The sequence below is a fragment of the Myotis daubentonii genome, chromosome 15 (genome assembly GCF_963259705.1).
Source record: "Myotis daubentonii chromosome 15, mMyoDau2.1, whole genome shotgun sequence".
NCBI lineage: Eukaryota > Metazoa > Chordata > Mammalia > Chiroptera > Vespertilionidae > Myotis > Myotis daubentonii.
In genome coordinates this window covers 25,416,360-25,538,255 of record NC_081854.1, presented here as the reverse complement: position 1 = coordinate 25,538,255, position 121,896 = coordinate 25,416,360, and the positions used below count along the sequence as shown (strand labels likewise).

The 121,896-nt window shown below is 43.9% G+C and overlaps 2 protein-coding genes across 19 annotated transcripts; one reads left to right on the top strand and one right to left on the bottom strand.

Annotated features, from left to right (window-relative positions):
- Window positions 1-1,088: 1,088 nt before the first annotated feature.
- Window positions 1,089-74,273, bottom strand: ZNF565 (zinc finger protein 565). Of its 12 annotated transcripts, XM_059666931.1 has the most exons (7): window positions 73,880-74,273; window positions 35,257-35,377; window positions 27,131-27,202; window positions 26,916-27,034; window positions 22,246-22,372; window positions 20,393-20,488; window positions 1,089-2,875 (listed from the first exon to the last, which is right to left on the bottom strand). In XM_059666931.1, exons 6-7 carry the CDS (start codon window positions 20,427-20,429, stop codon window positions 1,605-1,607), a joined length of 1,308 nt encoding a protein of 435 aa, XP_059522914.1. In that variant the 5' UTR covers window positions 20,430-20,488; window positions 22,246-22,372; window positions 26,916-27,034; window positions 27,131-27,202; window positions 35,257-35,377; window positions 73,880-74,273; the 3' UTR covers window positions 1,089-1,604. The 12 variants fall into 12 exon arrangements, with proteins under 12 accessions (XP_059522914.1, XP_059522905.1, XP_059522907.1 ...); XM_059666922.1 differs by lacking the exon at window positions 26,916-27,034; XM_059666924.1 differs by lacking the exon at window positions 26,916-27,034 and having other exon boundaries at window positions 35,257-35,366.
- Window positions 74,274-74,338: 65 nt separating this feature from the next.
- ZNF146 (zinc finger protein 146) lies at window positions 74,339-117,740 on the top strand. 7 transcript variants are annotated; one of them, XR_009448835.1, is made up of 5 exons: window positions 74,339-74,462; window positions 75,821-75,882; window positions 76,327-76,400; window positions 103,217-103,320; window positions 116,990-117,740. XR_009448835.1 is itself a non-coding variant. In XM_059666945.1 (5 exons), the coding sequence occupies exon 5, from the start codon at window positions 103,998-104,000 to the stop codon at window positions 104,874-104,876; it is 879 nt and encodes a 292-aa protein (XP_059522928.1). In that variant the 5' UTR covers window positions 74,339-74,462; window positions 75,821-75,882; window positions 76,327-76,400; window positions 103,217-103,320; window positions 103,871-103,997; the 3' UTR covers window positions 104,877-106,705. The 7 variants fall into 7 exon arrangements, 5 of the variants coding, with proteins under 5 accessions (XP_059522928.1, XP_059522929.1, XP_059522924.1 ...); XR_009448836.1 differs by having other exon boundaries at window positions 117,001-117,739; XM_059666945.1 differs by lacking the exon at window positions 116,990-117,740 and adding an exon at window positions 103,871-106,705.
- The last annotated feature ends 4,156 nt before the right edge of the window (window positions 117,741-121,896 follow it).

Below are 121,896 nucleotides of genomic sequence, written 5' to 3'. Positions count from 1 at the left end.
TACTAATTCTTTTTAAAAAAAATATATTTTTACTGATTTCAGAGAGGAAGGGAGAGGGAGAGGAAGATAGAAACATCAATGATGAGAGAGAATCACGGATCGGCTGCCTCCTGCAAGTCCCCTACTGGGGATCGAGCCCACAACCCGGGCATGTGCCCTTGACTGGAATTGAACCTGGGACCTTTCAGTTCGCAGGCTGACGCTCTATCCACTGAGCCAAACTGGCTAGGGCTAATACTAATTCTTACTGTTGACTTGAGTTTGTTTATGTGGTAATTTTTCCTAACTTTTGGTTGGCCATTCATTCATTCAGAGTGCTTGATATGTGACCTGCAATGACTAGGTGTTGAAGATTGACGTTAGGAGAACAAAACCCTTACCTTCAGTTTTTGCTTCTGACAGAAGTACAGCATTGGCTACAATGATCTGGTTTTCATACATAGAATTCACTGTCATTCATTTCTCGTTTGTACATTTAGTTTTTATTTTTCTTGAAATAAAGATATACAGTACTTGTGGTTTTAGATTTCTAAATGGCAGCTTTCTTTTGGCTACTTTTTCTGTTAACTTTTAATTTTCTGATTTTTGTTTTTTGCTTTTTTAAAAAAATATATTTTTATTGATTTCAGAGAGGAAGGGAGAGGGAGAAAGCGATAGAAACATCAATGTTGAGAGAGAATCATTGATCGGCTGCTTCCTGCACACCCCACACTGGGGATTGAGCCCGCAACCCAGGCATGTGCCCTTGACTGGAATCGAACCTGGGACCCTTCAGTCTGCAGGCCAACGCTCCATCCACCGAGCCAAACCAGCTAGGGCTTGCTTTTTTTTTTTTTTTTTCAGATAAAAGATGGGAGACCATGCTCTATTGACTTTGCTCCTATGAATAGGTAGCTATAGGCAACCTAGGACTAATATGAATTTCTAACCTTTTAAGTGAAGTAACTCATGATAATTATACTTTACTGTTTTTCAGAATGAATTATCATAAGTTATGAGGACTTTCTGATATTTGATATTCATTCAGAAGGCCCTCTTCTCACATGTTCCTTAGCAGTAAGACTGTTAACTAATGATAATAACTAATATTTATTCAACACAGGCTTTATTTAAAATATCGGACAGTCCTCACAAAAACTCTATTAGGTAGGTATAATTACCATTGCTTAAAAACAAGTAAACTGAGGAACAGAGAGATTGCATAATTTACCCAATGATATACCATCAGTAACTGGTAGAAATGAGATAATGCTAAGTAAGGTATATGCTACAGCAAAAGGCACATTCACAAAATATTTTAATTGGGTTATTTTCTCTTAGGAATTCTCAGAAGGTTGATACATTTTGAGTGGTAAGAGAGGACTTTACATTCATATTAATATTTTTTCACCATAAGTCCTCTGATATATAGTAAACAGTGATTTTGAGGCAAAAAGAATTCCCACGTTTATTGACTTTTCTTCTGGTATGAGTTGTCTGATGTTCCACAATGGAAGTGACAAATGAAGGTTTTCTGATATTATACTACATTAGGCATTATCTAATATTAAGTCAGGTGTGAACTCCATTAAAGGCTTTCCTGCATCCCTAATATTAAGAGCTTTCTAACCAGTATGGGTTCTATAGTGTTCAATGAGATGTGCACCAAGAATAAAGGCCTGTCCACATTCTCTACATTCGTAAGGCTTGATACCAGGATGAATTCTCTGATGTTCAGTAAGTTGTGAACTGCGAATAAAGGCCATTCCACATTCCCTACATTGATAGGGTTTCTCACAAGTATGGATTCGCTGATGATGTGTCAGTTGTGAAACACGAATAAAGGCTTTCCCACATTCCTTACATTTGTAGGGCTTGTCACCTGTATGGATTCTTTGATGTTGAATAAGGTATGAACTACGACTAAAGGCCTTCCCACAGTCCTTACACTCATAGGGTCTGTCACCAGTATGAACTCTCTGATGTCGAGTAAGCTGTGCATGCTGTCTAAAGGCCTTTCCACATTCTTTACATTCATAAGGTTTCTCCCCAGAATGAATTCTTTGATGTCGAGTAACTTCTGAGCTATGAATAAAGCCCTTTCCACATTCCTTACATTCATAGGGTTTCTCCCCCGTGTGAATTCTCTGATGTACAGTAAGTTGTGAATGCTGTCTAAAGGCCTTCCCACATTCTTTACACTGATAGGGTCTAGCACCTGTATGTATTCTCCGATGAACAGTAAGTTGTGAGCCACGAATAAAAGCCTTCCCACAGTCTTTACATACATAAGGTTTCTCACCTGTATGGGTTCTTTGATGCAGAATAAGTTGTGAATGCTGTCTAAAGGTCTTTCCACATTGTTTACATTCATAGGGCTTGACACCAGTATGAAGTCTCTGATGTAGAGTAAGTTCTGAAGTACGACCAAAGGCCTTCCCACATTCCTTACAGTCATAAGGTTTCTCACCTGTATGGATTCTTTGATGCTGAACAAGGTGTGAGGCTCGACTAAAGGCCTTTCCACATTCCTTACATTCAAAGGGCTTTTCACCAGAATGAGTTTTCTGATGTTGAATAAGGTGTGAGCCACGGCTAAATGCTTTCCCACATTCATTACATTCAATCAGTTTCTTTTCAGTCTCATTGCTCTGATGTAGAGTGAGGGATGCATGATGTTCAAAAGTGGGTATGTTTTCATATGTGATTTTTACTTGCTTGAAATAGCATTCCTGGTTTACTTGTTGTCTTTCAAATTGGCGTTTGTATTCCCAGTCTTCTCTAAAACTAGAGCTCTCAAAACCACAGCATTTAAGGCTTTCCATTAGCTCCCAATTGAATGTCTCTACTTCAAAAATATCTTCTTGTGGAAATTTCTCACACCTGGACTCCAAGTCTGAAAAACATATATATATATATATATATATATATATACATACACACACACACACATATAAATGAATACAAGTTGTTCTCCTGGTCTAAAAGAAATAAAAAAATTCTAGTAGACTAGAGACATAAAAGAAAATAACTATAAAAGGTGAATAGCTTATATTGAGGCAGGATAGAAAGAAATTAGGGAAACTCACTAAGTGGAATGAGGAAGTAGGAGTGGACATCACAGGACCATAGTGTCAGATCCTCTCATCAGAGCCCCAGCCTCCACGCATGATCATGGGAAATAGTTTATGGCAGGAAAGTCCTGCACTGGTGCAGAAGTCAGCAATAGCAAGAACTGGCTAAAACCAGATCAATCTGAGATGGAGGAAAAACTGACCAGAGAAAGACCCCAAAGCTCATTATACCATCACTAGTGGCCCAGTGCACGAAATTCGTGCGGGGGTGGGGGGTGGGGGGTTGTCCCTCAGCCCAGCCTGCACCCTCTCCATCAGGGATCCCTCTCACAATCTGGGACTGCTAGCTCATAACCACTCACCTGCCTGTTGGCCTGCTTGTCCCCAACTGCCCCCCCTGCCTGCCTGCTTGCCCCCAACTGCCCCCCTGCTGGCCTGCTCACTCCCAACTGTCCCCCCTGCTGGTCTGATTGCCCCCAACTGACCCCCACTGCCAGCCTGCTCACCCCCAATGGCCCCCTTGCTGGCCTGCTCACCCCCAACGGCCCCCCCTACTGGCCTGATCACTCACAACTGCTGTCTCATCCTGGCCTGATCACCCACAACTGCCCTCCCCTCTTGGCCCCTAACCGCCTCTACCTCAGCCCTGCCACCATGGCTTTGTCCAGAACGTCTGGAAGGTCTCTCAGTCTAATTAGCATATTACCCTTTTATCAGTACAGATAGAGGCCTGGTGCACAGGTGGGGGCCAGCTGATTTTCCCTGAAGGGTGTCCCGGCTCAGGGTGAGGGTTCCCTTGGGGGGCGGGGCGGCCTGGGCAAGCAGCCTGTGGTGGTTTGCAGGCCGGCCATGCCCCCATTGGGGTGGGGGTTCTCACTGGGGACAGTGCTGGCCTGGGTGAGGGGCTGGGGCTGTTTGCAGGCCATCCATGCCACCATGGGATGAGGGTCCCCACTGGGGGTGTGTGACCAGCCTGGGTGAGGGGCTGAGGGCCGTTTGCAGGCCCCTCCCTCAGCGGCCAGCCTGGGTGAATCAAGCCTCCCGTGCACTCAGGCTGGCTCCGTGGCCGCCACCCACAGGCTCCTCCTTCAGCGGCTGGCCAGGGTGGGTGGGAAGCTTGGGTCGCCCCTGGCAACAGAGAAAGACAAGCTTCTTCCGTCACTGGGGCGACCCAAGCCACCCGCTCGCCCCGGCCTGCTCCATGGCTGTCGCCCACAGGCCCCTCCTTCAGCGGCCAGCCCAGGCGGGCAGGAAGCTTGCCTTCCTCCATCGCCGGGGGCGACCCAAGCCTCCTGCCCACTCCAGCTGGCTCCGTGGCTGCTGCCAACTTTGTTCCACTAATTTGCATATTCCCTCCTGATTGGCTGTGGGGGTCGTGGAAGTATGGTCAATTTATATATTTGTCTATTATTAGTGTAGATTATAATGAAAACTGACACCATTATAATGAGAAAGACACCAAAGCTCATTATACCATTATTATAATGAAAACTGACACCACAAGTAGAAGGGAGGCTGAGGAGAGTGAACATCCTGACACTTGCCGAATGAACCATATTAGGGAAAAAGCCCCTCCCAACCGGAAGGTGGGGCCAGAATTTGGCATCACAAAGTTCAGAAATAAACTATCCTTGGAAACACATAAAATACTAAGAATTTACTGACGCAGTGCACAACTCACTTGTGAGTTCAACACAGTACATTCAGATGTGTACTTTTGCTTCTTTCATAGTGGTGCCCTGTGAGACTTGCAACCAGGGGAGCAGCAAGGGGCACCACCTTTGATCCTATCTCCAGTTATCCACATCCTAGCCTCTTTCTTTAAAAAAAAAAAAAATTATATATATATATAATTTTTTTTTTTACTTGATTTCAGAGAGGAATAAAGAGGGAGAGAGAAATAGAAACATCAGTGATGAGAGAGAATCATTGATCAGGTGCCTCCTGCCTGCCCCCTACTCGGGACCAAGCCCACAACCCAGGCATGTGCCCTTGACCGGAATCAAATCTGGGACCCTTTAGTCTACAGGCCAACGCTCTATCCACTGAACCAAACTGGCTAGGACTCTCTATTTCTACTTGAATAAAACTTGCTTTTGCTTTCAATGAGATTTCACTTGAACTCATTCTTCTTTTGTTTTGTTAATCTTCACCAGGATATATTTTCCATTGATTTTTTTTTTTAAGAAAGAATGTAGGGCAGACACCGCTGCCACCCACACCCCACGGCGTGTGTGGAAGGTGCCTCCCGGCTCCCACCAGATTTCGTCCGGGCGGGCGAGGGACCATCCAAACACGGGGGCCGCAGACCAGCTTCCCACTCTGCTCAACTGGTCAGAACCAGCGTTTCTCACCAGCCTGCAGGTGATGCTGAGGTGCTGGTCCTCGACCACACTTGGAAGGAGCCTGGTGTGCGGAAGCCTCTCCTTGCGCGAGCTGCGCCCCTTTCTGCATTTCACCTCCTGTCACTCAGTTCAGGATCGGATGGAAGCAGGGTGGGGAGAGGGGCGGGGGTGTGGAGAGGTGCGCTCCTGGAGGCTAAGGAATTGCAGTGCCGAGCGAAGTCAGCTCCACTGCACACCTGCAGGGGCTCGGATGCTTTTGAGTGAATAACACAGAATTTGAACCAAGATGATGGCATAAGGTACAGACCTGTGCGTGCTGCCTCCCACAACAACATTGAAAATACCAACTATAAGACAAAACAGCTATCATTCAGAACCATGGGAAAGCAGGCTCAGTGGAAGTTGTACAACTGGAAGGAAAGAAAGAAGCGCATTGAGACTGAGTAGGATATGCAGAGGCACCAAGAACAGAGGTATGGAGTTGCGTGCCAGGCGGGCTGCAACTGGATGCACGTTTTTTTTCAATTGAAAGGGGTTACAAACTCTCAAATCCACTGAGCTTGTTTGGGGTGGGATTCTGAGGTCCCAGACCCCTACGGGGAGAGGTGGGACGGCCTTGCAGTGGGTCGGAGAGCGAGGGTGGCTTTCTCGCGGAGCTGCTCGCCAGCACTCGGGGACATGGAGACACAGAGTCACGGAGAGGCGAGGAGTCGCGGAAACGCCATTGCTGTTTTCTCTGCCCTGGTGACTCCCTGAGACCCTGCCCTACTCAATTTACATCCCCGCCCAAGCTGTGCCAGAGGCACAAAAGGAATCACCAGCGCTTTTACAGCATAACCCAACAAACTACAGCTTTTAACTCCTCGCACCCATAAGGGACACACTCAAGAAACAGAATCAGGTTCGGAGGAAGACGGAACCGGATCCGGGTGGGCCAGCAACATGGAATTGCTGTACCAGCAAACACACAAACAGGTCCACCAGATCCAGTCTCACATGGAACGCCAGGAGATGGCAGACAAGCAGTCTGTGCACTTAGTAGAAAACGAAATCTAAGCAAGCATACCAGATATTCAGCCAGCAAGAACGCCTGGAGATTTTGTCCAGCAAGGAGCCGCCCAACAAAAGACAGAATACCAAACTTCATGTTGACCAGTTAAAGTATGATGTCCAGCACCTGCAGACTGCTCTCAGAAACTTCCAACATCGGTGACACGCAAGGGAGCAGCAGGAAAGATAGCGAGAGGAGCTTCTGTCTCGCACCTTCACCCCCAACGTGGGATGTGGCACCCCCTGCGAGGCTGTGCCGGCTCCTGTGAGGCTGCGCCAGCCCCTGCGAGGCTGAGATGGCCCCTGTGAGGCTGAGACAGCCCCTGGGAGACTGAGACGGCCCCTGTGAGGCTGAGACAGTCTCTCTGAGGCTGAGACGGTCCCTGTGAGGTTGAGATGGTCCCTGTGTGGCCAAACACAGGGACACATCGTGGATGGAAATAGCTACATTTTCCAGGTGTATGGCCTGGCAACAAAAAGCATACACCTATGGATGAGGACAGTGGGGGGGGGGGTAAGGGCAGAGGGTGGGGTGGGAACTGGGTGGAGGGGAGCAATGGGGGGAAAAAAGGGGAACAACTGTAATAATCTGAACAATAAAGATTTATTTTAAAAAAGAAGAATGGAGGAAGGGAGGAGAGGATAGAGAGGGAGAAAGAGAAAGGGAAAGATCAAAGTGAGAGAGACACATTGACTGGTTGCCTCCTGCACATGCCCCATCTGGGGCTGGGGATGGAACCTGCAACCCACAACAGCAGCTCTTCTACTGTAGTCACAGCTGGTCCTCACAGGCAATTAGCCTGAAGGTCAATTCCTCTCAGTGATACAGATAGCAATCAAGGCTCAAGTACAAGACTGGGCACACAGCCCACACAAGGGCATACATAGAGTGCCCCATTCAGGTAACTGGGGAGGCTGAGCCACTGGGCCCTACAGGACATCTATTACACAAGGGCACTCTACCAATTCCAGGAGACACAGCAGCTCTATCTAATACATGGAAACAAACACAGGGAAGCAGCCAAAATGTGGAGATAAAGAAACATGTCACAAATGAAAGGACACACAAAACAAAACAAAACAAAACAAAACAAAACAAACAAAACAAAACAAAAAACAAATGAAAGGACAGAAGAAATCTCCAGAAAAAGAATGAAATGAAATGGCAGCAAACAAACTACTTGATACAGAGTTCAAAACCATGGTTATAAGTCTGCTCAAGGATCTTAATGAGAGCTTCAAGGGACTTAGTGAGAATTTCAAAGATTTCAGTGAGACTTTCAAGGATCTTAGTGAGAATGTCAAGAAAAAGAACCAGTCAGAAATTAAGTATACACTAATTGAAATAAAGAATAATTTACAGAGATTCAACAGTAGAATAGAGGATTCTGAGAATAAATCAATGATTTGGAATAGTAGGAAGGAAAAAAAAACACCCAATCAGAAGAGCAAAAAGAAAAAAGAATCCAAAAATATGAAGACAGTGTAAGGAGCCTTTGGGATAACTTCAAGTGTACCAACATCCTCATTATTGGGGTGCCCTAAGGAGAAGAGAGAGAGCAAGATATTGAAAACCTCTTTTAAGAAATAATGACAGAAAACTTCCCATACCTGGTGAAAGAAATAGACTTACAAATCCAGGAAGCACAGAGAGTCCCAAACACGATGAACCCAAAGAGGCCCACACCAAGGCACATCATAATTAAAATGCCAAGGGTTAAAGACAAAGAGAGAATCTTAAAAGCAGCAAGAGAAAAGCTGTTAGTTACCTACAAGGGAATGCCCATCTGACTGTCAGATGATTTCTCAACAGAAACTATGCAGGCCAGAAGGGAATGGCAAGAAATATTCAAAGTGATAAATAGCAAGGACCTACAATAAAGATTACTCTACCCAGCAAAACTATCATTTAGCATTGAAGGTCAGATAAAGAGCTTCACAGAGCCCTGGCTGGTTTGGCTCGGTGGATAGAGTGTCGACTTGTGGACTGGGGGGGAGGGGGGGGCCCAGGTTCAATTCCAGTCAAGGGCTCGATCTCCAGTGGGGGGTGTGCGGGAGGCGGCCGATCGGTGGTTCTCTCTCATCATTGATATTTCTAGCTCTCTCCCTCTTCCTTCTTCTCTGAAGTCAATAAAAATATATTTTAAAAAAAGAGCTTCACAGACAAGAAAAAGCTAAAGGATTACATCACCACCAAAACACTATTACATTAAATGTTGAAAGGTATTCTTTCAGAAGAGAAAGAGGAAGAAGAAAGGATAAAAAATATGAAAGATAAAATGGCAATAAATCAACAACTGAATCTAAAAATCAAAATAAACAAACAAGGAATCTAATGAATAAAATAAACTGATGAATAAAATAGAACCAGAGGCATGGAAACATGGGACACACTGATGAATCTCAGAGGGAAGGGTGAGTGATGGGAAGCGATTAACCAAAGAACTTAAATGCATATATGCATTACCTATGGACACAGACAACAGGGTGGTGAAGACCTGGAGGAACAGGAACCGGGTGGAGGGGGGTCATGGGGAGGGGGAAGGAAAGACATTTGTAATACTCTCAACAATAAAGATTAAACAAACACAAAAAATAAAAAATGAAAATAAAAAATAAAAATCAATGGAAAAAATATTCTCCAGTTAGGATTAACAACAAAAAACAACTACAACCACCACTAAAACTAAAATTTTGTTTACAACTATGTAGCCTTTTGTCATTAAAATCTTTTTTGTAACTTTGGTTAAATAAATAATGTAAGTACTATTCCACAATGACTTATAATTTTATTTGACCAAATATTAAAAAAAAATTGATATAGCCCTAGCCAGTTTGACTCAGTGGATAGAATGTCAGCCTTTGGATTGAAGGGTCCCAGGTTTGATTCCGGTTAAGGGCATGTGCCTGGGTTGCATTCTCAGTCCCCAGTGAGGGGTGTGCAGGAGGCAGCTGATTGGTGATTCTCTCTTATCATTGATGTTTCTATCTCTCTCTCCCTCTCCCCTTCCTTTCTGTAATCAATAAAAATATATTTTAAATAATTGAGCCCTAGCTGGTTTGGCTTGGTGGATAGAGCATCGGCCTGCAGACTGAGGGGTCCCAAGTTCGATTCTGGTCAAGGGCATGTACCTTGGTTGCAGGCACATCTCCAGTAGGTGGTGTGCAGGAGGCAGCTGATCGATGTTTCTCTCTCATTGATGTTTCTAACTCTCTCTCTCCCTTCCTCTCTGTAAAAAATCAATAAAATAAATTTAAAAAATTGATATATCTGACAAGCTTCCCAAGATTAAAAAATTAAAGCCTTTTCTTTGATTTTTGAGATTTTTAAAAAAATTTGGAGTTTTTCAAAAGGATCCTTAAATCATTTCAAAGATTTGTTCTCTTTTTATAAAAGAAAAACAAATTAAACTAATCAGGCATATTTAGTATGTTAAATACATAGGACAACTGTCAAATAAATAATGCCAAAAAACAGTCTTCCTGTCTTTTTTTTTTAAAAAATATATTTTTATTGATTTCAGAGAGGAAGAGAGAGGGAGAAAGAGATAGAAACATCAATGATGAGAGAGAATCATTGATGGGCTTGCCTCCTGCACATCCTCTACTGGGGATCAAGCCCACAACCTGGGCATGTGCCCTCAACCTGAATCGAACTTGGGACCCTTCAGTCCGCAGGCTGACACTCTATCCACTGAGCCAGACCAGCTAGGGCAACTCTGTCTCTTAAAATTGTAACTCTTACCAAAAAAAGACTGATAAATTCCACTATGCAGTGGTGAAAAGAAAACAGAAAAAACTTGCATATGAACAAAAACCACCAAAAGCGAAGTAAAAAAGAGACAAATGCCTGAGAAAAGATTTGAAATTTATATTACGGATAACAAAATAATCTTTATAATTCGTAAGAAGTTTTTTAAAATAGAGAAATATCCTAAAAAGGTTAAACATACAGTTACTATCTGATCATAGGTATACATACAAAAGAAGTGAAACTAGGGATTCAGATACTATACACAAATATTTATAACTAGAGGCCCGGTGCACAAAATTTGTGCAGGGGGTGGGGGTTGTCCCTTAGCCCAGCCTGCACCCTCTCCAATCTGGGACATCCCTTTCACAATACAGGACTGCTGGCTCCCAACCGCTCGCCTGACTGCCAGCCTGATCACCCCCTAACCCAGGGGTCCTCAAACTATGGCCCGCGGGCCACATGCAAATACAAATATTGTATTTGTTCCCATTTTGTTGTTTTACTTCAAAATAAGATATGTCCAGTGTGCATAGGAATTTGTTCATAGTTTTTTTTTAAACTATAGTCCAGCCCTCCAACGGTCTGAGGGACAGTGAACTGGGCCTCTGTTTAAAAAGTTTGAGGACCCCTGCCCTAACCACTCCCCTGCTGGCCCGATCACCCCCAACTGCCCTTCCCTGCTGGCCTGGTCACCCCCAACTGCCCTCCCCTGCTGGCCTGGTCACCCCCAACTGCCCTCCCCTGTTGGCCTGGTTTCCCTAACTGCCCTCGCCTGCCTGCCTGATAGCCCACAACTGCCCTCCCCTGCAGGCCATCTTGTGGCCAAATGGGGGTGGCCATCTTGTGTGTTGGAGTGATGGTCAATTTGCATATCACCTCTTTAATATATAGGATAACATTATTCACAATAGCCAAAGGGTGGAAAGAACCCAAGTGTGCATCAATAAGTGAATGGATAAACAAAATGTGATATATCACATAATTCAGCCTTAAAAAGAAATGAAACTGTTATAACTACTATAACCTGAATGAACCTTGAACACATTATGCTAATTGCCCTGGCCAGGTGGCTCAGTTGGTTGGAGCATTGTCCTGTACACCAGGTTGCAGGTTCAATTAAATTCTGGGTCAGGGCACATACTTAGGTTGTGGGTTCAATCCCTGGTCCTGGCAGGCACAGGAGGTAACCGATGACTATGTCTCTCACATTGATGTTTCTCTCTCTCTCTCTCTTTCTCTCTCTCTCTATCTCTCTCTCTCCTCCCTTTCTCCTTCTCCCCCATTCTAAAATTAATTTTAAAGTCTATATTCTTAGGTGAGGAATAGAAACAAATAAACAACACATTATAATAAGTGAAATAAGCAAGATGCAAAAGGCTACATATTCTATGATTCCACTTATATAAGGTACCTTGGATAGACAAACAGAGACAGAAAGTAGAACAAGGATTACCAGGGGCTAGGAGGAGAGGAAAATGGAGAGTTATTGTTTAAAGGGTACAGTTTATGTTTGGAATGATGAATAAGTTCTGAAAATGGATAGTGGAGATGGCTGCACAACACTGTGAGTGTAATTAATGCCAGTGAATTGTATAGTTAAAACTGGCAAAACTGGTAAATTTTATGTAATGTTCATCACAATTTAAAAAATATATTTTTTATCCCAGAACTACAGCTTAGAAAATATACCAGCCAAATATTCTGTAAAAAATAATACTTATTATGGAATAAATAGCAATGGGATTACTAGCAATAAAATATAGAATTTCAGTGGAGTAATCTTATATACGCTGAATTTATGCATATTCAATGATATGGTTCAAAAACACAGAGTGGGAGGCAGAATAATGATCCCCTAAAGATCTCCATGTTTTAATCCCTAGAACCTGTGAATATTTTATGTTACATAGCAAAGGAGTTATCACAGTTTCATTTCTTTTTAATTTATGGAGATGAAATTATGGTTGCTACTCAGCTGATGGAGCCATACTAGTCAGGGCCAGATGACTGATTTATATTATTACTGTTAGTGAAGAATAACGCATACTATGTATTTATGAAATGTTATAAGAACAATAATAGTATGAAACGAAATTTAAGGGGAGATCTTGGATTGTCTGGGTGTGCCCAATAATTACATGGGTCTTTATAAGTGAAAGAAAGAGGCAGGAGAGTCAGAGTAAGAGACAGAGAGAGATCTGAAGATGCTACGTTGCCAGCTTTGAAGACAGAAGGGGGTTAAAGAATGCAGGCAACCTCTAGAACAGTGGTTTTCAACCTTCTGGACCTTTAAATACAGTTCCTCATGTTGTGACCCAACCATAAAATTATTTTCGTTGCTACTTCATAACTGTAATGTTGTTACTGTTATGAATCGTAATGTAAATATCTGATATGCAGGAAGGTCTTAGGTGATCCCTGTGAAAGGGTCGTTTGACGGCCAAAGGGGTCGCGACCCACAGGTTGAGAACTGCTGCTCTAGAAGTTGGAAAGGGCAAGAAAACGAATTCTCCCCTAAAGCCTCCAGAAAGAAATGCAGCCCTGCAGACACCTTGATTTTATGCATTTTGGACTTCTAATCTCCAGAACTATAAAATAATAAATTTGTGTTTCAAGCCCCCAGTTTGTAGTCATTTGTTACAGAAGCCACAGAAAACTCATAGGGAAAGAAAAAAAACTGAGTAATTCATTCATATATCACAGCTGTTCAATCTTATCCTTAGAGTCTAACCTCCCAAGGAAATGTAGGCTAGAGCCAAAGTAATAAGCTTCCTGGAAACAAATGAAATTGAACACACAACAACTCAAAATCTCTGGGACACAGTAAAAACAATCCCGAGAGGGAATTTCATAGCACTACAGGCCTATATCAAAAAGTAAGAAAAAGTAATAATAAATGAATTAACCCTACAACTTAAAGAATCAGAAAGAGAACAATAAGAAAAGCCCAGAGACTTTATAATTAAAAGGCCAAAAATTAAAGACAAAGACAGAATCTTAAAAGCAGCAAGAGACAAGCAATTTGTGACCTACAAAGGAGCTCCCATAAGGGTGTCAGCTGATTTCTCATCAGAAACTCTACAGGCCAGAAGGGAATGGCATGAAGCATTCAAGGTAATGGAAAGCAAGGATCTGAGACCAAGATTACTATATCCAGCAAGGCTATCATTCAAAATAGATGGTCAAATAAAGACCATTCCAGACCAAAAAAAAGGCTAAAGGAGTCTATCACTACCAAACTGGCACTATAAGAAATGCTAAAGGAACTGCTGTAATGAGAAGAAATAGTGAGAGAGAGAGAGAGAGAGAGAGAGCGAGAGAGATAGGCATACGTAATTAAAATAGCAAATAAATAAGTACCTATTAGTAATGTTAAATGTAAATGGATTAAATGCCCCAATCAAAAGACATAGGATAGTTGAATAGATACAAAAACATGACCCAACTATATGCTGCTTAGCAGAGACTCACCTCATAACAAAAGACTCACACAGGATGAGAGTGGAGGGATGGAAAAATATTTTCCAGGCAAATGGAAAAAAAAAAATTTGGGGAAGCAATACTCATATCTGACAAAATAGACTTCAAAATGAAGGCCATCACAAGAGACAACAAAGGTCACTACATAACACTAAAGGGATCAATCCAACAAGAGGACATAACCCTGGTAGACATATATGCACCCAACATAAGAGCACCTAAATATATAAAAACTTCTAGAGGACTTTAAGGGAGAGATCAACAACAATACAGTTATAGTAGGGCACTTTAACATCCTGCTGACTTCAATGAATAGATCTTCCAGACAAAAAGTAAGCAGGAATTAGTGACTATAATGACACACTGTATCAGATGGATTTGATTGATATTTATAGAACATTTCACCCCAAATTTGCAGAATATACATTCTTCTCAAGTGCACCTAGTTCATTCACAAAGACAGACCACATATTAGGACAAAATCAAGTCTCTACAAGTTCAAGAAGATTGAAATCATATAAAGCATCTTCTCAGATCACAATGGAATGAAATTAGAAATCAGCTACAGTAAAACACCCAAAACATTCAAACACATGGAGGCTAAATAGCATGTTATTAAACAACTAAAGGCCTGGTGCACGTGCACCGGTGGGGTCCCTCAGTCTGGCCTGCGCCCTCTTGCAATCTGGGACCCCTCGGGGGATGTCAGACTGCTGGTTTTGGCCCAATCCCTGCAGGCAGGTGATGCAGGGAGCAGGGCTGGAACTAGATTTCTTATTCGCCGTGCAAGTAGTAAAGGGTGTAGCACATCATGGTGGGTAAAGAATGTGACTGGGCCTACCACTGGCTGGGCTAGAGCTAGATATTTATTGACTGTGCAGGTTGTGAGGGTGTGGCCTCATTTTCATTGGTACCTGACGCTGTGTTGCTGTTGGCAGCCCTTGGTGCAGCCAGTGGGGATCAGACCGAAACAGGCAGTCCAACAGACCCTGAGGGATGTAGTAGTGCGAGAAGTGGCAGGGGGCTGGGGAGGAGCTTGAGCCTAGGCCAGGTGCCACACTGGTCCCGCTCATTCCAGCCCTGCAGTGCCTGCTGCCACCGCCACTTGGTAGCGCTGCCCCAGAGGTGTGAGAGGCTCACGCCACCGCAGCTGTGTTTGCCAGCTGTGAATCCAGGGCACCCGCTGTGGGAGCGCACTTACCAGAGGGCAGCTCCTGCATTGAGCGTCTGCCCCCTGGTGGTCAGTTCATGTCATAGTGACGGGTCAACCGTCATTCAGTCGCTTAGGCTTTTATATACAGTGGGGCCTTGACTTACGAGTGTCCTGACTAACGAGTTTTTTGAGATACCAGCTGTCTCTTGGCTGATTTTTTGCATTGAGTTGACAAAGTAATTTGAGTTAATGAGCTCCTTAATGAGTTCCTTAGCGAGCTCAGTCTCGGAACGAATTAAACTCGTAAGTCAAGGCCCCACTGTATATAGATGAATGGGTTAACAATGAGATCAACAAAGAAATAAATAACTTCTAGGAAACAAATGAAAGTGAACACACAGCAAATCAAAAATCTCTGGGACCCAGTGAAAGCAGTCCTGAGAGGGAATTTCATAGTACTACAGGTCTACCTCAAAAATAAGAAAAAGTAATAATAAACCATTTAACCCTACAACTTAAAGAATTAGAAAGAGAACAACAAGAAAAGCCCAGAATAAGTAGAAGGAAGGAAATATTAAAATTAGAGCAGAAATAATTGATATAGAAACTAAAAAAAAACAAAAACAAAAAAATCAATGAATCCAAGAGCTGGTTCTTTAAAAAGATAAACAAGTAAAAAAAAAAAGGTAAACAAGATTGATGAACCACTAGCCAGACTCATCAAGAAACAAAGAGAGAGGAACCAAATAAATAAATCAGAAATGAAAACAACTGACATCACAGAAATACAAAGGATTGTAAGCATATACTATGAACAACTACATGCCAACAAGCTGGACAATGTGGATGAAATGGACAAATTCTTAGAAAAGTACAATCTCCCAAAACTGAATCAGGAAGAATCAGAAAACCTGACTAGGCCAATAACAACTGATGAAATAGAGGCAGTAATAAAAAAAACTCTCAGCAAACAAAAGCTCTGGTCCAGACGGCTTCACAGGGGAGTTTTACCAAACATTCAAAGAAGGACTAACACCTATACTATGTAAACTATTCCAAAGAATTCAATAAGAAGGAACACTTCCAAGCTCTTTTTATGAAGCCAGCATTATCCTAATTCCAAAACCAGATAAAGACACTACAAAGAAAGCAAATTACAGGCCAATATCCCTGATGAACACAGATGCTAAAGTCCTCAACAAAATATTAGTGAATCAGATCCAGCAATATATTACAAAGATCAGACACAAGGATCAAGTGAGATTTATTTCAGGGATGCAAGTCTGGTACAATATTTGCAAATCAATAAATGTTATGCATAACATAAACAAATAGAAAGATGAAAACCACATGATTATATCAACAGATGTCAAAAAAGCATTTGACAAAATCCAGCACCCTTTCTTGATAAAAGCTCTCACTGAAGTGGGAACAGAAGGATCATACCTCAACATAAAAGCCACATATGACAAACCTACAGTCAACATCATACTCAATGGGCAAAAACTAAAACCATTTTACCCAAGAACAGGAACAAGGCAGGTCTGCTTTCATCACTCTTATTCAACACCAGAGGTCCAATGCACGGATTTTGTACAAGAATAGGCCTTTCTGCCCCCAGCTGCCAGCACCAGCTTCCCTCTGGTCCCTGGGACCTGGGCTTCCCTCTGGCACTCTGGACCCAGGCTTCCCTCCGGCCACTGGAAGGCACCCGGGACCCGGGCTTCCCTCGCAGCCCCGGCTTCGTCCGGAAGGACGTCTGATCTAATTAGCATATTATGCTTTTATTATTATAGACTAGAGGCTATAATAATAATATAGACTAGGGGGGGAATGTCCCTCAGCCCGGCCTGCACCCTCTCTAATCCGGGACCACTCAGGGGATGTCCAATTGCTGGTGTGCTGGCAGTTGGACATCCCTCTCGCAATCCGGGACCCCTGGCTCCTAACTGATCACCTGCCGGCCTGATCCCCCTAACTGCTCTCGCCTGCTGGCCTGATCCCTCTAACTGCTCTCCCCTGCTGGCCTGATCACCCCTAACTGCCTCTGCCTCAGCCCCGCCACTGTGGCTTTGTCCAGAAGGTCATTGGAAGATTTTCAGTCTAATTAGCATATTACCCTTTTATTAGTATAGATAATACTGAAAATCCTAGCTACAGTGGTCAGACAAGAAATAAAAGGCATCCAAATTAGAAAGGAGGAAGTAAAACTCTCCTTTTTCACAGATGATATGGTATTGCACACAAAAAACCCTAAAGACTCCACTGAAAAACTACTAGATTTAATAAATGAATTCGGCAATGTAGCAGGATACAAAATCAGCACACAGAAATCAATGGCTTTTTTATACACCAATAATGAACTCTAAGAAAGAGAAAGTAAACAAACAATCCCATTTAACATTGCAACAAAAAAAATTAAGATACTTAGGAATGAACTTAACCAAAGAGGTAAAATACTTGTAATCAGAAAACTACAGGATGTTGAAAAAGAGATAGAGGAAGATATAAACAAGTGGAAAAATACACTGTGTTCATGGATCGGTAGAATCAGTATCATTAAAATGTCCATATTAACCAAAGCAATCTACAGATGTCATCACAAGATGGCCACCCTCACGTTGTCACAAGATGGCTGCCACAAGATGGCCGGCAGGGGAGGGCAGTTGTGGGTAATCAGGCCGGCAGGGGAGGGCAGTTAGGGGCAACCAGGTCTGCAGGGGAGGGCAGTTGGGGGCGATCAGGCTGTCAGGGAAGCAGTTAGGCATCAATCAGGCCGGTAGGGAAGCGGTTAGGGGGTGATCAGGCTGGCAGGCAGAAGCGGTTAGGGGTAATCAGGAAGGCAGGCAGGTGAGCGGTTAGAAGCCAGCAGTCCCAGATTGTGAGAGGGATGTCCCCAAAAGGGTCCCAGATTGGAGAGGGTGCAGGCCGGGCTGAGGGCTCTACCCTCAGCCTGGCCTCTAGTTAATATTTACTAACATTTATTAAGTCGTCATGATTGCCTGGCGTGGTTCTGGGAATTTTTACATTATTATTAATGTACACAAAAGCCACAATAACTACATGAGACACTATTTTTATCCCAGTTTGCAGAAGAGAAAACTGAAGCACAGAGAATGTAAATAACTTACCTAAATTCTCAAATTTAGTAAATGGCAGAGTCAGGATTTAAACTAGGGCAGTCTAACTCTAGAATCTGTCCTTAGCCACTACACATCCTTACCTCTCAAAAGTTAATAGTAGAATTGCTGAATGAGGTAAAGTGAGAAGCTGTTTTAAGAAAATAAGTATAGCCCTGTCTGGTGTGGCTCGGTTGGGTAGCCTGTGCATTGAAAGGTTTCTGGTTCTATTCCCAGTCAGGGAACATGCCCGGGTTACGGGCTTGTTCCACTATAGGGGTGTGCAGGAGGCAGCCAACTGATGCTTCTCATTGACATTTCACTCTTCTCCCTTCCTCTCTCTTTAAAATCAATTAAAAATATTTTAAAAAAGAAAATAAGTATTTGTTAAGGGATAAAGAGACTTGCAAGAGAAAGGATCCAAAGTACAGGTTAAAAGGCGGCCACTGTGAAAATGAGGACACATCTCATTTTGAAATGGGATGAAAATATGAGAAAAGGAACAGAGAGGAATTAATGGGGGTAAGGACAAGGTTCCCTTGGGAGCTGATGCTGACAAGGTCTTTGTTCTTCATGACTCTGGTTTTATTTTCCTCAGTTTTTGGTAGGGCTTTGAAGGGAATTTCCTGACAAGATCTCAAGTTACTATTTGATAACTCATCCACTGGGCTATTATTTCCAACTAGAGGCCTGGTGCACGAATTTGTACACAAGTGGGGTTCCTCGGCCTGACCGCCAATAGGGGCTGTCTTGCTCAGTCCCAATCGGGGCCAGCTGGCCAGGGGGAGGGACCGTGGGAGATTGGCCAGCCATGGGAGTTTGGCTGTGGGAGTGCACTGACCACCAGCGGGCAGTTCCTGCATTGAGCATCTGCCCCCTGGTGGTCAGTTCACGTCATAGCTACCAGCCAGTCATCACAGTCACTTAGGCTTTTATATATAGACTAGAGGCCCAGTGCACAAAAATTTGTGCACTCAGGGGGCGGGGAAGGTGGGGGTCCCTCAGCCCAGCCTGTGCCCTCTCACAGTCTGGGACCCTTCAGGGGATGACCACCTGCTGGCTTACGCCTGCTACCCAGGGGATTGGGCCTAAGATGGCAATCAAACATCCCTCTGGCAGCCCAGCAGCCCTCGGGGGATGTCCACTTGCCAGCGGGGAGCAGGCCTAGCTGCAGTTGGACATCCTTAGTGCTCCTGAGGAGACAGGAGAGGCTCCCACCACCACCGCTGTACTGGCAACCATCAACCTGGCTTGTGGTTGAGCAGAGTTCCTCCCAGGTGAGAGAGCCCTGACCACCAGAGGGCAGCTCCTGCATTGAGCGTCTGCCCCCTGGTGGACAGTGTGTGTCATAGTGACCAGCCATTCCCAGTACTTCTGCTGTTAGGGTCAGTTTGCATATTACCCTGTTACTATATAGGATAGAGGCCTGGTGCACAGGTGGGGGCCAGCTGGTTTGCCCTATAGGGTGTCCCGGATCAGGGTGGGGATCCCGCTTGGGTGCCTGGCCAGCCTGGATGAGGGGATGATGGCTGTTTGCAGCTGGTCACACCCCCTTCAGGGTGGGGGTCCCCACTGGGGTGCCTGGCCAGTCTGGGTGAGGGGATGAGGGCCGTTTTCAGGCTCGTGGGTGACTGAAGCTCCCAACCTCTCCTTTTTTTCTTTTTTTTTTATTCTGGGATTTATTTACCTTCTATGGCTGTCACTGGAGCTGAGAGCCGTCTTTAGCTCTGAGGCTCGGCTCCAGCTCTGAGGGCTCGGCTGCTGAAAGCAGTTATTTGGGTTTGTTTGGCTTCTATAATTGAAACACTGTTCCAACTCCAGCTCTGAGGCCCGGCTGGCTGAAAGCAGGTTTCTGGGGATTGTTTAGCTTCTATAATTGCAACATAGTTGCTTAGAGTGCAGCTCAGAGCTGGGCAGTGGCAGGCGGGGAACCTTGGCTTCCTCCATCATTGGAGCAAGCAAGCCTCCTATTCGCTTCAGCTGCCTGGCTGCCAGCCACCATCTTGGTTGACAGTTAATTTGCATATCACCCTGATTAGCCAATGGGAAGCGTGTTGGAGGTACGGTTAATTACCATGTTTGTCTATTATTAGATAGGACTAGAGGCCTGGTGCACAAATTCATGCACAGGTGAAGTCCAGCCGGCCCGTTTCGATGGGGGCCCATCAGGCCAGGCCAGTGGGGCAGGAGAGGCTGCGGGAAGTTGGTTGGCCCCACGCCCGATCGGGGGTGGGGCTGGATGGGGAGGGGCTGCAGGTGGTTGGCCGGCCAGCCACACCCTTGATTGGGTTGTTGGGGGCCTATTGGGGGCTGGATCAGGTTGGTTGGCTGCTGCAGTGCATGTCATAGCCATCAGTTGTTCTGGTGGTTCCACCATTCCGTTCGCTGGGCTTTTATATATATAGATGACCTCCCCCACTGGATTAACCTTTGCTCACCTGTGCACCTTGGTCCTGTTATATCATTTGCAATCATCCAGGGTTCTTTCCCTCGCTCCAATAAGGAGATGATATCAGGCTTAGAAATGGAAAGTCCTGTTTATAGGAAAAGAAATGGGGAATGATCATGCTGTTCCAAAATTCAAACCTAGTCTCTTCATCACCAAGAAAGAGAGGCAATTACATAAAGGAAGGTGTGAAGGTTGTCCAAAGGATGGGAAGATGGAGGTGCCAATGAAACTATCCAATTCCATTTCCACAAAGCACAGAACAATTCCTTTGGAACAGAGAGCAGAAATTCTGCTGGAAACTTGTAAGTGTCCCTAGATATTCACCCCGAAGAAACTAGAAATTCCAGAAGGCTAGTTGAAGTATTTGGAATTGATAATTATGGTGCTTATTCTCTGTCCCCCCTCCAATCTATTCTTTGCTGTTTCTGACCCTGCTCTGTGTCCTGGACAGCTTACGTGTAAAGGACTGTATTATAGTGGTCCTATCATTTTTCACTGGTTTTGGCAGATGGAAAGCATCAGTAGGAGATCAGCAGGCAGGAGGAGACAGACTTCAGGGTATTTCTTATCCCTCTCCCAACTCTTTGACCCAAGAGTTGTGGAAGTAGCTTTAGTTGCCGCTAGCCAGGCCCTTCTCCATGATTTTACCTCTCACAATCTTCCAGTGGCAGTGTTTCCTCCCTTTACCCCTTCTGGCCAGGGGTAGTAACAGCCTCCTACTGTTGCAGTTCCTGGGAGCCTTGTTTCTGTTTGCCTGTGTAGTTATTACACAACTAGAGGCACAGTGCACAAAATTCGTGCACTCAGGGGGGGTGGTCCCTCAGCCCGGCCTGTGCCCTCTTGCAGTCCAGGAGCCCTTGGGGGATGTCCTACTGATGGCTTAAGCCTAAGCCGTCAGTAGGACATCCTTAGCACTGCTGCAGAGGTGGGAGAGGCTCCTGCCACCGCAGCTGTGCTTGCCAGCCTTGAGCCCGGCTTCTGGCTGAGCAGTGCTCCCCCTGTGGGATTGGGCCGAAACCGGCTCTCCGACACCCCCCGAGGGGTCCTGGATTGCAAGAGGGTGAAGGCCAGGTTGAGGGACCCCACCAATGCACGATCTGGGCCAGGGAGAGACGCAGGAGGTTGGCCAGCTGGGGAGGGACCATGGGAGGGTTTCAGGGCATGTCTGGCCCATCTCACTCAGTCCCGATTGGCCCGAGTCCAGCAGCAAGCTAACCTACTGGTCAGAGCATTTGCCCCCTGGTGATCAGTGTACGCCATAGCGACTGGTCGACCAGTCGACTGTCTGTACTCTGGTGGTCAATGCACGTCAAAGTGAGCAGTTGAGTGGCCTTAGCATATCATTACCACATTACACTTTGATTGGTTGAACAGCCTATCGGTCGACCAGACACTTAGCATATTAGGCTTTTATTATATAGGACTAGAGGCCCGGTGCACAAAATTCGTGCACAGGGTGGGGGGGGTTCCCTCAGCCAAGCCTGCACTCTCTCCAATCTGGGACCCCTCGGCGGACATCCGTCTCACATTCCGGGACCACTGGCTCCTAACTGCTTACCTGCCTGCCAGCCTGACTGCCCCTACTGCCCACCCTGCTGGCCTAGTCACCCCCAACTGCCCCCCTTGCTGGCCTTGTCACCCATAACTGCCCCTCCCCCACTGGCCTGGTTGCCCCCAACTGCCCCCCCTGCCAGCCTGGTTGCCCCACGCAGCCTGCTGCTCGGTTGTTTGGTCGCCCCTCACTAGCCCCCCTGCTGGCCTGGTTGCCCCACGCAGCCCGTTTGGTCGTCCGTTCGGTTGCGATGGTCGCTTAGGCTTTTATATATATATAGATATCCTTACCTAGTGAGACCAAGTTACCAAAGTTCTCCAAAGTCACATCCCTGTACAAGTCCCTCTGGGCAGGTTCCAGATACTTCCATTCTTCCTGAGAGAACTCTATTTCCACATCCCTGAATGTCACCAATCCCTGAAACATGCATTACTAGTAAATGAAAGGACTTCTTAATTTTTTCATTTATTACAAACATTTTCAAAATTACTCAAAAGTATAGAGAATAGTATAATGACCCCATAAATCCATCCCTCTGTTTGAACAATTAACAAGAGTTTGCAAATCTTGTTTCATCTTTTCCCTTTCATTTTCTACCCCTGGTGTATTTTGAGGCAAATTCCACTTACCCAACATCATAGTATTTCACCCACAAAAACTTTAGTATCTAACAGACTAGGTTTTTTTAAAAGCATAACCAGAATAACATTATCACACTTAGTAACATCCACACTAATAAAAGACAAAGATGCTAATTGACTGTACCTCCGCTACACACACCAGCCAATCAGAAGAGTATGCAAATTAACCCAACAAAGATGGCCGTTAATTTGCATACTGAAGGCAGGGCGGGACAGCGCCATCTGCCGCCTGCCACACTGCCATCCGTGCCTCTTGTGTGCGACCCAGGGTGGCTGGGCGGGATAGCAGTGGAGATGGGAGGGAGCGAGGTGGCGGAGAAGGGAGCTCCCTTCTCCAATGCTTTGCTCTGGCCTCAGGAAGCCCTATTCTTGCAGGAATAGGCCTGAGGAAGCCCTATTTTTGCAGGAATCTTCCTGCAGTGGGCCTCTAGTTAATAATAATTTTCTTTGATCTTCAGGCCCATGCTCTATCCACTGACCGAAACCAGTTAGGGCAACAATAATTTTCTAATAACCAGATCAAGTTTCAAATTGCCCCAACTTTCTCAAAAGTAATTTGCTGTTGGTTTACTCAAATCAGGATTCAAAAATTGCGTTTTGTTATAGGTTTCCTAAAGTTTCTCAAATCTCTAACAGGCCCCAAAGGCCTTTATAATCTTTATTTATTTATTTATTTATTTATTTATTTATTTATTATTTATTTATTTATTTACTTATTGTTAATCCTCACCTGAGGCTATTTTTCCATTGATTTTTAGAAGAGTGGAAGGCAGGGGGAGAGACAGAGAGAAACACATCGATTGGTTGCCTCCCACGAGCCCCAAAGAGGGCCGGGGATCCTGGGATTGAGCCTACAACCGAAGTACATGCCCTTGACCGGAATCAAACCTGGGACTCTTCAGCCTGCAGGCTGACGCTCTATACACTGAGCCAAACGAGCCAGGTCACTATCTATTTATTAAAGAAACATCTGAATCCGTAGAATTTTCCATACTTTGGATTTAACCAACTGCACCTTCATCATGTAGTTTAACATGTTCTACTTCCATATTTTCTGTGAAATGTTGTTAGATCTGGAGGCCTAATTGACATATTTTTTGAGGGGGCATGAATATGTTAGAGGTGGTACTGTGTACTTTCTGTATGTCTCAATAGGAGGCACATTATGACTAGTTGTCCCAATTTTAGTAAGGTTAAAATTGATGAGTAGGTTCAGGTTTTAACAATCTGATCCATCCAGGAAAATGTCTTTAAGATAAAAAGAGCGTTGCAGGAAGGAGGTGATCAAGCAAGCAAGCTAAGGCTGAATGCCTATGCCATTAAGGAAGTACAAGAAGCAAATTTATATGACTAAAGGCTTACACGCTTTTGAATATTCTGGTGGCTACAGATAAGAAAGATCTCCTTCATATAGCCAGACTCTCTTCTATTGTCCACAAGGTCAATGAATGAGCAAAATCTAGCTAAATGGGGTCTTATAAATAAACAAAATAACATATACAAAACACACAGCAAACATGGGCCTAGCAAATAATAATGTCTTTAAAAATGCATTCCTTTTTACCATTTTTCTTCCTTGAGATAAAAAATGTCTTATAAATCTCTATCTTAAAATATAGCATTTATAGAAGTTTTAAATCTATCCTGAAGACTCAGGATCATAGTCTTTGGATCTCAACACAGATTTTACCTTCCTCTTCAGAATGCACTTGGGACCATGCAGAGGGTGGTCTAGTTGTCATAATGGGGGAGATTGGGCTGGGAGGGGAGCAGAATGCTACTGACATTAGTGCTGGCTGGCATCAGGAATGATAAGTGTCCTGAGTTATCTGGGCTTTGTACCTAGGACAGTCCCATACAACAAAAAATATACTGCTGAAAATGACAGCAGTATTCCCACTGCTTCTTTTTGCCAGACATCATTAACAATTTTTGGTTATGGCAAATTTTATAATTAACACAGGGATTTTATTTGCTATATAATATTGTACTTTATATCTTACTAGAGGCCCAGTGCATGAAACTCGTGCACGGGGGGGGTGGGGAAGAGAGGGACCCCTCAGTCCGGCCTGCACCTTCTCTAATCCGGGACCCCTTGGGGAATGTCCGACTGCCGGTTTGTGCGTGCACTTTTAACAGATGACAGCTCCATTGTTATTTCTTTCTTTTCATGCTTAAACCCATTGGAATTAGTAGGTGTTCAAAGTGTGTATACATTTTGGGGGGGACACCCTGTATATCTCTAGTCAGCGGTGAAAGGAACCAATGGCGGATTTGGAACCCCCAGACAGGGAACCTCGCTCACTCCCGCATGTCTCCCCACTCCACTTTCCACCTTCGCGGGCAGCGGGAGAATCAATGTTTTCTCTCATTAATTCGGAAAAGCACGTCCTGTCACCCGCTGCCCAGCAGGAGTGCGCTAGGCCCCACACGAGCAAGGCTCAGTAAGGGTAGCCTTCACTCATGGGTGCTGGCACCCAAAGTGCACATTCCTCCTCTGCAGTCGCCCTGACTATCCCACCATTTCACTGAGAGAATGGAACTTCTTGCCTCCTCTGGGCTCCTGATCTTGAATGCTGACCGAAGGCACCTCAGCGAGAGCCACCCGCGCTCACCAGGTGTGCCTGTCTGCACTTGCTCCTGCCTCAGCACCTGCTTTAGCTCCATGGAGGCGATCTCGTCACTGCATTGGCCTCCTGCAGGAACAGGGCGTCACCACTCCGCCCTCTCACTGTCATCTCACAGGTGCCCACCCCAGCACCCAGAACACCCAGACACTCTCCAAAGGACGTGAGCATGCTGGAGGGGACGTGCGCACGTCCTCTGGGGGACACAGGCATGCTGGGGTTGATGGAAGTGTGGCGGAGTGGGACTTGTATGCGCAATGGTCCGGGACTGTTGTAGGCTTGCGTAGGTGACAGCGCGCTGGGGGACATTCGCATGCCAGTGGGGGAGGAGAGGATGCGTGCACCAGAGGCCTGCAGCTGCAATGATCCGCAAACCCCCCCCCCCCGGGGTGCAGCCAGGAGGACATCCATCTGGCCCGCCATGGTGGCTGTCCGTGCAATCTTGCACCTTCTAGACCAGGAGGCAGGACTTGCACAGCCACTCATAAGCGGTGCTGATGGCTTGCAGGAGCTACTTCAGGTCGGCCTGTAGGCTCCACTTGGTGTGCTCACGGCTGCTGCAGCCGCCATGTGGGGAGTACAGGCCGCCCTCCGCTGGCCTGCTTCCCCGGCCCAGAGGCTCCTCGCATGCTGCCCACAGGCCTGGCAGCTCCACGCCTCAGCGGCTGGCTGGGGCATGCAGGAGGCTTGGCTTCCTTTGTTGCCGGGACAACGAAGAAAGCCAAGCCTCCCCGCAAAAGAAGCCAAGCCTCCCGCCTGCTCGGGCTGGCTCCATGGCTGCCGCCCAGAGGCTGGCCCTCAGTGGCCAGCCGGGCATGCGTGAGGCTTGGCTTCCTTTGTCGCCGGGGTGATGAAGGAAGCCAAGTGTCCTGCCCGCTCAGGCCTGCTCTGTGAAGAGCCTCTGCTGGCGCTGCCACCTTTGTGGCTATAGGCACCTCCATATTTGTCACGGAATGATGGTTAATTTGCATATTACAATTTTATTAGTATAGATAAGATATAATCATTCCACTATTTTGAGGGCATTTAACTTAAATGAGATTTGTGAAATCTTCACAGTTACTTATATACTGTGAATAGTTATCATCTTTCACTGTCTACTTTTCCTTGGTCCCGAAATAAGAGAGCTGATGGAGCCACGCCAGCATGGCTCAGTAGTTGAGCATCGACCTATGAACTAGGAAGTCTCAGTTTGATTCTGGGTCAGGGCATATGCCTGGGTTGTGGGCTCGATCCCTAGTGGGGGATATGCAGGAGGCAGCCAATGAGTGATTCTCATCACTGATATTTCTCTCTCTCTCTCTCCCTCTTCCTTCCTCTCTGAAATCAATAAGAATAGATTTTTTTAAAAAAGCTGACAGAGGCTATATCTTAGTCACATAAATGTGGCCCATAACCAACACATATTGTTCAACCTCAAAATGAACCATTTTACAGTTATTCATCTCTCATAAATCACCTTGCAAAAATGAAGAAGTTTTGATAGTGTGAAATATTTTATGACTTTAAAGAGGGGGTGACATTTAAAAGTAGAAAAAAAGGAAACTACCCAGTTTAATAAAAGAGATCAAAGCTATCTGATCTTTGGCTCCTGTTAATGAGAGGATCTGCCCTAGCCAGTTTGGCTCAGTGGATAGAGCATAGGCCTGTGGACCAAAGGGTCCCAGTTTCAATTCCAGTCAAGGCATGTACGTCGGTTGCAGGCTCCTCCCTGACTTGGGCCCTGGTCAGGGTGCATGCAGGAGGCAACCAATTGATGTGTTTTTCTTACATCAATGTTTTTCTGTTTTTCCCTCTCTCTTCTACTCTCCCTAAAAATGAAAAAACATCCTCGAGTGAGGATTAACAACAAAAAAAAACAAAAACCCACAAAAAACCAAAAATGGATAGAGGGAATTTCAACTTACCTGGGCCATCGCTTTTAGAACTACCCGATCTACTCAGATTTCTCTAGGTTCTTCTCTTGGACTAGTAGAGTCCTGAAAAAGCAGAGGAAGATGGAGCAAATCTCATAAATTAAGCTTGCTTCAGTAATCCTAAATAGATGAGCTGAAAAACAACTGAACTTCCAGTGTTCCTGCTCTGCTTCCCCTGCTCTCCCTGGGTCTTCCCACACAACACTAATGCAAAGAACTACAGAGTTAACAAAACCCAGCCCCTCCTTAAACCCTAGGGAATCCAAAAGATGGTTTCATGCAGATGTGCTCCAGCACTGACACAGAACCCATGCACCTCAGCAGAAGGGATTCTGGCCTGAACAGTCCCCTATCTTGTTTCTGATAGTCTATACCAGTGATGGCGAACCTTTTGAGCTTGGTGTGTCAGCATTTTGAAAAACCCTAACTTAACTCTGGTGCTGTATCACATATAGAAATTTTTTGATATTTGCAACCATAGTAAAACAAAGACTTATATTTTTGATATTTATTTTATATATTTAAGTGCCATTTAACAAAGAAAAATCAATCAAAAAAATGAGTTCGCATGTCACCTCTGACATGCGTATCATAGGTTCGCCATCACTGGTCTATACCCTAGATAGCTCCCCATCTGTACCAAGCAGATCTTCCTTTGCAGCTGCAGCAAGGAGGATCATAATTCATACCCACTTTACCCTCTAAGGCTGAGGACAGTACCATCTTGTGAAAAAAGACATTCTTAGACAATGTCTTCCAGCTTCTGTGGTCTCTACAGGCAAAATCTCTTGGGTACTTCCCTGGTTTAGTTTTTCTTTCTAAGTCCAAAAGGGTACCATGCTGCCCATACCACCAGAGACTTCGTCAAAGCCTCCAGTCCCAGCTGGACTCACTGGACAGGAGCAAGAAAACCACAGTAATACAGGCATCTTACAAGCTTACCTGAGTGGCAACTCAATTTGTAGCAGCCTTTTGGCCCAGCACTTCTTATTTTCCATTTAAACCCTCCCTATTGCTTTCCTGCAGAACATGGCTTCCTCACTGACTAGCAGTTAGCACGGCAGAAGTTCTATGGAGAATGGTCTGTACCCCCAGGTACTGAGATCTCAGGGGTTTTAAGGAAGGTAGCAAGGTTGGTTTTAATTAGAGGGGCAAGAAGCATGGTGAGGGTGTCAGGAGGAAGACTAATGTAACCAATGGGGGTGGTGTCGAGGAAAATTTCCTGTAAGATACAGAACATGATTTGGGATCTAAAAATCAGAAAATTTAATAGTCAGGAAAGGCACAGAAGAGCATTCTGAGCAGAGTAAAAAGCAGTGGCAAAACGGTGGACCAACTATATGGTGTGTTTGAGGAGCATTTGGAATGACGTATATAGTTTGGAAAAGGTCTAGATCAGTGTGTGCTGTCCAACAAACTTTCTATGATGATGGAAATCTGTATTGTCAATAATGTAGCCATTAGCCCCATGTAGCTAATATGACTGGATAATTAAAATTTTTACTTAATTTAATCCAAATTTAAATTCAATTAGCTCTAGAACTTGGGCAGTGGTTCTCAACCTTCTGGCCCTTTAACACTAGATTGCCCAAGGAAGTCATTTTGACTGCTTTTTAATTTCAATTAGAAAAACAATTATGTATATAAGGACACAATGTCTTAAAATTTTGTGACTTTTTGTACAACATATAAATGCGTTTATTAATAATTGTAGTTACCTCCCCCTCCTTCATTTCCGGTATAATATATGTGTTATACCTATATTGCCCAAAAGCAAAAGCAGTCATTTTGACTGCTTGGGAAATTTTAAATAATCAAATGACACTTATTATTGAATTGAGTAAATTTCTTATATGACCAGTTCAGCTCTGTATTGAAATAACAGTTTTCATTTTTTTTCGATTACCGTCACATGATAACATACAAGTAAGTACATGATAAATTGTCGATACTTGATAAGTTGCAGTTGCTCAATAAGGTAAACAAGTACTTGGTATTCGAATCTATGCAGTGATACTTGTTCTAATAGGTTGTTTATTGTATTTCTTTTGCTCCCTAAATTCATGAAAGAAATGTCGAAGAGAAGGGAGTTACTGGAAAAGCTAACGAACATAAGTGAAGAGTGCTCCGATATAAAATCAGATGCAGCAAATTCTGAAGTATCATCTGAAAATGAAGCGGATTATATTCAAAGTGAAACATCTGACACTGAAGATAGCGATGAAGAGTCGATCACCAATGATGAAAAGGAAAGTGCCATCAATATGCCCAGGAAAAGGTGCAGGGTGCTAAGTAGTTCAGACTCTGATGAAGAAACTGAACACACCGTTCAGGAGACCGAAACAGCTGCCGATGGTACTGTGTGGTCAAAATTTGACGAAGGTGGTATTCCTGGAAGGTTACCATCTACTTGTATTTTCAAGGGTGTGAAAGGGCCAACAGGCTACGCAAAAAGGAACATTATGGCAGATAATCTTACCAGTGCATTCTCGTTGATAATAGATAACTATATTATCAAACATATAAAGAAGTGCACAGAGGAAGAAGGCCGAATTTTGAGGAACGACTGGACAACAACATTACCGGAAATACGTGCATTTACTGGGATTTCATATGCTCGTGGAGCCTACGAGGCAAAAAATTTAAAACTCAGTTATTTATGATCAGCAAAGTGGGGTCCCGAATTCTTCAGGAAAACTATGGCCAGAGAAAAGTTCAAGCAAATCCTACGATTTATTCTTTTTGACAGAAGAACCGAAAGAAGTAGGCACCTACAAACAAATAAGTTTGCCTTGGTTTCGGAAGTATGGGACAAGTTCATTGAAAAGAGTCAAGCTTGCTATCAACCAGGGCAAAATATAACAGTTGACGAGCAATTATTTCTGTCAAAAGCCAGGTGCAGGTTTACACAGTATATGCCTAATAACCCCAACAAATTTGGCATCAAATTCTGGCTTGCATCAGATGTTAGTAGCAAATATGTTTTGAATGGTTTTCCTTATTTGGGGAAAGATGAACAGCAACCATCGTCAATGCTTCTCAGTGAACACGTTGTTCTGAAACTTGTCGAGCCATATACAGGCTGTGGAAGAAATGTCATGACCGATAACTTTTTCACTAGCATGTCACTCACGACAAAATTACTGGCCAAACAAACAACTCTAGTTGGAACTATTAGAGGAAACAAAAGAGAACTACCCAAAGCAGCCAAACAAACGAAGGATAACATGCCTCGTGTTTCCACTCTGCTATATAAATCAGAGAATTGTGTTCTTACAATATATAAAAGCAAACCAAATAAAGAGTAGCTGTTCTAAGTTCTAGGCATAAATTTGTGAAAATTGATAAGAGTAATAAAAAAATGTTACCGGAATCTATTCAATTTTATAACAGCACAAAATTTGGAGTTGATATGGCGGATCAAATGGCCAGAAAATACACAGTAAAAGCTAGTTCTCGTAGATGGCCCCCCCAAATATTTTCCAATATTTTAGATTTGGCTGCTATAAATGCTTGGATCCTTTACAAAGAAACGACAGGAATACAAATACAACGAAAAGAGTTCTTGTTTCAATTAGCAGAACAGCTTTCCACCGAATACAGAGCTGCAAGACAGAGAAATTCATCAGAACATGAAGACCCACAAAGATCAACTGCAACATCATCAAATGCAACCCATTCTAAGAAACACAAAATTTGTCAAGTACGACTTTGCCACAACAACAAAACAAATAATATATGTGAAAAATGTCAAAAGTATGTTTGCGGAAGATGTACACATAAAAAGATTTCCACTTTCATTTGCATGAAATGTACAAATAATAATGCATAAATTATTTTTTTTCCAAGTGAGGTACATTTTTTTTGTTAATATTTACTAATACCTTGTTATATAACTGTAAATACTATACAAAATATTAAAAATTAATTTTAAACAAATTTCTTTACACATTAGTTATTCTTTCACAATGCAGTCATTTTGACTGCTTTTGGGCAATATAGGTATATACTAAATTTCAGTCTTTCTAGTGTTAAATATAGTTCCTTATGTTGTGACCCAACCATAAAATTATTTTCGTTGCTACTTCGTAACTGTAATGTTGCTACTGTTATGAATCGTAATGTAATATCTGATATGCAGGATGGTCTTAGGCGACCCTGTGAAAGGGTCGTTCGATGGCCAAAGGGGTCGCGACCCACAGGTTGAGAACTGCTGACTTAGAGGATGACAGTGCTGGAGATGACATTTAGGGGTTGGAAAATGAAAGTGTATGAATGAAATAAAAGAACTATAAGAGCAAGGACCAGGTCTCATCATCACTGTGACTGGCACTTGCCACGGTGTCTGAAGGCTATAGGTGACCAATGAACACTGACTGAATATATAAAAGTTTGGTTTTCATTAATTAATAAGTAGAAGACCACTGAAGAATTTAAAGAAGGAAGTGATAAGGCCAATATGACCAGATTATTTTATTGGAGAGGAGTAAAACTGAAGTTAGGAATATCAACTGAAAGGTGCTTGTACTTTCCCAAGCAAACTAAGGATCTGCCCTAGGATAGTTAGTGGAAACAAGAAGGAAGGGGATACATTCAGGTATAGAGAAGAAGTAAAATCTAGTCCTGTCCAGTGTGGCTCAGTTGGTTGAATGTTGTCTTGTGCACCACCAAAAGGTAGCTGGTTCGTTTCTTGGTCAGGGCACATGCCCAGGTTTTGGGTTCAGACTCTTGTTGGGGTGCATATGGGAGGCAACCAATAGATGTTCGATGTTTCTTTCTCTAAAATCAATAAAAACATATTAAAAAAAAAGAAGTAAAATTAACAGGCTCTGGCATCTAATTGGACATGCCAGCAGAGAGAAAAAGAAATCAGGAATTCTCTCTTATTTACTAAATTCCTACTTCAACTGGCATTTTCTTGTCTGTGAGGAAGATAATAAATGTGAGATTTACTGTCTCAGTAAATCTTTTACATTCTAATGGAAAGAGGAAGTAGCAAATATACTGTTTAAAAAAAATATTTTTATTGATTTCAGAGAGGAAGGAAGAGGGAAAGAGAGATAGAAACATCAATGATGAGAGAGAATCATTGATCGGCTGCCTCCTGCACGCCCCCCACTGGGGATCGAGCATGTGCCCTTGACCGGAATCTAATCTGGGACCCTTCAGTCCGCAGGCCTGTGCTCTATCCACCAAGCCAAACCGGCTAGGGCTATACTGTTTTTTTTATATGTCAGGTGGCCAAAGTTTTATGGAGAAAAATAAAGAGGAAGGGGATAGGGAATTTGGGGGCAATGGAGGGTAGCCTGAGACTTTTTATTGAGAAAGTGATATATAAGAATGAAGTGAATGAGCAATGCAGATATCTACAGGAGGTACATTCCTAGTAAGGGGACAACAATTGCAAAGGCTCAAGGCAGGAGCAGGCTTTCTTTGATCAACAGAGGAGACTAGAGTGGCTGCAATGAAGTATATGAGAGAAAGAGGGTCAGAGGCTCATCTGGGTCAGAGAAGTAGCTGGAATCTGGATCACATGGGGCTCTATGTCATTGTAAGAATTTAGGTTTTTACTCTTGAGTAAAACAGGAAGCTACTGAAATGTTTTTAATCTAAGGAATGACATAATCTGATTTACACTTAAAATGATTACTCTCGGAGAATGAACCAAAAAGGATAAAAGGGTGGAGGAAGCAGGGAGACCATGAGGTCACTGCAGTAATCCTGGCAAGGGGGAAGTGTGATTTGCATTAGGGTGGTGGTGGAGGTGATGAGAACTGATTAGATCAGATTCTAGAATCTAGAATCTAGATATTCTCTGAAGGCAGAGTTGACAGGATTAGCTAATGTTAGATATATAAAAAAATAAAGGCAAGATGACACTAAGATTTTGGGCTTGAGCAACTAGAAGTATGAAGTTGCTATTTTTTAACATGAAGGACTGCGCGAGGAGGAGGTTTGGTGAAACCACTATGAGTTCTGTTTTAGACCTTAATACTTGAGATGATTATTACATACCCAAGTGGAAATGTCAAGTGTCCATTAGACATTTGGTTCTGGAGTTCAGGATAGAGTACAAATGTAGAAATATAAAGTTGGAAATTACTGATGTACAGATGACATTTAGAGCCCTGAGACTAAGTAAGTGCACATACAGAGTGAGTGAAATTAAGGAAAATGTCTGTAAAAAATAATATAAACAAAGCCACTTTATAATTCTTTTTTTAAATATTTTTTTATTGATTTTTTAATAGAAAGTAAGAGAGAGCAAGAGTTAGAAACATCGATCAGCCGCCTCCTGCACACCCCCTACTGGGGATGTGCCCACAACCAAGGTACATGCCCTTGACCAGAATCGAACCTAGGACCCTTCAGTCCGCAGGCCGATGCTCTATCCAATGAGCCAAACCAGTTACAGCTACAAAGCCACTTCAAAATGGAATGGAAGTTGCCATCCCAGAGGAACTGCCTTGTATTCTTACTCCTCAAACCTTTGGAATGTTAAAACTGGGTAAATAACCTTTGGACTGGGACTAAAGCAATACTGTATCTCAAACAACTGTTTGCAAAGATAATAGGAAAGCAGATATCATGATTATTGAATTGAAAATTAAAAACATTCTTTAGAATTAGCATCACTATATTAGTTTATCTGCACTTATAGAAATGCCTTCCTTGTAATTTTCCCTTTCCCTTTCTCTTGAAAACATTCTTTGCCTTTGTCTCCTAATCTGAACACTGATTCAGTGCCAGGGGGCTTAGATTTGGTTGAAGAATAGAGTGATGAAAAGATAAAAAAGGAGTCTGAAAAGGAGAAACTACTGGGATAAAAGGAAAAATAAGAGACTTGGGCTTCACTGGAAGCCCAAAGAAGAAAGTATACCAAGAAGGAAGGCGAGAACAGTAGCCAAATAAAAAATGAGAACTGTCCACTTGGCATTATAGAGATCATTAGAAATCTTGACAAAAGCTGATTCTCTGGAGTGGAGGAAACAAAAGCTTGGGTGGAGTGGGGTTCAGGAGAGAATGGAAGTGGAGACAGAAGAGCCATCGCTTTCAAGGAGCTGTGCTGAAAAGAACAGGAAAACAGAGGTAGCAGTGGATATGGGGTCCAGGCAGAGTTCTTTGTTTTGAATGTGGGAGAAATTCCGGCATGTTTTATAGTAATGGGAATAATCCATAGAGAGAAATTGATATGACAGGAACACAGGAGACAACTGCTGGAGCAATGATCTTGAGTAGGAGAGAGGGGATGGGAACTAGCACTCAAGTGTTGAATTACAGAAGATCACAGATAGCTTATCCCTGGGGAAGGCAGAATACATAGTTATAGAAATGATTCCCAGGATTCCAGGGTGATGTGATTTGGTGCCATTCATATATACTTTTCATTTACTTTTATTTTTACAACCACCCTGTGGGTTAAAGTTTATTATATTTCCCACATTATACAGAAGAGAAGCTAGAATGCCTGCGAGGTGATGAGATTCACCCAAGGCCACAGTGCTAGTAAAATCTGAGATGGGATAAAAACCCAAGTGTTCTATTTTACTACCCATGGAAGTTTCTATCAGAGTAAATTGGTTCCCTGTGGTTACTGCCATTAAGAATGAACAATAAATCCCAGAGTAGAAAGGGGGCAACTGAAAGAGTTGGGGGTTAATGAGAGAAGGAAACTAGAACCTCTGTAAGTGCTTTGCCACAGAAGACAGTGGTTTTGTGACAATAGTTTCTTCTAAGAATTATTAGAGAAGGTATCAGATGTGTTAGAAATCGAGATAGCGGAGGTGGTAGGGAGCCTAAGAGAACATCTCAGAATTCAGAGGAAAAATACACAGAAGAATGAATTCTGAAAATAAAGATCAGAGATATGGAAGAGAGAAATCCAGAAGACATAAAATAGAATAAAAGTGATTAATAGAACAGCTGGAGAAATAATGAATAAAATATTTTCTGGAGGAAATGAAATACTTGAATCTTTAAATTAAAAAGAATTCTTGAGCACTTATAAAAATTCATAAAGAGCCACATCTAGATGCATCCTGATAATAATTCTGAAATTGTACTTACCAGTAGGATATTCATTAATCTTAAATGCCCATGGACTATTTAGAACTCACCAGGCATGTTCCCTTGGAAGCTCTGTATGCTCTTTCTGGAACGCTCTTCCACCAGACAGCCATAGAGCTCACTTTCCCTCTTCAAGAAGGTTTTTGCTTAAACTTCACCTCTGTAACCAAACTATTAAAATATTACCCATTGTCATTCTCTCTAGCCATCCCTGCTTTATTTTTTTTATAGCTCTCAGTGCTACTAAATGTTGTACTATACATTTGCTTGTCAATTATTTGACTCTTCCACTAAACTTAAACGCAGGGATCTTGTTGGTATGGTTCATTATTAATTCTTCAAGACAAAATATTGCCCTAACCAGTTTGGCTCAGTGGATAGAGTGTCGGCCTGCAGATTGAAAGGTCCCAGGTTCGATTCTGGTCAAGGGCATGTACCTTGGTTGTGGGCACATCCCCAGTAGGAGGTGTGCAGGAGGCAGCTGATTGATGATTCTCTCCCATCAATGTTTCTAACTCTCTATCCCTCTCCCTTACTCTCTGTAAAAAATCAATACAATAAAAAAAAAATCAATACAATATATTAAAAAAAAAGACAAAATACTGCATGGGAGGCACTAAGCACTGCAATGAATACACAAGATCACAATGAAAACCTTACTGATCAAAGTAGAAATTTCTCAGTCTATCTTTTGTCAGCCAAAAAGAAGTTCTAGTTTGATAAAATATTTACTGTACAAAATTAAATACTGTAAAAATATTTCAGATAAATATATTTTATGAACACATGACACAAAGGCAGAAAAACAAAAAAGAAAAAACATATTCTTGAGAAGATTAAAAAGTTCTACCCCCAAATATTAAAATCAAAATGAAAAGGCAAATGAAAACAACAAAAACCCTTCAAACTGCTTTTTTTTAAAAAAAAATATATTTTATTGATTTTTTACAGAGAGGAAGGGAGAGCGATAGAGAGTTAGAAACATCGATGAGGGAGAAACATCGATCAGCTGCCTCCTGCACATCTCCTACTGGGGATGTGCCCACAACCCAGGTACATGCCCTCGACCGGAATCGAACCTGGGACCTTTCAGTCCATAAGCCGACGCTCTATCCACTGAGCCAAACCAGTTTCGGCCAAACTGCTTTTAAAATTAAATTTTCAGGAAAAAAAGCAGTAATTTTAGGTAAATGAGCAATGGTTATGCATGGGCAATTCCTAAATAATAAAATGCCTCAACCTATCAAAAGTTTTTAAACTTTAGTAATGAAGGGAGTGCATTAAAGTAACAAGAAAATATCCTATCTAATAAAAGAGAAACATGGTAATTAGCCATACGTCCGCTATCCTTCCCATTGGCTAATCAGCGAGATATGCAAATTAACTGCCAGCGAAGATGGCGGCCGGCAGCCAGGCAGCTTGAAGTGAACATGAGGCTTGCTTGCTTCAGTGACGGAGGACTCCAACGTTCCCCGCCTGCCTGGCAGGCCTCTGAGCTTGCAGTTTGAAACATTGTTACATATATAGAAGCTAAACAAAACCCCAGAAACCTGCTTTCAGCCAGCCTGGATCTCAGAGCTGGAGTTGAAACAGTGTTTCGATTATAGAACCCAAACAAACCAGATACCTGCTTTTAGCAGCCAAGCCTCAGAGCTAAAGCTGGACCAGAATAAAAAAAAGAAAAAAAGGAGCGGTTGGGAGCTTCAGTCAACCCCAGCCTTTAAACAGCCCTCAGCCCCTCACCCAGACTGGCCAGGCACCCCAGTGGGAACCCCAACCCTGAAGGGTGTGTGACCAGCTGCAAACAGCCATCATCACTCATCCAGGCTGGCCAGGCACCCCAGTGGGGACCCCCACCCTGATCCAGAACACCCTTCAAGACAAACCAGCGGGCCCCCACCCATGCACCAGGCCTCTATCCTATATAGTAACAGGGTAATATGCCTCCCAGCACTGGGATCAGCGTGACAGGGGGCAGCGCCCAAACCCCGATTGCCCTGTGGCTCTGTGTGTGACAGGGGGTGGGGCCACAACCTCCCTATCCTCCCTGCTCTGCTCGTGACAGGGGAAGGCGCCCCAACCCCCTTATCAGCCCTGCTCTGTGCCTGATAGGGGGGAGCTCCCCAACCCCCTGATCGCCCTGCAGCTCTATGTGTGACAGGCTGCGGTGCCCCAACCCCCTGATCGGCCCTGCTCTGTGTGTGACAGGGTGCGGAGCCCCAACCCCCCCCCCCCCCCCCACGGGCCCTGCTCTGTGTGTGACGGGGTAGAGCCATAACCTCCCCATCGGCCCTGCCCTGAGTGTGACAGTGGCGGCGCCCCAACCCCCCCCTGATCCGCCCTGCTCTGTGTGTGACAGGGGGCGGTGCCCCAACTCCCCTATCGGCCCTACTCTGTGAGTGACAGGGGGGAGCTCCTCAACCCCCTGATCGGCACTGCTCTGTGCGTGACAGGGGGGAGCTCCCCAACCCCCTGATAGGCCCTGCTCTGTGCGTGACAGTGGGGAGCTCCCCAACCCCCTGATCGACCCTGCTCTGTGCATGACAGGGTACGGAGCCCCAACCCCCCTATCGGCCCTGCTCTGTGAGTGATAGGGGGCAGCGCCCCAAGCCCCTGATTGGCCCTACTCTGTGCATGACAGGGGGTGGTGCCCCAACCCCCCAATCGACCCTACCCTGAGCGTGACTGAGGGTGGCATCGCAACCTCCCGATCCGCCCTGCTCTGTGCATTACAGGGGGTGGTGCCCCAACTCCCCAATCGGCCCTGCTGTGAGCCCGACCAGGGGCTGCACCTAGGGATTGGGCCTGCCCTCTGCCACCTGGGTGCAGGCCTAAGCCAGCAGGTCATTATCTCCTGAGGGGTCCCAGACTGTGAGAGGGCACAGGCCGGGCTGAGGGACCCCCCGCTCCCCCATGAGTGTACAAATTTTTGTGCACCGGGCCTCTAGTCATTTTATAATTATCAATTTGGCAAAAATTTAAAAGATTGCTGATGGGGGTTGGGTAGAGGTGGAGGAGGGCATAGAGTGGATAAATGATGATGGAAAAAAACTCATAAAAAATTGGTGACACTCCACAATAGCATATCATAAGAAAATGGACACACACGGTATAGCTAGTGTAAACTTCCCACAAGGCAATGTGAGCAGAAATTAAACCACTTATGTGCTCTAATGAAGCATTCCATATGAGGCTCTATCTAAAGATGTATGTAGGGTGCCCTAACCGGTTTGGCTCAGTGGATAGAGCGTCGGCCTGAGGACTGAAGGGTCCCAGGTTCGATTCCAGTCAAGGGCATGTACCTTGGTTGCAGGCACATCCCCAGTAGGGTGTGTGCAACAGGCAGCTGATCAGTGTTTCTCTCTCATCAATGTTTCTAACTCTCTATCCTTCTCCCTTCCTCTTTGTAAAAAAATCAATAAAATATATTAAGAAAAAAAAGATTGGAAGTCCAAAAAGATGAGATTAAAAAAAATGTATGTAGGGTACATGATGAATATCCTGTTAAAAATGGAAACAACTTGGAGAGAGCTTTAAGGTCCTACAAAAGAGGACTGATTAGCCCTGGCCAGTGTGGCTCAGTTGGTTGGAGCATCATCCCATGTACCTAAAGGTTGTGGGTTTGATTTCTGGTCAGGACACAGGTTTGATCCTCAGTCAGGTCATGTACAAAAGGCAACCGATCAATGTTCTCTCTCACAATGATGTTCTTTCTCTCTCTTTCTCAATGATACATATCTTTGCTCATGTTAAGATGTTAAACAATGTTGGGTAAATAAGGTAGGTAATAAAACTCTTTCACATACTCACAACTGTAAACCTACTTTTGCCCCACCCTGCATGTGTAATGAAACCTTATTTTTATAGAAAAAATATACCTGTGTATATATACGCATATGTGTATGCATCAAAGATGGACTGAAAGGCTTTTCAATCAAATTTTCACAACATTTGTCTCTCAGTATATAATTATGGGGGATCTTTGTGTGTGTTTTTTTTTCTGTATTTTCTTTCTTTTTTCTTAAATCCTCAGCCGAGGATAGGTTTATTGATTTTAGAGTGAGGAAGGGGGTGGGGAAAAGAGAGAGAGAGAAGAGAAAAAGAGAGAGAGAGGAGAAACATCGATCTGCTGCCTCCTGCATGGCCACTACTGGGGATTGAGCCAGAAACCTGGGCATGTGCCCTGACCAGGCCAATGCACAACCACTGAGCAACACTGGCCGGGCATGTCTGGGCCAGGCATGTTTTATCCTTAAAGATTCCTTTGGTTACCTCTGGGTTGTGATCTTCAATTTACTTAAGTGCATGTTTTTTCAATAACCATGTATTAATTTTTAAATGTGTATTTTCTCATTAAAAATTTTAAAAAATGTTTTTGTTGATTTTAGAGAGAGAAGAAGGGAGAGGGAGAGAGAGAAACATGGATCAGCTACCTCCTGCACAGCCCTTACTGGAGATTGAGCCCATAATCCGGGCATATGCTCTGACCAGGAATCGAAACAGTGACCTACTGGTACATGGGTCTCTGAGCCACACCGCCAGAGCTAAATGTGTATTTTTAAATTCTGTAAATGTAAGCTTATTCCCAAATAGCAGAGGAACAAGAAAATACTTTTTTTAAAAAACAAGCTCAGGATATTCTAAAAAACAGTTGTATTTTTGCTTGGTTAGTTTCCAATAATTGAAAACTTCTTTATTTCGTAACTATAGTCATGTGTACCAAAGTCTCACCTGGAAAAGAACTAAAAGTCACATGGATATGTCCTCTGTATAAGTGATGCTTCTTTACAGCCCTTCTTGACGGATGGGTTTGTTATGTTTCTGCACCTGTCCTATTTCCTGCAATGTTCTCCAAACAGCTACAGAATCATCATGCTCCATCCACTGGTCATACTTTGGATTTATGATAATGCAAATGAAAACTGCAGGGAACATAGCAATTCAAGGAAATGAATGTATTTCCACAAAATTCTTATGGGGTCAGTCAACTTAGTTATAATATGACATGAAAACAGCTACTCTGGTTATACAAATATCTCCCTCTTATTAAATCTCACAGCATACTACCAGGCTAAGCTAGTGCTATTTATCAACCTTTACTTTGGATATTTGTATGCAAGTTTATACAAATCTCCCTTATAAAATCATTTGCAATTTTAAAATAGTGACTGTAACTTTTTAAAAGTATTTTTTTCTCCCTGAATTCTAGTAGATGCTGCATATTTGCAAATTCTTAATAAATATCTAATGCTTAGCCCTAGCTGGTTTGGCTCAGTGGATAAAGCGTCAGCCTGCAAACTGAAAGGTCCCAGGTTCGATTCCGGTCAAAGGCACATGCCCGGGTTGTGGGCTTGATCCCCTGTGGGAGACTTGCAGGAGGCAGCCGATCCATGATTCTCTCTCATCATGGATGTTTCTATCTCTCCCTCTTCCTTCCTCTGTGAAATCAATAAAAATATATTTTAAAAAAATATCTAGCCCTAACCGGTTTGGCTCAGTGGATAGGGCATTGGCCTGCGGACTGAAAGGTCCCAGGTTTGAGTCCGGTCAATGGCATGTACCTTGGTTGCGGGCACATCCCCAGTGGGAGGTGTGCAGGAGGCAGCTGATGGAAGTTTCTCTCTCATCGATGTTTCTAACTCTCTGTCCCTCTCCCTTCCTCTCTGTAAAAAATCAATAAAATATATATATTAAAAAAAATCATGTAATGCCTAACCCCAAGAAATTCATTATAAAAACACAAGAAGTTGTATGCACAGGAATAGTTTTTGGGACTATTTCACAATTAAAATATCCTATATAATAAAGAGGGAATATGCAAATTGACCATCACTCCGCCACAAAGATGGCAGCGCCCACAGCAGAGGCAGGGGTTTCTGTAACACAAGATGACTGCACCCATAGCAGAGGCTGAGTTCCTGTAATGACCCTTAACGAGCAATCAGCAGGGACCTGAGGCTGCGCCCCCACCCCTGTCCCCGTGGGGATTGACAGGGGACCTCAGGCCACACCCCCCAGCCCAGTGGGGCTTGATGGGGAACCTCAGGACACACCTCCCCACCCTGGCACCAGGCCAGGGAACTTGAGGCCGTACCCCCCACCTGGCAGGGCTTGACAGGGGACCTTAGGCTGTGCCCCCCCGCCTGGCAGGGCTTGACGGAGGACCTCAATGTGCACCCCCCCCCCCCGCCCCAGTGCTAGGCCCGGGGACCTCAGGCTGCTCCCCTCGTCCCGGGTCAGGGGACCTCAGGTTGTGCCCCCCGCCCAGTGGGGCTTGATGGGGGACCTGAGGCTGCACGCCCCACCCGGTGGGGCTTGACAGGGGACCTGAGGCTGCGCCCCCTTCCCAGCGTTGGGCTGGGGGACCTGAGGCTGCGCCCCACTCCTGGCGCCAGGATGGGGGACCTGAGGCGGTGCTCCCCGCCCGGCGGGGCTTGACAAGGGTGGGACTGGCCGGGTCTGGCTCTAGCCCAATAGTTGGGGGGGCTGGCCGGGTCTGGGTCTCGTGTGATTTTGAGGTGCATGTGGGTGGGCGGGGACTTGACTCTGGGTCCCATGGTGCGCCCCAAACTCTGACAGGAGGAAGATTTTCATATACATTTTACTAATTTTCTTTGATCTCTGACACTTCTATTATAGAGAAAGGGCAAATAGCAATATTAAAATATTTCCTCTAATTAATCCCCTTTTAATGTGCATGAATTTCATATACCGGGCCACTAGTATAAGTATAAATACTCTTTAGTAGGCAGTAAAATGAATACATTAAGGCGCATCTCAATAATGAAATACTATACAGTGATTTTAAAATGTAACAATGATATAGTCAATACATTATTAAATGAGGCAGGTCTAATGGACATCCCTGCCTGAGTAGTCAACACATTCTGCAGCTGAACCCAGTGACAGAAACAGAGAGGAACATAAAGGCATGGCAGCTGTGGTCTAGCAGCCGTCATTACCATGCAGAAAACACAGTCCCAGACAAGTAGCTGCCTGCCCTCATCTCCCAGAGAAGTAGCCCCAGCAGACCCTGTAGCTGGTAAGGGTCGGATTACAGCACACACTCTTGGCAGCCCCGACGACTAGAGAGCAAAAACATTTCTCCCTGAGCAGCAGGTGCATACTGCCGCTAAACCCATGAACAGTGGCCAAGACACAGAGGTGTGTCAACTGAAGTTTGGCAGCCACCATTACTGGGAAGAGAACAAGGCCACAAATGCAAGAATAGGCCCAACCTGCCCCCATCCATTGCAGTGGAGTCCAGTGGAGGCACCTGGGACACCTCAGATAGTATAGCACTGCTGGCAGCATCTTGTTGTAGGCAGCACTGGGATCACAGAGGCCCCATCACCCACCACATTTCCTCACTAGGGTAGAGCCCTGAGAAGGAGGTGACAGAGGGGATGCCCACCTCCCCAGGGAATAGAGGGCACTTTCCACAGTGCAGGAAACACCACCCTACAGAGATCCTGGAAGCCCCAGCAGTGCAAGCAAGAGAAAAATAAAAACTTGCACCCCCTACTAAAAAACAAAAGAAACTTTCTTACCCACTTCCTAAAATAAAGTATCAAATACATTTTAAAAAAATCAGTTTTCATTCCCATAAAAGCAGAGACATAATGCATCAGATACCATGAGTAATCTCCAGAAAATAAGCTTAAAGACATGAAATGTGATTTAAATGACAAAGAATTTGAGACTGAAGTTTATGAAAAAATTCCATGTGATACAAGAAAACTCAGAAATACAGTTCAATGAACTCAGAAATAAAATCAACAGAATGAGTACTTTGCCAAAGAAATGGAAACTATAAAAATAAAAATAAAAAATTCTGGAGCTGAAAGAGCTCAATAAAAGAGATGAAGAATGAACTAGCAAGACTTAAGAAGCAGAGCAGTCCTAGCCGGTTTGGCTTAGTGGATAGAGCAGGGGTTCTCAAACTTTTTAAACAGGGGGCCAGTTCACTGTCCCTCAGACCGTTGGAGGGCCAGACTATAGTTTTAAAAACAACTATGAACAAATTCCTATGCACACTGCACATATCTTATTTTGAAGTAAAAAAACAAAACGGGAACAAATACAATATTTGTATTTGCATGTGGCCCATGGGCCGTAGTTTGAGGACCCCTGGGATAGAGCATCGGCCTGAGGACTGAAGCGTTCCAGGTTCGATTCTGGCCAAGGGCACATGCCTGGATTGCAGGCTCAATCCCCAGTGAGGGGCTTGCAGGAGGCAGCCAACCAATGATTCTCTCTCATCATTGATGTTTCCATCTCTCTCTCCCTCTCCCTTTCTCTCTGAAATAAATAAAAATATATTTAAAAAAAGAAAGAAACACAGCAGACCAGACGGAGAAAATAATTAGTGACATCGAAAATATAAATCCAGAAATGATTCAGATGAAAAGCGGGAGATTTGAGAGTAAAAAAAAAGGAAAGAAAGAAAGAACTCTCTGATGGAGAATTATCTGACTCCATCAGAAAGAGCAATATAAGAATAATGGATAGCCTGGCCAGTGTTGCTCAATGGTTGAGCATCAAACCATGCACCAAGAAGTCACTGGTTCCTTTCTGGGTCAGGACACATGTCCGAGTTGCAGGCTTAATCCCCAGTAGAGGGCGTGCAGGAGGCAGCCCATAGATGTTTCTATTTCTCCCCCCTTCCTTCCTCTCTAAAAACTAATAAAAACACATTAAAAAAATAATGGGTATACCTGAAGCAGAAGAGAGGGAATAGAGGGCCTATTTAAACAAGTAGCTGACAAGAACTTTTCAAACCGATTAAAAAAATGGATTCTTTATAAAAACTCTTTACTGTTGAAAGTATTACATATGCTCCTCTTCCCCACCCCCGCCCCCGCCCCCATTAACCACCTTCAGCCTGCCCCCAGGCCTTCACTACTCTATTGTCTATGTCTATGGGTTATGCATATATGCATACAAGGTCTTTGGTTGATTACCTCCCACCCACCCACCCATAGTCCCCCACCTTCCTTCAGAGATTCCACACTCTGTTCCATGCTTCTATGTCTCTGGATCCTCTCCATTCATCAGTTTATTTTGTTAATTAGATTCCACATATAAGTGAGATCATGTGATACTTGTCTTTCTCTGAGTTATTTCACTTAACACGATACTCTCCAGGTCCCTCCATGCTGTCTCAAAGGATAACAGACTCTTCTTTTTTTACTGCTGCATAGTATTCCATGTTATAAATGTACTGCAGCTTTTTTATTCACTTGTCTACTGATGGGCATTTGGGCTGTTTACAGATCTTAGCTATCGTAAATTGTGCTGCTATGAACATATGGGTACATACATTCTTTCAGATTGGTGTTTTGGGTTTCTTAGGATATATTCCTAGAAGTGGGATCACTGGGTCAAATGGCAGTTCCATATTTAATTTTTTAATTAAATCTTTATTGTTCAGATTATTACATTTGTTCCTCTTTTTTTCCCCCCCATAACTCCCCTCCTCCCAGTTCCCGCCCCACCCTCCCCCCTCACTCCCCACCCACTGTCCTCATCCACAGGTGCACGATTTCTGTCCAGTCTCTTCCCACATCTCCCACACCCCTTTCCCCCCCAAGAATAGTCAGTCCATTCCCTTTCTATGTCCCTGATTCTATTATAATCAACAGTTCATTCTGTTCATCAGATTATTTATTCACTTGATTCTTAGATTCACTTGTTGATAGATGCATATTTGTTGTTCATAATTTGTATCTTTACCTTTTTCTTCCTCTTCCTCTTCTTAAAGGATACCTTTCAGCATTTCATATAATCCTGGTTTGGTGGTGATGAACTCCTTTAGCTTTTCCTTATCTGTGAAGCTCTTTATCTGACCTTCAATTCTGAATGATAGCTTTGCTGGATAAAGTAATCTTGGTTGTAGGTTCTTGGTATTCATCACTTTGAATATTTCTTGCCACTCCCTTCTGGCCTGCAAAGTTTCTGTTGAGAAATCAGCTGACAGTCGTATGGGTATTCCCTTGTAGGTAACTGAGTTTCTTTCTCTTGCTGTTTTTAAGATTCTCTCTTTATCTTTTGCTCTTGGCATTTTAATTATGATGTGTCTTGGTGTGGTCCTCTTTGGATTCCTTTTGTTTGGGGTTCTCTGCGCTTCTTGGACCTGTAAGTCCATTTCTTTCACCAGGTGGGGGAAGTTTTGTCATTATTTCTTCAAATAGGTTTTCAATATCTTGCTCTCTCTCATCTTCTGGCACCCCTATAATTCGGATGTTGGTATGCTTGAAGCTGTCCCAGAGGCTCCTTACACTATCCTCGCATTTTTGGATTCTTTTTTCATTTTGCTTTTCCGGTTGGATGTTTTTTGCTTCCTCGCATTTCAAATCATTGACTTGATTCTTGCGCTCCTCTGGTCTGCTGTCGGGCGTCTGTATAATATTCGTTATTTCAGTCCGTGTATGCTTAATTTCTAGTTGGTTCCCCAATATAAGATCGAGGGTCTTATTAGTTTTCGTGTAGATCTCATTAAGTTTATCGGCAGCTTCTAAACAGTTCTTGAGAGATCTTAAAAGTGTGGTTCTGAACTCTATATCTTCCATTGACAATTTTGTCCTGTTTCTTTGTCTCCGCATTTTGTTATGCTTCCTTGGTGCACCCCCTAGTGGTCTTTGTTTGCAGTCTTATAGTTAAATCTTGATTGTTGTAGCTAATTCTAGGGAGGGTTTGACCTCCAGGCCAAGTGGCTATGAGAATCAGCTGTGTCAGCAGTGAGAGAACTTCTGTCCTCTAGGGAGGTGCTAATCTAGCCTTTGCCTGAGGCTATCCGGCAAATGCCTCTGTGCAGGGCTTGGGCGGGTCGCACAGGATCAACAGGGTGGGCCGGAGAGAGCAGTTATGGCGGCTCTCAGTCCTGTCCCCAGGGGCTCTGCCTCTCTGAGTCCCAGCACCCGCTGCAAAGCTCGGAGAGAAAGCTGCACTCGCTCTGACCGAAGCCAGACAGTCCCGCTTCTCCCGTTTGAGTCTGGGTCCCTAAAGACTCGCCTGTATCTGGAGCTCAGAGTCTGCGACTCCCTCCAGATTGAAAACGCCAACCGCGCCCTCCGCCGCCAGCCCGCTCCGCGCACTCCGCACCTCAGAATTTGACTTCAGCACTGCGCCTCCTCTGAGTGTCCGTGTGCGTTTCTCTTTCCTCCTAGTTGTAGGACTTCCACTCAGCCAGCGTTCCTGTGGTTCTGGGTGATGTCCCTTCCGTTTTTTGGTTTCACTTTTGAAGTAGTTGTTCAAAGCAGCAAACTCCAGCGTTAACCTATGCCGCGATCTTGGTTCTCCATATTTAATTTTTTGAGGAAACTCCATACTGTTTTCCATAATGGCTGTACCAGTCTGCATTCCCACCAGCAGTGTACTAGGGTTCCCTTTTCTCCACATCCTCACCAGTACTTGTCATTTGTTGATTTGTTGACGGCAGCCATTCTGACAGGTGTGAGGTGATACCTCATTGTTGTTTTAATTTGCATCTCTCTGATGATCAGTGACTTTGAGCATTTTTTCATATGTCTCTTGGCCATCTGTATGTCCCCTTTGGAGAAGTGTCTATTTAGGTCCTTTGCTCATTTTCTAATTGGATTGTTTGTCTTTCTTTTGTTAAGTTGTATGAGTTCCTTATATATTTTGGATATTAATCCTTTATGATGTATCATTGCCAAATATGTTTTCCCATACAGTGGTCTCCCTTTTCGTTTTGTTGATGGTTTCTTTTGCTGTGCAGAAGCTTTTTATTTTGACGTAGTCCCATTTGTTTATTTTCTCCTTAATTTCCCTTGCCCTAGGAGATGTATCCATAAACATATTGCTATGAGAGATGTCTAAGATTTTGCTGCCTATGGTTTCTTCTAGGATTTTCATGGTTTCACAACATGCTTTTAAATCTTTTATCCATTTTGAGTTTATTCTTGTGTATGGAGTAAGTTGGTGGTCTAGTTTCATTTTTTTGCATATATCTGTCCAATTTTCCCAACACCATTTTAGAAGAGACTCTCTTTATTCCAGTGTATGTTCCTGCCTCCTTTGTCAAATATTAATTGAGCGTAATGGCTTGGGTCAATTTCTGGGGTCTCTGTTCTGTTCTACTGAGCTATATGCCTGTTCTTGTAAGAACTGGATTCTTGAATCTAAGAGGCTAAAAGAACACCTAATTATCTCAATCCAAATTTCTCCAAGGCATATTGTATTAAAACTGTCAAAAATTAATGATAAAGAAAGAATAATCAAGGCAGCCAGGGAGAAGAAGATGGTAACCTAAGGAGGAAATCCCATTAGATCATTATAGGGTTTTCCAGCAGAAACCCTACAAAAATTAGGAAAGAATGGATTTAAATATTTAAATTACTGAAAGAAATCACCGGCCAAGATTAATTTATCCAGCCAAGTTATCCTTCAGATATGAAGGAGAAATAAAGGCTTTCCAGACATACAGAGGCTGAGAAAATTTACTGCTACAAGACCTAAATTATAGGAAACACTGAAGGATATTCTTCTACCTGAGACAAAAAGACAAAAGGATACAAAACTATGAATAAGATGACCAGCATTCAGAAGGAAGTAGGAAATTGTAACTCTTGTTCAGAATAGGATCCTATCTAATAATAGACAAACATGGTAATTAACCATACCTCTGACATGTTTCCCATTGGCTAATCAGGGCGATATGCAAATTAACTGACAACCAAGATGGCGGCCGGCAGCCAGGCAGCTGAAGTGAACAGGAGGCTTGCTTGCTGCAGTTAAGGAGGAAGCCAAGGTTCCCCGCCTGCTGCTGCTGGGCTCTGAGCTTGCACTCTAAGCAACTATGTTGCAATTATAGAAGTTAAACAAAACCTATGCTTTCAGCCAGCCGGCCGGCCGAGCTGGAGTTGCAACAGAGTTTTGATTATAGAACCCAAACAAACCCAGATACCTGCTTTCAGCATCCGAGGCCTCAGAGCTGGAGCCGAGCCTCAGAGCTAAAGCCGGCTCTCAGTTCCATTAACAGCCATAGAAGGTAAATAAATCCCAGAATAAAAAAAAAAAAAAAGAAAAAAAGGAGGGGTTGGGAGCTTCAGTCACCCGCCAGCCTGAAAACGGCCCTCAGCCCTTCACCCAGAGTGGCTAGGCACCCCAGTGGGGACCCCCACCCTGAAGGGGGTGTGACCAGCTGCAAACAGCCATCATCCCCTCATCCAGGCTGGCCAGGCACCCGAGCGGGACCCCCAACCTGATCCAGGACACCTTTCAGGGCAAATCATCCGGCCCCCACCCGTGCACCAGGCCTCTATCCTATATAGTAACAGGGTAATATGCCTCCCAGCACCGGGATCAGCGGAGCTGTGAGGCCTCCCGAACCCGGGATCAGTGGAGTCGCGAGGCCTCCCGACACTGGGATCAGCGGAGCCGCGAGGTCTCCTGGCACCAGGATCAGCGGAGCTGTGAGTCCTCCTGGCACCGGGATCAAGCAGAGCCTCCCAGCACCGGGATCAGCGGAGCAGCGAGGCCTCACTGCCCCTGTGTCAAGCAGAGCTGCGAGGCCTCCCAGCACCGGGATCAGCGGAGCAGTGAGGCCTCCTAGCACCGGGATCAGCTGAGCAGCGAGGCCTGACTGCCCCGGTGTCAAGGGGAGCTGCGAGGCCTCCTGGCCCCTGGAGCAGTGTGACAGGGGGCAGCGCCCAAACCCCCTGATCGCCCTGTGACTATGTGTGTGACAGGGGGCGGGGCCACAACCTCCCTATCCGCCCTGCTCTGTTCGTGACAGGGGAAGGCACCCCAAACCCCTGATCGGCCCTGCTGTGTGTGTGACAGGGTGTGGTGCCCCAAACCCCTCATGGGCCCTGCTCTGTGTGTGACAGGGTAGAGCCACAACCTCCCCATCGGCCCTGCCCTGAGTGTGACGGGGGGGGGAGTGCCCCAACCCTCTGATCGGCCCTGCTCTGTGGGTGACAGGGGGCAGTGCCCCAACCCCCTGATCTGCCCTGCTCTGTGTGTGACAGAGGGCGGTTCCTGAACTCCCCTATTGGCCCTACTCTGTGTGTGACAGGGGGAGCTACCCAACCCCCTGATTGGCCCTGCTCTGTGCGTGACGGGGGGAGCTCCCCAACCCCCCTGATGGGCCCTGATCTGTGTGTGATAGGGGGCAGCGCCCCAACCCCCTGATCGGCCCTGCTCTGTGCGTGACAGGGGGTGGTGCCCCAACCCCCCAATCGGCCCTACCCTGAGCGTGACTGGGGTGGCATCGCAACCTCCCGATCCGCTCTGCTCTGTGCATGACAGGTGGCGGTGAGCCAACTCCCCAATTGGCCCTGATCTGAGCCCGACCAGGGGCTGCACCTAGGGATTGGGCCTGTCCTCTGCCACCTGGGAGCGGGCCTAAGCCAACAGGTCGTTATCTCCTGAGGGGTCCCAGACTGTGAGAGGGCACAAGTGGGGCTGAGGGACACCCCCCGCCAGTGCACAATTTTTTGTGCACTGGGCCTCTTGTCTATATATATAAAACCCTAATATGCAAATAGACCTAACAGCCGAATAACCGGTTGCTATGACATGCGCTGACCACCAGGGGGCAAACACAGAACATGGTGGGTGTTGGCAGCAGGCGGCAGAGCACAGAACATGGTGGGCATCGGCTGTGGCAGGATGGTGGAGCAGGTGAGCGGGGGCGCCAGACCAAGGCAGGGCACCGGTTGCTGTCATCAAGGCGAACTTCTGGTGGTTACTGAAAATTCTTTGCTCCCACATGCCGTGGTCCCACTGGGCACTCGTACCTGCTGCTGGTGCCAGAGATGCTGCTCACACCCACTGCTGGCACCAGCCCCAATCTCTTGGCACCATCAGCAGGTGCAAGTGGTGGCTGCCAGCCCTGATTGCCCCTCAGGGCTTCTCCACCTCCCCCTGCTCCTGAGGGGCTATCGGAACTGGCAGCTGGCTCTCACACCCCACTGCTGGCAACAGCCCTGCTCGCACCTGCTGCCAGCGCCAGAGCTGCTGCTTGCACCCTCTGCTGGCGCTGGTCCCAAACACTCCGTGCCCCGTCAGCAGATGTGAGCATGGCCAGCACCAGGAGCAGGTGCGAGTGGGGCCGGCGCCGTCAGCATGTGGGAGCAGCGGAGGTGGGAGTGGGGCTGCTGGCAGACAGGGGACTGGGGGCTGCGGCGGGAGGGGCCAGGTGGGGGTGCGGAGGATGGGCCAAGACCTGTCCCTGTGCACACTGTAGCCTCACAGCCCACAGTTCCTTTCAAGGTGCACGAGTTTGTATACTGGGCCCCTAGTCTGTATAATAAAAGCCAAAGTGACTGTTATGGCAGAACAACCAGAACAACGATCGCTATGATGCACACGGACTACTAGGGGGAAGATGTTCAACACAGGAGTTGCTGCCTGGTAGTCAGTGCGCTCCCACAGAGGGAGCGCCACTCATCCAGAAGCCAGGCTTATGGCTGGCAAGTGCAGTGATGGCGGGAGGCTCTCCCGCCTCTGCGGCAGCGCTAAGGAGCAGTGAACCAAACAGTAAGGAGCAGCGAGCTGGGAGGTAAGGAGCGAAGGGTCCCGGACTGCGAAAAGGATGTCCGACTGCTGAAAGGCGGATGTCCCGAGGGGTCCTGGACTGTGAGAGGGTGCAGGCCGGGCTGAGGAATCCCCTCCCCCTGCGCATGAATTTTGTGCACCGGGCCTCTAGTTAAACAATGAACATAAAATAAAGGTTAAAGGAGGTAAAAACATTTTTAAAAAGAACGCAATAATATTACAAGTTGCAAATGAATTCACAACATAAAAAGGAATAATTTGTGACAACAAAAACATAAAAGGGGTGGGGGCAAAGGTCTGAATTTGTATAAGAGAATAGAGATAAGATACAACAAGAAGAAAAAGTACTACTGTATATATGAAACTTTCTTTTAAATACACCTAATGGTAACTACAACACACACACACTCACATGCACACATCTACAACTGAGACACATAACAAAAAAAAAGAGGAAACAGAGGGTAAAATCATAGACTACTACCAAATTAAAATCACAGACAGAAACATAAGGGAAAAGAAACAATGGCTATACAGAACTACCAGAAAACAGAAGACAAATAGCTATAGCATATCCTTATCCTATATAATAAAGAGATAATATGCAAATTAGCCCTTATGCCATCACAAAATGGCTGCACCCACAGCAGAGGCGAGGTTCCCATAACGAGCGATCAGGGACCTAAGGCTGCATGGTGCCAGGCTGGGTCGGGGGACCTAAGGCTGCACTCCCCACCTGGTGGGGCTTGATGGGGGACCTGAGGCTGCGACCCCCGACCCGGGGGGGCTTGAGAGGGGTGGGGCCTGCTGGGTCTGGATCTCGCCCAATGGGGGTCTGGAATCTTGAGCGATTTCAAGGTGCACACAGGTGGGCAGGGACTTGACTCTGGGTCCCACGGTGTGCCCCAGACTCTGACAGGAGGAAGATTTTCATATACATTTTACTAATTTTCTTTCATCTCTGATACTTCTATTATAGAGAAAGGGCAAATAGCAATATTAAAATATTTCCTCTAATTAATTCCCTTTTAGTGTGCACAAATTTTGTGCACTGGGCCCCTAGTCAACACTAATAAAAGAGAAAAATGGTAATTGGCGTACGAGCTACCCTTTTCATTGGCTAATCAGGGCTATATGCAAATTAACTGCCAACTAAGATTGGCAGTTAACTGCCAACAAGATGGCGGTTAATTTGCATATGTAGGCACAATGCAGGGAGGCGAAAGGGAAAGCAGGAAGAAGCCCCCTGCCACTGACAGTGATTGGAAACCCAGGGGGGAGCTAAGAGCTGGGGGGCAGGGCAAAGGCGGCCCTAGGGCCGCCTTTGCCCTACCCCCCAGCCATGATGGGAGAATCAGGTGCCTTTGCCGCCCTGGCCAGTGATAGCAGGAAGTAGGGGTGGAGCCAGTGATGGGAGCTGGGCACGGTCGAAGCTGGCAGTCCCAGGAGCTAGGGGTCCCTTGCCTGGGCCTAAAGCAGAGCCCACAATCGTGGGGCCGCTGCAGCTGCGGGTCCCCACTGCCCGGGCCGGACGCCTCAGCCAGAGGCCTCAGGCCTGGGCAAGGGGCCGATCCTGCGATTGGAGGGTGATGGGGGTCAACGCCTGAGGGCTCCCAGTATGTGAGAGGGGGCAGGCTGGGCTGAGGGACACCCCCCCCCCACACACACACCCAGTGCACGAATTTCGTGCACCGAGCCCCTAGTTTATATATAACAGGCTAAACGACCGGTCCACTGGCTGACTGGCTGGTAGGTATGACATGCACTTACTACCAGGGGGCAGCTGCTCAATGCAGGAGCTGCCTATCAACAGCAACTTTGCAGAGTGCCCTCTCGCACTTCGGGGCCCCTTGGGAATGTCAGACTGCCGGTTTCAGCCTGATCCCCGCAAGCCAGGCTGAGGGACCTCGCTCACGCCATAGATGCCCTTTGAGTCCTGGTGCTGCCCCAGGTGCAGCTGGCTCGGGTGGGACCATGGGAGGTTAGCTCCAGGGCGTCTTACCTAGTCCCGCCCCGCTGGCCACCTTCTAGTTAATTTCCTTTCAATGAGCATGAATCCATGCACTGGGCCTCTAGCATATCTATAATCACCCTGAATGTAAATGGACTGAACTCACCAATAAAAAGGCACAGAGTAGCTGGATGAATAAAACAACAAGAAAACTATATGCTCCCCTCAGGAGATACACCTCAGCTGCAAAGACAAACACATAAAGTAAAGGGGTGGAATGCTACTCCAAGCAAATGGCACCCAGAGAAATGTGGGTGTAGCCATACTTATATCAGACAAAATAGATTTCAAGATAAGAAAGGTTGCCGAAACCGGTTTGGCTCAGTGGAGAGAGCGTCGGCTTGCGGACTGAAAGGTCCCAGGTTCGATTCCGGTCAAGGGCATGTACCTGGGTTGCGGGCACATCCCCAGTAGGAGATGTGCAGGAGGCAGCTGATCGATGTTTCTCTCTCATCGATGTTTCTAACTCTCTATCTCTCTCCCTTCCTCTCTGTAAAATATCAATAAAATATATTTTAAAAAAAAAAAAGGTAACAAGAGACAAAGCTGTGTGTGTGTGTGTGTGTATTTAATCCTCATTGGAGGATATTTTTTCCACTGATTTTTAGCGAGTGGAAAGGATTGGGTGGGGGAGAGAAGGAGAGAGAAACATCAATGTAAGAGAGACACCTTGATCGGTTGCCTCCACATGCGCCCTGATGGGGTCAGAGATTGAATCTATAACCCAGGTATGTGCCCTTGACTAGGAACCAAACCCTAAGCCCCACAGAGCACAGGCTGACATCTAACCACAGGACAATACTGGCCAGGGCAAAGATGGATATTTTATAATGATAAAGGGGAAAATACATCAAAAAGACATAACACTTATTACTATATTAGAGGCCTGGTGCATGAAATTTGTGCACTTGGTGGGGGGGGGGAGGGACGGTCCTTCAGCCCAGATTGCAAGAGGGTGCAGACCAGGCCAACGGACCCCACCCGTGCACGATCAGGGTGGGGAGGGACGCGGGAGGTTGGCCAGCCGGGTAGGGACCATGGGAGGGCTCCAGGGCGTGTCCGGCCATCTCATTCAGTCCTGATTGGCCGGACCCCAGCAGCAAGCTAACCTACCGGTCAGAGTGTCTACTCCCTGGTGGTCAGTGCATGTCATAGCGACTGGTCGACTGTCAGCCCCCTGGTGGTCATTGCACATCATAGCAAACAGTTGAGCGGCTTTAGCATATCATTAGCATATTATGCTTTGATTTGTTGAATGGCCGACCGGAGAACTATACACTTAGCATGTTAGGCTTTTATTATATAGGATATGCACCCAAGCTGGGAGCACCAAAATACACACACACACACACACACACACACTGACACTAGTGGCCCAGTGCACAAAATTTGTGCACATTAAAAGGGGATTAGCCGAAACCGGTTTGGGTCAGTGAATAGAGCGTCGGCCTTCGGACTGGAAAGTCCCGGGTTCGATTCCGGTCAAAGGCATGTACTTTGGTTGCGGGCACATCCCCAGTGGGAGATGTGCAGGAGGCAGCTGATAGATGTTTCTCTCTCATCGATGTTTCTAACTCTCTATCTCTCTCCCTTCCTCTCTGTAAAAAAATCAATAAAATATATTTAAAAAAATAAAATAAAAAATAGAAAATCTTCCTCCTGTCAGAGTCTGGGGCACACCGTTGGACCAGAGCCAAGTCCCTGCCCACCCATGTGCGCCTCAAAATCACACGAGACCCAGACCTAGCCAGCCCCCACAACTATTGGGCTAGATCCAGACCCGGTCAGTCCCACCCTTGTCAAGCCCCACCAGGTGGGGGGCACAGCCTCAGGCACCCTGGCCCGGCGCTGGGGTTGGGGGGTGGTGCCTTGAAGTTCCCTGTAAAGCCCCGCCGGGTGGGGGACACGGCCTGAGATTCCCTGTCAAGCCCCACTACTTCATAATTTTAATTTTGCTACTGTTATGAATTGTAATATAAATATCTGATATGCAGGATGTATTTTCATTGTTACAAATTGCACATAATTAAAGCACAGTGATTAATCACAAAAACAATATGTAATTATATATTCAATATGTGTTTTCCGATGGTCTTAGGTGACCCCTGTGAAAGGGTCATTCGACCCCCAAAGGGGTCGCAACCCACAGGTTGAGAACTGCTGCATTAAACCAAATAGACATAATTGATATTTACAGAGCTTTGTATCCCAGAATACCAGATTATATATTCTTCTCTAATGCACCTGGAATATTCCAAAGGATAGACTATATGTTGGGAAACAAAACTAGCCTTAACAAATTTAAGAAGATTGAAATCATACCAAGCGTATTATCTAGCCCCAGTGCTTCGAAATTGAAAATAAACTGCAAAAAGAAAGCAGGAAAACTCACAAATATGTGGAGATTAAATAATATGCTATTAAACAATAGCAGGGTCAAAGGAGAACTAAGAGATAAAAAGATACATAGAGACTAATGAGAATGACAATATGACATATAAAAATTTTGGGGATACAGTAAAAGAGGTAATAAGACGGAAGTTTATAGCATTACAGGCATGCCTCAAGGAACAAGAAAAATCTCAAATAAACAACCTAACATTTTACTTTTAAGAACAAAGCCTAAGGTCAGTATAAGGAAGGAAATAATAGAAATCATATGAGAATTAAAGTAGAGAACAAGACAATAGAAAAAATTAACACAACAAAGCTTTCCCTTTAAAAAGATTGATAAAATTGACAAACTTTGGCTAGAAAAACAAAAAAAGAAAATACTTAAACAAAATCAGAAATGAAAGTGGAGAAGTTACAACAGACACCACAGAAATACAAAGAACTATAAAATAATATATGATACTATAACCACCAAATTCAATAACCTAGAAGAAATGGACAAATGCTTAGAAATATATAGCCTTCCTAGACTGAATCATGAAGAATTGGAAAATCTAAATAGACCCATGAACAGTGAGTCTACTTAGATTTTCCGAAGTAAAAGTCCAGGACCAGATGGCTTCACTAGTGAATTCTACCAAGCATTCAAAGAGTACTTAATACCTATCCTTCTTAAACTCTTCCAAAAATAGAAGAAGTAGCAATACTATCTAATTTATTTTATGAGGACAACACTACCATGACACCAAAACCTGGCAAAACACACACACACACACACACACACACACACACACACACACACACCCCACACATACAAATTACAGACTAAGCCTCTGATGAATATAGATGCAAAAATCCTAAACATAATACTAGCAAATTGACTACAACAATACATTAAAAAGAACCAGGTAGGCCGAAACTGGTTTGGCTCAGTGGATAGAGCGTCGGCCTGCGGACTGAAAGGTCCCAGGTTCGATTCCGGTCAAGGGCATGTACCTGGGTTGCGGGCATATCCCCAGTAGGAGATGTGCAGGAGGCAGCTGATCGATGTTTCTCATCGATGTTTCTAACTCTCTATCTCTCTCCCTTCCTCTCTGTAAAAAAACAAAAAACAAACAAACAAACAAAAGAACCAGGTAGGATATATTCCAGAAGGGCAAGAATGGTTCAATATATGCTAATTAATCAATGTGATACACATTAACAAATGATAAAAATCATCTGATCATATCAATAGGTGCAGAAAAAGCTTTTGACAAGATACAATGTCCAATTATGATTAAAATGTTCAATAAAGTAGGTATAGAAGGAAGGTACCTGAACATAATAAAGATCATATATGAGAAACCCTCAGTAAATATCACATTCAGTGGTGAAAAACTGAAAGTATTTCCTCTAAAATCAGAAATAAGACAAGGATGCCCACTTTCAATACTCTTATTCAACAGAGTACTGGAAGTTCTAGCCAGAGCAATCAGGTGAGAGAAATAAATAAAAGGCATACAAACTGGGAATAAAGAAGTAAAATGATCTCTTTTTGCAGATGACATGATTCTTTATATAGAAAACCCTAAAGATTCCACCATAAAATTACTAGAAACAATAAAGAAATACAGTAGAGCTGCAGGATGCAAAATTAGTGTACAAAAATCCATTGTGTTCCTATATACTAACAATGAAATTAAACAAAAATATAGAAAACAATTCCATTTACAACTGCAACAAAAAGAATAAAATACTTAGGAATAAACTTAACAAAGAATATGAAAGACCTATACACTGAAAACTACATTATTTAAAAAAAATTAAAGCAGACACAAAGAAATGGAAAGATATTCCATGTTCATGGATTGGAAGAATCAATATAATTAAAAGGGCCATATTACCCAAAGCAATATACAGATTTAAAGCAATCCCCATCAAAATACCAAAGACATTAAAAAAAATTGATTTCAGAGAGGAAGGGAAAGGCAGAGAGAGATAGGAACATCAGTGATGAGAGAAAATTATTGATCAGCTGCCTCCTACACGCCCACACTGGGGATCAAGCCCACAAATCTGGCATGTGCCCTGACCGAGAACTGAACCGTGACCTCCTGGTTCATAGGTCCACGCTCAACCACTGAGCAACGCCAGCCAGGCCCAATGACATTTTAAAAACAAATACAAGAAAAAATCAAATGTGTATGGAACCACAAAAGACCCTGAATAGCCAAACAATCCTAAGGAAAAAGAACAAAGCCAAAGATCACTCCCTGTCTTCAAATTATACTACAGCCCTAGCAGGTTTGGCTAAGTGAATAGAGTATTGGTCTGTGGACTGAAGGGTCCTGGGTTGGATTCCAGTCAAGGGCCCGTACCCAGTTGCAGGCTCCTCCTGAGCCCAGGCCCGGGTCAGGGCTCGTGCAGGAGGCAACCAATTGATGTGTTTCTCTCACATCGATATTTCTCTCTGTCTTTTCCTCTCTCTTCTACTCTCTCTAAAAATCAATGGAAAAAAATATCCTTGGATGAGGATAAAAAAAAAAGAAATTATACTACAAAGCTACAATAATCAAAACAGCATGGTATTGGCAGAAAAACACACACTGACTAATAGAATAGAATTGAGAGCCCAGAAATAAATCCACATATATATGGGCAAATAATTTTTGATAAAGGAGCCCAAAACATATAATGGAGAAAAGAAAGCCTTTTCAATAAATGGTGTTGGAAAAATTGGAAAGCCACATGCAAAAGAATGAAACTAGAGACTATTTGTTGCCGCATATAAAAATTAAATCAAAATGGATCAAAGACCTATATATAAGACATGCAACAATAAAATACATAGAAGAAAACATGTTCTCCGAGAGGATTTTATGAATTTGACCCCAAAGCCAAGGGAAGTAAATGCAAAAATAAATGAATGGGGTTATATCAAACTAAAAAGCTTTTGCACAGCAAAAGACGCTATTAACAAAGCAAAAAGGCAACCAACCAAATGAGAGAAGATATATGCAAACAATATCTCTGCTAAGGGGCTAATTCCAAATATACACAGAACTCATATAACTCAACAACAAAAACAAACAATCCAATTAAAAAATGAGGAGAGGACCTAAACAGACTTTTCTTCCAAAAAGACATACAAATGCCCCACAGATATATGAAAATATGCTAAACTTCACTAGCTAAAAGGGAAATGCAAATCAAAACGACAATCCTCAGACCTGTTAGAATGGCTATTATCAACAAAACAAGAAAGAACAAGTTTTATGGAGGCCATGGAGAAAAAGGAACCCTTATACACTATTGGTGGGAATGTAAATTGGTACAGCCTCATTGGTAAATGGTAAGAAGGTTCCTAAAAAAATTAATAATAGAGCTACCATATGACCCAGTAATCCCCTTTCTGGGTCTCTACCCAAAAACTTTGAAAACATTTATTTGTAAAGATATATGTACACCTATGTTCATCACAGGTTTATTCATGGTGGACAAGACATAGAAACAACATAAGTATCCTTTGATGGATGATTGGATAAAGATGTGGTACATATTCACTACAGACTGCTACTCTAAGCTGATAGATCCTCCCTTCCCCCAACTGGTGGGCGGAGTATGACATAACCTGCAGCCCAGAAATACCTGAGTGACTAACCAGGTACCTTATATGGACTATATGTTGGACCACCAATCCACACTTGCCAAATACTCTAAGCCCTTGCCCTATATGGACAATGAAGTAAGCCACCAATCAGTGTGCGCCGAGTATACTAAGCCCCCACCCCTCCCCATTCCGCCCCTCAAAAGGCGTGCTCACCCCTGCACGTGCTGCTGTTCTCCCCTTGCGAGACAGCCCGGCAGGTCCTTCTCCTCTAATAAAGCCTGTAGTCCTGGTTTTTGCCCTCTATCTGATCTTTCATAAGCCATAAGAAAACATGAAATACTGCCATTTGTGACAACATGGATGAATTTTGAAAATATCATGTTAGGCAAAATAAGTCAGACAGAAAAGGACAAGAATCATGTAATTTTACTCATATGTGGGATATTAAACAGAAGCCAACAAACTTACAAATAAGACAAACAAATTCATAGACACAGGCAACAGTATGGTGGTTACCATAGTGGAGAAGGGGGGATATAGAAGAGGGTAAAGGGGGTCAAATTTATAGTGATGAAAGGAGACTTGACTTTGTTGATGAGCACACAATGCAATATACAGATGATGTATTTTAGAATTGTGCAATTAAACTTATACAATCTTATTGAACAATGTCAACCCCAATGAATTTAATAAAATTAAAAAAGTGATACCATTCTATAAAATCCCAAAGAAAAATATTTAAATATCCATCCAAATATTAAGAATATTTATCACTAAATTAAGGAATTACATTTTTAGCAAGTTTTTAGATTTTTGCATTAAGCTTATGTATTTTATAATAAAATTATAACATTATTTCCATTTAAACAAAAATGCATAACCAGAGTTGCAGCTGTATTTATTAAGAGCAATTGAGCCAATGTCTATGTCAAGAATGGGGACAAAAAAGGAAATTAGTGTGATTCAAACAAATAACAAGTTCTTTAACAGTCTTTAAATGTTGACAAATGAGATAGCTTCATTTTGTGAATGACCAATGTCCAAGAAAGGACTATTTCCAGATTAAATAAAAGTGTATGCAAACCAAAAAGCATGATTTCAGTTACACAGTGAGTTACTTATTCATTCAATTATTAATTAAAAAAATTTTGGATGGAATCTTTGCACAATTTCAACACTACTTTATTAATTATTTGGAATGTTGTATCATTAAAATGTTTTCATTGTTCTGGCTAACTCTTTGTAAGCATATTTTTATTAGTCAGATAATATTCCATCATACAAATGTAAAACACTCCTCTTCTGTTTCCTTATTGTTAGGCACAAATTTTGGACATTTCAAAGGCCTTACTGTCTTTGATTTTATATCTTTGGTTCTAAATTTTCATTGGTCAGGAGTCTCCTTGAGAATCTTATGAAGTTCTTGCTTGGGTAGCTCTGATGGTTGGAGTGTCCTCCCAATACATGAAGGTTGCGGGTTCAATCCCCAGTCAGTGCACATATGGGAATCAACCAGTGAAGGCATGAATAGGTAGAACAACAAATTAATGTGTTTTTTCTCTCTCTCCCTAAAATCAATCAATCAGTAACATTTTTCAAAGAAGAAAAAATAATTGGCTTAAAGAAAAAGCCAATTTAAAAAGAAAGAAATAAAATCTTATGAAATCATGAACTTTCTTCTAAGAAAAAATAAAATGAATAAATATATGCAAAAATTGTGTATAAAATTTCATAGAGTTTGCCACACCCTGAAATTTAAGGGTGGGAATAAAGACCTTGTTTAAACCCTGCTGTAACCACTTACTCACAAACATCAAGTACTACGACTACATTCGTTTATTTTAATTAACTTATCAAAAGAAAAACAAGGAATTTGGCCTGAAACAAATTTAAGGCTATTCCAAAATCAAATTAGATCTGTGAAGGGGTTAACTGGAGAACACAAGGCTTGAGCCTTACAAAATCTAACAGATGTCAAAGGGAAAGCTTGTTCTGCAGCCTAAGCCTTGCACAAACATGCTCCCCTTGAGTGACTATTTTACAGAAATGCCTAAAGATCATAACTCCTGCACAGCCCCCAGGAAGAAGGACAAAGGGCAAGGCCGTAAAACTGAGGTCCTGATACATGTGTGAAGCAGAAGCCATGTCTGCAGCTCTCCCAGACTACCGGACTGCTCCCTCCCCAATTCACCGCTGGCACTTTGAGTCAGACCACCTGCACCCAGGTGACATGAATAAATATTATTCTGATTACACCGAGCCTTGAGTCCATTCTGTGTGATCCCAGTCCAACCCCGCACCTTTCAATCTGGTCACTGAGACAAACTTTTATCCCAGATTTGTGAATCCAGACTTCTGTAATAGGTCCTCACATTTTCTCCTAAAAGATAGGAATAGCAGAAGACCTTTTTCGTCAAACCATACTGTGAAAATTAGAGATATCAATAATGAGTGCTCTAATGATCTAGGATATCAACACTAATAAAAGAGAAAAATGGTAATTGGCGTACGAGCTACCCTTTTCATTGGCTAATCAGGGCTATATGCAAATTAACTGCCAACTAAGATTGGCAGTTAACTGCCAACAAGATGGCGGTTAATTTGCATATGTAGGCACAATGCAGGGAGGTGAAAGGGAAAGCAGGAAGAAGCCCCCTGCCACTGACAGTGATTGGAAACCCAGGGGGGAGCTAAGAGCTGGGGGGCAGGGCAAAGGCGGCCCTGGGGCCGCCTTTGCCCTGCCCCCCAGCCATGATTGGAGAATCAGGTGCCTTTGCCGCCCTGGCCAGTGATAGCAGGAAGTAGGTGTGGAGCCAGCGATGGAAGCTGGGCACAGTCGAGGCTGGCAGTCCCGGGAGCTAGGGGTCCCTTGCCTGGGCCTAAAGCGAAGCCCACGATCGCGGGGCCGCTGCAGCTGCGGGTCCCCGCTGCCCGGGCCGGACGCCTCAGCCAGAGGCGTCAGGCCTGGGCAAGGGGCCGATCCTGCGATTGGAGGGTGATGGGGGTCAACGCCTGAGGGCTCCCAGTATGTGAGAGGGGGCAGGCTGGGCTGAGGGACACTCCCCCCCCCCACACACCCAGTGCACGAATTTCGTGCACCGGGACCCTAGTCTAAAAATAATTACGCAGGGGCCAGTGCTTATAAATCAACAAATCACAACTGTCCAAAAGATGTAGATCTATGCCATTAGAATTCTTGGGTGCAGAAATAGTGAAAGTAATAAACAGAACAACATTAAAATATACTGTAAAGCTTCTATAATTAAACTGTGTGGTAGTAATGCATAGACAACCAACCAGTGGAATAAAAGAGAAGGCTTGGAAATCAACCAAGTATATATGGAAATTTAGTATATGATAGAGATGGCTGCTTCTCAAATTGCCGGGGCAAAGACAAAGTTTTTAATAAGTGGTGCTGGGAACACTGTGTAGCCAGTTGGAAAATATAAAATTAAACCCATATGTCGTAGCATATACAAAATTAAATGCCAAATGGATCAGGGAATCTAAATGTAGAAGATGAAATAATACAGGTATTAGAAAAAAACACAGATAAATTCTAAATTCCTCTTTAATCCTGGAGTTGAGAAAGGCTTTCAAAATCAGAAGCAATGAAAGAAAATATTGGTAAATGTGTACATAAATATAAGAAAAAATGGGAGAACCAAGATGGCGGCATAGGTTAACGCTGGAGTTTGCTGCTTTGAACAACTACTTCAAAAGTGAAACCAAAAAACGGAAGGGACATCACCCAGAACCACAGGAACGCTGGCTGAGTGGAAGTCCTACAACTAGGAGGACAGAGAAACGCATACGGACACTCAGAGGAGGCGCAGTGCTGAAGTCAAATTCTGAGGTGCGGAGTGCGCGGAGCGGGCTGGCGGCGGAGGGCGCGGTTGGCGTTTTCAATCGGGAGGGAGTCGCAGACTCTGAGCACCAGATCCGGGCGAGTCTTTAGGGACCCAGACTCAAACGGGAGAAGTGGGACTGTCTGGCTTCGGTCAGAGCGAGTGCAGCTTTCTCTCCGAGCTTTGCAGCGGGTGCTGGGACTCAGAGAGGCCGAGCCCCTTGGGACAGGACTGAGAGCCGCCATAACTGCTCTCTCCAGCCCACCCTGTTGATCCTGTGCGACCGGCCCCGCCCATGCCCTGCACTGAGGCATTTGCTGGATAGCCTCAGGCAAAGACTAGATTAGCACCTCCCTAGAGGACAGAAGTTCTCTCACTGCTGACACAGCTGATTCTCATAGCCACTTAGCCTGGAGGTCAAACCCTCCCTGGAATTAGCTACAACAATCAAGATTTATCTATAAGACTGCGAACAAAGACCACTAGGGGGTGCACCAAGGAAGCATAACAAAATGCGGAGACAAAGAAACAGGACAAAATTGTCAATGGAAGAAATAGAGTTCAGAACCACACTTTTAAGGTCTCTCAAGAACTGTTTAGAAGCTGCCGATAAACTTAATGAGATCTACACGAAAACTAATAAGACCCTCGATCTTATATTGGGGAACCAACTAGAAATTAAGCACACACGGACTGAAATAACAAATATTATACAGACGCCCGACAGCAGACCAGAGGAGCGCAAGAATCAAGTCAATGATTTGAAATGCGAGGAAGCAAAAAACATCCAACCGGAAAAGCAAAATGAAAAAAGAATCCAAAAATGCGAGGATAGTGTAAGGAGCCTCTGGGACAGCTTCAAGCGTACCAACATCAGAATTATAGGGGTGCCAGAAGATGAGAGAGACCAAGATATTGAAAACCTATTTGAAGAAATAATGACAGAAAACTTCCCCCACCTGGTGAAAGAAATGGACTTACAGGTCCAAGAAGCTCGGAGAACCCCAAACAAAAGGAATCCAAAGAGGACCACACCAAGACACATCATAATTAAAATGCCAAGAGCAAAAGATAAAGAGAGAATCTTAAAAACAGCAAGAGAAAGAAACTCAGTTACCTACAGGGGAATACCCATACGACTGTCAGCTGATTTCTCAACAGAAACTTTGCAGGCCAGAAGGGAGTGGCAAGAAATATTCAAAGTGATGAATACCAAGAACCTACAACCAAGATTACTTTATCCAGCAAAGCTATCATTCAGAATTGAAGGTCAGATAAAGAGCTTCACAGATAAGGAAAAGCTAAAGGAGTTCATCACCACCAAACCAGGATTATATGAAATGCTGAAAGGTATCCTTTAAGAAGAGGAAGAGGAAGAAAAAGGTAAAGATACAAATTATGAACAACAAATATGCATCTATCAACAAGTGAATCTAAGAATCAAGTGAATAAATAATCTGATGAACAGAATGAACTGTTGATTATAATAGAATCAGGGACATAGAAAGGGAATGGACTGACTATTCTTGGGGGGGAAAGGGGTGTGGGAGATGTGGGAAGAGACTGGACAAAAATCGTGCACCTATGGATGAGGACAGTGGGTGGGGAGTGAGGGCGGAGGGTGGGGCGGGAACTGGGAGGAGGGGAGTTATGGGGGGAAAAAAAAGGAACAAATGTAATAATCTGAACAATAAAGATTTAATTAAAAAAAAAAAAATAAATAAATATAAGAAAAAATGCATGACACAAAACACCATAAAAGTCAAAAGAGCTCTGGCTGGTGTGGCTCAGTTGGTTGAGTGTTGTCCTGTCAGGGTACATACGCAGGTTGTGTGTTTGATCCCCAGTTGGGGTGTGTACAGGAGGCTACTGATCTGTTTCTCTCTCTCTCTCTCTCTCTCTCTTTCTCTCTCTCTCTTCCTCTCCTTATCTCTCTCCTTTTCTCTCTAAAATCAATACAAAATACTTTCAATAATAATAAAAAAGAGGAACGTCAAAAGATAACCGACAAATAGAGAAAATACTTGCACCATACATCACAGATGAAGTGCTACTATTCCTAATGTGAAAAGAATTCTTGGTCCTCCTCGGAAGAAGGCTGCCGGGAGTGGCCTATCCCAGTGCCCCTCCTAGGCCACAGACAGGCACACAGGGCCCCACTGCTGGGACCCTATGCACCGGGACACATGGGCCTCACTCAAGAGCACCTCAAACATGGCCCCCTACTGGTTCTGCTGCTTTGGCTCCAGGCCCATCTGGATGCACGGACCTGCCTTCCTGACCTGAGGTACTCAAACCGGTGCCCCTAAATGACTGGCCCCGCGGCCACAGTGACCAATGCCCCAGATGCATGCACCTGCCATCCTGACACATTGTGCCTGACCCAGTATCCCCAGAAGACGACCTGCTGGGCCCAGTCCTTCAGTTGTGACCAGGCGCCCCTGCAACACAGCCTGCCTCACTGGGCCCCCCAGACTACCGGACTGCTAAAATGGGGAGACAAATAAGTCCCCAAATGAAAATAAAAAGAGGAATCGCCAGAAAAAGATGTAAGTCGTGAAACCATAAAAATCCTAGAAGAAAATGTAGGCAGCAAAACCCAGACATCTTACGCAGCAGAATTTTCACCAGTGCATTGCCTAGGGCAAGAAAAACAAGGGAAAAAAATTAATGGGACTACATGAAATTAAAAACTTGCATGGCAAAAGAAACCAGCATCAAAATGAAAAGGAAATCCACTGTATTTGAGAACAAATTTGCCAGTGATACATCTGATAAAGGATTAATTCCCAAAATATATGAAGTACTGATATAACTCAACAAAAGACAAACAATCCAATTAAAAATTGGGTAGAGGACCTAAATAGATACTTCTCCAAAGAGGACATGCAAATGGCCAAGAGACGTATGAAAAAATGCTCAATGTCATTAATCATCCAAGAGATGCAAATTAAAACAACAATGAGATACCACCTCACAACTGCCAGAATGGCTACCATCAATAAATCAACAAACAACAAGTGCTGGCAAGGATGTGGAGAAAAGGGAACCTTTGGGCACTGCTGGTGAGAATGCAGACTAGTGCAGCCACTATGGAAAACAGTGTGGAGTTCCCTCAAAAAATTAAAAATGGCCCTGACTTGTTTGGCTCAGTGGATGGAGCGTCGGCCTGCAGACTAAAGGGTCCCAGGTTCAGTTCCGGTCAAGGGCATGTACCTTGGTTGTGGGCACATCCCCAGTAGGAGGTGTGCAGGAGGCAGCTGATCCATGTTTCTCTCTCATCGATGTTTCTAGCTCTCTATCTTTCTCCCTTCCTCTCTGTAAAAAAATCAATAAAATATATTTTTAAAAATAATTGAAAATGGAACTGTCAATTGACCCAGTGATCCCACTTCTAGGAATATATCCTAAGAATCCTTATGTTCATAGCAGCATTATTTACAATAGCTAAGAAACAGCCCCAGTGCTCATCAGTAGATAAATGGATAAAAAAAAACTGTGGTACATTTACACAATGGCATACTATGTAGCAGTAAATAAGAAGGCTCTCCTACCCTTTGAGATAGCATGGAGGGACTGGGAGAGTATTATGTTAAATGAAATAAGACAGAAGAAAGACAAGTATCACATGATCTCACTCATATGTGAAATCTAATGAACACAATAAACTGATGAATAAAATAGAACCAGACACATGGAAACATGGAACAGACTGACGAACTCAGAGGGAAGGATGGGAGGAGGGAAGAGATTAACCAAAGAACTTGTATGCATATATGCATTGCCCATTAACATAGACAATAGGGTGGTCATTTCGTGCACCAAAAGGTTGCCAGTTTGATTTCTACTCAGGGCACATGGAGGGGTGACAGCTTGATCCCCCGTAGGGGATGTGCAGGAGGTAGCCAATCAATGGTATGCTCTCATATTGATGTTTCTCTCTCAAATTGATGTTTCTCTCTCTCTCCCTTCCTCCCTCTAAAAATCAATTTTAAAAATCTTTAAAAAAATTAAAAACATTTTTGTGCCTCAAAAGACACTGTCAACAGAATGAAAAGGCAAACCAATGGGATGGGAAGAAATATTTATGAATCAAATATCTGATGAGGGTTTGATATTCAGAATATAGAAAGAACTCCGACAACTCAACAAAAAAAACAAACAGCCCGATTAAAAACTAGGCAAAGGACATTTCTCCAAAGATATACGAATGACCAATAAGCACAAGAAAGGATTCCCAACATCACTAATCATTAGGGAAATGCAAATTTAAATCATATGAGAGAGAAACCAAGATGGCGGCATAGGTAAACACCGAGATTGCTGCCTCCCACAACCACTTCAAAAATACAACTAAAAGACGGAACGAACATCATCCAGAACCACAGGAAGGCTGGCTGAGTGGAAATTCTACAACTAGAAGGAAAGAGAAAAGCATACCGAGACTCAGAGGAGGTGCGATGAGGAAGTAAAATACAGAGGTACAGAAGCGCATGTAGAGAGGGCTGGCGGCTGAGGACACGGTTGTCTTTTTCAATCGGGAGGGAGTCTCAAGCTCTGAGCTCCAGTTCCAGGCGAGTCTCTGGGGACCCAGACTCATACGGGAGAAACTGGGCTGTCTGGCATCGGTAGGAACTTGAGCGCAGCTTTCTCTCGGGGGTGCTTGCAGCGATTGCTGGGACACTGAGAAGCGGGGCCTCTGAGGGCAGGACTGAGAGCAGCCATAACTGCTCGCTCCACCCTGTTGATCCCCGGGGACCCCACCCCGCCCAATCCCTGCACGGAGGCTTTTGCATATGAAAAGCCCGGCCCTTTGAAATTTGATAATTATCTAACAAACTGCAGCTGGCCCAAGGCCCCAGGGCAACTTGCATTGAGTCACAGCTGGCTCCTGCTGGATAGCCTCAGGCAGAGGCTAGATTAGCACCTCCTTAGAGATCCAGGAGCCAGTGTGCCCGGTGGTCAGAGTGGGACCATCCAAATTGCAGCTCATAGGATCCATAAAGGACACACTCAGGTGGCAGACTCAGTGAGCACCAAAGCCCCATTGAAGCAAGTCTTGCCCCGGAGGGGTGTCTCCAGCACAGAAGTTCTCCCACTGCAGACACAGCTGATTCTCACAGCCAAGTGGCCTGGAGGTCAATCCCTCCCAGTGTTACCTACAACAATCAAGGCTTAACTACAACAAGACTGTGCACAAAGTCCACAAGGGGGTGCACCAAGAGTGTCTACCTCAGGTAATTGGGGAGGCTGAGCCACTGGGCCCTACAGGACACCTAGCACAGAAAGCCACTTTATCGACACAGCGAAGCATAAAAAAATGCGGAGACCAAGAAACAGGACACAAATGACACAATTGGAGGAAAGCAAACTACTGGATATAGAGTTCAAAACTACACTTTTAAGGTTTTTCAAGAATTTTCTAGAAACCGCTGATAAACTTAATGAGACCCTCAAGAAATCTAGTGAGACCCTTGAGGTTATGATAAAGGACCAACTAGAAATTAAACATACACTGACTGAAATAAAGAATAATATACAGAATCCCAATAGCAGACTAGAGGGTCGCAAGAATCAAGGCAAAGATTTGAAATATGAAGAAGCAAAAAACACCCAACCAGAAAAGCAAAATGAAAAAAGAATCCAAAAATACGAAGATAGTGTAAGGAGCCTCTGGGACAGCTTCAAGCGTACCAACATCTGAATTATAGGGGTGCCAGAAGAAGAGAGAGAGCAAGATATTGAAAACCTATTTGAAGGAATCATGACAAAAAACTTCCCCTACCTGGTGAAAGAAATAGACTTACAAGTCCAGGAAGCGCAGAGAACCCCAAACAAAAGGAATCCAAAGAGGACCACACCAAGACACATCATAATTAAAATGCCAACAGCAAAAGACAAAGAGAGAATCTTAAAAACAGCAAGAGAAAGAAACTCAGTTACCTACAAGGGAGTACCCATACGACTGTCAGCTGATTTCTCAACAGAAACTTTGCAGGCCAGAAGGGAGTAGCAAGAAATTTTCAAAGTGATGAATGCCAAGAACCTACAACCAAGATTACTTTATCCAGCAAAGCTATCATTCAGAATTGAAGGTCAGATAAAGAGCTTCACAGATAAGAAAAAGCTAAAGGAGTTCATCACCACCAAACCAGTATTATATGAAATGCTGAAAGGTATCCTTTAAGAAGAGGAAGAAGAAGAAAAAGGTAAAGATATAAATTATGAAGAACAAATACACATCTATCAACAAGTGAATCTAAAAATCAAGTGAATAAATAATCTGATGAACAGAATGAACTGGTGATTATAATAGAATCAGGGACATAGAAAGGGAATGGACTGACTATTCTTGGGGGGAAAGGGGTGTGTGGGATGCAGGAAGAGACTGAACAAAAATCGTACACCTATGGATGAGGACAGTGGGCGTGGGAGTGAGGGCGGAGGGTGGGGTGGGAACCGGGTGGAGGGGAGCTATGGGGGGAAAAAAAGGAACAACTGTAATAATCTGAACAATAAAGATTTAATTAAAAAAAATAAAATATAATAAAATCATATGAGATACCACTTCACAGTAGGATGGCTATTATTTAAAAAACAAACAAAAAACAGAAAATAAGCACTGACATGGATGTGGAGAAATTGGAACCCCTGTGCACTGCTGGTAGGAATATAAAATTGTGCAGCAGCTGTAGAACATATGGTTCCTCAAAAAATTAAACAGAACTACCATGTGATTCAGCAATTCCACTTCTGGGTATATACCCAAAGTAAGTGAAAGCAGGGACTCAAACAGATACTTGTAAATCCATGTTCACAGCCAAATATTCACAAGAGCCAAAAGATGGAAGCAACCCAAGTGTTCATTGACAGATGAATGGATAAACAAAATATGGTCTATGTGTACAAATAAATATTATTCAGACTTTAAAAGGAAGGAGATTCTGATACATACTACAACATGGATGAATCTTGAAGATATTAATGCTAAGTGAAATAAGCCAGTCACAAAACGACAAATACTGTATGATTCTACTTGCATGAGGTCCTTAGAATAGTGTAGTTTATAAAGAGCAGAATGGTCGTTTCCAGGGGCTAGAAGGAGGGGGTCTGGAGAGTTATTGTTTAACTAGAGACCCAGTGCACATTTAGGGTTAGGGTTTAGGGTTTAGGGTTTGGGTTAGGGTTAGGGCCTTGCAGTCCGGGACCCCTTGGGGGATGACCGACTGCCCGCTTAGATGGTAGAGGCTCCTTAGTGCAGCGGCAGTAGCAGGAACCTCTCCCACCACTGCTGTGTTCGCCAGCCATTAGCCCACTAGCCATGAGCCCGGCTTCTGCTGCGTGGCGCTCCCCCTGTGGGAGCGCACTGACCACCAGGGGGTAGCTCCTGCGCTGAGCATCTGCCCCCTGGTGGTCAGTGCACATCATAGGAACTGGTTGTGCCGCTGTTCGGTTGATTTGCATATTAGCCTTTTATTATATAGGACTTGAGGCCTGGTGCACAAAAATTTGTGCACTCGGGGGGGAGAGGGGGGTCCCTCAGCCAGGCCTGTGCCCTCTCACAGTCTGGGACCCCTTGGGAGATAACGACCTGCTGGCTTAGGCCTGCTCCCGGGTGGCAGAGGGCAGGCCCAATCCCTAGGTGCAGCCCCTGGTCGGGCTCAGAGCAGGGCTGATTGGGGAGTTGGGGTGCCACCCCGTCATGCACAGAGCAGGGCAGATTGGGAGGTTGTGATGCCACCCTCAGTCACGCTCAGGGTAGGGCCAATTGGGGGGTTGGGGCACCGTCCCCTGTCACACTCAAGGCAGGGTCGATGGGGAGGTTGTGGCACCACCCCCTGTCACGCACAGAGCAGGGCCAATCAGGGGGTTGGGGCGCTGCCCCCATCACACACAGAGCAGGGCCCATCAGGGGGTTGGGTCACCGCCCTCTATCACCCACAGAGCAGGGCCAATCAGGGGGTTGGGGTGCCGCCACTCTCACACTCAGGGCAGGGCCGATGGGGAGGCTTTGGCTCTACCCCATCACACACAGAGCAGGGCCCGTGGGGGGGGGGTGAGTTGGGGAGCTCCCCCCTATCAGGCACAGAGCAGGGCTGCTCAGGGGGTTGGGGCCCCACCCCCTGTCACACACAGAGCCTCAGGGTAATCAGAGGGTTTGGGCGCTGCCCCCTGTAACGCTGATCCCGGTGCCGGGAGGAATATTACCCTTTTACTATATAGGGTAGAGGCCTGGTGCATGGGTGGGGCCAGCTGGTTTGCCCTGAAGGGTGTCCTGGATCAGGGTGGGGGTCCCCACTGGGGTGCCTGGCCAGTCTGGGTGAGGGGCTGAGGGCTGTTTTCAGGCTGGGAGTGACTGAAGTTCCCAAACGCTCCTTTTTTTCTTTTCTTTTTTTTTATTTTGGGCCAGCTTTACCTTGAGGCTTGGCTCCAGCTCTTAGGCCTCCGTGGCTGAAAGTAGGTTTCTGGCCTTTGCTTACAATGTTGCGAATCTGCTGGCTGAAGTCCCGGCGGTATTTGTTACAATGTTTCTTAAACTGCCCGCTCAGAGGCCTGCAGCTGCAGGTGGGGAACGTTGGTTTCCTCCAACGATCCTCTGTCACTGAGGCATGCAAGCCTCATGTTAGTTTCAAGCTGCCTGGCTGCCAGCCGCCATCTTGGCTGACAGTTAATTTGCATATCTCGCTGATTAGCCAATGAAAAGGGTAGCGGTCATACGCCAATTACCATGTTTCTCTTTTATTAGTGTAGATGGGTTCAGAGTTTCATTTTTACAAGATGAAAAAAGTTCTGGAGATGGATGGTGGTGATGGCTGTGCAATAATGCTTTGCTTTCTTAATGCCACTGAACAGTACAATTAAAAACAGTTAAAATAGTAAATTTTATGTTATGAATATTTATCCATAAAAACCCCTAATAAACTGATGACATTGATAACCTACATTGGGTGATTGGATACAGTGTGGAAAGAATGGGGGAATGTGCCCAGTCGGTGTGGCTCAGTGGTTGAGTGTCTGCCTTTGAACCAGGAGATCACGGTTCGATTCCTGGTGGGGGCACAATGAACCTTTAATTATTGATGTTTCTATCTCTCTCTCCCTTTCCCTTCCTCACTGAAATCAATCAAAATGTATTTAAAATAAATGGGGGAATGGAATTGGGAGAGAAGAAATGATGGAGGAGTGACTGAGTATATCATTTTGTGTAATTCTGACTTTTAGAACAATGTTAATGTTTCACATACTCAAAAAGACTAAAGACAGAAAGAACTGTATCGGGTATGGGAGTATGGTTAGCAATTCTTAAACTATTTTCTACTCAGGACTGAGGCAAAAAATATATTGTGGTTAAACAGAGCCAAGTTTTTCACTGTCAGAGAAAGGAATTACAAAAAAAGAAAAAAAAAAGAAAAAGAGAAATGGAGGTCGTAAGAATAAAACCTATTGTGTTGAACCAGAATAGGCGACATCATATGATATCATGGATTATCTGTATAGATATACATATATATATTTATATACAGGTGTGTGTATGTATAGATACATACATTTATTTCAAGAAGCGAAGACATCCCAGTAGCTATGAGCACATCTAATCTTGATTTCTAAATACCATCTATAATAATAAAAGCATAATATGCTAATTAGACCGGACAGCCAAACGACCTTCTGGACGTCTTTCCGGATGAAGCCGAGGCTGCGAGGGCCAAGCCCTTTGCACAAATTTCGTGCATCGGGCCTCTAGTTTTTTGATTAAAGGAGCTAGGGCTCCTTGGGAATCTGCTGATTCCAGGGCTAGGGCTGAGAAAGTACAGTATCAGCTTGGAACATATATTGTGGTGCATTAAAATAAATAAGTACTAAAAGAAATAGCGAGAGAGAGAGCGAGAGAGAGAGAGAGAGAGAGAGAGAGAAAGAGAGAGAGAGAAAGAGAGAGAGAGAAAGGGAAAGAGAAAAGGAGATCACGTTGAAATGACACAGGAGCCAACTCTAAGGGGCTCCCAGTGGTCATAATAATTGAGCAACAACATAGTGATAGTAATGGATTATAACCTATAGAATAACAATTAATCCAGTATATACTTATATAATGTAGTAAATAAGTAAATGGGAGAGAAGGAAAACCTCTAACAGTAGGATTCCAATTAATACATAAAGAAGGAATGATGGAAACAAAAAAAAACACCACCATTTGGCAAATAGCTGGCAAAAACATTTTCAGGTAAGAATTAACAATGGATTAAGATTACTAGGCGAAAAGTAGGATGAGAAACAGGATATTTATAATAGATTTAAAGTATTTCTCCATAAGACACTTTAATTATAATGGGAAAAATAGTGGAGACACCACTGTAATCAAGTTATTAAAGTTAACACCACTAATAATGAAACAAATTGACTTCATGGGTCTCTTAATATAATGCACTGAGAACATATCACTTTTGGGACATTCTTGCCTCAAATGCATAATCTGAATTTAATAATGAGGAAGCAGCAGACAACCTCAATTTGAGGAACATTCTATACTGCATACTTCACAAAATAAATGGCCAGTCACAAACACAACCACGCATCCACTCTTGAGACACACAGGACACAACCACACGATCACAGACACAGTCATAATCTCACACCTACTAAGAAGACACAAAGTCACACAATCTCACCACCATGACACACAAAGTCACTCTCATATAGTCACAGACTTCCTAAACCAAAACCCACAAATTCCCAGCAGTCACAATTACATACCCACTTGGAGGATACACACAATTACTGGCACTCTACTCAATGTTAACCGTGAATCCAACACTTACTGTGGAGACACAATCTCACTTACATAGGCAAAGACAACCCACACCCGCACACCACACCCCAAGGGACACAGCTGGAATACACACGCAGTGTCATCACCCAGTCACAGACACACGACAATTACACATGGTACCAGACACGGTCACAGTATCACGCAACCATACACCCACCTTGCAGACATGCAATCATAACCCAGATACCCGCACCCGTCACACTCACACCTCCAAAACAAGGCGTGCGGTCATACGTACACAACGGAGACACAGTCACAAGGACTAAACCACACTCCAACACAGTATCACACTTGGTTACAAAAACACAACCAGACACGTACCCTTAAGACACGTGAACACAACCGGACACTCACAGTCACCCAACCACAGCTACACTCACTCAGAATCTGGCATTCTCAGCCCGCTACCGCCAGCGCGCAAAGACCTGAAACTCTGGACACGCCCCATCCCGCCCCGGATTCCCAGACCCCTCACCTTCGGCCTCCCCTTGGTAGCGTCCGGGTCCCAGCGGAGCTGAAGACCTTGCCACCACGTCGAGAGACGTAATGTCGGGCCGCTGTGGTCTCTGGGAAACGTAGTCCAGATCCGGACCAGCCAAAGACTATGGCGTCCTCGTATTTCAGAATTTGAGCTTGGCTCGTTTGACACGGCACTCGGGAGACTTCAAAGAGGGAGTTCCCGATCCAAACCTACCACCAGGATTGAGCTGATCTTCCTCCAAGGCAAGTCTACTTACCTCGAGAGCGCCATAATGATAGAAAGGGGCAGTCAAGTTCGCACAGGACAGAGGCAGAGTGCCGACCAGCAAAGCCTTAAGGGAAATGTAGTCCAAAGCCGGAAAAGCGGCATTGTTGATAGAAGGTAATCTGATACCACCCGGGGCCTGGCCATGGTGACTGTGCGTGCTGCGTCGCGAAGACTTGTGGGAGTGCTCGGTAGGCTCCCCTCTCTCCCCCGCCCCCACCCCCCATGCGCAGGCGCAGCACACCGAGTGGACATTTTGGTCTTTGTCTTCTGGTCAGCCGGCCCCTGGGTCCACGTGGCGTGAAAGTAGGAGGTGGGATGTGGGGGTTTTGGGCCGGTCGGGTCCGGGAGGTTAAAGGGGAGATTCCGAGTGTATTGGGGTACGGCGCGGGGAAGAGGGAGTGGGTTTAAGAGCTTCTGGCCTGTCTGGGGTGGGGTTGGGGGGGGGGGGGTCTCCGAGGAGGATTCGAGCGTGTGTGACCCTCAGTTTGACCGGATGTTTGAGGTTATTGAGTGAGAAACTGGTTGCAGGATTGTGTATGGATGAGTTTGAGAGGGAGCTATGGGAGACCAGCATTGAGTTAGTAACATTGGAGAAGCACTTCCCTTGTCGAAAGTGCTGCTGATAACGGTGCCATCTTCGTGGAGCATCAGTTTTCCTTGACTATTTGAAGGGCGGGGAGGAGCCAAGTGGTAAATACTAAAATGGATTTTTATATAAAACCGCATTTCTTTTTAATTGGGGTAAAATGCAACTCACCGTGATTTTTTTAAGCAACCAAGAATGTTTCAAAGGAACTTTTTGTTTGAGAGCGCCTGCTTCAGACGGTCTGATTCCCCTGATTTGGGGGGGGGGGGCGTACTTAAATAGCGCTGCTATTAAATCGTGGACCAAGTATCAGCGTTGCAGTTTGAGAAGCAGCGCCGTACAGCGCAGAAAGCCCAGGATTAGGGAGTCAAGGGTTTGGGGTCCTAGGTTAGACAGTTACTTCCTTCTTTGAAGACATTTTAGTTGCAATCTTTATCCGTGAGTCTGGAGTAGATTCTAGGTGTCCTAACTCCTAAATGAATCTAGGTGTTCTTAGATTGTATAGAATTTGTGAAGTAATGAAAAAAGTTACTTTTGCTTGCAAAGATGCTTTTTGTAAGGAATCCACCCACAGTTATCCCTCACATTTTTAATAATAAGCGAATTAAAGTTATTGGCCACTAAATTAAAATAGACAAACAACAACAGTTAGAAGACATAACAGAAGGAAACCGCTATTTACAAGAGCAATCGAAGATTGAGGAGTAAACTTGAGAAATAGGCAAAACTATTAGAAAAGAATTTAAAAATACTAAGGGGTATAACATTAGATGTGAACAAATAGATATACCATGTTTTTCAATAGGAATATCTAAGGAAGTGTGTGCAAATATCTACAGTCCCTGCCCCTTTGTAACTAGATAATTGGATTCTACACTTCATATGGAAAAATAAACAAGCTAGAATAGCCAATAACATGGAAAAAGAAAAGGAGTTGCATGGGGATGTGAGAACCCACTGGTAACATATTTGAAAATATAAATCCTTGGAAATTTAAATAGTATTAGCATGGAGCTGGCCTGGGAAGGACAATTCAGCAATATCTATAATTGCAAATGTTTTTTTGTTCTGTTTTTTTTTAGCCAGCTGTTTCATATCGAAATTAATCCTACAAATGTATCTGCATTTGCATTGAATTATACAGGTAAGAGGTTGTTCATTTTATTTATGTTTGGCATAGGAAAAGATTAGAAACAATTCTTGCCCATCATTCGGAGACTGATTGAATAAAATTATGGTACATCTACAGAACAGAATAATATGCAGCTGTACAAAATAATGAAAAGGAAGCTTTTTGTATACTGACACTTGAAATAACTCAAAAAATAAATTAAGTGAAAAAAGCAAGATGCAGAATGTATGATATGCTTCATTTGGAGTAAGAAGCGGGAGAAACATATATATATTTGTTTCCATTAAAAAACTCAAGATACACCAGACACTAATAAAAGTGGCTATCTCTGTTGGGGGTAGTGGTACAAGGATAGATGGGCAAAGGCAAATACCTTTTTATGTTTGTTTTCTACTCTGAGTTTAGTATATTTTCAAAAGTTAAAGTGTTTGTTTGTTTGTTTGTTTGTTTTTAAAGGTGGAAACAAGCTTTGGAGTCAGACGGCCTCTGTTAACTCCTTCCTCTGCCACTTTGTACCTTGGTAATCTTAGGTACTTAAACCTTGTGCCTCAATTTCTCATCTAGTAATATAGAGAAAATAATAGTATTAGATTCACAGGATGGTTGTGCAGATCATGGAGTTCTGAATTCTCTAGAATAGTTCCTGATATATAGTAAGTACTGGATAAATGTTAAATAGTATTGTTATGCCATGTGCAAAATAATACTTCCTCAGAAATAGTATAGTTATTTGTACTATTTCTGGTAGAAATTTCTGAAAGATTCAGATGTGTACACACTCCTTTCTTATTTCCACCTTTAAACATTTTGGGGTGAGGGGCATTTCTTTTTATAATTGGAATGAAGAAGTTAGCTATCTGGGTTCAAGTTACATTCATCTTAGAAACTCATCACCACCACCTTCAGGAACTTTGTTCTTTGATTTCTATGGTGGTTACTTTCTCATGGTCCTAATTCAGAACCTCTGATATTTTTTTAAAATTTCAATTGTGACATTTTAGGGACAGAATAAGTAGGTAATGATCTTCAAATTGCATAATATCAGGAGAGACATACTATATGACTGAGCAAACATTAAAGATTATATTTTTCCCTTTTTGTCACTGGCAGTCGGATATCCCCTGAGGGGTCCTGGATTGGAGAGGGTGCAGGCTGTGCTGAGGGGAGCCCCCCCCCCCCCGCTTCCCACTGTGCACGAATTTCATGCACCGGGCCTCTAGTGTATATATATATAAAAGCCTAAACAACCAGTTGACCAAAGGACCGGATGACTGGCAGGTAGCTATGACATGCACTGACCACCAGGGGGCAGATGCTCAACGGCTCAACGCAGGAGCTGCCCCCTAGTGGCTCAGCTGACCAAATGGCACCAGATGCCAGGCTCACAGCTGGCGAGTGCAGCTGTGGCGGTGCGAACCTCTCCTGCTTCTATGGCAGCACTACCGAGTGGCAGTGGCAGGCGCCGCAGGGTGGGATGAGCAGGAGCGGCACCCTGGCCACCTGCTGCTTCGCACATTACTACATCCCTCAAGGGATGTCGGACTGCCAGATTGGGCCGAAACTGGCAGTCCAACATCCCCTGATGGGTCCCAGGTTGCGAGAGGACGCAGGCCAGGCTAAGGGACCCCACCGGTGCACAAATCCATGCACCAGGCCTCTAGTAATAAATAATTCTTGTCTGAAAGGGTACTTTTGTCAGGGGTTGGAAAGTGATAATTTTCTTTTTTTAATTAAATCTTTATTGTTGAAAGTATTACTGTGTCCTCCCCCCCCCCCCCCCCCCCATTGATCCTTTATAACCTGCTCCCATGACCCACCTGAGACCTTCAACACCCTATTGTCTGTGTTCATGGGTAATGCATATATGCATACAAGGTCTTTGGTTGGTCTCTTCCTACCTACCCACCCATCTCCACCTTCCCTCTGAGATTCTATAGTGTGTGCCATGCTTCTATGACTCTGTATCCACTCTGTTCATCAGTTTGTTTTGTTCATTAGATTCCCCATATGAGTGAGAACATATGATGCTTATCTTTCTCTGACTGACTTATTTTGCTTAGCATAATACTCCAGGACCCTTCTGTCTCAGAGGGTAAGAGATCCTTCTTTTTTTACTGCTGCATAGTATTCCATGGTATAAATGTACCACAGCTTTTTTATCCACTCATTTACTGATGGGCACTTGGGCTGTTTCCAGTTCTTGGGTATTGTAAATTGTCCTGCTGTGAACATAGGATTACACACATGCTTTCAGATTAGTGTTTTGGGTTTCTTAGGATATATTCCTAGAAGTAGGACCACTGGATTAAATGGCAGTTCCATAATTAATTTTCTGAGGAAACTCCATACTGTTTTCCATAATGGCTGCACCAGTCTGCATTACCACCATCAGTGTACTAGGGTTCTCCTTTCTCCACATCCTTGCCAGTATTATCCTTCCTATATAATAAACAGGTAATGTGCAAATTAACCCTCACGCCCTCACAGATGGCTGCCTACGACCAAGCCAGCAGGGGGTGTTAGGGACAGCCAAATGACTGAACAAGCAGGCTGCATGGGGCGACCAGGCTGGCAGGGTGGTTACTGAGAGATGACCAAACGACTGAACAGCAGGCTGCGTGGGGCAACCAGGCCGGCGAAGGGGCCATGAGGGGTGACCAGGCTGGCAGGGGGGCAGTTGGGGGGTGACCAGGCCAGCACGGGGGGTAGTTGGGGGGTGACCAGGCTGGCAGGGAGGGGGCAGTTGGGGGTGACCTGGCCAGCAACGGGGCAGTTAGGGGTGACCAGGCCTGCAGGGGGGGATAGTTAAGGGCGACCAGGCTGGCACGCAGAGGCAGTGAGGGCCAATCAGGCAGGCAGGCAGGTGAGCAATTAGGAGCCAGTGGTCCAGGATTGTGAGAGGGATGTTTGACTGCCGGTTTAGGCCCAATCCTGGCCTAAACTGGCAGTTGGACATCCCCCGAGGGGTCCCGGATTGGAGAGGGTGCAAGCTGGGCAGAGGGGACCCCTCCCCACCGCACCCCGTTCATGAATTTCATGCCCCGGGCCTCTAGTGTTGAATAAGAGTGGTGAATTCAGACCTGTCTTGTTCCTGTCTCAGGAAAAATGGTTTTATTTTTGCCCATTGAATATGATGTTGTCGGTAGGTTTGTTATATATGGCCTTAATTATGTTAAGATACGGTCCTTCTATTCCCACTTTGCTCAGAGTTTTTATCAAAAATGGGTGTTGGATTTTGTCAAGTGTTTTTTCCTGGTTCTATTGACATGATCATGTGATTTTTGTCTTTCAATTTGTTTATATGATATATCACATTTATTGATTTGCAAATATTGTGCCAGCCTTGCACCTCTGAAATAAATCCCACTTGGTCATGGTATGATCTTTTTAAAATATTGCTGGACCCGATATCCTAATATTTTGTTGAGGATATTAGCATCTGTGTTCATCAGGGATATTGGCCTGTAATTTCCTTTCTTTGTGGTGTCTTTTTCTTTTTAATATATATTTTTTTATTGATTTCAGAGAGGAAGGAAGAAGGAGAGAGAGATAGAAACATCAATGATGAGAAAGAATAATTGATTGACTGTCTCCTGCACACCCCCTACTTGGGATTGTGCCCGCAACCCAGGCATTGCCCTTGGCGGGAATCAAACCTGGGACGCTGCAGTCTGCAGGCTGACGCTCTATCCACTGAGCCAAGCCAGCTAGGGCTCTTTGTGGTGTCTTTATCTGGTTTTGGAATTAGGATAATGCTGGCTTCATAAAAAGAGGTTGGAAGTGTTCCTTCCTCTTGAATATTTTGGAATAGTTTGAGGAGGATAGGTGTCAGTTGTGTTTTTGAAGGTCCGGTAAAACTCCCCTGTGAAGCTGTCTGGATTGGGGCTTTTATCTGCTGGGAGTTTCTTCATTACTGCATCTATTTCTTTGGCCTATTCGGGTTTTCTGATTCCTCCTGTTTGAGTTTTGGAAGATTGTATTTTTCTTTTTCTTTTTTTAAATATATTTTATTGATTTTTCACAGAGAGGAAGGGAGAGAGATAGAGTTAGAAACATCGATGAGAGAGAAACATCGATCAGCCACCTCCTGCACATCCCCCTCCAGGGATGTGCCCGCAACCCAGGTACATGCCCTTGACCGGAATCGAACCTGGGACCTCTCAGTCCGCAGGCTGACGCTCTATCCACTGAGCCAAACCGGTTTCGGCTGTATTTTTCTAGTAATTTGTCCATTTCATCCTCATTGTCCAGCTTATTGGCACATAGTTCATAGTATTTTCTTACAATCCTTTGTATTTCTGTGGTGTCATTACTACACTGATTTTGTTTCTTTTTACTTATTTGAGTCCTTTCTCTTTGTTTCTTCATGAATCTGGCTAATGGTTCATCAATCTAGTTTATCTTTTCAAAGAACCAGATTGGTTTCATTGATTTTTTGTTGTTTTTTTTACCCTCTATGTCATTCATTTCAGATCTAATCTTTATTATTTTCTTCCTTCTACTTACTCTGGGCTTTTCTTGTTTTTTAAGTTGTATGGTTAAGTTTATTATTAATTTTTCTTGTTTTTTTTTTTTAATTTTTTTTTTATTTTAGTAAATCTTTATTGTTCAGATTATTACATTTGTTCCTCTTTTTTTCCCCCCCCGTAGATCCCCTCCACCCAGTTCCCACCCCACCCTCTGCCCTTACCCCCCCCCCCACTGTCCTCATCCCTAGGTGCACAATTTTTGTCCAGTCTCTTCCCGCATCTCCCACACCCCTTTCTCCACCAAGAATAGTGAGTCCATTCCCTTTCTATGTCCCTGATTCTATTATAATCACCAGTTCATTCTGTTCATCAGATTATTTATTCACTTGATTCTTAGATTCACTTGTTGATAGATGCATATTTGTTGTTCATAATTAGTATCTTTACCTTTTTCTTCTTCTTCCTCTTCTTAAAGGATACCTTTCAGCATTTCATATAATACTGGTTTGGTGGTGATGAACTCCTTTAGCTTTTCCTTATCGGTGAAGCTCTTTATCTGACCTTCAATTCTGAATGATAGCTTTGCTGGATAAAGTAATCTTGGTTGTAGGTTCTTGGCATTCATCACTTTGAATATTTCTTGCCATTCCCTTCTGGCCTGCAAAGTTTCTGTTGAGAAATTAACTGACAGTCGTATGGGTATTCCCTTGTAGGTAACTGAGTTTCTTTCTCTTACTGCTTTTAAGATTCTCTCTTTGTCTTTTGCTGTTGGCATTTTAATTATGATGTGTCTTGGTGTGGTCCTCTTTGGATTCCTTTTGTTTGGGGTTCTCTGCGCTTCCTGGACTTGTAAGTCTATTTCTTTCACCGGGTAGGGGAAGTTTTCTGTCATTATTTCTTCAAATAGGTTTTCAATATCTTGCTCTCTCTCATCTTCTGGCACCCCTATAATTCAGATGTTGGTACGCTTGAAGCTGTCCCAGAGGCTCCTTACACTATCTTCGTATTTTTGGATTCTTTTTTCATTTTGCTTTTCTGGTTGGGTGTTTTTTGCTTCTTCGCATTTCAAATCTTTGCCTTGATTCTTGCGCTCCTCTGGTCTGCTGTTGGGAGTCTGTATAATATTCATTATTTCAGTCCATGTATGCTTAATTTCTAGTTGGTTCTTTATCACAACATCGAGGGTCTCATTAGATTTCTTGAGGATCTCAGTAACTTTATCGGCGGCTTCTAGACAGTTCTTGAGAGACCTTAAAAGTGTGGTTCTGAACTCAGTATCCTCCATTGACAGTTTTGTCCTGTTTCTTTGTCTCCACATTTTTTATGCTTTCTTGGTGCACGCCCTAGTGGTCTTTGTGCGCAGTCTTGTTGTAGTTAAGCCTTGATTGTTGTAGTTAATACTAGGGGGATTTGATCTCCAGGCCAACTGGCTGTCTTTTCTTGGTTTTTGAGGTAAGCCAGTATTGCTATCAACTTGCTTTTCAACACTGCTTTTGCTGTGTCCCAGAGATTTTGCGTTGTTTTGTGTTCATTTTTCATTTGTTTCCAGGATGTTTTTGATTTTTCTTGATCTCATTGGTAACCCATTCATTGTTTAATAGCCTCCATGTATTTGAATGTTTTTGAGTGTTTTTACTGTAGTTCACATTTCTAATTTCATTACATTGTAATCTGAGAAGATGCTTGATATGATTTCAGTCTTCTGGAACTTGTAGAGCATGTCAAACTTGCAGCCCGCGGGCCACATGCGGCCCACTACGAATATTTTTGCGGCCCAGTCAATATAATGGTATGTAAGGAACATTTTAATAAAAGTTTCAACTTAATTTTTATAGTATCTTGTTAATCATAATCCTATCTAATAAAAGACAAAAAGGGTAATTGACCGTACCTTTGCTACGCTTCCCATAGGCTAATCAGGGTGATATGCAAATTAACTGCCAAGAAAGATGGTGGTTAATTTGCATATGTAGGCACCAAGCGATGGAGTGAAGCCGGCTGGCCCCGGGCAGGAGCCGCGAGCGAAGGCCGGCGTGGCAAGCTAAGAGCAAAGAGGGGGGCCTCTGGTGCGCCGCGGCCTCCGCCATACCACTGGGATACCCCCAGGGCCCGCGGCGCACGGCTAGCTGGGGGCTTAGCTAAGCCCCCGGCCCTCGCGCGCTGGCCCCTCCCAGCGAAGAGCGAAGGCCTGGGTTTCGGAGGAAACTGGTGCCAGCAGCCAGTGGAAGGGGCCCCCGAGGGGTCCCAGACTGTGAGAGGGCACAGGCCTGGCTAAGGGACCCACCCGAGTGCACAAATTTTTGTGCACCAGGCCTCTAGTCTATACTAATAAAAGGGTAATACCTTCTGGACAAAGCCATGGTGGCGGGGCTGGGGCAGAGGCAGTTAGGGGCGGTCAGGCCAGGAAGGGAGAGTAGTTGGGGGTGATCAGGCTAGTGAGGGGGGGCAGTTGGGGCAATCAGGCTGGGAAGTGGGGGCAGTTGGGGGTGAGAAGGCTGGTGGGGGGGCAGTTGGGGGTGAGCAGGCAGGCAGGCAGACAGAGTGGTTAGGGGTGATCAAGTAGTCAGGCAGGTGAGTGGTTAGGAGCCAGTGGTCCCAGATTGCGAGAGGGATGTCCGACAGCCATATTAGGCCCGATCCCACAGATTGGGCCTAAACTGGCCGTCGGACATCCCCCGAGGGGTCCCAGGTTGAAGACTGTGCCGGCTGGGCTGAGGGATACCCCTCACTGCCCCCCGCACCCCCTGCCCCTTACACGAATTTCGTGCACCCGGCCACTAGTTATTAATAATGAACTACAACATTCACTATTGACTGATTATTGTAATTGTGTTGCATTCATTTTCTTTACGTTCTGGTGCTCCATTTCTCTCCACTAATACTAGCAGTGAATATTTTAGCAGCCGATTGCCATGTCATTCATTAGTCTTGGACTGACTTGTTTGGAGTGAGCAACAGGAAATATTTCGTTTCTGGAGAACAAGAAAAATAGGTTTAGTATTTGCGTTATGCTTACTAATTTGTGCAGTTATTTAGTATCTGGTATGTTAATGTTTAAGAAAAAGGTTAATTTTTATTAAAATGTTCTATCCTATCTAATAATAGACAAACATGGTAATTGACCGTACCTTTGCTATGCTTCCCATTGGCTAATCAGGGCGAATGCAAATTAACCGCGAACAAAGTTGGCGGTTAATTTGCATACATAGGCGCAGTGCTGGGAGGCGAAAGGGGAAGGACGGAAGAAGCTGCCTGCCACTGATGGTGATCGGAAACCCAGGTGGCAGGCAAGAGCCAGGTGGCAGGGCAAAAGGCCACCTTTGCCATGCCCCCCGGCCGTGATTTGAGAACCGGAGCCGCCTTTGCCCGCCCCCTGGTTGGTGATCGGAGAAGCCAGGTGTGGCAGGGAAGAGGCGGCTGCTAACAGCCTCATCTTCCCTGCCCCCCCCCCCCCCCCCCAGCCTCCAGCTGGTGATGGATAATCAGAGAAGCCGGGCGGGGCAGGGAAGAGGTGGCCACCAGCAGCCACCTCTTTCCTGCCCCCCCCCCCCCCCCCCCGGCTGGTGTTTGGAGAAGTACCTGTTTTTTTTTTCAAAGTACCTGTATTTTTAATAATTTCTTGACATGGTAAAAGAATTTTACATTACGATCCAAGGGTGGTAGGGTGAGGAGAAGGAGCATTAGGACAATCCAACAAACAAAAAGGGAAAGAGAAATGCATGGTGGAAGGGATTTGAAGGGTGGGTAGGGGCATTGCCCAACTAAAATGCAGTTGGTTTGTTACTGAGTACTATTCATGGGAAGACAGCATCCTGACTCCTTCTCTATACAGCATATTGGGAGTAAAAATGATGCATCCAGGTGGAAATATGATTGGGGTCGGAAGACAGGGAAAGAAGTCCGAAATAGACACTGCGAGAGTCACTGGCTGTCTGGCTGCAAATACTGACTCTCCAGTAGTGATAGTATAAAAAAGTGGGGGATATCTCTGGAAGATTCAAGTGATAGGGGGCAACTCTTCTATGATTTTGACTTGCCCAACAGATTTCCACATACACACGTGTACACGCCTATGTTTGCATGCACACACATATACACATAACTGACTGCCCTCCCTGGAAGCACAGAAGAAGAAGAAGAAGACCCCAGAAGAAGCTGCCCACCTTTGGTCCACGCGCCAGTGCCTGCAGCTGTCTGCAGCCCAGGAGACGGACAAGCTACCTGCCCGAGGTCCCAGGCTGCAGCCACCTGGAGAAGCTGCCAGCCCTGTGGTCCAGGGCCCCAGCGCCTGTGGCTAGGGAAATAGGTTCCCTCTTCTCCTACAGCAGTCATTACTTCAATATTCCCCTTCTGAATTTCTCTCCTGTGCTGCAACCCAACTCCACTTTTCATCGGAAGGATACGGAACAGGGAGAGCAGTGTTAAAAGCTTACATTTTTAAGCCGGTAAGGTTGGTACTTAAACATATAAATGGAAAACTAGAGTCCTTAAAGTAACAAAGGCTACAAAAGACAAGGACAGCGCATGACCTATTATATCCTGCAGTACATTTGGGACTGAAAACTTCGCAATGATGACAATTAGTGAAGATATGAATCAACTAAAATAGTTGACAGGGACAATTCTTCCATCTTTGAAAATATCTACATCAAATCTGTTTAAATAGATTTTCATCTGCATAATATAACACATTCTGACAAGACCACCACCACCACCAATGTGGTCAGTGTTGTGCTGATAAATGTTTAATAACTGAGGGACCCCCCCGAGTGTACAAATTTTTGTGCACCAGGCTACTAGTTATTTTATGTTAATGATTACTCATTTATTTCAACCCTTTGTATTCAGCATGTCTCTATCAAAATAAACCTAGTTTCTATGAAAATTGAAGGTTTTGTTTTTTGGGGGCCCATGTAAACTTAGCCTTGTTTATTTGGCCTGTGTTAGCCTTTGAGTTTGACATGCTTGTTGTTGAGACTTGCGTCCTAACGTGGTCTGTCTTTGAGAATGACCCATGTGCACTTGAGAAGAATGTATACACTGCAGCTTTGGGGTGTTCTATAAATGTCAATTAAATACATCTGATCCAATGTGTAATTTAGATTCTCTGTTTCCCTTTTAATTTTTTGTCTGGAACATATATGCAGTGAAGTCAGTGGGGTGTTATGTTTCTTACTATGAATATATTACTGTCGCTCTTTCTCTTAAATTATTTAGGTGCTCTTATATTGGGTGCATATATGTTTACCAGGGTTATATCCTCTTGTTGTATCAAACTCTTTTGTGTTATGTAGTGACCTTTGTTGTCTCTTGTGATTGCATTCATTTTGAAGTCTATTTTATCAGAGATGAGTATTGCTACCCCAGCTTTTTTTTTTCCTTTTCTCGTTTCCATTTATTTTGAAAACTTTTTCCATTCCTTCACTCTCATCCTTTGTGAGTCTTAAGTTCTGAGGTGGGTCTCTTCTACACAGCATATAATTAGGTCATGTTTTTATCTTCATTCAGCTACCCTATCTTTTGATTGGAGCATTTCATCCATTTAGATATAGTTTATTACTGATAGGTACTAATTTATTGCCATTTAAATTCTATACGCCTATGTTTCTCTATTTGTTCTCATTACAGAAGTCTCTTTAGGATTTATTGTAGTGCTGGTTTGTTGGTCATAAACACCTTTACTTAGTCTTTTCTTGTCTGGGAAGCTCTTTATCCCACCATCAATTTTAATGATAGTCTTGCTGGATATAGTAATCTTAGTTTTAGATCCTTGAATACTTAATGCCCTTCCCTTCTGGCCTGTAGAATTTCTGGTGAGAAATCAGCTGACAGCCTTATGGGAGCTCCTTTGTAGGTAACAAATTGCTTCTCTTTTGCTGCCTTTAAGGTTCTGTCTTTGTCGTTAATTTTGGCATTTTAATTATGAAGTGTCTGGATGTGGGTCTGTTTAGGTTCTTCTTACTTGGAACTCTCTGTGCTTCCTTAACTGGTGTGACTTTTTCCTTCACCAGGTTAGGGAAATTTTCTGCCTTTTCTGCATCAATTGATATGATTATGTGATTTTTGTTTCTCAACTTGTTTATGTGATGTATCACGTTTATTGATTTGCGGATATTGTACCAGCCTTGCATCCCTGGAATAAATCCCACTTGGTCATGGTGTATGATCTTTCTAATGTAATGCTGGATCCGGTTTGCCAGAATTTTGTTGAGGATTTTGGCATCTACGTTTATCAGGGATATTAGCCTGTAATTCTCTTTCTTTCTGGTGTCTTTATCTGGTTTTGGGATTAGGGTAATGTTGACTTTATAGAAAGAGCTTGGAAGTGTGCCTTCCTCTTGAATTTTTTGAAATAGTCTGAAAAGGATTGGTTTTAGTTCTTCTTTGAATGTTCGGTAAAACTCCCCTGTGAAGCCATCTGGTCCAGGGCTTTTGTTTGCTGGAAGCTTTTTGATTACTGTTTCAATTTCATCAGTAGTTATTAGCTTATTCAGGTTTTTGAATTCTTCCTGATTGAGTTTTGGAAGCTTGTATTTTTCTAGGAATGTGTCCATTTCGTCGAGGTTGTCCAGTTTGTTGGAGTAGAGGTGTTCATAGTATTTTTTTACAATCTTTTGTATATCTGTGGGGTCAGTTGTTACTTCAACTCTTTCATTTCTGATTCTGTTTATTTTGGGTCCTCTCTCTTTGTTTCTTGGTGGGCCTGGCTAGAGGTTCATCAATCTTGTTTATCCTTTCAAAGAACCAGCTCTTGGTTTCGTTGATCTTTTGTATTTTTTTTTTTTTTGGTCTCTATGTCATTTATTTCTGCTCTGATCTTTATTATTTCCTTTCTTCTCACTCTGGGCTGTTGCTCTTTTTCTAATTAAGTTGCAAGGTTAGATAATTTATTACCATTTTTTCTTGTTTTTTGGGGTAGGCCTGTAGAGCTGTGAACTTCCCTCTCAGGACTGCTTTCATTGTGTCCCATAGGTTTTGGATTGTTGTGTTTTCATTGTCATTTGTTTCCAGGATGCTTTTTATTTCTTCTTTGATCTCTTTGGTAACCCACTCATTGTTTAATAGCATGCTATTTAGCCTCCAAGTGTTTGATTTTTTTTATTGTAGTTGGTTTCTAGTTTTATGCCATTTGTGATCTGAGAAGATGCTTGTTATGATTTCTGTCTTCTTGAATTTGAAGAGATTATGCCTGTGTCCTAATATGTGATCTATCTTTGAAAATGTCCCATGTGCACTTGAGAAGAATGTATATTCTGTAGCTTTGGGGTGAAATGTTCTGAAGATGTCCATTAAGTCCATCTGATCTAGTGAGTCATTTATGATTGTTGTTTCTTTGCTGATTTTTTGTTTAGAGGATTTATCCAATGGTGTCAGTGGGGTGTTAAAGTTCCCTGCTGTGATTGTAGTGCTATCGATCTCTCCCTTGATATCTTCCAGAAGTAGTTGTATTTATTTGAATGCTCCTGCATTGGGAGCATATATGTTTACCAGAGTTATATCCTCTTGTGGAATTGCTCCTTTTACTATTATATAGTGGTCTTCCTTATCTCTTGTTATGGCCTTCACTTTGAGGTCTATTTTGTCAGATGTAAGTATTGCAATCCCAGCTTTTTTCTCACTTTGTTTTGCCTGAAAAATTACTTTCCATTCCTTCACTATCAGTGTGTGTAAATTTTTTGTTCTGAGGTGGGTCTCTTGCAGACAGCAAATATGTGGTCCATGTTTTCTTACTCATTCAGCTACCCTGTGTCTTTTGATTGGAGCATTTACTCCATTTACATTTAATGTTATTATTGATAAATTCTTGTTTGTCATCATTTTTATTCTTAAATTTTCTTTTTCTTCTTGCTTTTCTGTGTCTTCTTTTTACAGCAGTCCCTTTAGCATTTCTTGCATTGCTGGCTTGGTGATAATAAGCTCTCTTTGCCCTTTTTTGTGAAGCTCCTGATTCCACCTTCAATTTTGAATGATTGCCTTGCTGGGTATAGTATTTTTGGATTCAGTCCCTTGCTTTGCATCATTTTGTATATTTCATTCCATTCCCTTCTGGCCTGGTGTGTTTCTGTTAAGAAATCAGTTGATATTCTAATGGGAGATCCCTTGTAGGTAACTTTCTGTCTCTCCCTGGCAGCCTTTGAGATTCTTACTTTGTCGTTGATGTTTGCCAATTTAATTATGATGTGTCTAGGTGTTGGTCTTTTTGGGTTCATCTTGTTTGGGACACTGTGCTTCCTGGACTTGTGTGGTTTTTTCTTGCCAATATCAGGGAAGTTATCTGTCATTATTTCTTCAAACAGGTTTTCTATTCCTTGCTCCGCTTCCTCTCCTTTTGGTACCCCTATTATGCGGATGTTGTTTTGTTTTGTGTTGTCCCAAAGCTCCCTTCGGCTCTTCTCTTGCTTTTTAAGTTTTCTTTCCGGTTGCTCTTGTGTTTGTGTATTTTTTCCTACCTTGTTTTTTAATTCGCTGGTGCAGTCTTCTGCCTCTTCTAGTCTACTGTTTAAGCCTTCCATTATGTTCTTTATTGCAGGTATGTCATTCTTCATTTCCTCTTGGTTCCTTTTCATGTTGGTGACATTCTCATTCAGCTCCTTATAATTCTCATTGAGTTGTTTGTGTTTGTCATCCAGGCATTTGAGCATCCTCATAACCATTACTCTGGCTTCTTTCTCTGACATGTTACTTTCCTCCATTTCATTTAATTCCCTTTCCTGTGATTTCTCTTTTTCTTTCATTTGGAGATTGTTTTTTTTTTTTTTCTCTCCCGATGTTTTGCTGGAATGTTTAAATTGTTTCTGTGTCCTAGCTCCAACTGCTTTGCTATCTAGGTTCTTTTGGGGGTGGTGCTACTTGTGTGATCTCTCAGGTCTCCTCGGCTTGGTGATCTAGCGGAGCTCCCTACTTGAACTATTTGGGTTCTCTTGATGCAGTTGGATCTTGAATGTTAGTTTCTTATTCATGGATGAAATCTTGTCATGGGCTTTGTTGTGCAAGCTGTTTTGGATGTGATTGTGGTTCCGGCTCTTGTGGAAAAGGTGGTCTGAGGTCTCAATAGTATGGGCTCACTGTGGGTTCCTAGAGTCCACTTCCTGGGAGGAAGGAGTCTCGGGGCCTGAGGCTCAGGTACTGCGACTTCTCCTGTGTGGTATAACTCTTGCTGGATTAGCGTCACTCTGCAACTCACTACGAGGGGCTTAGAGCCCATTACATGTGGGGGGGCGGGTGTCTTGTAGTCTGTGGTTGAGGCAGTGGGACTCTGGCCAAAGTGATTTCCCTCTCTGAATCACGAGAGGGTTCAGGATCCAGCACCTGGGGATGTGGGAATCTCGAGGTCTGTGGCTGAAACAATGTGACCTTGTCCAGGGAGGCAAGTCCTCAGTAACTCATCAAGGTGTCCACAGGTAGGTAGCCAGGAGGGGGATGTCATGGATCCTGATGAGGGAGCTGTGTGGCCTTGGTTGGAGAGGCACACGCCTAGTGGCAGCACACAGAGGGTTCCAGGAGCTGTCTGTAAGGGGTGTGTGCTCGTGGGCCCACATGCTGGATCAGAGTGATTGTGGATTGCCACCGGTCCCTTGGAGGGAGAATTCCCAGTTTCTGCTTTGGGGGATGTGCACCCTTGGTTGCATATGCATGCCCAATGGCTGCTTACAGAGGTGCCCAGGAGCTGTCTGCTGGAGGAGTGGGTTCAGGGGGCCCTCGTGCTGCAGCGGTGCTGCTGCGGGTACTGGATGCCAGCAGCCGGGGTTGTGCCTTGAGGCGGCTTAGAGAAACACCCACGGGCCACCTGCAGGGTCAGCGGGTTCAGGGGGCTTGCACACTGGATCGGTGCAACTGCAGTGACCGGAGGTTGGCAGCTGAGTAGGGGGAAGTCCGAGTTTCTGCTGTCAAGGCCTTGAGCCCTTGATTGGATACGAGTGTGCCTAGTGGCAGCTCACCGAGGGACCCGGGAGTCGCCTGCTGAAATGGTGGCCTCAGGGGGCCTGCGTGCTGAAACTACGCGACCACGGTGTCTGTGGATAGGTAGTTGGGAAGGGGGAGGTTCAAATTGTTACTGCTGGGGCCGTACACCCTTGTTTGGATATGAGTGCCCCCAGCCAGGGTTGAAGGAGGCATCCACAAGCCACCTATAGGGACAGCGTGCTCAGTAGGCCTGTGTGCTGGAAAGGCACAACTGCGGTGTCCAGAGTTCAGCAGCCGGGGAGGGGGATGTCCCAATTTTTGCTGCCTTGCACCCTTGGTTGAAATCGCGTGTGCCCCGCGGGGGCTCACAGAGGCATGCAGGAGCCGTCTGTCTGGGTGGTGGGGCTCAGGAGGCCTGCGCTCTGGAAAGGCGTGACTGTGGTGTCCAGAGGTCTGCAACTGCAGAGTGGGAAGATTCAGTTTTTGCTGCCGGGGTCTTGTGCCCTTGGTTGTATTCCCATGTGCTCAGTGGCGGCTTACAAAGGTACCCTGGAGCCATTTGCCAGGGCGGTCTACTCAGAGGGGCCCTGGCACTGAAGCCGTGTGACTGAGGTGTCTATGGGCAGGCAGCCGGAAGTGGGGGGAGTCCGAAATTCTATTTCCCTGGGCCTTGAGCCCTTGGTTGAATTTGTGCATGCCCAGTGGGGGCTTACAGAGGCACCGCGATCTGTTTTTGAGGGTGGCGCACTCATGCACTCAGAGGGGCCCTGGCGATGAAGCCGTGCGATCGGGGTGTCTGGGGACAGGTATCCAGGGAGGGGGAATTCAGAATTTTTACTGCCAGGGCAATGCGTCGTTGTTTGTATAAGAGCATGCCCAGCGGGGGCTCACAGTGGCAACCAAAGCTGCCTGTGGAGTGGTGGGCTCCAGAGGCCTGATCGCTGGAAAAGTGTGACTGTGGCTTCTGGAGGTCTGCAGCTGGAGAGGGGGGAGTTGCACTTACTGCTGCGGGAGCTGTGCACCCTCGGAGGTGGAGGTCCTAGGGTATGCAGGTCTGCGGGTGGGACAGCAGGATTTTAGCTGGAGTGGCTGCAGGGTCGCGGGCAGTGTCCAAGGCCTGGCTCATTGATGGAGTTGCAGTCAGATGGGACATGGATGCCTGGAAGCAGTCCACCATTAGTCTGGAGCTGGTCCCGTACGCTGGGGTGTTCTCTACAGCAGGGCTCATCCTCCAGTAGGCTAGACTGGCTTCTTCTCCAGATGATCTCAGTGCTGCATTCCTAGAAACTATTAGGTGTGGTCTTATATATTATCTCCTTTTTATTTAGCTCTTCTGGCGAATTCTTTTGTTCTTTCTTTTGGGGCTTTCTTTTTTATTGTCTCCTCATTTTAGCTGTCTGTTTTGATTTGTGTCTGTGGATTAGGTAAATCTGCTACAACTCCCAATCTCGAGTGCAGGACAGTGTCAGATGCTGTTTGTGACTAGCCCTGAGTACCCTGTTGGGAGCAATCCCTAGCTTGTGGCTCCCTCTGCAGAGGCTGGATGCCTTTGGAAAGGATCAAGATGTGCACCGTGTCTGCTCTTCCTAGCCCCAGGCCTGGGATTAGATTAGTCAAGGACTCAAAGCCTCCATAAACCTGCCTCTGCCTGTAGTGCCATTGACAGTGAGACTTGACTAACCTTGGGTGTCGATCACAAGGTGGGGCAAGGGATGTTTTAACTGGGTGAGGCAACTACCTTCCCCCCATAGCAAAGGTCTGCAGGTGAAAGATGTCCTTCACAGCATGAGAGAATGACAGCACAGGAAACGGGTGTCTGCCCTCTGAGCTCCAACCCCAGAGCCCCATCCTGGCTTTTGCTCACACACTCCAGTCCATTCTGCCCTCTCTATGCCAGAGCCTAAGATGAGTGGCTGCACCCAAAATTTTGTGTGTTAGCCCCTTTAGAGGGTGCCTCCATTTGCAGCCTCTCCCTGGCAGACAGCAACCCTGCTGCTTTTCACAGATGTTAAGTGGGCACCTTTCTCAGTTCTGGTGCTCTTGTCTGGGGAACCCAGATTCGGGGTTAAACCCCAGAGTTCTCAATGGGAACCCCCCATAGCTGAGATATCCCTCTGGAACTTCAGTTGCTGTCTGTGGGAGCCAGGTTAGCCCTTTCATGCCTCCACCTTTCCTACCAGTCTCTTCAGTATCCACTTTTTGTCCTTGGTTATCAGGTTCTCTCCAGCAGGGTTCCATCCTTGATATTTCAGGGTGGTTTTTCTGTATGTTAGTTGTATTTTCAGTTCGGTCCTGGGAGAATGTCAGTGTAGCTTTTACTTACTCAGCCACCATTTTGGAATCTTAAGCAATGTGATAATTTTCTATTTTTTCATTCCTTTTACAGTTATTTTATTGCTACCTTAAATTGTTCCTAAAATTTCCTGCCATTTACTTCTTTAAGCGTCATCTCATTTTTTATTTTTAAAAAGTCACTTGAGGACATTTTTAAAATTGATTTGGAGAGAGAGAGGGAGAGGGAGCCAGAGAGAGAGAGAGAGAGAGAGAGAGAGAGAGAGAGAGAGAGAGAGAGAGAGAGAGAGAGAGAGGTTAATATGAGAAACATCGCTGGTTGCCTCCTGTATGTGCCTCAACCAGGGATTGAACCCATGACCTAGGTATGTGCCTTTATTAGGAATTGAACCTGCAACCTTTTTGGTGTACTGGATTATCCTCTTAATAACCGTAGCTAGGCCCTAACCGGTTTGGCTCAATGGATAGAGCGTCAGCCTGCGGACTCAAGGGTCCCAGGTTCGATTCCGGTCAAGGGCATGTACCTTGGTTGCGGGCACATCCCCAGTAGGGAGTGTGCAGGAGGCAGCTGATTGATGTTTCTCATTGATGTTTCTAACTCTCTATCCCTCTCCCTTTCTCTCTGTAAAAAATCAATAAAATATATTTACAAACAATAACCGTAGCTAGTTTTCTTTGCAACACTCATCAAAGTTTTAATTCAGGGACATTCTTTTAAGCTGACTCCTGTTTCATTTTGACATGCCACCATTTAAAGCTTTCAAATCCCCTCGGGGGATGTCCAACTGCCTCTCGCAATCGGGACCTCTGGCTCTTAACTTCTCACCTGCCTGATCACCCCTAACCCCTCTGCCTGCTCACCCCTAACCACCTCTGCCTGCCTGATTGCCCAGGACTGCGGGGCATGCGGCTTGTCCCTTCTCCCGGGCTGCAGGCGCAGCCACTGGTGCCCAGGACCTCAGGGCAGGCGGCTTGTTCCTGTCCCAGGCTGCAGCCTGGCTGGTCCCCATTCCTTTCTTGTGTGCTCATTTGTGCCTGGCTGGTCCCCATTCCTCTCTCCCCAGTGTTGATTTTCTGAGCCGTTACAACATGACAGCATGAGGGTGTGACAACCATTTGCATATTTAGCTCTTTATTATATAGGACTAGGGGGCCAGTGCACAAAATTCGTGCACTGTGTGTGTGTGTGTGTGTGTGTGTGTGTGTGTGTGTGTGGAGTGTCCCTCAGCCCAGCCTGCCCCCTCTCACATACTGGGAGCCCTCAGGCGTTGACCCCCATCACCCTCCAATCGCAGGATCGGCCCCTTGCCCAGGCCTGATGCCTCTGACAGAGGCGTCAGGCCTGGGCAGGGGACCCTCATTTCCCCCCATCACTGGTTCTGCCCCCAGCCCAGGCCTGATGCCTCTGGCCCAGGCGTCAGGCCTGGGCAGGGGACCCCCAAACCCCTCCGATTGCTGGCTCTGCCCCTTGCCCAGGCCTGATGCCTCGGCCAGAGGCGTAGACCCCCATCACCCTCCGATCGCCTGATCGGCCCCTTGCCCAGGCCTGACACTTCCGCCATTGGTGTCAGGCTTGGACAGGGGACCCCCATCTCCCCCCAATCACTGGCTCTGGCCCCCGCCCAGGCCTGAGGCCTCTGGCCCAGAAATCATGCCTGGGCAGGGGACCCCCATCTCCCTCTGATCGCTTGCTCCACCCCCCACCCAAGCCTGACGCCTCTGACCCAGGCTTTAGGCCTGGGCAAGGGGACCATTGTATCCCCCCAATCCCCGGCTCCACCCCCCGCCCAGGCCTGATACCTCAGCCAGAGGAGTTGATCCTCATCACCCTCCGATCACCAATCACCGGATCGGCCCCTTGACCAGGCCTGAGGCCACCGGCAGAGGTGTCAGGCCTGGGCAGGGGACCCCAGCTCCCTGCGGTTGCAGGCTCCTCCCCTGCCCCTGCAGGACGCCTCTGGCTGAGGCGTTTGGCTCGGGCAGCGGGGACCCGCAGCTGCAGTGGCTCCACGATCGTGGGCTTCACTTTAGGCCCAGGCAAGGGACCCCTAGCTCCCGGGACTGCCAGCTTCGACCGTGCCCAGCTCCCATCGCTGGCTCCACCCCTACTTCCTGCTATCACTGGCCAGGGCGGAAAAGGCGCCTGATTCTCCCCCCTGAGTTTCCAATCACTGTCAGTGGCAGGGGGCTTCTTCCTGCTTTCCCTTTCGCCTCCCTGCATTGTGCCTACATATGCAAATTTGCCGCCATCTTGTTGGCAGTTAACTGCCAATCTTAGTTGGCAGTTAATTTGCATATAGCCCTGATTAGCCAATGAAAAGGGTAGCGCCGTACGCCAATTACCATTTTTCTCTTTTATTAGTGTAGATAGTGTTAGAGATCAAGACCTGAGTACTGCATGTTTTTATTGCTGCAGAGGTGACATTGTTTTAAGGCCATTTCAGTAACAGAGCTAGGAAATGTATTTTTAAAAACCATGAGTTCATATTATTATTTCTAATTCAATATAAATAGTACAGCTCTTTGCTTACTAATTATCTCCTAGCTGTATTTTATAATAAAAATTCTGAAACAAGTTAACATAAATACTATTTTCTTAGCTTTGTCTTATATTATAAAGAAAATGGTTTCAAAATAACAATGCTGATATTAATAGTAACCATAAATACTATATCATGTGAGAAATTTTTTTGTATTGATTTTTGTCTTTATTGTTTTTGTTTGACCAATGATGTATGGTCAGAATTCTCTGTTCTTAAGTCATTTGAAATAAATCCTTTCTTTGAGGAATTATGTTACCAAGTTAACAGTTGGGTTTGTTTCTTCAGTTTGTTCTCAAGTTCAAGGACTGCTTTTTAAAAAATGAATTTGATTATTTAGAAAAGTAATGCATTTCTGATGTAACAAAAAATATATTTCAGAGATGTCTTGTCTCATTCTATTCCCCTCCCCTATCACATTCTTCGTTTCAATTACATATATTTTCTTGTTTATCAAGTGAATTTTTTGTTTGTTGGGCTGCTAGTGTATATTTATTCTTCCCTCCTATTCCCCACCCTCCTTCTTACATTAAAATTATCATACTATATACATCACTTTCTCACTTCCTTCACTTAACAATATGGCCTGGAGATGCCTTTTCTTAATTGTTATCTTTTTTTCTTTGTAACATCTGAATAGATAAGATGTTATTATGTGCATATAGCATAGTTCATTTAGTTATTGGACATTATTTTGTTGGCCATTTGGGTTGTTTCTAATCTTCTGCAGCTACTAACTGTAATAATGATTTTTTTTTTAATCTATGTCATTTTGTACTTAATGCAGGAGTATCTCTAAAGTAGATTGATACAAGTGGAGTTGCCCATGTAGCTAAGTACTTAATAATGCCCATTAGCAAAGTACAAGAGTACCTTTTCTCGCAGAACCTTACCATCAGAGTATAGTGTTGAATAGCTAATTTTATTTTATTGGTTGTTGTTTTTTTGCCAAAGGCATAAGTGAAAATTGGTATCTCAGTGTAGGTTTAATTTACATACCTCATCAGTGAGTTTGAGTATCTTCCATATGTTTAAGGCTTACATGTGTTTATTTGGGAACGATTTCTATCCCATTCTCCTTTTTTCTTTGGGGGGTAGCTTTTAATTCTACCTGTTACATTAGACAGTTTAGCTGTATGTGAAATTAGTTGCAAAATTTTTTTCCAGTTTTAAATTTGTGTTTTGATACTGTTCATAGTGGTCATTTCTTAATGCAGAATCCAGAGGTAAATTTTTATTTTTATGTAGTTAGATTTATTAATTTTTTTATTTATGGTCATAACATGCCTTTCTCACTCCAGATTTCACCTATACTTTCAAATACCTACAAGGCTAAAATTTTTATAGGGTTTTGTTTTCATATTTATATATATTTTTTATTAATTTATTTAGAGTTTACCTTGGTATATGGTATTAAGTGTTTATCTTAATGCCAGATTTATCTTTTTCCAATTGACTACCCATTTCTTCCAACACCATTTATTTCAAGGTCTTAAATTCACTGTTTTAAGATTCCATTTTGATCATATGCTAAATTCTCATATGTATTTAGTCTATTTCTGGACTTTATACTCTCCTCCATCTTCCAGTCTATATTTGTGTACCACTATTTAACTCTATTTTCGAGGTTTTATAATTTATAATTCTTTGTAGAGTTTCCTAGCTATTTTTGCTTGTTTGTTTTTCTATGTAAATGTTTGAATCAGCTTATTCTAGGGGGACAAAACACCTTATTTTAATTGGTATTGCATTAAACTTTTAACTTAGGGAAAAGGGACATTAGATCTTTATGATGTTAAATACTCCCATCCATGTTCATGATAAGTACAGTTTCTGGAGTGTTTAAAAATTTTCTTTATATAGGTTTTAGACACTTCTTACCAAATTTGTTTCTGGGTATTTTATTGTTTATATTGCTATTATGAATGGAGTCATTATGAGAAGCTTGTTGATTTCTATAAGTTAGTTTTATTCCCTGCTTAACATACTGAGCAGTTATTTATATTAAATAATTGAGGCAGTGGGCATCCTGTCTTTATTTAGAATTTAATAGAAATGGCTTCATCATGGTTTTTGTGGTCAGATACAGATTATGATTCCCTGTACAGTATTGCTATATAGATTACTCAGGCTGCCTGGATCTCTGGGGATGTGAGTAGAAATAAAAAGTTTAAGGCTGAGGCCACTGCTGTATCTCAGATACAACAACCAGGAAAGATCATGTTAATTGAGAGGGGAAAAAACATTTACAAACTGTGATACTGTAGTCTTTAAACAAACAAACAATAGAAATAAGATGTTCATTCTTAATTCTGTTTTCTTTCCTTTCACTCTTTTTTCTTTATGCAGTTCTTTTTGTGTGTGTGTGTTCTTTGTATAGCTTTGCTTGTTTCTTAAAGTCTTAATGTCTTTTTTTAAAAACATTTTGTTACATTGTGTTTCATTTTTTATCTACTTTGTGGCAATATTTTCAGATGAGTTTATTTAAACTGTTGGTAAATTATGCTGTTTATTTTCACTGTTTTTTATAGTATCCTCTTATGGACACAAATAGATTCTTTTGTGTTACTCATGTTTGTATCAGATAGATTTTCCTAGACTAGTACCAGGAAAAAGGAGGCATAGTATCATTCTATGGTTCAAAGTTCACCTGCCTTTCTACTTTTTAAAGCACGGGATTTGTGTACCTTCTCTGGCTCAATGAACTAACCTTGTGAGGCAGACTTCTGTTTCCATCTCGGTTTCCCATAATTTTTCATAGGACTTGCCTTTAGGATGATGTATTCACTTTTAGAAGCTGGTAAATCTGAGGATGCTCCACTCCCAAGTACAGCAGGTCCTGGAATAATGTTCTTCCCTAAAGTGTCCTTTGGCTATAAAGTTGATGAGATGCCATGGGAACTGAACTCTTGTTTATATCAAGTAGCCTGTGGTAAAATTGGTTTTGTAATACATTGTTTTGCTTAAAGTTGCAGAACCTATTGATGATGTTAAGTAAGGACTTACTGTATTTTTTAAGCCTACTCTTTTTGCTTCCCCCCTGCAGTCCTTTTCTGTTTAATTGGTTTTTGCTTTCATTAGTTACCTCTTAGGATGAGGCCTACTCATTCTGTAAGGAAATATCTGCAGATTTTTTTTTTAAAATATATTTTATTGATTTTTTACAGAGAGGAAGGGAGAGAGATAGAGAGTTAGAAACATCGATGAGAGAGAAACATCGATCAGCTGCCTCCTGCACATCTCCCACTGGGGATATGCCCGCAACCCAGGTACATGCCCTTGACCGGAATCGAACCTGGGACCTTTCAGTCCGCAGGCCGATGCTCTATCCACTGAGCCAAACCGGTTTCGGCTCTGCAGATTTTTAAAGTTTTAAATCCTTAAGAGTCCCCCTCAGCATTTCTGTTTTCTTCTAGACTTCTTTGCAACTTTCTGCTTAGGCCTCCTTTTTGGGTCTGCCTTTGGCAGAGGTACATGGACTTTGGGAGTTGGTTTTTTTTTTTATCCCTAATTTTCTTCATTATTAGAATTGGTTACAAGTTTTTACTCAGGGTGAGTACCTCATTTTGAGGATGAATATTTGCTAGTTATTTCTGGGATCTATTAAGTCAAAGACTTCTCTCTATTATCTAGTCTTTCTTGATACACCTACCACACTATTGTGGTTCCTGTAGCATCTGTATTTTGGGCCACACTTACATATAATTTAGAGTTAACATATATTATCTCTCTACTAGTTTCACTAAAGATTGACTGGTTGATTACTCCTTCCTGTTGTTCTTGATGTTTGTATGGTTTTCCAAATGAAGTATTTGAAAGATTCAAACTAAGCAGCCACAATGTTCCTGTGAAACTTTTTCTAGCCTCCTACATTGTTGGTGTTTCTAGGATTCTCTCTGTCCTTGGCCATCTTTTTCACATACGTGTATATATATTTTAATCCTCACCTGTGGATATGTTTTTATTATTTTGTTTTGTTTCGTTTTTAGAGGGAGGAGAGAGAGAGAAAAATATCAAAATGAGAGAGAAACATTGATTGCTTGCCTCCCGTAACCCACAACCTTTTGGTCTATGGGATGACACTCCAACCAACTGAACCACTTGGCCAGGGCAGAATGTATATTCTCTGTAAGCACTTACATCTCTGTAACATTCCATCTGTGTCTTTTTTTGTTTGTTAATTAAATCTTTATTGTTCAGATCATTACAGTTGTTCCTCTTTTTTCCCCCCATAGCTCCCCTCCACCCGGTCCCCCCCCCCCTCAGCCTTCACCGCCCCCGCCCCCATTGTCCTCATCCATAGGTGTACGATTTTTGTCCAGTCAATTCCTGCATCCTCCACACCCCTTCCCCCCCACTCCCCCCCCCGCAAGAATAGTCAGTCCACTCCTTTCTATGCCCCTGATTCTATTATAGTCACCAGTTTATTCTGTTCATCAGATTATTTATTCACTTGATTTTTACATTCACTTGTTGATAGATGTGTATTTGTTGTTCATAATTTGTATCTTTACCTTTTTCTTCTTCTTCCTCTTCTTAAGGGATACCTTTCAGCATTTCATATAATACTGGTTTGGTGGTGATGAACTCCTTTAGCTTTTTCTTATCTGTGAAGCTCTTTATCTGACCTTCAATTCTGAATGATAGCTTTGCTGGGTAGAGTAATCTTGGTTGTAGGTTCTTGTGATTCATCACTTTGAATATTTCTTGCCACTCCCTTCTGGCCTGCAAAGTTTCTGTTGAGAAATCAGCTGACAGTCATATGGGTACTCCTTTGAAGGTAACTGACTTTCTTTCTCTTGCTGCTTTTAAGATTCTCTCTTTGTCTTTTGCTCTTGGCATTTTAATTAGGATGTGTCTTGGTGTGGTCCTTTTTGGATTCCTTTTGTTTGGGGTTCTCTGCACTTTCTGGACTTGTAAGTCTATTTCTTTCACCAGGTAGGGGAAGTTTTTTGTCACGATTTCTTCAAATAGGTTTTCAATATCTTGCTCTCTCTCTTCTTCTGGCACCCCCATAATTTGGATGTTGGTACGCTTGAAGTTGTCCCAGAGGCTCCTTACACTATCTTCATATTTTTGGATTCTTTTTTCTTTTTGCTTTTTGTGTTTTTTGCTTTTTCGTATTTCAAATCTTTGACTTGATTCTTGCAATCCTCTAGTCTGCTGTTGGATCTCTGTATATTATTCTTTATTTCAGTCAATGTATGCTTAATTTCTCATTGGTCCTTTTTCATATCCTTGAGGGTCTCACTAAATTTCTTGGAGGTTTCTAGAAGATTCTTGAGTAACCTTATAACCATGATTTTGAACTCTATATCCAGTAGTTTGCTTTCCTCCAGTTCTGTCATTTGTGACCTGTTTCTTTGACTCTGCATTTTGGCTGCTTTCCTGTGTTGATAAAGTGGCTTTGTGTGCCTATAGGGCCCAGTGGCTCAGCCTCGCCAGTCACCTGAGGTGGACACTCCTGGTGCACCCCTTTGTGGGCTGTGTGCACAGTCTTGTTGTAGTTAAGCCTTGATTGCTGTTGGTATCACTGGGAGGAATTGACCTCCAGACCAATTGGCTGTGAGGACCAGTTGTGTCTACAATTAGAGAACTGCTTGCTGTGCTGGAAACACCCTTATGGGGCAGGACTTGCTTCAGTGGGGCACCCTTATGGGGCAGGACTTGCTTCAGTGGGGCTTTATTGCTCAGAGTCTGCCCCCTGAGTGTGTCTCTTATGGCTCTTAGGGATCTGAAGCATTGTAATCTGGTGTGTGGTCTCACTCTGACCACTGGGTACATTGGCTCTTGGATCTCCAAGGAGGTGCAAGGTCAGCCACTGCCTAAGGCCAACCAGTAGGACCTACAGAGAGATCTGCAGATTCCTCCTCTTTGTTTGGGGTTTGGAGGTGCCCAGATGAGGCACAACTGTGAAGCAGTGCAGGCTGTTGACAAGCCTTATGCCTCCTTTTGGAAGCTCTGGGGTTCTTTAACCCAGCTGCAGTTTGTTAGGTTTTAGATTGCAAAGGCCAGGCCATTCATATGCAAAAGCCTCTGCTCACAGCTTGGGTGGGGTTGTAAATTGGGTGGTGCGGGGTCTCAGGGAATCACAGGGCAGTGCAAACAGCAATGGTTGCCCATCGGCCCTGCCCCAGATAGATCCCTGGGTCTCTGTGTCCCGCAGCCCCGGGCAGAAACAATGAACGCTGCGAGCACCTCTCAGAGAAAGCCACCCTCGTGTTCTGGCCTGATGCCAGACAGTCCAGTTTCTCCCCGTATGAGTCTGGGTCCCCAGAATCTCTCCCGGAACTGGAGTTCAGAGCAGTTGGGAGCTTGTATCTCCTTCCCAATTGAAAAAGACCACAGCGTACCCATTTGCCAGCCTGTTTGCACACCTCCATACTTCCGCTCTTTCGCACCTCTGTACCTCCTACCAGTCTAGATGTGCTTTTCTCTTTCCCTCTAGTTGTCGAACTTCCACTCAGCCAGCCTTCCCATGGTTCTGGATGATATCTGTTTCGTCTTTCAGTTACAGTTTTGATGTGGTTGTGCAAGGCAGCAAGTTCAGGTGTTTACCTATGCCACCATCTTGGTTCCTCCTCTGGTCCAACTTTTGAAGTATCACTAGGTATGAATTCTTTAAATACTTTAATATTTCTAGTTATCATTTTTTCTTTAGATTCTAGGCAACCAGGTTCCCCTATTATCTTTAATCTGAATGTCCACACTTGTACTTACACTGCCTCTGTGTTAATTGTGCTCTCTTTCATTGATTCTCTGAGTCTTATATCCCCCAATGTGTATAGACTCCTTCCCTTATGCATTGTCTTTTATAGATTTTGAGTCTTTACATATTGTCTGACATTTAGGTTCCTTTTTATTACTGACTACTTTCTTGCATTCTTTCAGTGGTTAAATGGTTCAGAATTCTATTTTACATCTGTGATCATACATCATATTGTCTTACCCACTGTGCTGGGTTCGTAAGCCTGAGTGAGGGCGGCGAAAGGATGAAGAAATGACAAAGAGAATAAGTTGGATCTAGGTAGATCTTCCTGTGCCTGGCTGAGGCCACAGAGAGAGATCCAGAGGCAAGCTGAGCCTTTATTTTATAGCCAGAGGTAAACAAGGTAGTGGTCACCATAGTTACAATGTTCGTGTGAGTTTCACTTGTTTTGGTAGCACTTGCTGCACCTCCCACAGCCCATTAGCTACCTAGGAAGGATGTAGGGAGTGTCATATGGTCAAGCCTAATTATGCTAACAGGACTGTGCCCTCTAAGCTGGGACTTGTTTGTGGCTTTGCCAACAGGTCAGTCCGAGGCTTAGCCCTATAGCGGCACCCTACAATCCACCTCCCCCATTTTACATCAACAGACTGCTTTCCTCCCTTCCCCTCTCATATACCTCTTTCAGAAATTGTTGCCTAGGAAATCAGTTCTGTCTTTCTGGAGGGAGGGAGGGCATGTGTATATTTTTTAATATAATACATGAATGTAAAACATTTTTGAACATTAAGGTAAATGAAAAAATTCTCTTCTAACCTCTGAGCTTTGATCCTAACACTTTTTCAAAGATGCAGTCACTTTCACATTTTTATTTATTTTAAAAAATGAGAGAGAGAGAGAGAGAGAGAGAGAGAGAGAGAGAGAGAGAGAGAGAGAAACATCGATGTGAGACATTGATCTTTTTCCTCCTGCCATGGTCCCAACCTTGGATTGAACCTGAAATCTGGGTATGTGCCCTAACCGAGAATCAAACCCACCACCCTTTGATGAACAGGACGATGCTCCAACCAAACCACGTTGGCCAGCGCAAAGTGCAGTCACTTATAAGAGTTTCACATGTATCTTTCTTGAGGTAGTCTATGAATAATCCAGCATATATTATGTATCTGTTCTGCAAATATGAATATACTAGAGCCCCGAATTTCATGCACTTGGGGGGTCCCTCAGCCTAGCCTGTGCCCTCTCACAGTCCGGAAGCCCTTGAGGGATGTCCAACTGACTGCATAGGCCCGCTCCTCATGGGGCCCCAGTTCATAAATAATGATAATAATATAATGCTAACTTTTATTGGGTGCTTACCAGTGCCAGCCACAGTTCTAAGCACTTTATACGGTAACTCTTTTAAATGATGATTGTTTTGTATTCCTTTTTAGAAGAAGCCTGAGAAGATGATGAGCAGATAGAGGGGCAACAAGACTTGGAAATCAAGTTGCATCCATCTTCAGTAAAGTACAGACTGAGGAAAAAAGCAGTGAATGTAAGAAAATTGGAAAAATACTTCCTCTGATCTCAGACCTTTTATCTTTTAAGGCAACATTCTTTTCAACTTACCTAGAAAAAATTTGAAACACAAGACTTAATCGTGAGGGACATTGTGTAGGAACAAATCATCAATTTTATTGATTTAAAAATTTTGCCACACTTTCTCCTTATGGTAATAACCCTCTTTAAATGTAAATCAGTGTGGAAATGCCTTCAGTTAAAATAGTTTGATCCCTATCAGGTACCAGAACATTCATACTGGATTCATACCCTATGAAGTAACTGAATGTGGGAAAACTTTCACTTGTGTCACACCTTATGAAATGAATGAAGTCAGGCTGGAGAAAAACCCTGTGCTTCTAAGGAATATTGAAAAGCCTTTAGCTAGATGACATTTCATTGAGCAGAAAAAAATTCATACTGAAGAGAAACCACTGAATATAACAAATCACTGAGTATTAGAATATTTATACTTTGAGAGAAAGCTTTGAATTCAATAAGATAAAGTTCTATCTTAAATCTATCCCTTACTTTACATTTGAAAGTTCATACACAGAGAAGCTCTACTAATGTAAGAAATGTGGAAATACCTTCAGCCAAAAGTAAATCCTCATTCATCAAAAAATTTATACTGGAGAGAGAATTTGTGAATGTTGGAAAGCTTCCTTTCAGATGTCACACCACAGTCAGCAGAGAATTTGTAGTGGGGAAAACCCCTTTGCTTGTAAGGTATGTGGGAAAGTCTTCAGCCACAAATCAAATCTCACTGAGCATGAGCATTTTCATAATAAAGAGAAACCTTTTGAATGTAATGAATGTGGGAAAGCCTTCAGCCAAAAGCAGTATGTCATTAAACATCAGAACACCCATACTGGAGAGAAGCTTTTTGAATGTAATGAATGTGGAAAATCGTTCAGCCAGAAGGAAAACCTTCTTACCCATCAGAAAATTCACACTGGAGAGAAGCCTTTTGAATGTAAAGATTGTGGGAAAGCTTTCATTCAGAAGTCAAACCTCATCAGACACCAGAGAACTCACACAGGAGAGAAGCCCTTTGTATGTAAGGAGTGTGGCAAAACCTTCAGCGGCAAATCAAACCTTACTGAGCATGAGAAAATTCATATTGGAGAGAAACCCTTTAAATGCAGTGAATGTGGAACAGCTTTTGGCCAAAAGAAGTACCTCATAAAACATCAAAACATTCACACTGGAGAAAAACCCTATGAATGTAATGAATGTGGAAAAGCCTTCTCTCAACGAACATCACTTATTGTACATGTGAGAATTCATTCAGGTGATAAGCCTTATGAATGCAATGTATGTGGGAAAGCTTTCTCTCAAAGTTCATCTCTTACCGTGCATGCGAGAAGCCATACAGGTGAGAAGCCCTATGGATGTAATGAATGTGGGAAAGCTTTCTCTCAATTCTCAACCCTTGCTCTGCATTTGAGAATTCACACAGGTAAGAAACCTTATCAATGTAGTGAATGTGGGAAAGCTTTCAGCCAGAAGTCACACCATATTAGACACCAGAAAATTCATACTCATTAAAAACTCTAAATATCTTGAAAATTGGAAAGCAATTCGATGGAGTTTACACCTATGGCAAGCACATCCGAAGTAATCGTTCTTAAGGAAAGGGTCAGAAATGAGGGAAGCAAAAGCTAAAAACTTATGGGATACCAGAGAATTCATACTGAAGAGAAAGACATAAAAATCCTATGCCCAACAAAATCCCACAGTAAAAGTAATGCTGAAACTTCAGACACATTTCCACTAAAATTGGGAATGGGAAACATGCTTATCATTACTGTCTATCTGCCTAGATCTGGAGATCTTCACCATTGTAATAAGAACAGTAAGTTGTATGTGTTAGAAAGGCAAATACTTTTATGGTATTGTTTTAGCAGAACAGAAGAGATTTTGGAATACCTATGCATTTATTAGAATTTAGAATTGGAGAAGAAAATGGGACTGTTTAAAAAATGATTTGGAGGTGATTTGTTCTCCAAGGAAAAAAAGATCATGAACTATGCACAAAGGTAAAATCCATGGGGCTTACCAACAGGAATATGGCCCAGCAGATGTTGCTCAGTGGTTGAGCCTCAACCCATGAACCACGAGGCCAGTAATTCCATTCCCACTCAGGGCACAGGCCTGGGTTGCGGGCTCGATCCCCAGTGGGGGGTGTGCAGGAGGCAGTCAATTTTGATGTTTCTCTCCCTCTCTTGAAATCAATAAAAACACATTAAAAAAACCAAACAGGAATATTGAAAAACTGTGTAGTGAAATGGTTATGACCCTGGGAGTAGGGAAACATCCCTTATAATGAATTAAAAATATTTAGCTTTTCTACTCTTGAGTTTGTATGCTCAGGAAATATATACCAGGCTATTTACTGTGGTATGATTTGTAGTAGCCATAAGTTGGAAACAAATGCCCATCAGTAATAAAGTAGAAAGTACTTATGATGGGATATTATGTATCTGTAAAATGTAACAAATGAAATCTATATGTGTTACAGAGAATGGTATAAAAAATGTTGAGGAAAATGAAGCCGCAGAATGACAATTATGATACCATGACATTTTTGTAAATTTGAATTAAAACTTCCCTTATAAAATTCAGTACTATATATTGGTAATAGATACATATATGTATTTATGTATGTATGTTTTTAAAATGTTTTTGAAATGGATTGCAAGGAGACCAAACTCTTGATAGGGGCTGCCTGTGAAGAGTTGAAAAAGGAAGGGGATGAGTGTGGGAGGGGTGGAGTGAGGAATTGGTTAAAGAGGACTTCATTTTTTATATGTAAACATCTACTTCTCTAAAAAACAGAAGAGACTGCTAGTAAATACATATATAAAAATACTGAGTAGTTCTGGATTGTGTTATATGGATATCGTGTCTTATTTTTTTGTACTTTTCTGTATTTTTCAAGTTTCTCAAAATTAATCATGAGGGTGAGGATGGGATCACTGTACCTATAGAAATCATGTTCCAATGGATTTATTCCCAATCAAATGCTAAACTTTTTATAGAAAATATTTCTAAAATTTAACAATGATGAGTAGACGGACTTGTTCTGTATGTAGTATGAAATTATCTATTTTATTAAAATTAAGAATGATAGCATAATCCAAATCTGTTTAATTTATTTTTACATGTCAGTGTATACTGTGTGTTTGTCTACTCATTTTACAACATATCATTTGAGCTTAAAAATGTTGATAACTTGTAAAGTTTACACAGCCTTCGTGTAACTTGTCTTTTTAGATAAACTTTCTGGAATGTCAAATTTACTGTCCTATAAATTACCTTGGGAACAGTGTGTGCATTAAAAATAAGTTTGTGATTGTTTTCTTTTCAAAAGAAAATCATTTAACTGCACACAACTTCCACAGTTTGAGTTAAATGCTAACACCTGGATCTCAATTATAACCTGCAGATTTTCATTCCTCCCAGTACTTTGACAAATACATCCTTTTGGGTCCATCTACCCTCCCCCCGCCCCCCTGCCCAGCTTTATTGATATGTAATCAACAAATAAAATAGTAAGATATTTAAAGTGTACGATGTAATGCTTTGATATACATAGACATTGTGAAGGGAATCCTCCCAGCCCCCTTCAAGTTACTGTTTGTTTCTTTTAGAGAGGTGTAGAGGATAGGATGTGTATGAGAAAAGTGGTCCAGACCCTGAACAGAATTTTATTGTGTAAACCAATCCTTCCTGAAGATGATTTTTCTTTGGTTCATATTTACAGTATAACTTTATATAAATATTCATTAAAAGTTTCCTTATATAATGGTGACGATCAGCAATACAGCATTTTGAGCTTGATTTCAAAAGCTGCTTTTTAAAAAGCTTTTAAACTTGTTAAATACTACATCATTACTGTGTATTTTTTTTGTTAGCTTTTATGGAGGAATGACCATGAATTATATACTTAGTTATCTAAATGAAACTTAGTCCTTTCTAATATAGAGCCCCTCCACTACCTTTTTAAAAAGGATGTTACATACTAAATCTAAGAAATTGAACCAGATATTTGTGCACCATTTAAAAATTACCTGCATTTATTACCCAAAGAAGGAAAAACAAAGATTTTAGCCAAAGGTAAGTTTTCCTAAACTGATTTTTCGCTCCTTAATCTCTTGTGCTTCATAACTATGAACTCTGCTCTTGTGTTTGTGTAGCTTTGGAGTCAACAGAATAAATCATATGACTAAAGACAAAACCAGGGAATACCTTAATATGTATTTATGGGCCATGGCCTAGGGCCCCTGCCTAGCAAGACTGGTTGTGTTGACCTGTAGAGGAAAGTTGAATCTGAAATTCAGAATCATTTTTATTCAGCATGTCAGGAGGCAGATGAGCTGAACCCTATCTTACTCCATCCTAATTGATAGAATATAGATATTAGTGACTTGAACATTGGACACCTAAATTGTCATTCAAGGCTTGTAAGATAAACAGTAGTTGGAGGAGTGAACTTTAGGGAGAGTCTGCTTTAGCTCAGTGGAGTTAATTAGCATATGGAGCCAGGGAATTCCTGGTAATTCTATATCAGGAATCTTGTGGAAAATAGATTGGTATGTAAAACGAGAAAATGCTGGTGACCAGACTAAAATATACCAAGGATTAAATAGGCAAAAGAACTTTTCATATAAATGTTTTTATTAAAGGAATAGTGAGTATAACACAATGATGTCTATTTTCTGGAGTTAAGAGAGCCAAAATTTTGAGAAATAAATTTGGGAATTATTGGGTTAAAGCAGCAGTTTTCAACCAGTGTTCCACAAGAGGCACACTGATGTGCCACAAGAATTTTTAAAACATGCTATACCTATTTAGGCGCACTGACCTCTTTTCCCTTAAAGATTGTCAAAAGATGACAACAGCCAACAACAATAGCTGTCCAGTATAAATGAATCAAAATTATGCCTTTTTTTTTTTTTGTAAGATCGGGAAATACTTTTTTGGTGTGCAGCAGAATTTTAGTAATTATGTGTGCCATGAAATGGAAAAGGTTGAAAATTGCTGGATTAAAGCATTCTAAGGTCCTTTTCAAGTGATTGACAGACATTGACTTAAGTGTACAGTGCATGTTAAAATAACTAGGGCAGCCATTAAGGGGGAGAGAGGGACCGGTGGCAGGTAGAGAGAATTTTTGAATTAGAAGAATAGAATGGAGAAAAAAAACCACAAAGAAAGGCAGGAAAGTGAGTTAACAAAAACAAAACAAGTAGAAACAACATAAATCTAAGTATATAAGTAATCCTAAAGCATGGAAATGGACTCAACTATTCAGTTAAAATCAAAGATTGTGAAATGGGAGTTTTATTTTAAAGTACCTATAGGGTATTTACAAGGGATACATCTAAAAAGATAAGGCCCTAGCCAGTTTGGTTCAGTGGATAGAAGTCGGCCTGCAGACCAAAGGGTCCCAGGTTTGATTCCAGTCAAGGGCACATGCCCAGGTTGTGGGTTGATCCCTAGTGTGAGGCATGCAGAAGGCAGCCAATCAATGATTATCTCTCATCATTGATGTTTCTCTCTCTCTCTATGAAATCCTATCTAATAATAAACAAACATGGTAATTAACTATAGCTCTGACATGCTTCCCATTGGCTAATCAGGGTGATATGCAAATTAACTGCCAACCAAGATGGCAGCCAGCAGCCAGGCAGCTGAAGCGAACAGGAGGCTTGCTTGCTCCAGTAAAGGAGGAAGCCAAGGTTCCCCACCTGCTGCTGCCGGCCTCTGAGCTGCAGTCTGTCTAAGAAACAATGTTGCAATTATAGAACCTAAACAAACCCCAGAAACCTGCTTTCGGCCGGCCAGGCTTCAGCCAGCAAGACTGCAACATTGTTTCAATTATAGAACCCAAACAAACCCAGATCCCTGCTTTCAGCAGCTGAGGTCTCAGAGCTGCAGCCGGGCCTCAGAGCTAAAGCCAGCTCTCAGCTCCATTGACAGCCATAGAAGGTAAATAAATCCCAGAATAAAAAAAAGAAAGGAGAAGATGGGAGCTTCAGTCGCCCGCCAGCCTGAAAACAGCCCTCAGTCCCTCATCCAGGCTGGCCAGGCACCCCAGTGGGGACCCCCACCCTGAAGCAACAAGATGGCAGCTAATTTGCATACTGAAGGCGGGCAGCAGTGGGCAAAGCTGTCCGCGGTCTGAGACCGGATCCGAGACCCTGCCCGGTGAGGGGCAGTGCTTGAGGCTGTCCGCAGTCTGGGACCCGGATCCATGACCTGGCGGGCGGGGGGCAGTGCTTGAGGCTGTCTGCAGTCTGGGACCCGGATCCATGACCTGGCGGGCAGGGGGCAGCGCTTGAGGCTGTCCGTGGTCCCGGGACCTGGATCTGTGACCCTGCCAGGCGGGGGGCAGTGCTTGAGGCTGTCTGCAGTCCTGGGACTGGATCTGTGACCCTTCCCGGTGGGGCGGCAGCTCGCACAGGGGCGGATCGGCCAGGGTTGGGCAGGGCAGGACGCCTGGCTTCCGCCCAGCCCCAGTCACCCTGGGCAGGTGAGCAGCGCAGAGAGGGGAGGCAGGCCGGCGGAGGGCGGCCTGTACTCCCCACATGGCGGTGGTGACAGCTGTGAGCGCGCCAAGCGGAGCCTGCAGGCTGAGCTGAAGTAGCGCTTGTAGGCCATCAGCACCCAGGAGTGGCTGCACAAGATCCACCTCCTGGCCCAGAAGGTGCAGGATCGCAGGGACAGCCACCGTGGCGGGCCAGACTGACGTCCTCCTGGCCACACCATGGGAGTTTGCGGATCTGCAAAGCCAGAGGCCTCCGGTGTACACATCCCCCCCTGGCATGCGAACATCCCCCAGCACACTGTCACCCTCCCGCGCCTGCAACAGTTGCAAACCAAGGCATGCACAAGTTCCCCCCGCCTCTTCACCGCACTTCCATCAGCCCAGCATGCATAACACCCCCACAGGATGTGCACACATTCCTTCTGATGCGCTCACGTCCTTTGGAGTGTATGGGTGTTCTGGGTGCTGAGGGTGGGCGCCTGTGAGATGACAGTGAGAGGGCGGAGTGGCGATGCTCTGTTCCCACGGAGGCCAGTGCAGCTACGAGATCACCTGTAGGGGGTTAATGCAGGTGCTGAGGCGGGAGCAGATGCAGACAGACACACCTGGTGGGCACGTGCGGCCCTCACTGAGGTGCCTTTTGTCAGTGTTCAAGATCAAGAACCCAGAGGTGGAGAGGAATTCCGTCCTCTCAGTGAAACAGTGGGATAGTCGGGGCAACTGTAGAGGAGGAATGTGCACTTTGGATGCCAGCACCCATGAGCGAAGGCTGCCCTGACTGAGCCTCGCTTGCTTGGGGCCTAGCGCACTCCTGCTGGGCAGTGGGTGACAGGACGTGCTTTTCCGAATTAATGAGAGAAAACATTGATTCTCCTGCTGCCCACAAAGGTGGAAAGTGAAGTGGGGAGACATGTGGGGAGTGAGTGAGGTTCCCTGTCTGGGGGTTCCAAATCTGCTGTTGGTTTCTTTCACCGCTGACTAGAGATATGCAGGGTGTCCCCCCAAAATGTATACACACTTTGAATACCTATGAATTCCAATGGTTTTAAGCATAAGAAAGAAACAACAATGGAGCTGTTATCTGTTAAAAGTGTGGGCACAAACAGGCAGTTGGACATTCCCTGAGGGGTCTCAGATTGGAGAGGGTGAAGGCCAGACTAAGGGGCCCCTTTCCCCCCTACCCCAGTGCACAAATTTCGTGCACCGGGCAACTAGTTAAGTAAATAAAAGGATAAGGACTCAAGTGAAAAAATACAGAAGATATACAAGGCAAATAGTATCCAAGAAAAAGCTGTTGTATTTAAATATCAAACAAAATAGTCTTTAAGGCAAATACACTTTTAAAAAGAGTTAAAGTCACTAGAGAATAGTAAAAATTTCAACTCATCAGGAAGAAGTAATGACTCTGGTCTTGTATGTTCCTAAATAATATAGCCTGGGAATATTCACAAAGCAAATAAACAAATTGACAAATTTACCCAATATTTTAAAACTATCTCAAGCAAAGCCAATTCTAAATTCATTTCTATCATTTTTAAATTTCTTATACTTGGATGCCTAAAAAGATGGGAGATGGAGTTCTTTGTAAGAGATGAGAACTGACTCCCAATTTTTTCATGGTCTTGACCTGGCTCTTTCTATAGGGTTCTTTCCTCAACAGTTATGGATAACCATTCAGGCTGGCCTCATAGGGCTATGTGTAAGTTGGAAGGTTTACACCCTTTTAGAGGACTGTGTCTCAATTCAGGAGTGCCAAGAAGCATGGATAGAATGGGGTGGGAAAGTTATAGGACCCTAGGGGCCCAGTGCACGAATTCCTGCACCTTGAAAGGAACTGTGGGCCACGAGGCTGCTGTGGGCAGGTGGGTCTTGGCCCTTCCTCTGTGCCCATGCCTGGCCCCTCCCACTGTGGCCCCCAGTCCTCTGTCTGCCAGTAGCCCTGCTCCTGCTGCCGCTGCTGCTTCCACGCACTGCGCTGGCCCCACTCGCACCCACTGACGGTATGGAGTGGTTGGGGCTGGTGCCAGCAGCGGGTGTGAGCGGCAGTTGCTGCCTTGATCGCCCCTCGAGCAGGAGGAGGTGGAGAAGTCCTCAGGGGTGATCGGGGCTGTCAGCTGCCACTCACACCCGTTGATGATGTCAAGCAATCGGGACCAGCGCTGGGCGTTGGCAGCGGGTGCAAGTGGCGGCTTTGGCACCGGCAGCAGATATGAGTGGGACCGTTACTGGCAGCGGGTCTGAGAAGCAGCTGCCGGCCCCAGTTGCCCCTCAGGTGCAGAGGGGGGTGTGGAGAAGCTCTCAGGGACAATTGGGGCTGGCATCACCGCCTGCACCCGCTGACGATGCTGAGCGATTGGGGCTGGCACTGGACACTGTCAGCAGGTGCGAGCAGGGGTTCCAGTGCCGGCAGTGAGTGCGAGTGGGGCCAGTGCTGGCAGCAGGCATGAGCGCCCAGTGGGACCACAGCACGTGGGAGTAAAGAATTTTCAGTAACCACCAGAGGCCCGCCCCGATGACTGCAACCGGCACCCCCCTTGGTCTGGCGCCCCTGTTCACCTGCTCCACCATCCTGCTGTGGCCGATGCCAGCCGTGTTCCATGCTCTGCTGCCTGCTGCTGATGCCTGCCATGTTCCGCATGTGCCCCCTGGTGGTCAGTGCACATAATAGCGATCTGTTGTTTGGTTCCGCCATTTGGTTTATTTGCATAGTAGGGTTTTATATATATAGGTATATATATATTTTACCCTCAAGTCTCTCTTCCCACTGACCCTACATGTTTTTACAGTGCAATAAAAAGTCCTAGGGCAGGGGTGGGCAACCTTTTTGTGAGTGTGTGCCAAAACCAGCAAAATCTCTGACTCAAAATTCTTCTGCGTGCCAACCCTAATTTTTTGAGAACATGTTACGCCTACTTGATACCTCTTAAGGTGTACGTATGTGAAGAACCTTGAAGAAATAATAAAATTCATTCAAGCGACAAAAACACAGTATATGATGATGAAAAATACATTTTTTAATGTATTCATGTAAACTGATAGTCCGACAGAAAACTTTATGACTCCATTTGATATTATCAGTGGGACTTTTGCTGCTGCATCACTGATGACAGATTTTACATCAGGTTTATATTTCATGACCTTCAGAGATATGTACGAGCTACTACTTTCATCCGTCAGGCTACTCCTATTACAAGACTTAACAAAATTCACCACTAAGAACAAAGATTCACAATTGTAAATGGAAGATTATAAGAGAGGGTTTCGCGTGCCAACAAAAGTTACTCACGTGCCATGTTTGGCATGCGTGCCAGGGGTTGCCCACCCCTGTCCTAGGGTATGATAGGAAATTTCTGAATAGTTAGAATTATGGATGATTTACTATATTTTTCTTTTAAAAAAGTAGAGGTATCCTATATAATAAAAGCCTAATATGCAAATCAACTGAATGGCAGAACGACAGGTCGCTATGAGGCGCACTGACCACCAGGGGCAGACGCTCTATGTAGGAGCTGCCCCCAGCCTGCAGGCCCTAGGCTAGCCAATGCGGGTGCCAGCAGCAGTCCCCCGATCGCCCTGCTGGTCACCCCACAGATCGGCTCTGATTGCCGGCCAGGCCTAGGGACCCTACCTGTGCACGAATTTCGTGCACCGGGCCTCTGGTTGTTTAATAAAAGTGAACAATAAAATTCTATATTGCATTCCTTGTAAAATTTCTGTTTGACCAACTTGGAGTCTTACTGGAATAATCCATAATCCATTATATTTAAGCTTTCAAATCTGATTACATAAATTAAACAGACATACACTTTCCCTTTAAACTTTAGTTTATAATACACATGATATGTTTTTATTCATTACTATTTTCTACCATTGTGAAAATATATGTGAGAAGAGGGGGACCAGAAAATTGGCTTAAGTTTTCCATGCAGATAATGATAAAGTAAGTAGAGATAGAGAAATGAAAATACTACTATTGAATTTCTCAGTGAGTGGGGAGTTTATTTCCTACAGTTAACATGGAAAAATATCACAAAACTTGCCCTACCTGGTTTGGCTCAGTGGATAGAGCATTGGCCTGCGGACTGAAGGATCCAGGTTTGAGTCCGGTCAAGGGCACATACTCGGGTTGTGGTCTCAATCCCCAGTAGGGGATGTGCAGGAGGCAGCCGATCAATGATTCTCATCGTTGTTTCTATCTCTTCCTCTCCCTTCTGCTCTGAAATCAATAAAAATATATTTAAAACGGAAAAGAAAAATACCACAAAATTTAAGCCATCTAGTATTTTGTTAAACCCCAAGTTTGGTATTTTGCTCTTCTCTCACAGTTCTGGAGGCTGGTAGTCCAAAACCCAAGGTATGATCAGGGCCATGGTCACTCCCAAGGGGTTAGGGAAGAATCCTTCCTTGCCTCATACAACTTTTGTGGCCCATTTTTTGGCTTTTGGCTGCATCCCAGTATCTTCACATGACCACCTACTCTGTGTGTCTCCAAACCTCCCTGTGTGTAAGTATACTAGAGGCCCGATACACAGAATTCATGCAAGAGTAGGCCTTTCTTCCCCAGGCTGCTGGGGGAAGCACCCGGGACCTGGGCTTCCCTCACAGAGGGAGGCCCCGCCCACCCACCAGAGCCCCCTGATGGACCGCCCCCCTGCCGGTGACCTGGGCCTCCCTCTGCGGGGCAATCATGGGGCGATGGCCGGCCCCGGCCAATCGCATCACACCCGCCTTGGCTGGCCTGGTGCCAGTGGGCGTCATACATGGTCCCGGATGGTCGTCCAGATGGTTGTCCGGACGGTCATTCCGCTGTTTGACCGGTCAATTTGCATTTTATGTTTTTATTATATAGAATAAGCTATTGGGTTTAAGGCCTATCCTAGTCCAGTATGATCACATTTCAACTTCATTACATCTTCCAAGATCCTGTTTCCAAATAAAGTCTCATTCACAAGTACCATGGTTAGGGCTTAAACAAATCGTTTTGGAGACAATCCAACCCACAACCTGGAAATCAGTAAACTTAGCTGAAACAGCTCATTCTGTGAAAATAAGCTGATACACAAATCCTGAAAATTACCAGCATAAGTTTGATCAAATCTAGCTGAGATGCAAGTTTCTTTTTTAAAAGCACACACACACACACACACACACACACACACACACACACACACACACAATGTAGATCTATGAGTTTTCTCAAAACTATTCCAGAATGAGTTTTGAGCAAGTTCCAGTAGAGGAAGATAAGCAGTTGAAATATAGGAAGGGGTATAAGCATAGACATAGTTCTCACTGAAGGGCTTTATGTGAGGATGAGGTATAGAAATGTGTAGGTAACAAAAGACATTCAACCTTTTTCTGGAATCCATGGGAAATGAGCAACATCAACTCTAGAGGGCTATAGGGGAATAGAAACCCTTAGAAAAAGCATGGCTAAGTTAAGGCAGAAAGTAGAGGTAGAACCTTTATTGAGATTTAGCTCATTAGCAGTGTTTGTGCCATTCTCAATGGCACAGTTAGTAGTGGAGGGGAAGTATGGGTTAAGACGGTAGACTCCAGTGGCTGTGCCCACAGGACTGATGAGTAGGAGCTGAAGAAGTCTTACAGTTGGTTTGGCTTTTTGGTGTAAGGTCTCTGGATTATTTCAGACACTTTTTTTTCTTTTTAAAAAATGTATTTTTATTTTATTTAGAAAGAAAGTGAGAGGGATAGAGAGAGAAAAACATCAATGATGAGAGAGAATCATTGATTGGCTGCCTCTTGGGGAGGATCTAGTGTGCAACCTGGGCATGTGCCCTAACTGGAATCGAACCATGACCTCCTTCCTGGTTTATAGGTCGATGCTCAACCACTGAGTTGCACCAGCCAGGCTCACTTTTTTTTTTTTTTTTTTTTTACCTATAAACAGAACCAGTTTTAATTTTTGCTAACTTCATTTAGTTGAAATGGTTGAATGTCTGGTTGCCTGGGTTGCTGAGATAATTGAAGGATTCCAAGCCAATACATAATCCAGGAAGGAAATGGCAAGGAGAAGCCAATTTTTTGAGATGATAGACACATACAGAATGTGGTTATTGGGTAAACATGCAATCTTCATATATGTCCCAGGAAAATAAAAGTTAATTTTATTTTGACATACTAAGAATAAATATGGGTCTTTCATATTTTATTCACTTTAAAAAATTTATGTACTAGTACTTTATCAACTAAAAATAGATTGCTTGATGGTTCCAGAACTTGCTTTGCATTTTTTCCACATTAGCAATTTTTCTTACGCTTTTTTTCCTATTTGGTATATCCATCTGCTATATTTCTTAATTAGCAGCTATCAAAATGTATTCATCATCGAAAGCAGAGATCACTTGTTACTCTTTTACTGAGCCTTTCCTATACCTGTCTGCCTTTGCCCACTCAGGAATCATAGGTTTCTAAATAGTAACAACCAATAATTGAGTCTTTAATATTTGCTGCACTCACTGTTCTAAAAGCTTTATCTTGTGTTATGTTCATATCAAGTCTATGAAGTGTAGTCACTTATTTCTATTTTACAGATTAGGAAATAGAATTTACAAAGCTGGTAATTTGCCATGCATTTTCCTTTTACAGATGAGGAAATAGAAATTTACATAGCTAGTAATTATTAGTTCTCAAACCATTATTGTAATAGTGCATCTTTAGAGATAAATTGGGAAGCTAAAGACGATTTCATTTTTTTTACTTTATAAGTGAACAAGGCAAGGCCAATTGATTTGAAGTAAAATGAAGCAGTTGTACTTAGGAACTATAATTAGCAGACTGGATATGGCAGAGTACCAAATCAGTCAATCTAAACAGCTTGATAAGTTATCACTGGACTGGGCAAATGAAATTAACATTATGAGAGAAAAGAAAAATGTATAAATAGATCTGTGGTAGGCAGTTAGACATGAGCAGAGGTCACCAGGGAGGAAAGCCCTGGGTGCTTAGCAATGGGAACGGCTGGGAAAACAAGGACCTTGCTCCCAGGGTAACCTCTCCTCCTCTGGCATATGATTGATTGGTCATGCGATTTGGATCCCTTGACTTTTCATATCGCTGGTCATGTGGGATAGAGATAATATCTAGGCCTCAGTTGTATTTCAGCTCCAGGTCCAGAGAAGCAGCAAAACTTGACAAGCAACATGGAGGCTGACCTCAGGACCAGCTGCATTGATGACTCCCTGCACTGGCGCTAACCAATCAGTGGAGACCTCCACCCAAAATGACCCACCTGGAAAGCTGATGAATATTATATGGAGATCCTCTCCTGGAACCTCCCCTAGAGGACAGAGGACCCAGCGCCCTCTTCCAGGATCATGCCCAAACCTTTCTCCTTTCTCTCTGTAGGCGCGTTACATCCTGAGCCTCTTTCTTCTACCACTCACTTTTACCTCTGTGACTTTCTAAATAAACCGTCTCATAATTTGAGTCTTGACTCTGAATTTTTTTCTAGCCAGAACTCAAGTATCGTGGTTGCTAAGCCAAGGTCCAGTCTGACCCCACTGGTCTAACACCTGGTACTGTTCTTGCTGTTGGCAACTGATCATCTCTATCGGTATGATAGACATTTAAAGGGGCAAAAAAAGAACAGACTACAGGGTATACATAATAATTTAAAAATAATAGAAGTGTTATCAGCACCAGAAAAGATGTTATCAGACAACCTTCTGAGTTGAAGGAAGAGGGCTGTCCCCTCCTCGGTTTTTGTCAGTCTCATAAGAAAGACTTCTGCCCTAACCGGTTTGGCTCAGTGGATAGAGCATCAGCCTGCAGAGTGAAAGGTCCCGGGTTCGATTCAGGTCAAGGGCATGTACCTTGGTTGCGGGCACATCCCCAGTAGGAGGTGCGCAGGAGGCAGCTGATCGATGTTTCTTTCTCATTAATGTTTCTAGCTCTCTATCCCTCTCCCTTCCTCTCTGTAAAAAAATCAATAAAATATATATATATTAAAAAAGTATACTTGGCATATGGCACAAGTGGGCCCACCCAGCTAATCTGAGCCCACCACCTAGTGGGGATTCAGGATTTTTATACTTTCCTATCTACAGGCTTCAAGGTTCCTCTGCCATATATCTTAAGCATCAGACTAGATTTCAAGATCCCGCTTTTACTTTGTTGTGGCTTTTCTGAGAACATCTGATAATTTTATCTTGGCAAGTCCTAAGACTGCTGACTTCTTTGTTCAATGGGTGAGATAAAATCCCCTTTTCCCTCCCCTTTCCAGTATTCTCTGGTTAGAGAGGAGAGGTATTAACCATCAAGTGTCCTTGGTTGGGGAAGATAAGGTCTTGCTGCAAGCTTCCAAACTGTTTGGCCTTGTTTAGTTTTCTTGTCACTTGCCCTGGCTTATTGGCCTGTCTCAGAAGAGGGAATTCTGCTTCAGGAAAGCTTGAGTAGATGTAATTTGTTCTATCTCCTGCTAAACACAAATAAAAACTCTGATGTTTATAGAAAACAAACATAATACTTTTAAAATGGAAAAAAGAAGGCAGACAGGGTTGGGACCATGGGACCTAAGGAATAACATGGTGCTGAGTTCGCTGTTTTTTGTTTTTTATTATTTTTCTTTTGCCTTATGTATCCCAGACTTGGAGCTGAAAAGCTGGCAACCCTGAAATGACAATTGGTGTAGACAGAAGAAAAAGAAGAAAAGCTGGCCCAGCTGGCGTGGTTGAGCTGCGACCTATGAACCAGGAGGTCAGGGTTCGATTCCAGTCAGGGCATATGCCCGAGTTGTGGGTTCGATCCCCAGTGTGGGGTGTGCAGGAGGCAGCCAATCAATGAGTCTCATCATTGATGTTTCTATCTCTCTTTCCCATTCCCTTCCTCTCTGAAATCAATAAGAAAATATATATTTTTAAAAAGAAAGAAGAAAAGTCCAAAATAAAGCCTGCTTCCCCTAACCAAAGAATAAGGAAAAGGAAAGCCTAGTAATGCCGAAAATGTTTACTGCTCTACTCCAGCCAAATACCACAGAAAAAACTGACCCCACCCATACTAACAAAGGTCTTGTGGGGGCCTGAATTTTCACATTGGCCAGATTAAAGAATCCTCCCCTTTACAAGAGTGGTGTCAGAAAAGGATGAATAAGGAAATGGGACTATCATCCCCACTGGGTGGTGGTTATGAAACAGTACCCCCTTCTATGGTGTCATTGTAGACCATTTGGGGAACTGAAACTTTTACCCAGCCCAGCAGTAATTGCCGGGGTCCAACCCCAGCAGGTCCAGGGGTCCCCAAAGATGTGGACGGAGTCGGCGAAGAAGGAATGACACGGAGACAGTGTTCAGTTGATCAGCAGCCTAGCCAGGATCTCCAGCCAGGATCTCCAGCCAAGTTCTGGTCTGGATCTCCAGAGAGGTTCTGCTTAGGATCTCCAGTCAGGTTCTGTCACCAGGTTCTCCAGTCAGGTTCAGTCACCAGGTTCTAGTCAGGCTCTCCTGCCAATCTCCGAAGTCAGGTTCAGTCCAGGATCCCCTGCCATGCTCTCTTGCCAGGCTCCGCCTCCAGGCTCCGAGGTCAGTCCCTGTCCAGGATCCTCCAGCATGCTCTCTCCAGCAAAGTTCTTCTGTCTCTAGAGAATGTTCTGTGTAGGTTCTGTGCCTAGGCTCTGTCTCTCTTGGTCCTGTCTTCCAAGCCCTGTCTCCTGAGTTCTGTGTTCTAAATTCTGTCTCTTTCTGTCTTGTTACATCTGTATTTATACCAGTTGATTCTAATCCTGTCAATTTCTATTACAAAGGTTAGGGCGTTTCTTATCTCCATTCCAGGGAGTAAAGATTATATGTAGCTTAAGCATGATTGTTTGTAGTTAAATTGATTAACTACCCGCCTGGCACTTAGTTAAGGGGTTTCATCCCCTCCCTAACTTCAGGGGAAAATCCCTACCTGGGGATTCAACCTTTCTCGGAGAGGTGACCTTGGTTAAAACACAGCGCCAAGAAGGTGAGCAAACATATTAAGAACCGTATGCCATATATGCCAGGTCCCTTGAAACAGCAAGGATGGACCGGCTCCCAGCACTGAAACTTTTACCCAGCCCAGCAGTAATGAGGTACCCGCACTCCTTAACCTCATTACTAGGTGGTGTCATGTATGCTTACTGGAGAGTTAGAATTTTCACCACTGCCCAGTGTTAAGGCCACACACAACACTGTAGTGCTAGTGAAACCACCTGGAAAACAGTAATAATACACAGCCTTATCTGTCCTAGACAGTGGATGCCTAATGGGAAACTGGAATTTCCATCCCTGTTTACAATAACAGGTGTCAAGACTGAGTGAGGAGCCTAGACTTTTACCCACGTCTGGCAGAAGGTGGTGTTTCTACTGTCTTAGCCACGATAGTGTCAGAAGAAGCCAGCTAAAACAGAAGGTTTAAATAAGATCAAGTCCCAAAACATAATGCCCAAAATGTACACATTTCAATATAAAAAAATCACAATACCAAAACCAGAAAAATCTCAACTTGAATAAAAATCAAGTTTTGCTGTGAACCTAAAATTTCTCTAAAAAATAGTCTATTAAACGTCAATAGGCCTGGCAAATGTTACTCAGTTGATTGAGCATTGTCCCATGCCCCAGGAGGTCACTGGTTCGATTCCTGGTTCAGACACATGCCTAAGTTGTGGGCTCAATCCCCAGTAGGGGGCATGCAGGAGGCAGCCAATTGATGTTTCTCTCTCATCGATGTTTCTATCACTCTCTCTCCTCCCTCTCTTTGAGATCAATAAAAATTTTTTTTTAAAAAAGTCAATAGATGCCAACAGAGATAACAGAGATGTTAGAATTATGTGACAAAGATTTAAAGCAGCCCTCATAAGTATGCTTTAATGAGCAATTGCAAAAACATTTGAACAAATAAAAACAAGGAAGTGTTAGCAAGAAATAGAGGCATAAAGAAGAACCAAATGGAAATTATAGAATTGAAAATAATAACTGAAACATTTAAAAAGCTCATTGGATGGGCTCAAATAATACACAGCCTAATCTGTCAGTATGAAGTTACAGAGGAACAACTCAGTGAATTTTAAGACATCCAACAAGTAATTCAATCTTATAGCAAAGATAAAATAGACTGAAAATAGTGCTTCAGAGACCTGTGAGATTATAAGAAAGATTAGTGTGCCGGTGCACGAATTTGTGCTCATTGAAACGAAATTAATTAGAAGAAATATTTTAATATTGCTATTTGCCCTTTCTCTATAATAGAAGTGTCAACCAAATTCACGATCAACAATGACAGATCGAAACACATGTGCGATTGGCGCCGGCAAGAGCATTATATGTATTGCGCATGCGCAAGTCAACTTAGCCTTTTATATATATAGAATAAAATTGCTTAATTAGATCTGCTTTCTTATTTAGCTAAACTTTTTCTATCCCAGTGAAGCACCCCAACTTCTCTTTTAGGTGATTGTCAGCAACACAGCAATAAATATTAACACAACACAGATTATTATTGTAGATCACGCAGGGAGAACAAAGGGTAAAATATTTAACTGCAGCAGTGTTTGACTATATTCTGTGCAGTTAATTTGAAATCATTTTCAAGGTCCACCATTTCTTACTTCTTTTCAGTCAGGTCAAGTTTCTAAACTTTCTAAATCTCTATTTTCCGGCTAATGAAAAGAAAATAGGATTCCACCACCAAGTCTCCTATCTATCTACTCCAGGACTTCTGTGAGGATCAAATGAGATGAGGCATGGGAAAACGCTTCACAGACATTTGGTTAAAGTGTAAAATGTTTCCACCTGTGTTCCTGGGCTGAAGAAACTCCAAGGAGATTAGTCGCTAGAGAGAGGAAGCCTGGCATTGCTACATGATGTCATTACCCAATGCCCACAGTGACCGTTTCCAGGCTGGGCTGGGCTGTGGGCCACATTTTGCGCCATGGGGTCTTGGCAGTGTTGGCTGTGATTTGGTGGGGTGGTACTCCAGGGTGGTGGCGGGGCCTGTGTCCCACTTTGGGGAAGCCAAGTGTTGGTTTGTCAGCGCCAGGTC

Bases quoted from the DNA above. Each gene is read 5' to 3' on its own strand.
- ZNF565 (XM_059666922.1), bottom strand. The intron at 20,489-22,245 runs GTAAGGATATCT...TCCTATAAACAG, and splicing joins TGGTAACTTGGTCTCACTAG to GACTTTCCATTTCTAAGCCT. The intron at 2,876-20,392 runs GTGAGCAAAGGT...TATGTTTTTCAG, and splicing joins AACAGGACCAAGGTGCACAG to ACTTGGAGTCCAGGTGTGAG.
- ZNF146 (XM_059666946.1), top strand. From the start codon at position 103,998: ATGTCACACCACAGTCAGCAGAGAATTTGTAGTGGGGAAAACCCCTTT.